Source organism: Trachurus trachurus (genome assembly GCF_905171665.1).
Source record: "Trachurus trachurus genome assembly, chromosome: 14".
NCBI lineage: Eukaryota > Metazoa > Chordata > Actinopteri > Carangiformes > Carangidae > Trachurus > Trachurus trachurus.
The window spans coordinates 30,692,648-30,836,158 of NC_139903.1; the positions used below are offsets into that span (position 1 = coordinate 30,692,648).

The following is a 143,511-nucleotide window of genomic DNA, read 5'->3' on the forward strand; positions in this document are numbered from 1 at the left end:
GACAGGTCGTATCCTCTCTCGCCTCTGTCTGGCGATTTCTGCCTTCTTCTCGTCCCCCATCTCTGCAGGCTTCTCCCGTGCACATGCATCCCATCATCCCATCATCCTTTCCCCTACCCTTCCTTCAGCCGCCTCCAGCGCCGCGGCCTCTGCTCCTCCCTCCTTTCTGTTTACCTGCTCGGCGGCTCACAAGCCAGTTCAGCTACTCAGTGGTCCAACCACGGGATCACTCTCTTCACTCGCAGCCTCTTTCATTTCCACCTGGTCTGTCCTTCCCCCCCCCCCCATCCCTCATCCCTCGTCCCTCCACCCCCATCCCTTCCCCAGCACCCAAATGTTGTTTTCTGTTAAAGTGTTGCTCTCTAGCCTCCGTCCGACTTCGTTTGAACGTAACTTTACCGTAGGTCCGTCCGACTCCGTGCCATAGCTCATGGAGTTACGAACGCGCTTCTTGTTCTACTTCCGTATCACGTGGCTCGTACCCGCGGCGGGTACCTCTGGGGCTCACAGGTCTTTACATCACAGCCTCGATGGCTCCTGTGTTTAACCTTTCCTGCTGCGTCACCAAGCTGCATGTCAAACCGTGGCTCGGCAGCTAGGGACGGTCATCGGCAATTTCTAGTGAGTATTGACTCAAATGTTTTCGTTAAAACCGCGACATGCTTTCTGCCGTTCGTCTACTTATTGCTCCACTTCTGTCTCTGTCTTGAATCTTGAAACTGCGAAAGCACGAACGGACCCCGCATTCGGTCACCTGGGGTATACGTTTCAAATTCATCGATTATTCAAATTAAAAGGTAAACATTTCCATCACTTCTCGTCCCATGTGGCGCAACGGTAAGGTGGAGGTCTGTAGCATCGGTGCGCGCATTGTACAAGCTTGCGCGTGCTCCGCAGTCGATCCACCATATGTTCTCAGCCCAGGCAACGTCTGCCTTCCTCTCATCCCCGCGTCCGCAGACTTCACAGACCTCCCGTACACATCCCTGCGTCCGTACACTTCACTGACCTCCCGTACGCATCCCTGCGTCCGTAGACTTCACAGACCTCCCGTACACATCCCTTTGTCCCTTTCTCCACGTAGCCTTCAGCCATTCTCGGCGGTACAGCTTCTGCACCTCCCTCTTTTCCAACCGGCTCAGCAGCCCCATCACGGGCTCCTCCCATCACCCAAATGTTTGTTTTCTCTCCATGCATCACTAACTATTATTCTTTTCAGTCTCGGCGGCATTGCTCACCCAGCCATCCCATCGCCCCTCCCCTGTAACTCCGGCATTACGCTGGCGGCTATTTGTTCTTTCCGCAGGTGTTCCCGTGGTGCGTATGCATATTGGTGTGTATGTAACTAATCTCTCTTTCAGCAGCACTGTTTTCCCGGCCTGCTTTGTCGGACCGTCGCTCTTCTCTTGTCGCTCGCCAGATTAGTTCTGTTTTCCACTTTCTGATGTGCCGACGCCTTTACCAGGACTCGGTTCTGTCCAAGGGCTTCGATGGCTATCGTAGGCAAATGTTCGTTTTCCGCACGGCTCGTTGACTTTGTCTCGCTAGACTCGGGCTCCCGCTCTCCTTCGTTCGTCGCGTACGGGGCAGTCCATTCCTCATTGCTGCCTCTCTTTTGGGGGTTCGAAGCGTCCCAGATGTCTTTAATACTACTCCGATAACACCACAGCCATAAATCTAAAGAGGAACTTAGCAGGATTTCTCCGGTGGCTACGCTACACTTTACCTTAATAAAAGCTCCAGAGTAAGTATGTTAAATACATGACTTGCGACCGTTACAAGCGAGAACAGAGGCTCTCTGCCTTCACCTGGCGTCTCACTGCTGAAAACCAACCTTGCAACATCAGCGTAGTTACACGGTCGCCGCCTCGGTGTCCCAGCTCTCGTCTCCGCGCTCCGCGACACAAACGCGCTCCGTAACCTGTAATCTTTGTTTATGATTAAGTCTACAAAACACACAGCCGTAACATCGTATATGTTATGTACCATCTTCCACCGCGGACTCATCGTCCTTCCATTACTCATTCTCACATTACCGCATTAATCAAGGCTCGTGAAAATGGGAGCCTCCTCACACAGCAAGACGCTTGCCACTCCATTCCGACCCTCTGCATTCGTACCCTGCGCCTACGCTATACACGTCTTAACTTCGAGGTGCTCCAAATTCATCCCAACCTCATCCTCCTACGATCCGTCGCATCATCCCTAAATGCACCAGTTCTAGGCACGTAGCTAACGCACCTCCGCAACGCCGTCAGCTCAGAAATAATTCCCACATACTTCTCTCGCCCTTCCTAGAATAAGCACTGCGTCCTCAGCAGCCAGACAAGACATGTTCGGACCAACCGCCAAGGTCCGGGCCGTCGGTCGTCAATAGCATTTCGCGCACACATCCTCCACTACGACCTCAACGACCTGTTCAGCCTGCTCGCGATGCGATTTTATTTAATTAAACTTTTGGGGGCACGAATCCAGCTCGGGCGGAACAACGCCGAGACGGAACCCCCACTCTGAGTCTCCCTCCGCCGGTCTCCGGTTTATCTTCCCAGACGAGACGCGACATCAACCTCCCCGCACCTTTACCACTCTCGTACAATATCATTCATTCATGTTCATCATTTCATCCCATTAAATCGTCTAATGGCACATTGTTGTGGCGTGGTCCTTGTTAGTGAACTGCTCTCTCTCTGTCACACACACATTGACAGCGGACCTGTCTGTGAACTCTCCCTCCTCTCCTACTCACTGAAGCCCGCTTAAAACAGAGATCCCGTTATATTTCCTACCCCTCATTACTGGCGTTGCTTGTTTACATGGGGCTCTCCCTCACAGAGACGTCCAGTCGGCGCCGTGGCGACCTCCTCCGCTGCCGGTTTAACGGCGGAACAACGATGCTCCGCATTCCGTGTTCTGTTCGTATGTGTTATACAGAACGGCTGGGGGAATCATTTTGCACCAGAATAAAAGGAGCACGTGTCAAAACATGAGCATCCGCGAGAGAAAGGATTGTTGTTGGTGCAGAGAAGAGGCTGGCTGAAGTGATCCACAGTTGGGGAAAAAAAAAACAAAAAAAAAAAATGAAAAAGTTGGCTGAAAGTGAAACACTTAAAGCAGAAGTGAGTGATATATTTGTGTTAATATAAGTCTTAAATAGTTGTATCTTCCGACAGTCCCTCTGCTCTGCTCTGAGCCGAGGAGAAAACATTTATCGTATCCTACAGTTTTTATCCAATGAGGAGAGAGAACGTCATGCAGGGCTGTGTGTGCAGCCAAGGGACGCCGTGAATGCGGTGACGTAGGGACGAGGACTGTTATGGTGCGTTCAAGGAAACTTGTAGACTCGTGTTTTTCCGTCCTGTGAAGTTGTATCAGTTTGATCTGGTAGGAGTTCACGGGTCGGAAGTTACGAGTGGCCGTTATAGTGACTTTCACCGGTAAAACAGGTCGGAAAAACACGAGTGGGTTGCCTGGAACGCTACAAAGTCGTAAGTTGTGACTTGAAGCTGTAATTTACGATTTCAAAAGCCTGCCTGGAACGCAGCATTAGCGAAAACGACCGGATCACTCACTTCTGCTTTAAGGGGTAAAGTCACTTTGTGACTTGTTATTTGACACAAACTGTAGCCTAGAAATATTAAATATTTACCAAATATTTAGTTATTGTGAAGTCATTTAAATGAATGTAATATTCATTTGATATAATGTAGGCTACCTTCATACAATCGAGAATCGAAAGGAATCGGAATCGAAACGTGGAATCGGAATAGGAATCGGAATCGTTCAATTTCAAACGATACCCAACCCTAGTCACCGCGGTAACGCAGTGAGGAGGAATGGAGCGTTACACTGATGCTGCATTCACGTGCAGTTGGGCAGACGGCCATTGCTAACAAACCAGATGTAATTTTAGTCACAGAAGTCCAGAGAAAGCCGGTAAAACGTGGGTCAGGTAAACAATACCACATCACCATGACAACATATTGTCACGTGTATTGTTTTGCCTGGTGCTGACGGACCACTTGTTTACATAGAGGCTTGTTTATGCCGTTACGTGCAGCGGCTGTCGTCCGTCTGCTGTCTGCCCAATTTCACGTGAATGCAGCATGAAAAATACAATTGAGTTGGTTGCGATATACGACCACAACGCTAGATGGGGGGAATTACTACACAATGTACCTTTAAACCAACAAAGAGCTGTTATTTTAATATATTGTATACATGGCACAACTGACACATTTTGTATAATAGATATTTTTTTCTGCTCTGTGGAAATGATTTCACGTTCTGGTCTTTTTCTGTCTTGTTTTGAATGAGTAAAAATACTAAAGCCTGTATCCTGAATGACTTGAAGCTTGATGTTCTCTGAGTGTGAGCATTCTGTTCAAATGCTAAATAGTGGTGAAGCTTGTTGCCCATTGTTTTTTACAGTTAAAGTAAAACACTACTGTGTGATGTTTACTGCATTTATCATGTGTTTACTGTATGGACTGATGATGGGAGTAGGATTCGGCATTCGGTTCGGATTTGCCAAAACTTTAAACAGTGGATACGGTATTCGGCAGAACCCCCAAAAAAGTGACTGATGATAGTAAAGTAGAACTTCAATGAGAAAATCCCTGAGAGTAGAGTTGGAAGATGCTAAGCTACACGTGTCCTGGGTGTGTGTCTGCAGGGGAGGTCCTCCACAGCCACTCTTACAGGTCCGCTGAGCGCTTCTCAGGTCAGACTGTGGTGGTTCTGGGGGCCAAAGCTTCAGGGCTGGACATTTCCATCGAACTGGCCAAAGTCGGTGCCCAGGTAATGAACAGTGATGCAGCACTGCCAGGACGTTCCTAGGATAAAAGCCACAACCAGTTTGTGTGTTTCTCTCCCCAGGTGACTCTGAGTCACAGACGTCCTTCTCTCACCTTCCCTCTCCCCTCTGGGATCAGACAGTCCAGTCCGGTGGAGGCGGTCCAGGATGACGGCAGCATTCGCTTCCAGGTGACTCAGCTCTGCCACTGCTGATCCGTCCATGTTGATGTTAAAGGAGAATTCCGGTCATTTTTGACCCCTAAATCGTTGTCCTGATGCTGGTCACCCAGTGTTGGGGGGAGCAAAAAATGCGACTAAAATTGATGCAGGCAAACCAGAGTTACACCATGTAGTCCAGTCATTTTATGAAAAAAGGTTGAACAAATTGCAACAGAAGCAAACTCAACTGATTTTGTATCCTCAACATGTCCTGAGTGAGGGAAAAAAAGCCCCGAAAAATCCCATCAGGGGAAAGTTTCGAAAAAGACCCAAATATAGCCCATTTATACGCCTATTAATTATTTTTCTCATGTGAATAGGGTAAAATTTTTAACCTTTAGATATCTCCATGAAAATTACTGAGTTGATTACTTAGATTAAGACAAACAAAAAATGTATTACAAGTTTTTTGAAATTCTTTGTTAACATGAGCAAATTTGCATAAATATGCATAAATTCCACCGTTTTGACAGCACATGTAGGCCTACTATATATAAAGGTGCTGTGGTGGTACCAGCTTGAAAATTGGAATGAGTTGACTCCATCGATCAACCGACAAGAAATCACTTTAAATTTCAAGATGACTGCAATTTTTCAAGATAGCCACATCCTTAGTAGAGCAGTTTGCAATTTGTTCAACGTTGACCCCTTTTTTTGGCCTAAAATTGCTGGACTAATGGCTACCCAGCGCTAGGGATAGCGACAACGCTAACCTAACAAAAATAAACGGTGGAGCAGTGCAGTGGTAATGTCCAAAATATCTCCGACCGTTTATTTTAATAAAGAAATCATGACAACAAGGAAAAAGTGTTTGTTTCTGTGGCGGGGAGAGCAGGCGCTCTGCGATCGGATAGTAATGTCTTTCCAGGATGTTTCAGAGTTCGGCTATCTGAGGTGAGCGACTACATGCAAAAACACAAAGTTTATACTGTTTATACTGTAACTATATGAGTTCAGTGGTGTCTCTAAGGATTCCAGTCATGTACCATAGATATTTTATTGTTTTTTTGAGTGTTTGTTGTGGTTGAAAGAATTGCCCCCATGGGTTAGCGTTGTCGCTAGCGCTAGCGCTAGCGCCGTCTAGCCATGGTGTAACTCCGGTTTGCCTGCATCAATTTTAGTCGCGTTTTTTGCTCCAACCAACACTGGGTGACCATCAGGACAACGATTTAGGGGTCAAAAAATGACCGGAATTCTCCTTTAAAACTGTCACACCCAGATCGTCCCTCATTTAGTGACACATGTTCTGTCCTGTGGCAGGACGGCTCCGTGACCCGGGCCGACGTCCTCATCTTCTGCACCGGGTACAACTTCAGGTACCCGTTCCTGGACGCGGAGCAGCTGGGTCTGGAGGTCGAGGACCACATGGTGTCACCGCTCTACCGCTTCCTCATGCCCCCCGCCTTCCCCTCGCTCTTCCTCATCGGCATCTGCAAGATCATCTGCCCCTTCCCCCACTTCAACTGCCAGGTGAGGAACTCCTCAAGGAAACGCTCCGTGATACACGGTCCAGATCCACTCAGAAAAAAATTTACTTGGAAATGTTCAAAACAAGACACAAGGAAACAAGGTGATTTTGGAGAGAGAGAGAGAGAAAGAAAGAGAATGAAACAAAGGGAAAGTTGAAGTTAAAGAGTTTTTGGCTATTTGCCACAATCGAACGTCAGCGACTTCCGACAGGTTTTCCCAGGCCGCCACACATTTGTGGTTAAAAAAAGATGTCACTGCAGCTGTGGAGTCCTCGAGTAGGCTACTACAACACTACCTCCTGGAGTTCAGTACGGTTAAACCATGTGATGGTTCATCTTGAGCATCAGGGTCCAGTTGCACAAAGTTCAGATTTTCCTCAAACTCCAATAGAAACTGTTGGCACACCTAGAGTTTCTCTTTAAGATTCTTTCAATTGTTCCTTTCAGAAGTTAGGGTTTCCCCTGGTCTCAGGCAGAGATGTTGTGTTGGAAGTAGATGAGAAGGTTTTTCTCAAGTTTTTACAATAAGGGTCCCTTAATTAACGTTAGTTAGTACATTATTAAGCATTAATATATAAACTAATGTGTTAATTAAAGCAGAAGTAAGCGATCCGGTGGTTTTGGCTAACTTCCTGTCAGCAGATGGAGTTAGCAGTCCCCGCCCTCGTCCCTACGTCACCACATTCACGCCCATCCCTTGGCTGCACACACAGAGAGGACCGCCCCTTTATGCCGTTCTCTCTCCTCATTGGATAAAGGTTGTAGGATACAAGGAAAGTTTTCTCCTCGGCTTACAGCAGAGCAGAGTGACTGACAGACCCGTGTTTCAGACCAAACACTCTATAGAAGTGATTGCTGTCGGAAGATAGAACTATTTAAGACTTATATTAACACAAACATTCAGCTTACTTCTGCTTTAATTCTGAGTAATGCATACATAATGATAACTAATTACATTATTCAACTTTTATTATTACTTAATATTAACTATTGCCTACCACACACATAAAGATAATCTGGCTGATTTTGCCCCGATTTCCCCCCTTCCAACCAATGACAAAAATCACCCGATTATCTTAGGCTCTTAAAGGGATAGTTCAACATTTTGGCAAATTGGCCCATCGCCATACTCCCTATAGTCATAGCAGTAAGTTCGTTACCTTTATTTGTCAGTGCAAGCTATTTTTAGAACGGCGGAGCAGAGCCGTGAGCTGCTGAGAGCTACGCTACGGAGGCTCATGGGATTTCTTGGTTTCCCTTATCAAACTCATCAAATACACAATCCAACATTGTTTTACCTCTGCTCCGATTCTCACATCATTTTGTCTCTGAAGGTTCAGTTCGCTCTCTCCGTGCTGGACGGCTCTGTTTCTTTACCATCTGGAGCTGAGATGGAGGAAGAGGTCAACCAGCAGCTGCGGGAGAAGCTGCAGCGTGGGGTCCAGTGGCACCACCTGCTGGTCCTGGATAAGGATCAGTGGGAGTACTGCCAGAAGCTGGCCAACGCCGCCGGCTTCCCGCCGCTGCCCCCGGTGGTACGGAGCCTGTACGAGGAGGTGTGGCGGCAGAGACAGATCCACCCCCAGAGCTACCGCAGTCTCAACTACAAGCTCCTCAGTGACACCGAGTGGGAACTGATCAGTGGAGAAATATGAGTGATCTTTACTTTAAAACTGAATGAACAACAGTTTTACACAGATTAAAATGTAAAAAGACTTGAAACCGGACAGGGATATTTCTGAAGGTCTGTCCGCCACCACTCAAAATCACTCCACCACTGAATCATCTCACCATCTACAGGATGAACTGTCATGACATTTTCTGCAAACGATTCTGCTTCCCAGAGAACAAATCATTGAGTTTGTTGATCCTGATGATCATAAGGAACTTTGATTCAGACGTTTATGTTCCTCTGAACTTCTCTCCTCTAGCGCCACCATCAGGTTTTGTGAACTCTTAATGAACTAATTGAAATGATCAACAGTGTAAATATCTACACCTGCTAATCAGCAGCATGGTTGTAGTTAGCTCAAAGCGCCACTTTGCTTCCTTTTTTTTACCACCTCTGATCTCAGCAATCTATTCAACAGACTGTAACTCCTGGCTACAGAGGTCAAATGTCAAATAAAAACATTTAAATTACTGATAAACAATCATGATTGGCTGACTGTCTTCTGATCCAGTAAAAATAGGTTAGCTCTCAGGTAAAACACTCAGAAAAACCAAACCCTGCAAGTGTTGGATGATGGGTTTAGTGTGACATCACAACCCACATCACACTACACATGGACATCTACCTTTATACTGTATAGAGCTTTAATAAAAACATCTACCTTTATACTGTATGGAGCTTTAATAAAAACATCTACCTTTATACTGTATGGAGCTTTAAAGGATAATTACCATTTTTTACAATCTGGACCTTATTTCTAGCATATAATGCAATTTTTATTTACTCACCCAGATAACTTTGGTGTCATTACAAGTCGTTCCGACGAAATGAGCTCCAGCCGAGAGCCGCGTATATCCATATAACGTGAGTCTACAGGGCAGCAGAATGCAGCCTCTAAATAACACATTATCTGCTGCGAAACTCGTTCATTTCACCAATATTTAGTTATGATAGGCTAGTGCTATTCCCCTCTGAGTCCGGAGTTAGCTGTTATCAACATCCGGGGTCTGTAGGTTGACCTACTGACCTCTGACCTGGATGATGTCATCTCTAAGCGCCACGCGGCTCATTCTGATAATAATCATTCTGCTTCGGCTTTTGGGTCCATTTTTATCTCAACTAGCCGGAGCTTTCGTGAGTCCAGGTTGTGCATTAGCATTAAGGGTAGCAACAAGCCGCGCAGCACAGCGGTCAGAGATGACATAATCCAGGTCAGAGGTGAGTAGGTCAACCTACAGACCCCGGATGTTGATAACAGCTAACCCAGGACTCAGAGGGGAATAGCACTAGCCTATCAGAACTAAATATTGGTGAAATGAAGGAGTTTCTCTGCAGATAATGTGTTATTTAGAGGCTGCATTCTGCTGCCCTGTAGACTCGCATTATACGGATATACGCGGCTCTCGGCTGGAGCTCATTTCGTCGGAACGACTTGTAATGACACCAAAGTTATCTGGGTGAGTAAATGATTGTATTTTATGCTAGAAATAAGGTCCAGATTGTAAAAAAAAAAACGGTAATTATCCTTTAATACAAACATCTACCTTTATACTGTATGGAGCTTTAATACAAACATCTACCTTTGTACTATGTGTGGCAATGTGAAGAGGGCCCGGGCGGGGATTGAACCCACACCTCCCGGGTAAGAGTCATGCGCACTTGCCAGTCACCCAAAGGGACATCCCCTTGGCCAAGTAGCCAGGGCGCATGATCAATTGGAGGCATAGTGACAGGACCACCACTGTCACATATGGAGTTTTAAGTTGCCTTGTGTTGGGCTCTCAGGGCCACTGTGTAGTATTAACAGGATTTATAAACATAGATACTTCAGATTTTGTGCATAACTGAAGTTTGGAAACATCCGTTGAGTATGTCATTTCTGATTATTCAGTAGTTCTATATCCAGTAGTTTCTCTGTGTGTGAGCACTTTGACCTGCAGTCAGACAGCGGATGTGTCTGGTCCAGACAAACGGACGTGGTCGTTGGGCTTATTAATGATTTCTGACCCCCATGTTAACCATGAACTAGGCCGAGGACACAGACAGCTGATGTCAACATCACACTTTAATCCAGATTACTGTAACAACAAGAAAAAAACATCAAAATACACGAGTGAAAAATGAGGTTTGATATCAGGGACTGACCTGAGCCTGAAATCTACAACAACAACAACAACAACAACAACAACAACAAGGTCACATGAAGCAGCAGTATCCATCACACTCAGTGTTGCTCCTTATGAAATGCATTCAGACTCCAGGTCAGTGTCACGGTCACGCAGTGACACATTCCATAAAAATGACGAGCTCAGCAGCCTGTGGGCCCTTAACACAGTCACAGGGTCAAAGGTCACCTCTAGTTCCTGGCTAACATGAGTACTGGCTGAATGGATTGGTTACCATGTTAATTATATCAATCATTTACATGCTTTTCTGTTTCATGTTGGTGTAAACTCTCTGGACAAATCAAGACGTTTGAAGACATCGGTCTAGACCGGTTATCATCAGTTATTCGCATTCATTTCTCATTTAAAACTGAAAATTCTGTAAATCTGTTTTTATTCCAAAACCCAATTTTTTTTATCTCTTAAAGGCACAACGAGGAGTTTTGGAAAAGCGAAGCGTTTTCACACTACATTTATGAGCCTCCGCGCACCGTGAAATTCTTTGACCGGCGCAAGACTGACTCATGTTTTCATTCATCAAGAATTAAAGTCAGAGGTTCAAAGACGATCACATACCGTCGTAGTTACGACCATAGACGGCGATTCGGTGGCGTTATTCTCATGACTCGCCACGAAACCGAAAGTAAAGAAACTTTGGTCGGCTCGACCAGCATTTCCACCACCACTAATAATAACAAAATAACGATAGAGACAAAACCATATATTTATCGAAAATGGGCCCATTAACAAGTGTGGGTAACGTAGATTCATCCACATTAACGTGAGACTTTTTTATAACCAAATAGAAACTCCTCGTTGTCCCTTTAATCCTCACAGTCGATATGTTGTTTGCTTTCAGACAAAAAGAGAGAAAACCAAATTCAAAAGACAAAACTGTTCAATTTTGTTTTTCTTTTTGCAGATACATTTTTTTTGGTCCTTCTCTTTTCAGACCATAAACAAAAACTAATCAGCAGAGTTACTGGTAATAAAAATAATCAATATGTTTCACTTCACTGTGTCGCAAATCTTCACTACATGCTGAGTAGTAGAGATGTTTTATTCATGAAGGTGAATGTGTGGAGTTGTTTCATACAGGAGCAGCTTGTTTCCACTGTGTTTTGTATTTCTGTTTCTGAATCTTCTGGACCACTGTGGACCTACAGGATAAAACTGTGCAGAGCTACATGAACTTGAAAAGTTACTAATGATGACAACATAGTAAAAAAGATTATGCAATGTTTACTTCAGGTTTGTATTTTATTTTAGACATAAAAAATGATCATGATTCTTGGTTGCAGTAACGATCTGTTCCTCCTCAACTAGCTGCTCTTCCATTGTTTGTGTTTAGTGTGAACACTCCAAATTAAAGGTCTTTGGGACATTTTTTTCCTTTAGTCTAAAATCAAACCGTCTCCTGTCTGAGGCTTCACATTGAGTTATTTTCTTAGTTTTATAGTATTTATAGTTATTTTTAGTACTGACTGAAAAACAGAAAAATTTAAATATATTTTTTTTCTATTTATTCCTTGATCGAACTTTCAGATGTTAACATAAATTTAGCTAATTTCAGAATTTGAGCTAATTTTACTTTACGGGAAGTTGAGTTCTTACCATGGTTCTTACGTTGAAATATATTTTTAATGTTAGATGTCGGAAACATCATTTAAAAATAAAAAAAAACTCCAGGCGGAGCGGAGGTGGAAAAGTTTGTGTTTCAGCAATAATGTGACAGTCCAGTGGAAACAGAGAACTGACCATAAAATCCATTATATTTCCTGAAGATCATCAGATCTGTAGAGCAATGACAAGAATGGAGCCACAAACAACACTCACACATCTCTCTCATTTGACAGCCTTATCCTGTTGGATCAGCTCTTGATAACAGCGGTGGGTGCTAATTAATCTGGATTTGTTTGCTAATTATCTAGAGGTAAGTTTGAGATATGCCCTAAATTTAGATGGAAACTCAGTTTAACTGCTTGATTTTCAACCTGAATACGACTGAGTATTAGGGCCACATTGAGAGAGAAAAAAAACACAGACTTCGAGAATAAAGTCATCAATTTACGAGAATATTAAGGGAATAAAGTCGTACATTTCCTACGAGAAAAAAGTTATAACATTACGAGAATAAAGTCGTAAATTTACGAGAATAAAGTCGTACATTTAAGAGAATAAAGTTGTACATTTCCTACGAGAAAAAAGTTATAACATTACGAGAATAAAGTCGTACATTTACGAGAATAAAGTCGTACATTTCCTACGAGAAAAAAGTTATAACATTACGAGAATAAAGTCGTAAATTTCATACAAGAAAAAAGTCATAACATTACGAGAATAAAGTCGTACATTTACGAGAATAAAGTCGTACATTTCATATGAGAAAAAAGTCATAACATTACGAGAATAAAATCGTACATTTCATACGAGAAAAAAGTCATAACATTACGCGAAGTTTGTGATTTTTTCATTTGTGGCCCTAATACTCCATTGTAGTTTCATATATTTCATTAAAAATAAAAAAAAATACTATAATGTCCTAAAAGATGACCCTTGAAGACTTGGACTCATTCTCCATGTGCACCTCCCTCTCAACCCTCTCTGCCACCTCCTGGTCGTCCTCTCCTACCCCATCCTTTTTGAGAAGTTTCAGCGGCCACCAGAGGGAGCCGTTGCGGCGCTCTCGGCGGACGGTGTGTTCTGCCGGCCAGCAGCAGGGGGCGCCCTTATCTCCCGTCAGGAAGTAGAGGAGGGCGTTGAGCCAGGCGTTGCAGGAGGCCAGCGGCCGGGTGACCTTGTAGCAGATAGATACGGCCTTCATGGCGTTGCACCCGCCCAGCTGCCCCCGCCCCCGCCGCAGGAGCAGGAAGAGCGTCCGAGTCACGTGGAAGGGCAGGAAACAGAGCGCAAACAGGAGCGTGATGGTGACGATGGTTTTGATAGATTTCCGCCGCCGCCGGATGTAGTGGGAGTACTGTGAGCCAGAGATGGACACTGAGGTTCTTTCCCGTTCTCTACTTTCCGTTGACGTCCCCTCCCCACCCTGACCGTCCTCACCGCCCCCTACTGAGCTCGGAGGGGAGCGCAAGGTCTGAAATATCGTCCTGACCACCTGAGAGTAGCACCAGGCAATGATGACAAAGGGCACAAAGAAACCCAGCAGGTGGAGGACGATGCCATACGGGACGTAGTCAGCAAACTCCTTATCGATGGCGTCGTCCCAGCAGTTCATGTACTCCTCCCCGTCCTCTTCTCCAGTCCTGTTCCCATTGTCCTTTGGCCCCTCAGGCCCAGCAACACCACTGCCTCCTCGCCTGACGTATCCGGTCTGGGCAAACCTGAAGATGGGGCATGTGAGAATGAAGACCACTACCCACACCAAGGCACAGGTCCCCTTCACCACCCGCTTGCTCTCCAGGGTGATGGTCCTCATCGGATGGCAGATCCCCAAGTACCTGTAGAGGACAACCAGGGTGAGTTCAAATCCATCATTTAAATCTCATTCATCTTTGAGCTTTAAAAAGTCATCAACAGACGCTCTGGATAAATGTTTGTTCAGGTTGCTCATAAAATATCTCTTGAGTAGGAGACTTGAGCGAAATCCACAGTCACTTAGTAAACTGACAGTCTGTTTATTTCTACCTCTGTCTGAGGTGAAGAAACATAATGACTAATGGAAATCAATCTTGGTACAACTGTGTTCAACCTGTTCTGTACATTTTGAACCAGTGTGGAGATTCAAAGAGTTGAACCTAATCTGAAAATGAGAAAGGTGACTGAGGTGGAGATGATGAATATTCACCTCCAGTGTGAAATCATCAATCACATGTTGATAACTGAAACGTTCTGTGTTCCCCTTTTGAAAATGGGTCCTATGTTCCCCGTTTTTACCAAAAAGGGTCCTATGTTCCCCGGTCGCTATACATACATGGGGAACATAAGACCCTTTTTCTGAAAAAGGGCCCTATGTTCCCAAAAAGGGACTACAGCAGCAGGAACATAGGACCTTTTTTCAAAAAAGGGACTCCAGCAGCAGGTGAAGGTTTCAGGGGAACATAGGGATGATCCCCTGAAACCTTCACCTGCTGCTGTAGTCCCTGTCTCCCTGTAAACCAGCCTCTCGCGGAAGGCTGGTTTACAAGGCTATGTTTCAATGGCATCCTACCTGTGCACGGAGATGCAGGTGAGGAAGAAGATGGAGCAGTAGAGGTTGAAATAGAAGAGGAAGCGTACGAGGCGGCACATGAAGTCCCCGAACACCCAGCTGTCCTTCAGCACATAGCTGGCCACCAGGAAGGGCAGCGACAGTCCGTACATCAGGTCGGTGGTGGCCAGGTTCACCATGTAGATCAGCGAGGTGTTCCAGCGCCGCCCAGCGCCTCCGCTGCCCCCTCCTCCGCCGCCGCAGCAGGACCGCAGCAGCACCACGGAGTTGAGGGTCAGGCTGAAGAGGAAGGTCAGCGAGTAGCAGACCGGCAGGAAGACGTACTTGTAGGACTCGTCGATGCTGCAGGACGACGGTGGGAGGGACGAGGTGTTGGGGTGGCTGCTCACCGCCACCGGTGCTGCCATCAAACCCATGTCTGGAGCGACGCTGCTGGAGCCTCGGCTCAGTCTCATGATCAACCTCTGAAGTTTATTTGTGGCAGAGCTTGATGGGTTCAGGTTCCTCTGGCAACATATCAACTCCTTAACCCAACTCAAGTCTTCTCATTCACTGAAGCTTCCTTCATTTGTCCTTCCTCTATCTATCTATCTATCTATCTATCTATCTATCTATCTATCTATCTATCTATCTATCTATCTATCTATCTATCTATCTATCTATCTATCTATCTATTTTCTTGTTTTTCTCTTTCTTTCTTTCTTTCTTTCTTTCTTTCTTTCTTTCTTTCTTTCTTTCTTTCTTTTTCTACCCCTCTCTCTATCTCTGTCTCTTTCTATCGATCCATCCCCCTCTGGCTTTCTTTCTTTCTACCCCTGTCTTTTTCTTTCTTTCTTTCTTTCTTTCTTTCTTTCTTTCTTTCTTTCTATCTATCTACCCCTCTCTCTCTGTCTTTTTGTCTTTCTTTCTTTATACCCCCTTTCTCTGTCTTTTTACTTCTTTCTTTCTCTGTAGCTATTTTCTTTCTATCTATCTATCTATCAATCTATCTGATTTGATGTGCTCTCGACGCCATTGGAAATGAGGGTTTTACCCTCAATGGCTTTCGAGATCTAAATAAAGGTTAAACAAACAAACAAACAAACAATCTATATAGATCTGTCTGTCAGTCTGTCTGTCTGTCTGTCTGTCTGTCTGTCTGTCTGTCTATCTATCTATCTATCTATCTATCTATCTATCTATCTATCTGTTGTCCTGTGGTGGTCCATATCTCTGGTGAGGAGACTTCCTTTGGGGAAAGAAAACACAGTCATTAGTTTGGAAAAGCTCATTCACGTTGTACCTCTGCAGTTTTGCTGATGAAGACTATGTCTCGCTCAATTAGCCCCTCAATCATTAACAACGCTTTCCGGAAACCTCTCGCCCCATTCATGTTCAGCTGTGTGTGGGGGTGGGGGTGGGGGCACCAGCCGTGTTCCAGCTGTTGAAGCGTTCAGGTCAGGGTTTAAATTCAAACCTGTGTTTTTTAAACAACAATGAGTCAACTAATGTCACAACACCTGTGTCAGGTGCGTCGACGACATACATTGGTACATGATGTTCCACACGTTAAAGAGCATGAGTCAGGAGAAAGAGCTTCTCTATGGACAGAGTTTGGTTGTTGGTCTGAAGTGCAGTTTACATTTTTAGAATCTAACTCTGTCGCCCAGTGAAGAGTTTTGTTTATTCAACCACAACAAACCAGAATCTGGACATGAACTGCCATGAATGTCCAGATGAATTGTCATAACTTTGACGATTCTCTGACTTTTGTTTTGACACAGTTTATCTGTCCAGTGCTTTGAATAATGAGCAAATCCAGCGTATTGTTGCTAATGAATGAATGAATGGTCAAATAACATGAAATCAGATGCAGCATGCATAGAGTTCAACTCACATCAGTTTTACTGCTACAGATCATCTTATATGTGATTCAGTTGAATCATATTTCCTATCGATATTTCCTTCAGTTTACTTAGTAACTGAAAACATCTGGAAAGGTTCAAAACAGTAACACTGATATAATTTCAACAAATATTCAATAGTAATTATGAATATTATAATTACTTATTGCAATTATTGCTTTACAATCAGCTTTGTATTCAGTTCCACCTTAACCATAAATACACATTTTTAACAATATCTGTATCTTTACCATTAATGGTAAAAATGGAACAAATAGTCATGCCATTATTGTTTATTTAGTGGTTTCAGCTGACAGACAGACAGACAGACTGCGTCACACCTCGTCTGTTTCAGCTTCACTTGTACGAAACATGGATCCGTCCCCAGTCAGACCAGACAAAAACTTGTGTCTGGTCAGGAGGAACTGTCCTGGTTCAGGTTCAGAACGTCACTGTGATCTGGATCAGTTCCACCGACATCCTACCTTCAACTCGTCCTCCTCGTCCACCGCCGTCCTCTGTGAGTCTTGTCTCTGTCTTGTCCAGCCTCCTCTGCAGAGAGAAGTGCCTTGTTTCGGAGGCCGAAGGGTCTCTCGGGGCTTCTCCCCTGACCTTCAGCTTCTCTGTAAATAATTAATAAGCGTTCATTCAGTCAGAACTGCAGGAATGAAACTCAATCCAGGGACTGCAGAGCAGGAGGAGGCGGCGGCTCGCGGCTGCAGCTCCCAGCCCAGACTTTACACCGGCTCTGAGGTTTTAAATGAAGAAAAATAATCATTTTCCCGGCTCTGTCCTAAAATCACAAAATTCTGGGAAGATGTTCATTTGGTTATAGGCAGAATTTGGGGTTATGATGTATCCAAGTCTTGTACATTATTATATCTTGGTGTCATTACGGAAAATGTTGTGTTGAAAGATGATAGATACATATTGAAAATTATGTTAGTAGCCTGTAAAAAGGCAATTACAAGAAAATGGTACAAGACAGACCCACCGTCACAGGAAGATTGGATGAAAGTTATGGACGAAATACACATTATGGAACAACTGACTTATAAAATAAGGACCCAAGAGGATCAATACTGCCGGAAGTGGGAGAAATGGACTGAATACTTAAAAACGACAGGACAAGGACCATCACGTTGACATTGAAAAAGGATCAAAATGTAGAAGCATGGTGATCCAACATGTTTTTTTTCACTTTTTTTTTATTTTTAATTTTTATTTGTTTCCCCCCACCCCCTTCCCCCTTGTATAATGTTTATGCACTGCTAAAGAAAAACAATAAAAAGAAAGTATCAAAAAAAAAGAAAAATAATCATTTTCAGGATTAAATTCTTTTCTCAGATGCTCATCTATTAAGGCTCAAAACCACACAGTTGTCTCAAATGTTCACTTCTTCTTTACATTTACTTTATTACTATTATGTTGTGATTTTACACTATTTGGAGCTTGATGCAAACTATTATAACTGTGTCGCATTTGATTCCTACCACAAAGACAGTAAACTAAACCACTTGCCTCTGTCCTAAAGTCACCATGCATGCAAAATATGTTAATATGCAACTAAAATCCAGGTTCTCCCAAGAAAATGTTTCATCTAACTGAACTCATGCTGATATAAAGAGCAAGAAGCTGGTTGAGTCACAGCTCATGAAAGAGGAGAACTGGAATTATTACATTTTTAATAAGCAAGTCGACTGATACGCACAAACCCTCAATCAATAGCTGATCAATAGGCTGATAGAGAGCACTCACCTTTCCTTCCAGAGAAACTCCTGAAGCTCTCCGTGTCTGGCTCTCTCCTCCTCCTCCTCGTCCTGCCTCTCGTTATCTGTGGCTTTAATTAGCAGGCAAAGTGAATACAGTAAACACAGCGGCCCCTCCCCCTCTGCCCCCCCCCCCCCTCCCCTCCGGCCCTGCTGCTCTGTTCAACCATCATCATCATCATCAGCCCTCGATTCATACAGTAAACACTGATTTGATCCTCTGACAGGAAACACACACACACACACGTCACAGACACACATGACACAACAGTGTGTGTGTTTGAACACGCAGCGGTGTTGAGTGTGGTCAAACACGGCAACACATTGGTGTTCAAACAGCACAGGTAGCAGAGGTATTAATCAACATGGAGATGGTTAGGAGGACATATATTCAAAATAACTTCTGGGAATAGCCTTTTGTTCCTCTTTAAATTGTGAAAAATGTCCAGAATTAATTTGCTGTGCGTTCAGCTGTCACAAGTATATGGAGACTGGGGACAGTTGCAACAAGGGACAGTTGCAACAAGCCTTATTTATGACACTCACACTGCACATTCACAGTCAGACCCTCTACCCACCAAGAATAGAAAAGATATATTCAGCATCTGCTCCTGCTTGTACTAAGACAAAGTTGTTTTAAGGATATGAAAGTAGCGGTTGCAACTGCCATTTGAATGTGGAAGCACATATGCAAATGCAAATGTATAAAATGAAACATTTTTAGCTTAAAATAGGCACAATATCTATTTTATTCCTCATGATGAACAGAACAGCCAATTATAATTAACCATGAGAGACTAAGATTTAAAAAATAATTCCCCAGATAACTTCCTATAATGAAATATGCAATTTGTATCTATAGCCTAGTTGTATCTTATTCTATGGGACAGAAGTAGCCACATATTTTCCTATGAAAATTGGAGAAAAGTAAATTTATTTGATGCCATACAGTGAATAAATCATCCCAAAGTAGAGTACATGTTTAAAAAGTTTGTTGTATTGCAAATAGTTCCATTCTTGTCTCACACTGAGCTATTGACTTTTATTACCACTGTTAACCTCTGCACATTGACTCAAGAAAAATGTAAAAAGTGTTGCAACTGTCCCAGTCTCCCCTACAAAGATACTGTGGAAATTAGCAAGTAGCCTATTCATGTTTTAAAATCTGGTAACCGTGAATATATATAATTTTGATTTCCCTAAAATGACTTGTTTCAGGTGAAATTTCTGTCAAGAAAACATCTGTCCTGCTAACAGGTTAGCTTAGTTAGCCTGCTAGCTTTCAATGATTTGCTTTCAGCTCGCTTGTCATCCTCATGTTCACAGATGCTTTGTTTTTAAGCCATTTCCTCTTCATTTGTATGTCATGTATTTGTGTATTGCACTTATTTACTTTACAGTTTTTCCCCATTGGTTTGGCTCATTTCTTGAAACAGAAATTACATTCTCAAAACAACATGAACAAACAAACCTCCAAAACCACTTGGCAATTTTTCACAATAGAATTGAATTTCTCATTAATTAAATTAAATTACAAATGTCTTCGTACATCTTTGCAAATGATTAAGTAGCTACAGTTAGCACAATGTCCAAGTGAATACATATTGTTGATCTAAACTGATTGTTGATTCTCAGTCTAATGGTTTTTCTCTCTAAAACATGTCAGTATCATTTCATTCTCGAAGTCATCACATGCACAGTAGCTAGTCTGTTCAATTGTCAAAATTAGTCAAGAACATAAAATCATCAATAGGCCTACCATGAATCTCTTAGAAGATTTGATTTAATTTGGCCACATAATTTTCTTTGTTTTTGTTGATATGGTTACAGTACATTATATTGTGCTGTATACATTTTCTTTTTACTCTGATATATGCTCTATGTATACTTTATGTGTGTGAATAAAAGTTGTTACAATTTCCTTGGCCTTACGAGTGCAATGTGTCATGTCAAACCTTGGAGGCTACTCTGACCTTAAAATCATTTTTTTCCCAGTATATTATATACAATTGTATTCTGTTATCTAGACAAAAAAAACTTGTACAGTAACTATTGTGAGTGAAGGACTGGGCTCAGACTGAGAGGAGGACATGAGGGACATCTCCTCTGCCATAGTGACAAACGAAACATTTTGACTTGCAGTGCTCACAGGGACGATGCATTTTGGGGGCTTTGACTATTTATATGAGAAAGGAATTTAGTTTTGACGTATGAGTGAACTGTTTTGGGAGAGATATGAGCTTTTGCAAGTGATCTATGGTGTTGTGTTGTGCTGAACTGTAACATTGTTTTGCCAAATGCCAAGTTTTGAGAATGTAATTTCTGTTGATGGAGAAAAACTGTAAAATTGCAAGGATTTTTTAAAAGTGAAGCTATGTGAGCTAAGTTATTGACCTATCTTATCCTTATGATTGCAAGCACAATGAAATTGGTTGTTATAGACAATAAAGTCTATATCTAGTCTATCTATCCGTGTAAAACTATCTTAAACCCTTTTTTCTTTTTGAGGTTAGTCACAATAGCTACAGTAATATTAGCCAATATATCTGCTTAAAGGGATAGTTCACCCAAAATTCAAATGTCAGGTATCTACTCACCCTCATGTCAACTAAGAGCTGTGAGAATTTTCAGAGTCCTCCGTGCCTTCTCTGAGTTACGGGGGGGTCAGCGCAGCAGTATTTGTCAATATAATGGTTGTGAATGGATACCACTTTTCTTTGTCCAAAAAGACACACCAAAAAACATCCAAATACCTCCGCACATTTTAAGCTTGTTTGTAGCGGAAGCTCCCAGTGTCTCAGTTTACTGCTCTGCCTGTGTCAGTGCAAATCTTGCGTGATTTGCACTGACCGGCGGAACAATTTCTCATGTCGGGGCTTCAATACAAGAGGGACATTACAGACGATGGTGTGTCTTTTAGGACGAAGAAAAGTGGTATCCATTCACAACCATTATGGACAAATACTGCTGCACGGACCCCCCCGTAACTCAGAGAAGGAACGGAGGACTCTGAAAATTCTCCCAGCTCTTAGTCGACATGAGGGTGAGTAGATAATGAGTGAAATTTTAATTTTGGGTGAACTATCCCTTTAAGTGAAGTTTCTACATTAGCTAGATAGCTGGCACAACTGCTAGAAGCTCCCTGACCTCAGACTGTAACTGACATGTTTCTCTACTACCAGCAGCAGGACTGTAAATAGTTTAAATGAAACAAATAATTTAAAAAGGCTTAATAAAAACACAGATAATAAGAAATAGAAATAATAACCAGGCTTCATTTTTACTTAGAACACATACATAGGCGACACAAAAACATAAAAGTGCTGCAGACATTTTGCCTCAAAATATATTTAATAATTAATGTTTACATTCACGTAATTAATTTTTATTTACATTTTCAAAATACATCTCTAAATACTCTTAAAGTCACAGTGAAACGAAAAACAATCTGTTCTGTTAACCATCGTTTTCGGGTCAAAAATATTTCTCTTATTATTCAGCACTTCTGAACTGCCCTTCAATGCCACATACATCCCACACCACCAAGAGGAAACATCACATTAAGCTTCATTACTCCGACACTCTCATGATATACCCAGGGGGCAAAATCCCAGTTTTTTGGAAAACCTTTTACAACGGAGCGTTGTAAAAGGTTTGACAGCAGAAATGATCTCTAGGAACTTCAAAGATTAAAACCTGGGTGGACAACCCGGTCAACTAGCTGCTGGAAAGCTACAGGGGCCAAAACCCCTTTCTTGGTAGTTTTGCTGGCGAAGTTATGTAAATGCAAATATTTAGGTACAATAATGGCATACATAGTCATACAACTATAAAATTTGGCAGAGAGTATCTTGACACATAGGGGGAGGCATGAAAAAAAGATTCTGGGGTTTGTTGCAACTCGATTTTAAGATATCAAAAAGACAGCCTTTCTACTAGCTACTGGAAAGCTACAGGCTGTCTCCAAACAATGCAACACCTATTGTGAAAAACTCCATGTTAACTGGCATGATCAGAAAACATTCTATTTCTGGTCTCCCCAAAGTGAACAGATAGATAGAGAAGACCGTTGGCCACAGCAAGTGGGGCTTTTGAGATAGAAAGGCTATCTTGGACTCAAATGGAAGCTTATGAATTAAGGACGTTTTCTATATACATGTTAGGCATAGATATTCTCCATAAAGTGCTGAAAAATAATAATTTTCATGAGAATTTGTCAGGCGAACAGTAATTTTTTTTTTGTCTTTTTTGGGATGTTGAGGGTGATATCTTAAAATCGAGTTGCAACAAACCCCAGAATCTTTTTTTCATGCCTTCCCCTATGTGTCAAGATACTCTCTGCCAAATTTTATAGTTGTATGACTATTTATGCCATTGTAGTACCTAAATATTTGCATTTACATAACTTCGCCAGCAAAACTACCCAAGAAAGGGGTTTTGGCCCCTGTAGCTTTCCAGCAGCTAGTTGACCGGGTTGTCCACCCAGGTTTTAATCCTTGAAGTTCCTAGATATCATTTCTGGTGTCAAACCTTTTACAACGCTCCGTGTCTGTTTTTTTGCTTTGCCCCCTGGGTAATAACATTTCAGTATGACTTTAAATATATGTATGTAAAAAAAAAAAAAAAAGTTAACAAAGACATTGTCCCTTTACAGTACGTTGCCTTCTATTAATATGACATTCAGCTTCTTATCACAGATCAATGTGAGAAAATGTAGAAATAATCAGTATGAAAATATAATTTCTCTGTAAGGCACCAGAGGACACAGATAGAGGTGGTCTATAGCCACAGTTTAAATAAACCACAGGTTAAACGCTGCAGATGGGGAGTTGACAGAAGCAGCGTGGTCTTTAGTTGGATATGTGGTGACATCAACATCATGGTTGGAGAGAAAACCTCTAACCACTGCAGCAACGTCTGATGAACATCATCACATACACTATGAAGTGGATTAATCCCTTGCATTCCTTACAAGTAAACAAAAGCATCGTTCCTACCTGTACCTTAAGTGTTTAGCTTCAGTTGAAGAGGAATGGCACCAACATTTCTAAACTCTTTAAATATTAAACATATTGGTGTAATATCAGTTTCACCAATTGTAAATTAACTTCAAAAGGCCTAAAATCAAATATTGTTAGATTTCTTCCTTTCTTTTTGAATCTGAGGTACTATAACTGTCTGAGAGGGAGACATCTTGTTCAATAAGGACCTTAAAGGGACAACGAGTAAATTTCTATTTGGTTATAAAAAAGTCTCATATTAATGTGGATGAATCTACGTTACCCACTCTTGTTAATGGGCCTATTTTCGATAAATATATGGTTTTGTCTCTATGGTTATTTTGTTATTATTAGTGGTGGTGGAAATGCTGGGCGAGCCGACCAGCGTTTCTTTACTTCCGGTTTCGTGGCGAGTCATGAGAATAACGCCGCCGAATCGCCGTTTATGGTCGGAACTACGACGGTATCTGATCGTCTTCCGACCTCTGACTTTAATTCTTGATGAATGAAAACATGAGTCTGTCTTGCGCCGGTCAAAGAATTTCACGGTGCACGGAGGCTCATAAATGTAGTGTGAAAACACTTTGCTTTTCCAAAACTCCTCGTTGTCCCTTTAACATTTGGTGAAATTCCTCTTTATGTTTTTTTGTTTTTAGGACAAATAAAAAAAAAATCTATGAACACAAAACAAAAAGGTTTCAGTTGTCTTGCTACAAATGCTGTATGAGTGTGCCGTTCCCTTTTTGTAACATCAGGCAAAAGTAAGAAAGTAAAAAAATGCAATAAAATTTAAATAACATAAGTTAGAAAGAAAAAAACAAACCCTCCCCAATCCCCACCGGTAGAGCCTTGAACTTCTTTTCTCCAAAAATACACTGACTTTCAGAAAACTTGCTAAGAAGGTACGAGAATATGGATGCTCCTATTTTGTGATCAGGCTTACATTAAAAAAAAAAAAAAAAAAAAAAGTAGCAAATAATTTCTGAATATTAGCTCGATATATAATTTGATCCTGAAAACGTTTCATTCAGTCCTGGTTCCCTCAAACGTTCTCTGAACGTCAAAGTGCTGCTGATGGAAACAAATGATGAAACTTGTTCATGGACTTATTTCCTGAGAAAAATCACACATTTCAAATACACTGATGCCATCGACGTGATAAATTCCACATTTCTCCTGCTACCACAAAGAGTTGTCCATTTACTTTTTGAGTGCATCTTAAAGGCCTTGAAAACCACTTTTTTCTTCTTATACATTAAATATTTATGACTGAAGAAACCGCGTTTAAGTTTAAATTTGGAAAAACATAAATATTTTCTCTTCTATTTCAACCTCTACTTCAACACAAAAACACCTGAGCTAATCCGCTTCATCAGGACTGTGGGAGTCCAGTTGATCAAATTTGATTGACAAGAGCCATCAATGATCCTGTTGTTCGTATAGAAAACTGATCGAGGTTTTTCGAAACCTTTAAGATTCACCCGTTGACCACATCCCTCATCTTTTCAGACTGGATTGTTGTTTGATGATTGTTACTTCATTGTCCGAGCAGCTTCTCCTTTAATGATGTGAATGCTTCTGTTCGGGTCCCTAACACGTGATCTATCTCCACAGGAAAACTTGGGAAAGCTGATCGAGAACCACTTCACATGAGAGGCTGAAATCCAAACCACTTTATGTAAACGCCTCGGCCTCTCTGAGAGGTGTGTACACTGTGGATGTCTCCATTTCCATGTTTACACCAAACCAGACCAAGTGGAAACACACTCCCTGTCAAATCTGTTCCCTGCAAATCATCTTTATCTGGCTCTGGATACCGACCGCGAGGAAGGCAAAGCTCTTGATTTGTCAGTCGGTCTTCATTCCAAACTTCACCTGTGGTGTTGAGCTTTGGTTCATGACCAAAGAATCCAATTGACCTATGGCTAAGCCACGCCCACAAACGCTATGAGCCAATCACAGTGCGCATAGCTAGCCCATACGCTCGGACATGCTCTGCTTCCACGTCCATTGAAATGCATTGCAGTTGGTCAGTTTTCATTAGTTTTTATATGTTTTTTCTTGACATTTTAAGTTTAAAATGGTCAAACAGTGTGCATGGGGTACATGCAACTCCCACACTAGGTATCCCGAGAGGCTGGGCCATGGGGTGGATTTTTTTTTACCTTTTCCCAAGCCACATGTCAACCAAGAGAAGTGTCGGCTATGGATAAAGTTATGCAGTAGACCACAACACCAACTAAACGTGGATAAAATGAACAAGGATGTCTACATCTGTTCTAAGTTAAGTCAACAACGTATTTGAGGCAACGTATTGTCAGAGATGTTTAGATGTTAGCCAGTATCACAACTAAGCATAAAGTCCGCTAGCTTAATGCTAACGTATAATGTAAAACTCCATAGACAGGCTAACAGAAATTAGCCCATCGCTATATCGGCGTTTCGCGGCAACCGACAGCCATAGCAGTAAAGCTAAGTGAAGTTTTGGTGACTTCCAGATGATATTTAATCTGTCACCGAATGTTGACTGTTTGTCCGAGTGAGTGGAGGGGGCGGGGCTTAGCCAGAGGTCAATTGTAGATGTAAGTGGTTGGAATGTCTTTACTCCACAAGCTCCAAAAGGAGCCAGTTGAAGTGGTTTTGTCATCTGATGAGGACGCCTTCTGGAGGCGGTCCTCAGGGCACGTACAACCGGTAGAAGATCCTGGGACTGACTCCAAACTCCCTGGGGGGACAGGGGACAGTCCTGGGATGCCACAGGAGAGGCCTGAGGGATTTGCTGGAGAGATGGAGGTCTAGAACCTCCTGCTTAGCATGCTGCCACTTGACCCGGATAAGAGGAAGAGGACGGATGGATGGATGGATGGAAGGATGGATGGATGGATGGAAGGATGGGTGGATGAATAGATGGATGGATGGATGGATGGATGGACTTGGGTGGTAACTAGGGCTGACCCAAAAAAATCGAAGCTTTGAAGCTTCGTTCGTTGCCATGGTAATTGATCATGAAGTCCGTGATCGATTGTTTTTTTTTCTTCCTCTTTTCCTTTTGACACCAGTTCTCATCAGCAATTGTTACATTAAAACGAGTAGGCTACTTGGCATCCTGGAAACCTGCCTGATTTTGGAGATATGCAGTGTTTGTTTGCCATTACTTTCATTATTTCCGCTACGATCGCACACCCCGTCAGACGTTACGATCGCGCACACCCCCGGCTGTCGAAGCTTCGATTAAAATCGATTTTATGGCGCGAAGCTTCGACTATCAAAATATGATAATCGGGTCAGCCCTAGTGGAAACACCATTGGTACCATGAAATCATAATAAAATCCTAACTAAGTCTGTCTGAAATCCATCCTGGTGGACCAACACTGTCACTCTTCTGTCTTGTGATCTACACCAGTGTCATGGTTGAAACAGGTGGATATTTTAGGAAAACTAACATAATTTCATAGAAACATCCTGTGACTCTGCTGGCCGGCTAATGAAACAGGTTTTAACCCTTGTTGTTATCATGATCATATCATCCGGACAGTGTTTCACTTCCTGCTGTTAGAAGGATTTGAAGTTCCTCGTACAGTTTTCAACAAATCTGAACAAACAACTATGAGTGTTTCCTCCGTAAAGTAAACTCATGGCAATAAAAACCCACCCTCCTCTGATGTCATTAGCAATCATAGCGTTGCCTGATGATGAAAAATACATCTGGTTTTCTTCACTCTAACCCAGAAAGACTCGTGCGTATATTTTAGAAGCTTCTGGAGACAACTACAAAACACCTGAAAACACAGATCCTGAGTAGTTTTAATAGTCCAAAGCAATGATACTGCAACACTGAATTAAATGGCTGAGTGCAGTTAAGAAGATATTATGACAAACTCCCGGTAGGTCCCATGGCTAGAAGCTGAATGCTGATGATGGATTTAGCTTCCTGTCGAACTGTATTGGTTCTGGTTTGTGGTTGGTTCTTCTTGTCACCTTCATGTCCGCCTGCTGTAACGTATGCACTCTCTGCTCCAACTCTTGTGAACTTCCCTTTAGATGTGTGTTGAAAACTCCCATCAATCGCTTTATCCTGTTCCTCTTCACACCAGTGATTCGTCATATTCCATGTTATTCCTTGTTAAAGCCAAAGACTCCCTGGCTGACGTCCAACCTGGTCCCACTGTGGCTCCTTGTTGATACAAAGTCTTGGTTGAGATGGCGTGGACGGTCCGGGTTAGGTCAGGTCCTGGACGTCCAGCAGCATGGCGTCCTGCTTCGTTCTCAGCTGATCTCGTACCAACAGGTGGGCGACCAGCTCGGAGCTCAGAGCTGGAAGAAAACCAATCGGAAAAAAAGAAAAATGAGCGTCATCACGGTGGCATCAGAGTCTAAACCCTTCATCAACCTTCTCCAGCCAAAGATCCCTGAGCTCTGCCAGAATATAAGATAATATAAGATTCACCTAATGTCAAGTGAAAAAGAGGCTGACCGTGTTATAATAATTATCTGCGCTTGATTACGGTGATGTCATTTACATGCATGCTGCTCTCTCTACATTGAAACCCCTGGATGCACTTTATCACTCCTCTCTTCGCTTTATTACTGGAGATGTGTTCCCAACCCATCACTGTGTTCTTTATAATAAGGTTGGATGGCTGTCCTTAAGTGTAAGGAGGGAACAACATTGCATGGTTTATATTTACAAAGCTTTACTTGATTTCCTGTTTATCTTACCAGCTTAATCTCACTTAGAATTTGTAACTTACACACTCGTTCACAGGACACCTTGGTTTTACAAATTCCCAGTATCAGGACAGAATTGGGGAAGACTGCCTTTCAGTTTTATGCCCCCCAAAAGTGGAATAACCTACAAAACTGTCTGAAACTGGATCATCTTATTTCCTTAAATAGTTTTAAAAACGTATTATCGAATGTTTTACAACCTGTATGTAATTGTGGATCATGACCTTGTATATTTGTATAATTGTGTTTTTGTAATCAGGGCGTCATTGAAAAAGAGAGCTCGCTCTCAATTGACCTTCCCTGAATAAATAAAGGAGAAATGAAAATAATTCAAATACATTAAAGAGGAACTAAGCAAGATTTTTACCTTGACTCTGCTACATTTTTAATTAAACAGCTTCAGAGTAATTGTGCTGGTTAAATCAATTACTTGTAACTAGTTCCAGGGAGAAGGGAGGCTCTCTGTCTTCCACCTAGCGTCTCTTGGCTGAAAACCAACCTTGTAAGATCAGAGCCTCCGACCCGATGTCCCAGCTCTCGTCTCTGTGGCACTACGACACAAACGCGCCCCATAACCCGTAATCTCTTGTTTATGACAGATAAGACTACACAAATGGTACACACTAAAAAATGCTGGGTTGTTTCTGTAAACACATTGCTGGGTTATTCATGCTGGGTCAAAATTCTGGGTTGTTTTGGGTACTGTAAACACACAGTTGGGTTGTTTTATGCTGGGTAAATGGGTTGTGAGGGTTAATTTCTATCTGAACACCCGGTTGGGTTACTTTGACCCAACTGCTGGGTCATTCTTCATTTTCCCGCTCATCCTTTGTCGAACTTTCTGGATCTTTCTGTGAGCAGTTGGACCAGACACATCAGGATTTTCTGGTAGGTTAATATAAATAATAATTTTCCTATAGTCTTGATCGGTTGTGGTAATAGCATGATGATCTCAATATCATTTCACACTCTTGGATCAAAAGGGGGGTTAATGTTGTTGTTGTTTTCTGGGAAGTTAGGCTAGATTTTCCCAGATGCTAGCCAACGTTAGCCAACTTACAATTCTATAACATTAGCCTTTTTGAATTTTGCAATTTAATATGCAGTAGTCTCCGGGTTTATTGTTCATCTGGCTGTAATGTGCCATTGGACATTTTATATCTTCATATTTGTGTAACAGTAGCTGGCAGCTAGCTATCGTTAGCAGTAGCTAAGGCTAGCCACAGTTAACGAGCTGACGAGCTCCAGCAGAGCCGTTAAACCCAGGAGTAACGGTTAACTGAGGGTGATCAATCAAGGTAACGTTAACATTACTTTAAGAGGGAGGACACAACGTTTTAAACCGACTGTACTTTATCAACATTACTGTATTGTTATCATTATTATTTATGTTTTAACAGAGACGTTATAATATGCCTAGAAGGACTTTGGTTTTAATCAGTGTTTTTTCTTCTTCTTTTTTTTTTTTTTTTTTTTTACCACCAGAGAGACAAACAGGAGACTCGCAGCCCCTCCGTGAAGCCCAGCTGTCTGCCGAACGGCGTTGGAGAAACGGTGAGTTTTCACTTCAAACTGCGTTATTTCCCGTTTTATCGGGTGTTAATCACCGGGTCTGTGTGTTGTGGAGAAGAGGAGACCTCTGCGGATAATTCGGCTCACGTTAAAAACCCCTCGAGCGTGTGGCTCTGAGGCTATCAGAGAAACAAGCTGAGCAGTGGTTAGCAGCAGCTCGGCTCCAGCCCTGCAGACGGCCTGTCTGTGTCCGCCAAACAGCGTCAAGTAAACACTGGTTTTTAACACGAAACTGCTTTAGTCGTGCTTTTACTGCTTTTAAGCATCGGGTGTGGGAGAGGGGGATACGGCTACAGATAATTCGGCTCACGGAGTAAAACATCCTGAACGCCCTGATATCAAATTACGTTAGAGAAACAATCACTGAACTTTTTAGTCTTAACAATTTGACTCGGGAGCGACAATGCGTGCAGCGTAGCTGTGTTGCTGCACAAGCTGTGTAAAAAGCGAGTGGAGTGTGTATTTTCCTTTTACCAGGTATTCCAGTCAAACAACTACTGTTTGAGAAATATCAATTGTTATAGAAACTATTTCATGTTAATTGAACTTGTGCATTTTCTTTTGTCTTTTGTTTAGTTGTTAAAGGTGAGAGGGTGCTGAAGGTCCTGCCAGCTCTGCTTCCTCCATCCATCTACAGGAGAGGAGGACAAGTCTTCAGACCCACTACTGCAAGATCTGTGTGTGTGAGAGAGAACCTGCAAACTGAGCATTGTTACCTATTTGTGTTCATTCAGCCTGTGCACCTGTGCTGGTGTAAAATTTGTTAAACTGCCAATAAATTTAAGTTAACAGTGGCCTATGTGTGTATGGTGTGTGTTTGTATGATTATGGGAAATTACAACAGCAACAATAATGATTATAATATATTTTGTATTAATATTAGATAGTCATATAATAGAATCTGATTATCAATTATTTATAATATTTATTATTAATATTATCAATTAAAAAAGTAAAAGTAGCAGGGCAATGGGGCAGGATATTACCCAGCACATGGGTCATTTTAACCCAGCAATAGAGTTAATTTAACTCACTAGTTGGGTCAAATGAACAACCCAACTTTCTGGGTTAAACAGGGGAACCCCGCACTTGGGTCGAAACAACCCAGCGCGTGTTCTGTCCCTATGTTGATCAGCAGTTGGGTTAAGGTTGGGTTATTTTTCAACCCAACAGTTTTTAGTGTGTAACATCGTATATGATTATATATCGTTATCCACCGTTCGACGGATTGCTTTCACGCTGGCTTCGTAAAAAACAAATGCACATGGCCGAGACGAGGGTTAGCAAAACAGAGGAAAAGTGACCGGACTTACATAGTTATCCTTTAAGAGTTATTTGGACAAACTGTGCCTCAGTCCAGTTCTCAATTGAAAGACACCAAGAATGAACTGGACCTAGAATATGAAAGCCAGAGCCTCTTGTTTTAAGAGTTTCACAATACATAATTTCAAATCTTACTAAATACTACATTTAAAGGTACGATATGTAAGAATGTGGCCAAAATTGTTGCTGCAGTCAAATTCAAAACACAGCAGCGCGTTGTCCCCCCTCCCCTACCCACCAGACTCCAGGTTGCCAGACAGCGACGCGCTAACCTTCGCTCTGCTCACTCAGTCAGTCTCAAAGCAGAGTAAAAAGCTACATATTCATCAACAACCTCACTGTTTTATTGCTCTGACTCACAGTAACTACGAGCGGAGTTCACGTCACTCAGGTGATCTGCAAGTTATTGTTACATTCACCGCTCCGACGCTGTGTCTGCAGCGCTGACACACAGACACGCACACACAGACACACACACGCTGTAACCCCGCATCTACCGGAGCCGTAGTGCGTGTTAATCACGCCGTAGATGAGCCAACATATGAGACGTCTTACCGCAGAATAAACGACGCGAGCCGCTCTGTTTCTCCTCCACTTTCTGACGTCGGATCATAAAACATGAGGACCGGAGACAGGCGACCTGACCGGGACAGACTCCTCTCACGAACCGCTCCACACGTTCACAATCACTTCATTTACCATCGGCTCCATTTCTCCACATTTCCTCCCTCTTTTCTAACTTTCACTTTGTAATTCTTCCCTTTAGCTTTAGTGTTAGCAGCAGCTCAAACTAACTAGGCTACATGCTCACAACAGCAAGCTGTGTAGCCTATTAAACGACAGAGCGACAAGCCGCTTCTACCGTGTGATATCAAGCAAATATGACCAATAACCGATAATAGAACACAATCTTTTTTTTCACGATCTCGTTTTATCTCCCAGCCGTATTTGCAGCTCAGTGGAAGCTAACTGGCAACCCAGAGGCTGAAATGCCACAGACGCTGTGACAGGGAGAGAGCGCTGGGTGGCGACACAAGCCAACCATAGAAATTCAAAACATAAACATGATTTGCGGTCCGCAAAAAAATGTTTTTAATGCGAATATCTTGGCTGTAGGATTGTTGTTGGTGAGTTCAGTATGTTATATGAACATTATTCCTGAGTCTCTGTTACATATTAGGACGAGTTTACAGCCAGTTGCTTTAGATTTCTTACATATCGTACATTTAACTAGCAGAAAATAGAGGCTTATAAACAAATTATATTAAGTACCATCTCACTCTAACTGTTGTGTTTGTTCACTGAAGAAACTCGTGATCACATTTACCGTTTTTCAGCATTTTTAGAAAGTACACCTGTAACACTGCAAACAACAACAAAACTCTTAGAGAAGTTCAAGAAGTGTGTTTTCTCCTCCTTTGTGGTTGGCTAAAATCAACCAGGACATGGTTGGCTATTAATTTGGAAGAGTACTGATTTTTGTTTTTTTCTGCTGTTGCTTCTTTATCTGGCCTTGGAGTTGACCAGTAAACAGACAGCACCACTCTGCCACTGAAACACACTCTGTGGTGGAAGGTGGAACTGCAGCTTGAATGACAGAAACGAAGCCCCGCCCCTTTTACATTCTTTCACACCAGCTACAAACAGATTTAGTTTTCACGTGGCAAAAGCGTGCGTGTGTGTGTGTGTACGTGTGTGTGTGCACCGTGGACATCCTGCTGAAGTGATGCTCTCAAGCTGCTGAGCTGTTGCTCTGAACGTTCCTGCAGCTCCCAACGCTCCAGATGTTTCCGCTTGGCAACACAGCTGCTGCCGGACAGACACTGAAACACACACACACACACACACACACACACACACACACACACACACACACACACACACACACACACACACACACACACACACACACACAGTCATCGTGTTGAAGATTTTCAGAAAAGTGAACTAATTCTTTAAATCCACCCTGTGTCTCTTCACCTCCTTCTCCTTCTGCTCAGCCAGCAGTTTGTCCCTCAGCGTCCTCAGAGCCGTGGCCACTTCCTGTTTCAACCCAGAGGCATGGCAACCGTTGCGCTCTGTTCCCATGGATACCTGACGGAGATGTAAGGTCAGAGGTCAGGCGGAGGCGGATTTCTAAAGATCGACATAGTTGTATCATTGAGGCCCCAAGACGGAGACCTTTGTGTTGGCTCCTCCCTCCTCTTCGTCCTCGCTGTCGCTGTTGTTGATGAAACACAGCTGCAGGTTTCTGTGGTTCTGAAATCTGTTAACAGATAATAAACATCCTGAAGCCTCAGGGACGCTGAACATCATCACAGTCTTCAAACAACACCCGGCTCTCTCTGGTCTATTCACATTCACATTATTTCTTCTTCAGAAACCACTTTCATTATCAGTTCTAACTGTTATTTAAGCGATATATCACGACAGGCTAAGGGGCCTATTTGTTAAAGGGATAGTTCAACATTTTGGCAAATTGGCCCATTGCCATAATCCCTATAGTCATAGCAGTAGGTTCGTTACCTTTAATTGTCGGTGTAAGCTATTTTTAGAACGGCGGAGTGGCATACTTGCCAACCTTGAGACCTCAGAATTAGGGAGATATTCAAAAGGGGCGCAGGGGGTGGGGGGGTGCGCTCACCAATAACAAATAATTACATTATAATATATATAAAAAAATCCTTTTATTTGTGGGGATACTGAATTTTAGGTCTTCATTGAATGTTTGCCATAATTATTACTATTAAAATAAACTGAATAAATAAAGGGATGTTGAATTGAATTAGTGACATAGGCCTTGATAAACTCTCCCATGATATTCTAATGCACCTGTACATCAGAAACAATAGGTACAGTAGGATATGCAATAATTAACTACAGCATATATCTTGACAGCTCTACTTTACACTGTTGATTTGTATAATCCCAACAGACATGTCCAGTGACTTTCAGCCTTCTGTGTTTACATTTGTCTGTTGTGATGATACAAGTCAGCAGTCCTAAATGTGTGTTTCTCTTCTACATCGCGGAGGTGAAGTCTTTCCACTCAGGGCTTCCTTCACCTCTGAAACGGGGCAGAGCTCCGTGGGAAACACCTGCCTGACACAGCAACGTAGGGAACCGTGCATGTCCGCGGCGCACAGCTCCACGGACATGCACAGGGAAAAAAACGGCGGCGTCGTCGCACCGAATGCCGCGCGTCTACATTGGAAGCTATTATCAGTATAATCAGAGGCAAGCATACTTCCTCGCACCCGGTGTGAACGCACTGTGCTTGTTCTTCCGTTCTGATTGCCGAGCTTGACTTCGAGCCGGTGTAACCGTTATTATTGTCCGGCCGGAAACGGTGCCCAGTGAAGATGATGTAGCAATATTGTTGTCCGGTGGAAATCGGGAGAAATTCAGGAGAATTGTGGCCCCGGGAGATTTTCGGGAGGGGCATTGAAATTCGGGACTCTCCCGGGAAAATCGGGAGGGTTGGCAAGTGTGCGGAGTGGAGCAGCAGGCTGCTCAGGGCTAAGCTATGGAGGCTAAAGGAATTTCTTGGTTTCCCTCATCAAACTCATCAAATACAATATCCCAAAACTCCAAAGCGCTTTCGTGGACAAGTTGTGACCTGCACAATCACCATGCTATGAGATAGGGAATGATGATGAGGGAAACCAAGAAATTCCCTTAGCCTCCATAGCATAACCCTGAGCAGCCTGCTGCTCCACTCCGCCGTTCTAAAAATAGCTTACACCGACAACTAAAGGTAACGAACCTACTGCTATGACTATAGCAATTATGGCAATGGGCCAATTTGCCAAAATGTTGAACTGTCCCTTTAACGCCATAAAAACACCGACTTTCTTTTGCTACCGACTGCAACAGTATGTTGCCATAGATACATGACAACAACTTCCATTCATACCATTCATACTGACTCGGAGTGATAGCCTATGCTGTGATAAGACTTTAGAATAGTAGCCGTGGTATAGCCTACCCTTAGCAAAAAGTCGTTTATTAAAGTGTACTACAAGTATTTTCATTTTATACTAAAACTGAGGCAGTATACTTGAAAGTGTACTTTTGTAAACTTAAAGTTTACAAAGCTTAAGTTTATGAAAGTAGCCTATAGTTTATAGGTAATTTTAAAGGGATAGTAGCATTTTTTTTTTTTTTTTTTTTTTAAAGTGGGGTTGTATAAACCTGAGATATCCAACCTGTGCTTTAGATGTAGTATAGAAGAGGGTTCATTCCTACACTGCACTTGGTTATGCACAAAACTTAACACATTCTGGCATGATTTCATCATGACAAAACTCCTAGGACTACATCTCTCATTAGATCCTCAAACCTGCTTATTAGGAGATACTACAAATATTAATGCACGATTAAGAAAAGCTCAAAAGAGGTTCCTCTCACTGGCCTTGTGTGTTGCCAGGAAGTGCATCGCTATCACGTGGAAGTCTGACTCCCAACTTTCTATAGGAAGATGGGTTTCAGAAATGAATAGCTGTGTTCCACTTGAAAAAATTACATATACACTCAGGAATGACTATAATACTTTTACAGAGATGTGGCAGCCCTATTTAGCATATATGGACACATTGCCAGCTTCTATGGTGGACGGGTTGTAGTTTTTTGCAAGCTCTTTGTTGTCAGTGCATACTGTTGTCTTCCTTGCCTCTCGACCGTGTTTTTTTATTTTTATTTTTTTTTATTAATTAATTAATTTTATATCATTATTACTAATATTATTTTCATTATTTATTAATTTTATTTGTCTATTTATTTTTTCCTCCTTCTCTCTCTTTCCAGTTTGTGGGTGGGTTGGGGAAGGGGTTTCGTGTTGTGTGTTTGTGTTTTCATGTACGGTATATCTTGAAATTGAAAACTGAAAAATAAAATATTCTAAAACACTACAACAACTACAAATAGCCCCTAAGTACTTTAATTGCAGTAGAGTAGAAGACTCTCTGCACTCCTCCCGTTAGCAACGCCAGCCCATAGCCCTGCCCAGAGATTTACAACATACAGTGTTGTGAACAGACCCAAAGAAACAGCCTATTTTCACGGCCTAAAATAGGTTTTACCTGAAAAAAAAATACACAGTTCCATTGTTCACTATAATATAATTTTTTCCAGCCCCTCAAAGTGCAGGAAAAACACAGTTTTTATTTGGACCTAACCAACTCACGTATCCCTCCGCCCAGGGTTAGCGCCCGCCGATCAGCAGTTGGTTAGGTCCATCCACAAATTATATTACAGTGAACAATGGAACTGTGTATTTTCTTTCAGGTAAAACCTCTTTTAGGCCGTGAAGATAGGCCGTTTCTTTGGGTCTGTTCACAACACTGTATGTTGTAAATCTCTGGGCAGGGCTATGGGCTGGCGTTGCTAACGGGAGGAGTGCAGAGAGTCTTCTACTGCAATTAAAGTACTTAGGGGCTATTTGTAGATCATACAACCCCACTTTAAAAAAATGCTACTATCCCTTTAAAATGACCTATAAAGTATACTTTTAAAAACTTAAAATGTTCCAATTTAGTCCGAAGGAGTATTAACAGATCGTCGGGTTTCACCTTTCCATTTTATAATTTCTAATGAATCATTGAGTCAACGAGACATCAGAATGTGCTGAATCTTGATACCATCTTACTTGATTTAACCAAATGTCTCTAAATTCCCTAAATATTTAGTATTTTTTAACATAAAAAAAAGAGGCAAAAGTTTATCAGATTTCTTAAACAGCAGCATTATTTTGTGAAGAGCAACTAATCAAGAACTGGATCCTGATGGTGATGATTTCAATAATAATAGAAGCATTATGTCTCAGCAGCCTGACCTGCACTCACCCTGACTCATTACACACACTGTAATAAACATTATAGAAACTCTGTGTTACCGTGACGTGATAGCAGCTGCTCGACACCTCCTGAAGTCCACCGCCCCCTCCTCCTCCTCCTCCTCCTCCTCCCAGATGTCCCCCCATGCTTCCCCCCGACTCTCCTTGATCCTCCCCCCCGCCCCCCTCTGCAGGGAGACAAGATAGCACAGTTATGACAACACATTACTCCAGACACATCATCTGACTGAGACGTATCATTATGTGGCTGGAGGATATGGCAAGCGGATTTAACATTTAAAAGCTAAGTTTGACTATCCGGAATTAACATTGTAGATATCAACAACGTCTTTCTGACTAGTCATTTACATTTTGAATAGTTGGATTTTTTATTCAAGATATCTGTAATTCAGTTTTGCCTGGTCAAAAAGAACATTTCAGATATCAGCAACTACATTCTTCCTATCCACAATTTTTTTTTTTTTTTTTTTTTTTTTTATTGAAGTAACTTCAAAATACAAACATTTAAGGCACATTGGTAGTGTATACATTCACAGTGCTGAATCAGCTATCTTGATCAATCAAGAACAGCCTATCCACAATTGTCATTTCAGATATCCACAACTACGTTCTTCCTAGGACAAATGACGTCACTTTTGCCATTCATGTGTATGGGGTTTGTCATTACAGATATCTACAATTCAGTTGCGGATATCCACTATGTGAATTACAGATATCTGTAACTGAATTACGACTAGTCATAATTCCAGTTTGAGATATCTACAACGTCATTTTGACTAGTCATAATTCCAGTTACAGATATCTACAACTTCATTTTGCCTAGTCAAAACTTAATTTAAGATATCCGAAAAGGGACATGTAGATATCTTTAATTGAGGTGAATTACAGATATCTTGAACTGGAATTATGACTAGTCAGAATCAAATTGTAGATATCTCAAACTGGAATTAGTACTAGTCGTAATTCAGTTACAGATATCTGAATTGTAGATATCTGTAATGACCAACCCCATACACATGAATGGTTAAAGAGACGTCATTTGTCCTAGGAAGAATGTAGTTCCAGATATCTGAAATGTTCTTTTTGACAAGGCAAAACTGAATTACAGATATCTACAACACATATCCAGTCTGGCTTTTAAATGTTAAAATGGCTTGCCATAGTCATGTAGAAATACACAGTGTGTCTCCAAATCATCAAGGAGGCTGAACTTTGACGGTCGTCTTTCTTTAGCTCCGCCCAACAGACCACAAACACAAACCCTCGTCCTCCTGCGGAAGATCTGGACGAGATAAAGACCAGGACTAGTCTGACTCCCACAGATATAAGGGAAGAGACATAATATAAATGCTGAGATGTGTGCTGTGTTCATTGCACAATGAGATTAAAGGGATAGTAGCATTTTTTTTAAAGTGGGGTTGTATGATCTACAAATAGCCCCTAAGTAGGCTACTTTAATTGCAGTAGAAGACTCTCTGCACTCCTCCCGTTAGCAACGCCAGCCCATAGCCCTGCCCAGAGATTTACAACATACAGTGTTGTGAACAGACCCAAAGAAACGGCCTATTTTCACGGCCTAAAAGAGGTTTTACGTGAAAAAAAAAAATACACAGTTCCATTGTTCGCTATAATATAATTTTATATTAGCGGGCGCTAACCTTGGGTGGAGGGATACGTGAGTTGGTTAGGTCCAAATAAAAACTGTGTTTTTCCTGCACTTTGAGGGGCTGGAAAAAATTATATTATAGTGAACAATGGAACTGTGTATTTTTTTTTCAGGTAAAACCTATTTTAGGCCGTGAAAATAGGCTGTTTCTTTGGGTCTGTTCACAACAATGTATGTTGTAAATCTCTGGGCAGGGCTATGGGCTGGCGTTGCTAACGGGAGGAGTGCAGAGAGTCTTCTACTGCAATTAAAGTACTTAGGGGCTATTTGTAGATCATACAACCCCACTTTTAAAAAAATGATACTATCCTTTTAATCTCATTGTCATCAGACTACGACCTCCTAACATGAACGTGACCTTGAGGCTCCTGCTCGTGAAAACCAGGGAGCAGAAAAAACTCAAGAGAGACGAAAACAAAACACTGTCAACAGACTGCAGGGGAGAAAGACACAGAGACTTATGGGAAATGTAGTCCAACTTTTACAACAATAACCACTATACCTGAAGTTCACATTCTCAAGTAAAAGAGCACTGACCTTTGACCTTTCCCTCCTCTCCTGCTCCTGTTTCTCCAGCTCGGCTATCCGCTGGCTCAGGTCCTCCCAGTGCATGATGGGAAGTTCCTGGTAGTCCGCAGAGGACGCTGCTACATTATGACCATTAAGTTTTTTCTCTTTCTCTTCCTCTTCCTCCTCCTCCTCCTTCTCCTCCGCCGTCTCTTTCTCTCTTTCCATCCTCCTCTCTGCACATCAACACAACGACAACAATGAGCAAACAAACAAAAACCTGTCAACCAACTCCTCATGACATAAATAACTGCTGTTGTAAAGCTGTGCTGATGTATTAAACACAATTGTTGTATCTTGATTGTACGTGTAAGTACAAGCAGTGTTGGGTAGTAACGCGTTATTAGTAACGCCGTTACGTAACGCCGTTACTTTTTTCAGTAACTAATAACGTAACGCGTTGTTTTTTTAAAATCAGTAACTCCGTTTCCGTTACCAAACGCTGCGTTACTCCGTTCCTTTCCGTTCTTTTTGGTGAGGATTTTACAGCGGCACACACTTCCTATAACATTTCAGCGATCAATAAAGTTTCATTGAATTGAAAGAAAGACAGAGCACAGACAGCACTTGGCGGCCGCCCTCTAGCGTCCCACACGTAATCAAACCTTTTACAGTCTATGAATCAAACACGCTCCATGACGAGGTTTGGACCGGTCAGGGCAGGGCCAGAGCGATTCTCTGGGCAGGGCATGACGGCGAGCTAAGGTAACTTTGCTAACGCAGCATCCGAGACCGAAGCTGTGTGTCAGTTCCATAGACTGTAAAAAGAAGGTCAGTTCAGGCTGCAGCCCCTCAACTGGGACACAGCTGGACAGTCACAGCGAGACAACAAGCAGCCACTCCACCGAGCAGCAGCGGTTGGAGTCCGACAGACGGACTCGAATTATGACGCCTGAAACGGTAAACACAGAGCAATCGCTCTGGGTAAACACAGCTGATCGATCGATAAAAAATACTGCTGGAGTGAATTTACTTCCGTCACTGAAAACAGGTTCTTGAACGTAACTCGAGATTTTTTTTGCAGTTCTAGCTGCTGCTGACATCATGCAGCATGATGATGATGGTAAAATAGATTTAAAAAAACACGTGCTTTTCCCATCAGCATCAGTACAGAACTGAAATGAGGGTTAGAGGGGAATTCAATCAACCTTTATTTAATGGGAGCATTGGGGAAAAATTTTAAAGTAACGAAAAAGTTACTTTCTCAGTAACGCATTACTTTTTGGTTTAAGTAACTGAGTTACTAACTGAGTTACTTTTTAGTGAAGTAACTAGTAACTGTAACTAGTTACTATTTTTCAGTAACTAGCACAACACTGAGTACAAGTATTCACTAATAATACTACTATATTTCAGTACATATATGGCTTAAGTTATGTAAGTATATTTATGTATAACTTGACATTGTAACAGTTGTATTTGTTTGTATGGTTTGCATACAAAACAAACAGCATATATGGTTTATTAAACATTTAAAATCTTTTTCTTGTTTTCTTCCTCATGTATGTTAGTATCTACTGCTTTTGCTTTGATAATAATTTTCTTATTGATTAATAGGTTACATGTAAGAATGTTAATACAAGTAATGAGGTATGGAATATGGAATGTTCATTATCTATCTATCTATCTATCTATCTATCTATCTATCTATCTATCTATCTATCTATCTATCTATCTATCTCCAGTTAAAATCCCTTTGGTCTAAAACTAGTTTAAATTTAATAAAACATCCTAATCCGGATCTAAATGGACTTTGAACGGTGTCTCCGGTCTGCAGAGCCGCGTAGTCCTCCTGGCCGCGGGCAGCCCTCCTCCCTCCCTGCCCACGGTTGTTTACTAGCAGCGGGGAAATCTCGGAGGGTTTTACCCACCTAGCAGTCACATCCAGGCGGCTCGCGGCTCGTCGACATGCCGCCCTAGCTCCGCTCCGCTCCGCCGCGGCTCCCCCTCGGCTCCGCTGACCGGCCTGAGTCGGAGAGCTGCGGACGTTTTCACCGCGACATTAACGGGAAAGTTGGTGGGAAAAACAAAAGTGGCCTAAAAACTAGTTTGACTGCGCCTGAAGGAAGGCAGGACCTTCCTCTTCCTCCTCAGCCCTTCTTCTCCTCCGCTCCCACTTTAACCTCTTGGCTGCGGCGGAGCGACGGAGGGTCGTCGTCCGCTGGAACGGCGGCGACGCTGGGCCGGAGCTCCCAGTACGGAACGTAAACTAAGATAGCCTATTAGTTAACACACTTTTTTTTTTTTTTTAGTCATACTATATTTAAAGACCAACAATAAAGCTGCTTCACTTCCTGTGGCTTTTATAAAGTTCAAGTTGTGCGTTCAAACGAGGTCGTTCCCCCTAAGCGTAACTGTCCAATTTTTAACATAATATGAAGAGTTCATAAGCAGATAATGAGCTGATCGGCTTTGTAATTATTCTTTGTATTGTGTTGTTTTCAATAAAACTTTTATTTTTTTGAGATATGTCTGTTTTGTTACATCTCAAAGTCACTCAACTTTGGTTTGACTGATATCACCTTATAATAAAAAATAAAAAATGAAGATTCTAGAATTTTTTTTCAAATATTTATAAATAAGTAAATGACACAAACACTACCAACAAGCATAATACCCCCCCAAAAAAGAAATAAAAAAAACAAAACAAAAACACACACACTGTCACAGCTACTTTTGTGTGCATTATTGCATATGGATACCATCAGCAAACACAGAGATATGCGTCCCTACAGACACAACATGACAACAAAAAGATACCAAACCACAGTGCCTCAGTCTTGACTTGGAGGGGCAGGGGGGTGGGGGTCCTCCTCAGGAGGGTGGGGGCCTTTTATAGGTATGTCTGTCCAGGGGGTCTGTACGTGTCTGTCCTTGGCTGTTGTGTTTACTTTTCACTAAGATTTTTTTCATATTAGAATAGGTAATGTTGCTTATCAGTGTTTTTATTTATTTATTTTATTTCAGTGAATACGCTCTTATTGTTTGTTTTCTACAGGTAGGCTACAGTTGATTATAGTTTAGAATGGGGATCTAAAGTCTGAAGTCAGTGACTGTGACAGAAAACATAAACAAACGTCTTTCAGAAACAGAGCGTGTTCAAATCTGTGTGGAGGTAGTGAAGGGGTTAAAGGCCGAGCCTTCTGGTGTCCTGTTTCACCACTTTTTTGGAGACTACTAAAAGCAGATGGAGGATTTGGGGGGATTCACAACAACAAAGGAAGCACCACAGCATTCCGACATCATTCCAACATTGTTCCCATAATGTAGCGTTGGCTGATCACTGTCAGTTCTGTCTTCCATGATGTTCTCATTGTGGTGTGGTTCATATTTTTATTTTTAGGCTACTTGTAATTTCTCAGCTGCAGAACATGACAGTCATCTTGGTGTTGTAACTTTATTATTACAGTGGGGAAAGGGGGAGTGGCATCAATTGATAGAACATTAATCTACAATTATTATTTTAACTTTTCCATCGTATTTTTAATCTTTTGTTTTGATTAAATTTAATTTATGGAAAATGTAACTGAATGAAAAATATGTTTGAACTGCCCTCTCTATGTCTATTGTTGCAGTTGTTGTGCAGACCTTTGATGTTGTGTTTTTTGTGTGGTTGTTTTGTGTCATTTTCTGTTGTATCTTTGTGTCTCTTCCAGGTTGGTTCACTGTAGCTTGTCAACTGACTTTCTGCCTGACAGACTCATTCAGTAGGTGTTCTGAGAGGCTTTATGCATTTTTGCAAAAAAAAAAAAAAAAAATACAACTTAGAAATAGGATTCAATAAGAAAAGAATTACATGATATAAACATGAATGATAAAAAATCTAATCCCCGTTATGGACACTGTGAGAACCACAATTTAAACTGTATAAAAGTTGACTTGACTGTCTCTACCCAGTCTGTGGGCTGCAGTTGTCTCTCTGGCCAGACGGTGGCGCTGTTTTCACAGTTGGTGAACTACCTCTATTTGGTGAAGGACTATGTTGTAAAAAAATCTTTCAAACTGTTAAGTTTCGGGGAGTCCGAGCCTCCCACTGAGCCCGCTCGGATAGTTTCGGGACCTTGTGACGAACCGAGTCTCCTTGCGGACGGGGGCCGGTCCGGCTTGGACCGAGCCAGAGCCAGAGCAGCTGCTCAGCGGTTTTCTGATCTCTTGACTGGAGCTTTTTTACTGCAAACCAAGTTAGCTCAACAGCTAATCCCAAAAGTCACGTCACCTGTGCGGACTTCAATTAAAAGTTTCTTCGCTGAGCGGGAACCGCCGAGTGAGTTTTAATAGTTTGTAGTTTACCAAACTTTGTGTCGAGTGTTTTTGCGCGGGGGTCGTGTTTTAAGTCGCTTTCACGGAGCCGTTAAATTCGGGTTCGAGACTGTGACGAGTGGAGCCCAGCTGCGGCCCTTAAATGTCGCTCAGATCCGCGGTCAAACTCGGATAAGGTCTTTTATCGGGGGGAGATGCGGTAGAGGGTGGGCAGCCTCGGTGTTCAGCCCGCTGACTAGGCGACTCTGGGTTCGCTGGTTGTGAGGCCTGCGGGTCGGGCTTCCACCGGGCTCGAGTAGAACCGGACGCCGCCGTCAGACGGTCGGAGGCCGGCTACCTACGCCGCCGCTGCCGGGGCTGTGAACCAAGGTATGGAACGGATGGAGGTGGACCAGTGCGCAGGCGCAGCTGGCGGGACAGGAGGCGGGGCTCTCCGCAGGTCGAACAGCGCCCCCATGATCACTGGTGTCAGGTCAGTGGTACTACACCTAAATGTGCACCACCGAATTCCAGTATAACATTCATAACATACTTTCCTCGTCTACAGGAAACTCAACACATCTCATTACAGGCATTTTATTAATACACAAGGGCCTCTCTGTAATTCGGCACCGTTTGAATACACCAAGCAGTGATCAATGAAATAAACCAAAACTTCTGAGTAAAGAGTAACATTTGAAGAAAGGCTTGTTTTTATTAGGCCTAATGCTTTTCTAAAATTTAGATTTCTAAAATGTTTGCTGTTTAATTCTTTTGTTTCTCACATTTAATTGTGTAGTGCATGTATTTGAGATTTGGAACATAATGAGTTGTGATCACAATGGATTATGTTGTTGTTGTGCTTTTGAACTCAGATGTTTGTCCACAAACCAGTCTGTGTCCGACTGATTAAGAGCTGCAACAATCAGATGATTGATCATGCGTTCATTAGAAGAATTATCTGCTAATATTTTATAATGAGTTAATAGTTTGAGTAATTTTGAGATTACATGGATCATGAAAACATTGCTGATGGGAGAAAATACTCGGGGTAATGAATGAATGAGCTGAGTCCAGCAGCACAACTCAGGTCTGTGTTGTCTCTGCTCTCTTTCTCCGTCTGTCTGTGAACGCGTCCATGTCCCTCTCTCTCTCTCAGTGACGGGATGACGGTCTTCAGTCCCGTGTCCTCGGCTCGATACAGACGCAGCAGTGTGTCCATCAACCCCAGCTGTCCATCACAGGTCAGTGTGTGTGTAGCTCCTAGTCCAACGTCCATCAGGTTAAAGGGATAGTTCACCCAAAATTCAAATTTCACTCATCATCTACTCACCCTCATGTCGACTAGGAGCTGCTCCGTTCTCTGAGTTACGGGGGGGCGGGGGGGGGGGGGGGTCCGCGCAGCAGTATTTGTCCATATAATGGTTGTGAATGGTGCTCACTTTTCTTCACCCAAAAAGACACACCAAAAAACATCCAAATACCTCCATGCTGCTCGTCTGTAATGTCCCTCTTGTATTGAAGCCCCGACATGAGAACTTGTTCCGAAAAAAAATTAAATAAGTCTATATTTTAAGCTTGTTTGTAGCGGAAGCTCCCAGTGTGATTTGCACTGACCGGCAGAACAATTTCTCATGTCGGGGCTTCAATACCAGAGGGACATTACAGACGAGCAGTATGGAGGTATTTGGATGTTTTTTGGTGTGTCTTTTTGGGTGAAGAAAAGTGAGCACCATTCACAACCATTATATGGACAAATATTGCTACGTGGACCCCCCCGTAACTCAGAGAAGGCACGGAGGACTCCGAAAATTCGAGTTTGAATTTTGGGTGAACTATCCCTTTAATGAGGATCAACTCAACACAGCAACCATGGCATCGTTTTCTATGAAGTAACTGGAATTGATCTGAGCGGCAGAGAGACAGGACCGCCTCCTGGTCCCCACATCAGTTATCATCATCATATCTGCTTTAGCTCCTCCCCCTGGTTACCGTCGCCGTGCTGACCGTCACTTGTCTCTCTTCCCGTCTCCCAGCTCGTCCCTCTCTCTCCCTTCTCTCTGACCGGAGACCGACTGGACCAGAAGAGGCAGGTGAGGACAGACAAGAGGACGGGGGATAGACGGACAGGCGTCCTCCTATTCCTCCCCCTCCAAACATTTCTCTCCTCTGTTCATTCACACCATCACAGGAACGACTTCATCCCAACAGTGCATGACTCACAGTCTCACTCAGCTACACTGTCTCATGTTCACTCATTCATTTAATCTCATTTTGTTGTTGTTGTCCGTTGTGCACACAGTTTTTCTTCCACACACACACACCAGTTGATTTTGATTTTAAAATGTTGTGTCAGAGTGATGCTTAAATTTCAATATGACATTAAAGCCAGTGCTACAACTAAACCTACACCCAGCAATACACTGAGAACAAAGCAGAAAATAAAGTAAATAGATATTAAATCTATTTAAATAATAATAATAAAAAAAAACGAATTAATAAAAGAAGCATAATGAAATATTAAAGGGATACGCCAACATTTCTCTTCATGGCTTGCCTCACCCCCGAGTCCATGACAAGCAGATAGACACCATCCTTTCGACTGTGCGTGCAGTAACAAGGGAGATAGAGCCGTATCGCCCGTAATTAGCTTAGCTCAAACACTGGAAGTGCATAGGTAGTGTTAGCCTGCCTCCTACCCGATTTCATTTTAGCTCTAAACTCTGTAAATAGATCACTTTATCCACATTTTAAACATGTTTAGGATAGAAAGTAGTCGTTTAGATCAGCAGTGTCGTTAATTTGTCTAAATACCAGCTGTTTACAATTGTGTTCGGACGAATTTGGCGCTACTCAAGCTAGCCGTTGTGACCAACGCACTTCCGGTTACTTTCACAAAATAAAACACCCGTTTCCCTTACATACAGAAAACCATGACGATAGAATCTGTGCTTTTACTTTGAAACAGGAAGCTAACCTACCCTTGATGTAGCTAGCTTGAACCAAAATTAACCATCTTTGCTTGATCCCTCCGTTTTGACCGATTGTCCCGTTAGCGACATTTGACCGCTCAAGATGCCTTACCGGAGAGTTTTGTCAGCTCTGAGACGAAGATCGGCCGGTCGGTTTCCGTTAAGAGTTGCTGAAGAGTTTCTCTGATGACTTTAGGTGGAGGCAGGCTAACACTACCTATACACTTCCAGCGTTTGAGCTAAGCTAATAGAGCCTGTATCGCCCTTGTTATTACTGCACGCACAGACGAAAGGATGGTGTCCCTCTGCTTGTCATGGACTCGGGAGTGAGGCAAGACACGAAAAAAAAAAAGTTGGCGTATCCCTTTAAGGAGGGTGTCCTCCAACATACTGAAGTTAATTAATCTGATTTTTTTTAATTTTATGTAAAATGATGTGCATTGAATTTGAGCTTTAACATTTATCCAAGTCACAGTCAGACACAAACATGAAGTTCACACTTTGTCGTCTAGATTCATCTAAAAACATCTCAAGTTTCTAATTTCTCTGGTGATAAATTAGAGTAACTAACTTATTTTTTATTGTATGTCGTCATGGCAACTGATAACAGCGGTTTATGTCTTTGTGTTGGGAACAGGAGGAGAACATGGAGATGACCCTCAGAGGGAGTCTGCAGAGGCTCAGGTACCCCCACCCCCACTGTTACCCCCACCCCCCCCCCAACTTCACCACCAGTCTCACTAACTCTCTCTCCCCCTCCCCTCCCCCAGTGCTTCCAGTCTGATCCCAGTTCCTCCAGTCAGCCATTGGCACGACCACACATCAGTGGTAAGCGTCTACTGCTGCGCTCTTATTGTGAAGGTTTGCTCTTGTTGCTTCCTGTGGAGTCTTCGGTTCAGACTGATGGACTCTGTCCCCCCTCCTCTCCCTCCTCCTCTTCTTCCTCAGTGGTTCCAGTCGCAGGACAGCGGCGTCACACCCAACTCCTCCCCCAGCCCCACACGGAGGTTCAGGTACTGGTACAGAGACAGAGACAACCTGGTTCTGATCTGGGTTCAGCCGCTTGTTTTCTCACACCTGTTCTCTGACCCACAGACCAGCGGTCAGCGGCACGGTGCGGTGGCCGGCGCTCACACCGCTCAAGAGGAAAGGTAGGAACGCTGCTCCAACACTCACTCAGCATGGAGGCGGGGCCAGTGGCTGACGCCTCCTTTCATTGGTCACTTACCAGTGTCCCCCTCATCTTCTGTTCTTCTTCCTTTCCTCTGTATTCTTTTTCTCCTCCTCTTCTGTCTTCTTTTTTCCTCTGTATTCTTTTTCTTTTCCTTATGTCTTCTTCTCCTCTCTTCTCTTCTTCTTTTCCTCTGTATTCTTTTTCTTATCTTCCTCCTCCTCTGTCTTCTTCTCCTCTATTCTCTTCTTTTCCTCTGTTCTTTTCTTCTATATTATTTTTATTCTCCTCCTTATCCTACACTGTCTTCTTCTCTCTTCTCTTCTTCTTTTCCTCTGTATTCTTTTTCTTCCCCTCCTCCTCTGTCTTCTTCTCCTCTGTTCTTTTCTTCTTTTCATCTGTATTATTTTTCTTCTCCTCCTTATCCTACACTGTCTTCTTCTCCTCTCTTCTCTTCTTTTCATCTGTATTATTTTTCTTCTCCTGTCTTTTTCTCCTCTGTATTCTTTTTCTTTTCTTCCTCCTCCTCTGTCTTCTTATTTTTCCTCTATTGTCTTCTCCTCTGTCTTCCTCTTCTTTTCCTCTGTATCCCTCTTCTTCTCTGTCCTCTTCTTTGTTGGATGTTATGTCTGGATGTTGACCAATCACAGCATCAGCTGCTGGCTCCGCCTCCAAAGTCTCAACAGTCGTCACGTCTTCATGTTGCAACCATTTGTTAAAACTGAAGTTTGACCTGATTTCTGTCTGAATCTGTGTACCTTGGTCTCAGGGGGAGTGGAGTCTGATGGACCCCCGAAGAAGCTTTTTGTTGCCGGGGTAACAGACCCCGCCCACCGCAGCAGCTACACAGTCAGGTGAGGATCAGCTCAGATGCACACACTCAGTCGTGTCAAAGAATATATGTGTGGCGGCCTGGGAAAACCCGTCAGAAGTCGCTGATGTTCTATTGTGGCAAATAGCCAAAATAGGTGGAAAAGTACTATTGCCACGATTTTGATATTTTGTGTGATTCTGGTACTTTGAACTCCCTACTACATCGTGGTGAATAAATATTTTAAGAAAACAAAACGGAAAGTAGTTACTTTTATGTTTTTGTGGCGAGTAAAGCGTTTCATTTTCTGCAGCAGCAGCGCTAGAGACTGGTCCGTTGTTATTGTAGAGGTAACATTCAAGGACCCTTGGAAAGCAGAAAACCACACGATTGAGATACAGTTTACAGCTCATCTCTATCATAAACGGTTCAGAAGTTGTTTAATGTTTTGTAAAACATTCGTCTTTAGAGGGTTAAAACAGCAACGTTCTATTTAAAGCCATTTTTCTCACTTTTCAGTTTTTTGGTCATAATAGATTAAAATGCCCATCACTTTTGGTCTGAAAGGGCTATCTCAGTTATTCAAACAGTTTTGAATGGCTGAAAACTTCTAGTTTATGGAAATATAAAAAAATGAAAATGTCAAAATCCCACCATGTGAACGGTTTTCCCAGGCCACCACACAAATCAAAAATCAATGAATCAATGATTGACGTTCACCCCCCTCTTCTCCCATCCCTCCCCAGTGTCTCCCAGTCTACAGCCGACTCTCCACCAGCTGGAGGTGTCAGTCCTCAGTCCAGCCCCCTCTCCCTCTCCCCTCCCCCCTCCTTCACCCCCTTCAGCTCCCATCAGCACCCTGGACACTAACCCCCCCCCAACCTCAGACTCCGGACCCTGTCACTGTGTGAGCAGGCCAGCGTCTCCAGAGGCCCAGCGGAACCTGGACGACCCTCGACCCCCCTCCCCCTCCCCCCACATTGCACCTTATTTCTGTTTGACCCGCCTTCACTTCCTGTGGCCGTGTGATGGACGGGTGATTGACAGGTTTTTGGACACTTGGACAGTTTGTTTGCGGCCCTAATGGACTCTTCCACACCAGTCGCTCCTCAGTTAATCCCAGCTCAGCCGTCGGAGGCTTCAGGAGGTTCAGGAGACCCCCCCCCACCCCTCACCCCTCACCCCCCCCTCACCCCAATCGCACTTAAAGCAGTGACATTGCGAGTTTTGGAGGAACCTTTAGAGAAGCTGAAGACACGCTGGTTGTGTCATCTAGCTTCCGCACGGAGGGAAAACCCGAATCAGACTCGAGAGTAAAACTTGTTTCCATGGTGACTGTCACAGCGAATGAGGACAAACGAACAAAGAGTGACCTCTTAACGTTCATACGTCTGATTCCTCTGCTGCGTCAGGACGGGACGACCAGCCTGGGACCAGGTGGAGTCAGCTCCAGCTCTTTGGATGTTCCGTGTTAAGTCTTGTGTTGTAATCAAGACAATGAATCTGAACTGTCTCCAATGAGTCAAAGCACTTGGAGGAATGGAGGCTCCGCCCACATGACTACTTCCTGTGTTTTAAAGGGATACGCCAACAATTGTTTCCCCCGTGTCTTGCCTCACTCCCGAGTCCATGACCAGCAGATAGACACCATCCTTTCGACTGTGCGTGCAGTAACAAGGGAGATACGGGCAGAGCTGGCGCACCGCTAATTAGCTTAGCTCAAACGCTGGAAGTGCATAGGTAGTGTTAGCCTGCCTACTACCCGAGCCGAAATCAGCAGTCCGAAGCTGATTTCATTTTAGTTCTAAACTCACTAACATTTCAAACATTTTTAGGTGAGAAAGTAGCCGTTTAGATCAGCAGTGTGTCGTTAATTTGTCTAAATACCAGCTGTTTACAATTTTGTTCGGACGAATTTGGCGCTATACTCAAGCTAGCCGTTGTGACCAACGCACTTCCGGTTACTTTCACAAAATAAAACACCTGTTTCCCTTTACATACAGAAAACCATGACGATAGAATTTGTGCTTTTACTTTGAAATAGGAAGCTAGCGTTCCAGCATTTGAGCTAAGCTAATTAGCGGTGCGCCAGCTCTGCCTGTATTTCCCTCGTTACTGCACGCACAGTCGAAAGGATGGTGTCTATCTGCTTGTCATGGACTCGGGAGTGAGGCAAGAGACGAAAAAAAAAAATGTTGACGTATCCCTTTAAACTTGCTACCTGCTGTGTTTTTCTCTGTCCACCCCCAAGGTTCGAAAACACTTCATTTCGACCTTGTTTTTAAAAACACTGGGGGTGTGTTGTCGAAAAACCAACTCCTTTTTTGTAAAGGAAGACGTAGACATCCAAGATGGCTCCTAAACTTCTTCCTGTTTACGCACACTTTGTGGTTGTCCAGGTGTGTGTGTGTTCATGTGGATCCAGATCACTTTTGTTTTAAAAATGAAGACGTAGTGCTGTGGGCGGAGCCTGGACTCTGCTCCTTCTCCAGGACCATCAGTCGAGGTCCTCCTTCCTCCTGAGTCAGGAGGAACATCTGGACTTCTCCGCATCATATCACTTCCACCTTCAGACGCCATCTTGGACTCTCAGTGTAAAAAAATGAAAACAAAACAAAGAAACGTGAGAATCCAGTGAAACTGTAAAAAAAAGTCTTTGTCCGAACCCAAAGTCACCGATCGTTTGAGTCCAAACCAGATGTTCACACGTGGACGTCGGCTTCAGACACCGAGGCTGGAGTTTTTTTTTTTTGTATTTTAAGGAATCGTCGTCGTTGGATTCTCTCGAGGAAACCTGACAGACTCAGGTTGTCGGCTTGTTCCGGTTCCGACGAGACCGTGACGTCCCGACTCCTGGTCGGCAGCGGAACGAAGAATGTGAATAATGACGGTGGGAGCGGCTGGTTGGCGCTCGCTCCTCCACGGCCTGCAGCATTTTGATTGTACAGATTGAACCTGAAGCAGCCACGCTCTCTCCGCTCTATCGCTCTCCTGCTTCCTTCCTTCTTTCCTTCTTTCCTTCCTACTCTTCTTGAATGTCTTCTGATTGGTTAAAAACAGCTCCCACCTGCTCTCAAAACGGATGTTAGCAGCTCCACTTCCCTTTTTATATGTAAGAATTTGCCCGTTACAGTCAGTGGTAATCTGAGGCTCCGCCCCCATGACGTTTGCTTTTGCTTTGAAACCAATTTACTTTTTGCGTTTTTTGCGCCACAGAAACGGAGACTCTCAGAAATGCAGCTGGGGAAGTTTAAAAAAAAAACAACAACCTGAAACTAGGGTTGTGTAGCAGTGTGGACGGACACACACTTTGGAGACCTTTGGAAACAATGATGTCACAGCTTACAAGGTGGCTCCTGATTGGCTCTTCCTCAGCTGTGACTGACTTGATCTCAAGTGTTTCCTGACCTTGTTGTCACGGTCTACTTCCTGTTTTACTGCACACGCTCGGTGTCGGCGGTCACTTGAAGGGGGCGTGGCCTCGACACCTTTGATTAACTTCTGCTTTCATCACAACGGGACTCTCTCTGGACAGTCGTGAAGTGTCGAGTTCAAGTTAAAATTGCACAACGGTGACGAACACGCTTCGGGAATCAGTTCCTTTTGCACGTATCTCCCGGATGTCGTCACGGTAGGTCCACGTTTTGATGGTTTCATTCCAAACTGAGGCGGTGGTGACCCCGGGGCAGATGGGATCAGCTCCGTCGAGTCCAGCCGCTCCTCAGCTCTCAGTGTTTGTACGCGATATTTTTTTCCCCAGGATGGTAGGGGAAGGTCCCGCCTTTTTCGCCTCTGATTGGCTAGAAGGGCTCTCTCATGCAGGCAGGCAGGCTGTCAGCAATCTACCAGTGTGATAAGGGCCATAATGCAGATCCAGGCCTATCTATCTGGACTCTCTCTACTTATCTGGCCTGTCTAGCCTCTACCTGGTCTTTTTACTAAACTTAACCAACTCCTTTCGTCATTGCCTAAACCCAACCAATGGCACAATTGCACTTCTCACTCAAACTCAAAGTGTAAACCTGGAATATAAATTTAAAAAAATAACTGTATCGGAACGTGAAACCAACTGGGATTGAACTCGAGTCTGCCGCACCGCAGGCGAAAATGCAAACCGCTACGCCAAGGCATCACTGACAGTGTCATTCTAGGTTTATACCTATTTCAGTTTACTCGCAGTACTGTTGTGAGATGACGCGGCCAAATCAAACAACCAATCAGAGGAGAGCTCATCTAGCCAATCAGGGGCGAAAAAGGCGGGACCTTCCCCTACCATCCTGGGGAAAAAAAATATTGCGTGTTTGTACAGTCGCGTCCTATCGATCTTTGTCGCCGTGCCTACAGATGTTTGTCACGCGGGGGGGCGGAGCCACAGGAGACTAGATTAAACGACTTCAATCACCTGACCCGTCACCTGTGACATGTTTGTACATAGAATCTGTACTAAGCTGTTTTTATGATGGTGACCCCTCCTACCCAATGACGAGGCCGGGGGGGGGGCGGCAATGTCGCTCCCAGTGACGTGACGTCATGTTTTTATGGTATGGACTCGTCACTCCGTCACGTTCTGCTGCTTCACTTCTGACTTGTTACGTCTCAGTGTCGGTCACTGTCCTCTTCACCAGACCAGGAACAGCTCCAACATCCTTTTTGATTTCTTTTCCTTTTGTTTTTCGTGTCTGAGCAGAAGACCGCTAGCATCACACAGCGCTACAGTCAGTAGCCGTGATGGACACTTTGTTGTGACGCCTCCCTGATGACAGTCTCCCGACCAAGACACAGCAAGAATTATACCACTGGGATCATTTAAAGGGATAGTCAACATTTTGGCAAATTAGCCTATTGCCATAACCCCTATAGGTTTAGCAGTAGGTTCATTACCTTTAATTGTCAGTGCAAGCTGTTTTTAGAACGGCGGAGCAGAAACTTGAGTTGCGCAGCTAATGTGCAATGGAGGCACACGGTATTTCCATGTTTCCCTCATCAATCGAAACACAATCCAACAAGTTGTGACCTGCACATTCACCACGCTATGAGATAATGACGGATAATTATGACATTATGACACATGAAGCAAATACTCATAAGTACTTGCGCTTGCGCTTTGAAGTCACTGTGCGTTCACACCGAAAGTGCCAGGAGCGTTGCGCGGCCGGAAGTCATTCATTTTCAATGGAAGCTGGCGTTGACGGGCGTCCGTCGCATCGAGAGCGTCAAATAGAAGTTGAGAGAAGTTCAACTTTATATAAATGAGGAGCGTCGCCGTGGTGGCAACCAGTTAAAGACCGTCTCACAGCGGGAGAAATTGAGAGCGCCTGAGTGGACACATCTTCCGCGCTGCTTGAAAGTCCCGCCCCTTTGGCCGCCGGCCGCTAGAGCTTCTGCTGAAGCTACTGACACGTGTGAATGGATTGTAGTTCCAGCTACGCATCTGCCTCGAAAACAACTCAGTCTGGTAACGTTGTGTTATTATCTCATAGCGTGGTGAATGTGCAGGTCACAACTTGTCCACCAGAGCGTTTTGGAGTTGTTGGATTGTGTATTTGATGAGTTTGATGAGGGAAAGACGAAAATACAGCGCGCCGGTGCAGAGCTCACGTCTCTGCCCCACCGATCTAAAAACAGCTTGCACCAACAATTAAAGGTAATGAATCTACTCCTATGACTATATAATAGGGATTATGGCAAAATATCCCTTTATTCTGACATGGTGACCGTTGTGAAAGATTAAAAAAAATTGTGTAGTCCGAAACCGGCCTTAGCAAAACAGCAGAAAAGCAACTGGACTTGCATAGTTCCCCTTAAAGGCAGCAGAGACAGACTGATGTGTCAGTGAGCTGAGGGTCAGTGAGTCAGTGAGACGTAACAAGGAGCCACCCAATCACAGACTGCAGCTGTCAGTCGGTCTGTGTTCATGTTGAGTTTGCACAGAAGCTGAGACAGAAGCTGCTCCAGGTGGATGGACCACTTTTCACTCTCGTGCTCAAAAGAATGTTTCAAAGCCAAAAATCAGCACAACGCAAAGATTCTCTAAGTGTGATGATGAAGACCAGTGTGTGTGTGTGTGTTGTCCTGACCTGCCAAACCCCACACATCTCCCATCTTCTTCCTGTTTGCTATTAAACACCAGGGCCGTTGTATAGGGGAGAAAGGTGATGATAATTCTAGGGGCCCAGCGCCCAGTGGGGCCCATAAAAAACCCCAGTAGTCTAATCTTTGTATGACTGATTTATTCTGCGTAAAACCCTGACTAATACTCATAGTACACTGTAAAAACTCAACATCTTTCCAAGAATAGTTGTCTTATTTCTTGTCCAAATGTCTAATTTCTAGTCAAAACTAATCTCTTTCCACTTAAAATAAGACTCATTACCTAAAAATTAACTTGTTTTTAGATAATTTTCATTTGTTTCAAACAAATTTTCACTTGAAATAAGTAGAAAAATCTGCCAGTGAAAGCAGGTTTTTTGTGCTTGTAATAAGGAAGAAAAACTTGTTGCACTATCAGATTTTTTCTACTTATTCCAAGTGAAAATCAGCTTGAAAGGAGTAAAAAAAAAAACTGTCTAAAAACAAGCTACTTTTAATATGATGTGTATTACTTTAAGTATAATGAGATTTGTTTTGACTAGAAATGACATTTTGACTAGAAATAAGACAAATATTCTTGCTAAGATACTTGAGTTTTTGCAGTGTAATGCTGCATTAGCATCAAAACAAAGAAGGCTAAATAAAAAATGATAATACATACGTAGTCTAAGAAAAAAAACTGGAAAAGTTAGGGGGAGGGGCCCACTTTAGTATTCTTTAAGGGGGCCCAGAATTCCTAGCAACGGCCCTGTTAAACACCAGTTTGTTTTATTGAAGCTGCTGATCTAAATGAGATCCAATCAGATGATGACATCTTCATGGTGTTGCCATGCCAACATCAGTGCCCCCCCCCCCCACACACACACACACCTGAAGACTGGTTTTCAACATCACGTTAAACAAACCTTAAGTTTAGACGAGCGAAACATCTGAACGAACTTGAGCTTTACCAGCAGCGATCAGACAAAGTTTAATTTATGAGCAGAGATGAAATAAGAAATAAAGAATTTCCTAACAAGAAAATAACATGAGACTTTCATGTGTCAGAAAAAAACGAGCTTATCATCATATCGCTGAATTCATTCAGACAAACAGCAGGAATTTTAATTTTTATTTAAAAATATATATTTTCTCAAAAAAAAAAAAAGTCCTGTTTTTTCTGAATCAAGAAGGTTGTTGCGTTTCCATAGTGATGTCATGTGTCAGTTGATGTGAGTCGGTGAAGGTGGAAGCTTGTGCGTGGTCGTCCTTCCTGTTCGTGTTCCTGTCGTCCACGTTGGTTCAGTATTAAAGCAACATGTCGCTCCGGCAGAGCAGTCGCTCCTCAGCACCCATAATCACTGATCAATAATCACTGATCAATAATCACTGATCACTGATCAATAACCTCAACGGTGACAACATGGAGTCAAATCAGAGGTTTCTGGCTGATTGAGTCTCCTGCCTCTCTGTAAACATCTTTGGTTTTGGACGCTGGTCGGAGAAAATGAGACGTTCGATGACGTCACGTTAACTCGGCTTCTTTCGCTTTTAAAGGGATACTTCACCCAAAATTGAAATTTTGAAAATCATTATCTCCTCCCCCTCATGTGGACTAAGGGCTGGGAGAAGTTTCAGAGTCCTCCGTGGCTTCTCTGAGTTACAGGGGGTCTCGGCGTAGCAGTGCATGTCCATATAACGGTTGCAAATGGATACCAACTGTCTTCGTAACAAAAAGACACACCAAAAAACATCCAAATACCTCCATGCTGCTCGTATGTAATGTCCGTCTTGTATTGAAGCCCCGAAATGCGAAATTTTCCCGAAAAAAAATTAAATAAGTCAATTTTTCAAGCTTGTTTGTAGCAGAAACTCTTCCTGGTCCGTCCACTTTGGACGAACCAGGGTCTGTCCTCTTCCCAGTTCGTCCAAATTTGACGAACCGGGAAGAGGAGCTTTGAGAAGCTTCCGCTACAAAACAAGCTTGAAATATAGACTTATTTAATTTTTCCGGGACAATTTCGCATTTTGGGGCTTCAATACAAGACGGACATTACATACGAGCAGCATGGAGCTTTTTGGATGTTTTTTGGTGTGTCTTTTTGTTACGAAGACAGTTGGTATCCACTTGCAACCGTTATATGGACATGCACTGCTACGCCGAGACCCCCTGTAACTCAGAGAAGCCACGGAGGACTCTGAAACTTCTCCCAGCCCTTAGTCCACATGAGGGGGAGTAGATAATGAGTGCAATTTCAATTTTGGGTGAACTATCCCTTTATGACATTTCATCCAAAACAGAGGTCAAGATTGATCAATAATGAAAACAGTCGTCAGCAGCACTTCTAAGTTTCCCAAATTGTGAAAACCAAAGTCAACCAATAGGATGTGTTCCAGATGTTTCTTCCTGCTTCCGTCTCTTCCGGTGTTAAGCCAAATGACAAGTGCTGAGCAGTGACGGCGTAGTGCCGCAGCGAGACGGGACTTGACTAAGGGCTGCTAGATGTTTATTCACACGGTGACAAAAGGGAAATTAAAGCACATTCATTTGAGTGTTTTCAAAGTGTAAATAGTTTTTTTTTTTTTTTCTTTTTCTTTTGGACAAATTCTCTTCATGAGACAAATGAGACAATGTATTTTTATGAACTGAAAAAATAAGTCTATATTCAGTGTTCATTCCGTCCTGACGAGCTTATGGCTGTAAAAACCACGCAGAAAAGACTCTTTAGTTTTTAGTGGAAGCAATTCATGTACACACTATAAATATATATAAATATATATTATATTGTATATGAAAACCATCAATAAAAGAAAATCTGTACCAAACCAGAAGATGTGTCGTTGTCAGAGTTGAATAAGGTTGTCCGATGTGTTTTGTTGGAAACTAACTACATTTATTGTTTCCTGCTGAATGTTGATGAATTCATTTGCAAAAACCAACATTGAATGAATTTAGTACGACTATTTAAAACCCCACTGTTCAGTTAATCCACACACATGTTAATGTGAGAAGTAATGATGAAAACTGGGTAACACTTTACAGTAAAGGTCCCTTAATTAACGTTAGTTAGTACATTATTAAGCATTAATTAACTGTTAACAGATATATTAACAATCATTATTATGTATTACTTAGGATTAGGAAACACATTAACGGTAATTAATGTAGCCTATTAGTAAGCAGCAAGGCCGTAACCATGGAGTCAACATTGGGAGGGACCAAATCTCTCTCTTTCTATATTTAGCTATATTATACTTTATATATACCGTACTGCACACCGCAACACAAACGCACTCCATAACCGTAATCTTTTGTTTATGACAGTTAAGACTACACAAACACACACGCCATAACATCGTATATGTTACGTAAAGTTATCCACAGCTCCATTTTTTGATTTTTTGCCGGCTTCGTTGTAAACAAATAGCCTACTGTCTTTCTGTCCCTACTGTCTTTGTGTAAATATCTCATGTTACAACATGACCTGCGGCTTATATTCAAGTGCGGCCTGTATATGTATTTTCTTTTAAAATGTAGCTGGTGCGGCTTATACTCAGGTGCGCTCTAGAGTCCGGAAAGTACGGTAAATTTGCTAACACATGGGATACTTTTTTCTTTTTTAATCAGCTAGCTATATATTGGGGGGGGGGGGGGGCATTTTGAGCATATTTGAAATTTGGGGGGGATGTGTCCCCCCCAAATGTATATGGTAATTACGGCCTTGGTAAGCAGTTAATTAATGTTTACTACTCAAATTTAAAAGTTGAATAATGTAATTAGTTATCATTATGTATGCATTACTCAGCATTAATTAACACATTAGTTTATATATTAATGCTTAATAATGTATTTACTAACGTTAATTAAGGGACCCTTATTGTAAAGTGTTACCGAAAACTGTTTTTGTTTTCAGGGCCTGATGTGAGAAATGACTGTTCATGAACAATGAACCAAATATCAGTATAAATCTTTATGTATGTTAGATAAAAATAACAGCAGATGAATGTGTGAATGAACTAAAACATGTCAAAGACCAGGATCAGAAAAAGAGGAGACGATAGCACATTCTAGACATTTTTTAATCTCCATTAATAAAACATTTTTAAATCACTGATTGATAAAAGGTCAAACAGCTGTTTTTTTCTAACTCACATCATGATCAACAACAGTTAACACATCCTGTAACAAACCTGCACAGAAACAACTGTGAGTGAATCCAGAGCCTGAGTTTTAGTTTTAGTAACACTTTTAGTTTCCAGATGAATCAACCCAGAGGTTCAAGTCAGGTTGTTGTTGTTTGTTTGTTTGGCTTTTTTTGTTTTTCTTAAAAAACATGCGACTGCAGACGACGGGTTGGATCGACACAGATTGACTTCAGGCTGTGGAAACGAGCAGAGTGGTTTCAGAGGCAGGTTTGATGTCGTCGCCCCGGTAACGGTGTTTTCATGAACCTCAAAGACTTTTCTCATCAGAAAAACAAAACAAAACAAAACAGATCTTTCAACAGTTTTCTTTACAGTTTAAGAAAACTTCACAGTCGATGTCTCATGATTTAGCTTCATTGTTAGCTTAGCATCAGCCTTTAGCCGCGCTGTCACTTGTTTGTGCCCCGAAAACACTTCATTGTGGGTTTTTGCAAGTAGTTTTCTAAACGTGTGGCATGTTTATGTCTGTGTGTGTTTTTAAACTGACCCTCAGGCCCCACCGTAGTTTCAGAATAAAACCAGGGCCAGTGATGTGACAGCTTTATTATAGAGTTCCAAACAAGAAACATGTTTCACCTTTGATCCTGATGCTTTGTAGAATCTTTGAGGTTCTGGGAAAAACCTTCAGAAGTTTGTTTTTGTTTTGAAGACTCAACTTTAACGACACAACAAACTGAGGCGGAGTCATTTTGAGGGAATGAAACAATTCATCACCCTCCTTTGTCACTGATCCATCTGTCGCTTCACTTCATTCTTCATGATGTAAAAACCCTTTCTTCTCTTTTGATTTAAAAAAAAAAGATCTGAACAGAAACTAAAACTTAAAACTGATGGAAACCAAAACACCTGGAGCTTGTGGTTGATAAAAAAAAAAAACCTAAAATAAAATAAATTAACTTCTCTGGATCCAGACTCAACATGTTTTTCAACCTGGGGCTCTAAAAGGAAAACGCTGCAGCGGTGAATGTAGAAAAGGATAAAAGATGCGGTCGTCGTGGCGTCCCTCTCTCTTTTCTCCGGGGGAGGTCAAAGGTCAGCGGGAGAGGAGCGGGAGGTCGCTGGAGTTCATGATGAGGCTGGAGTCCAGGTTGAGGCTCTCTGAGGGAAACACAGGTCACAGTGAGCAGGGGAACGCTGATAACATGGAAAACCAAGAAAAAATCCACAAGTTTTTTTTAGCACATTTCCAAGAAACAACATTCAAAAACAATCTCCCAAAGTTTCAGAGTCCAGATCGTTGAGAAATTCAGATTAAAGTTGACTTGCAACTTTTAACCCTCTAAAGACGAGCGCAACATGAAACAACTTCTGAGCCGTTTATCATAGAGACGAGCTGTAAACTGCATCTGAATCGTGAGATTCTCTGCTTTCCGAGGGTCATTGAACGGTGACCGTATAGGGTGTGTGTAATCACAGATGCCAGAGTCCACTGGCCTTTAAACCAGAGACGTAGAAAAAGAGAAAAAGAGAGTGGAAGACCAGAATTCAAATGGCCATATCTCATGTATGACTTTGACCAGGGTATCGTTTTTTTTTTTTTTTTTTTTTTTTTTTTAACTTTATTTTTATTAAAGAGAAACACAAACATTCCTTGACAACATCACAAATTATGTATGACAGTGCTAAAGACAAGAAAAAAAAAAAAAAAAAAAAAAAAACCTTTTGGGCCCAGAAAGCTTAATTATACACATGAATGAAAAATAATAAATACATAAATAAATAAATAAGTGGACAGTTAAGACATTCCAGCATACTGTGGGGTTCCCCTCAATTAGAGAGGTATCTTGCTATAGGTAGCCACCTCCTCACAAAAACATCAGACCTTAATTGTAATTTAGCAGTTAAAGCTTCCATTCCATACACCTCCCTCAGCTTCTGTTTCCACTGTGCCACTGTAGGTGGCTGTGGATTCATCCATTTTATTGTCACCATTTTCCTAGCAGTCATCAAGAGTATATGTAACAAGTGCTTTTGGTCTCTAGTGTACATGCCTTCAGGAGTTAGGTCGAAAAGAAACTGACTTGGGATAAATGGTATATTAATTCCCAGAACTTTATCTATCTCGTTCTTTACCCCCTTCCAAAAAGGAAGCATCACTGGGCAATCCCAAAATATGTGTGAGTGGTCGCCAACCACTCCACACCCTCTCCAACAGTATATTGCAGCTGGGTTATCTACAAATTTAGAAACCACGGAAGGCACCTTAAAGAACCTTGTCTTCGTCTTCCAATCAAACTCCTTCCACATGTTACTATTGATACCTTTATGACATCCAATGCACATTGTTTCCCACTCCCCATCCTCAATTATAATATTTAACTCCAGCTCCCATTTGTTTTTAATATAAAAAGTATTGTCTGGTATATCTAGTAACAAATTTCTGTATATATGGGAAACATGTTTTTTATTTGGTAGTTGATGTTTAATTATATTAATAAAGTAAGTTTCTATATTCGTTGGAGCATTTTTAATTATATTCCAGTCTGTATGGTTTGTGATGTAATTCCTTATCTGAAAATACCGGAACATATCACTTTGGGGTAGAAGGAATTTGTCTTGGAGATATGAGAATGGCTGTACACCAGTGTCACATAACAACTGGTCAATAACCCTCAGATTTCTACCTGCCCACCTCTTAAAAGTGATATCTGTTGTTGAGGGGGGGAAATCCGGATTTCCAGTAATCTGCATAGCCCTTGAGAGGGCAACTGTTCCTCTAATTCTCTTTTGGACTGTCGACCATACTTTTAAGGTGTGTTTCACCCATACATTTTTAATTTTTAATTTATTCTGGGACTGCTTGTTTAGAAATACTAAAGTAGATAAAGGTATTGCTGGTAACGAATTCTGCTCTATGTTCACCCATCCCGATTCTATGTCATTGTTAATCCAAGCTACCACTGCTGTCAGTTGTGCTGCCCAAAAATAATATTTTAAATTGGGGAGGCTGAGTCCACCCTTATCCTTCCCAAGAGTGAGCGTTTTAAGTCTCACTCTTGGCCTCTTATTCTGCCATATAAATTTACTTATAAACCAGCATATTAAAGGCTGATGTTGGGATCCCGACTGGGAGAGACTGAAACAAAAACAAAATTCTAGGAAGTAGATTCATCTTAACAGCCTCTACTCTACCCAAAAGGGATAATGGTAGCACATCCCATCTTGCCAATTCATTTTTAAATATCCCAAATATTTTTTTATAGTTCGCCTGGTATAGTTGTGTTACCTGGGGAGTGAGTGTGATCCCTAAATATCTGAAACCCTGTTTAGATCTGCGAAAGGACACTATATCATCAAGTTGGCTAGGCCATGTCCCAGACACCATCATCGCTTCTGATTTACTAGGATTAACTTTATAACCGGATACTAGACCATATTCATTAAGACTTTGTAGAAGAACAGGAACTGAGTGGACAGGATTTTCAATAAATAATAATATGTCGTCCGCGTATAGGGATATTTTATGTTGGTTTCCACTCTCATCCCTTATTCCTTGTATAAGCGGGTTACTTCTAATCAATTCTGCGAGCGGCTCAATGCTAAGAGCGAACAGGGCTGGCGAGAGCGCGTCCCCCTGCCTTGTCCCCCGTCCCAGATCAAAGAAATCGGAACATTGGCCATTAACTCTGACTCTTGACTGCGGATTCATATAAAACACTCTAATCCAACTCAAAAAGGTTTCGTTAAAGCCCATATGAGCCATTGTTTGCTCCAAAAATGTCCAGTCTATCAAATGCTTTCTCAGCATCTAAGCTGAGAAGCATTGATGGAGTCTTTCTACCAGAAGCAATAGATTGTAGATTTAAAGCTCGTCTGACATTATTAGTGCCCTGCCGTCCGGTTATGAACCCTGTTTGATCAGAGTTTACTAATTTACGGATGTGTTTTTGTATTCTATTTGCCAAGATAGAAGTCAGGATTTTTAAATCCTTGCAAAGCAGACTTATCGGCCGATAGCCCGTACATTGAGTGGGGTCCTTTCCATCTTTGTGTATAACTGTGATAATTGCCTCTGACCAGGTTTTTGGGGGGTCCCTTTCATTCAGTGCATAATTATATACTCGACATAAAATTGGGGCTAGTTCGTTAACAAAAACTTTATAATATTCCCCAGAGTATCCATCGACACCCGGGGATTTACTGTTCTTTAATTTAGTAATACTATCTATTATTTCCTGTACTGTTATGGGAGAAGATAGCGTCTCAGCTTCATCCTGTGACAATCTATTCAACTGGATCGAGTCCAGGAGTTTTGTTATTTTCTCTTCCTTCCCATTTAATTCTTGACCTTCATATAATTTTTTATAGTATGCAGCAAACGCCTCTGCTACTTCTTTCGGTTGGGAGGTAATTCTGTTTGTGTCGGGGTGTTTAATTTTAGGTACCACACGGTTCGATTGAGCTTTCCGTAACTGAAAAGCCAATAATCTACTTGCTTTATTCCCCATTTCATAATATTTTCTTTTCACAAATCTGAGCATTCCCTCTGCTTTGTATGTGAGTAAATCATCTAATTTTTGTCTCTCTTGTTTTAGTGATTCTAATGTATTCCTTTTTCTCGATATTTTGTGTTCTTTTTCTAACCTAATAATTTCAGTCTCCAGTTCAAGTCTCCTGGCTTCTCTTTGTTTTTTTATTCTTGATGTAATTTGAATGATATGTCCCCTCACAACAGCTTTGGCACCATCCCATAAAATAGATGGAGTAACATCTCCGCTATCATTTATATCAATATATTCTTTTATCTTGTCACGTAATTCCTGTTGGATTAGGGGGTCATTTAATATTGAGACATTAAGTCTCCAGTATCTGAATTGTTTTTCTTGACCTAAATTTATTTTCATCTTAATGGGACCATGATCTGACAAAGTTATGGGTTCTATCTTGCACTCTGTCACTCTATGCACATCAGCCTTTGAAACAAGAAACATGTCTAATCTGGAGTAACTTCCATGTACTTGGGACCTATATGTATAGTCTCTGTCTCTGGGATGATGATATCGCCAAACATCAATCAGGCCCAATCCCGCCATCATTCCCAGAACAGTAGCTGCTTTTCTAGTTCGAGGTCCCTTCACAGCAGGTAGTCGGTCCATACTTAAATTTAGTACACAATTATAATCCCCCCCAACCACTATGATTCCCTTCCCTTCATCTGCCAGTTTGGAGGCTATTTTCTTAAAAAAAAAGGACAATCCTCATTTGGTGCATACAGATTCAAAAATGTAAATCTATTTTCCCCAATCGTACCTTTCACCATAATATATCTGCCTTCCTTGTCTTTCAATACTTTTTCGCAGTTAAAAAAAACATTCCTTCTAAATAGGATAGCAACCCCCCTTTTCCTCCCTCCTCCGTAAGATGCACTGTAAATTTGTTCCACCCAGTCCCTCTTTAATTTCAGGTGTTCTGCCTCAGAGAGATGTGTCTCTTGTAACATTGCGGCTGAACATTGTAAAGCTTTGAGTTGGTTAAGTATTTTCTTTCTTTTAATTGGATTTCCCAGACCCTTTATGTTGTAGCTAACTACAGTCAAACCATCCATATTACACTTATTTTAATCATTACTGTCATGATGCTTTGTAGTCAACTTATAAATGTCAAGTGCACCATCACCTGTTATAAAAGTCCTATCAGTTGTCAAGGAAGAAACACAAAAAAGAACAGAAACTATGTACAATTTCCAATAAGGAACATCAGAAATCGAACACAACAACCTGGCTTCCAAGTCCTCAACTGGCCTGTCTCCAGTAGTGACCAGTCCCCGTGTAGAACTGGGCAGAGGGTGGCGGGAACCCTCCGGGATAATGTCACAATGTGCGGCAGTCCCACTCCGTTGGGTTAGCTGCTGCGGCCCTACAGTGGCTGAGTGTAAATCACTCATGAGTCAATTGCAGCTGATGCCACAAACCAAAACGACCAGATAATATACTGTTGTTACATTCTGGACTCAGCAAAGTGTAAATAAATATTAATAAGAGAAATATAAACTTGAAACAAGGTTTCAAGAAAAAAAAAAAAAAAAAAAGATGTATATAAAATATATAGCCCAACAACACCACTGTAATTGGAGGGTAATAAGACCATTTAACTTTAGCCCATCTAAAAGTGAATTATTCACAGCTGCTCATAGCTGTCTAAATAAAATGGAAAAACCTTACTTTTTGCACAATATTCCCAGTCACTTCAAGGGAAGAAAAACCTGCATTCTTCTTCTGTAAGCATGTTGACATTCCGCCCTCCTCGGTTGGCGGCCCGTGTCTCCCACCTGTGTCTGGCCAGCTCTCGCTCTACTTTATCCCGCTCGTCAACTCGGACCTGGATGTTGAAATCCTTAAGCACCGGCGCTGCGTCCATCACCGTCTGGAAGGTTTTCTCCTCCGATCCCACCATCATCCTCAGTCGGGCTGGGTACATGCACTTCGCTTTAACGTTTTTCTCCTTCAGCTGTTTCACAACGTATCTGACCTGAGCGCGTTTCCTCTGCAGCTCCGGCGAGTAGTCATTATCAAAGTAGATCTGCTTCTCACCCATCTTCACTGTGCGCTGTCTCCAGGCTTGCTGCAGGATCTGTTCCTTCACTGTGTAGTCCGCGAATTTAATCACGATGGAGCGAGGCGGGTCATTTTCTTTTGGTTTTGGCATAAGTGCTCTATGCGCCCGGTCAATCCTGATGTCGGCTTCGGTTAGTGGCAGATTAGTCAGCACCGTCGGCAGTAGTTTTTTAATGAAGGCGACCATGTCTCTCCCCTCGCTTCCTTCAGGAACCTGATACAGCCTTAGGTTTTGCCGTCTGTGTCTGTTCTGAAGATCCTCACACCGTTCAAATAATTCCGCCTCACGCTGCAGTAGGAAGGCGATGGCTTTTCCGTGGGTTGCGTTGGTCTCCTCCGTCGTTAATATACGCTCCTCTGCGTCAACGACCCTCTTCTCCAAGTTTGTTAGTTGTGCACTCAAACCTCCAACTGACGTTTCAAGCCTTGTGAATGATTCCTTGGCTTGGCCTTTAAATTCCTTTACGTCCATACTCATCTGCATAATGTCCCCTCGTATTTCTCGGTTTGACTGGGCGATAGCTTGAAGCATCTCCTCCAAGCTATTCACGGCAGTATCATTGCTAGCGCTAGCTTCGTCGGGATTAGCAGGCTTGTTAGCATCAGTCGGTTCCGACGATTTTTCATCTCCTTCTTTGTTTCTAAAGTGATATCTGGCGAGTCTGTCACTAGCGCTCGTCTTTGTGGTGTCGTTAGGCATGTTTTTGCTGAGTTTTGTTCATATATCGATTTGGTAAGTTGGTTAATCAGCAGAGCTCAAACTTTTGCGTCCTACATGAACATGGCGCCGCCGGAAGTCCTCCAGGGTATCGTTTTAAAGCTTATTTTCTTCTCTTTACATTGATACCAAAATCTCAATTTTCAAATTTGGGTCACTGTGACTCATTTTGCTGGATCAGATCACAAATTCTTTTTAGGAGATAAATGTTGGTCTCATTGATGAAATCTAACAATTGTGGCTGTCACATTAGTTAGTTTGAATGTAAAGTGAAGCTTCCTGTGTGTATTGGACAGAGCAGCGCTGCCTCGGGGCTCTGTACGTACACAAATCACCACATTTACATCAATAAATAAATGTTTTACAACAAACCGATCAGTCTACATGAAATTTTATTTTATTTAGTTAAAGGTTGAATATGTAGAATATTTATTAAAAGCTATATTTTTTCAAAAATAATACATCCATGGGGCCTTTAGAGGGGTACAGAATGAAAGCATTGCTTTTCCACAAAACATTTTTTTTTAGTCTGAATTATTATTTTTAATTTTTTTGACGGGCTCGACAACTGACAATCTGTCAACGTTCTGTTTACATTCGTACCTGCCTGTAGCCGACATGTGGCTCAACTCTCTCTGTTTTCCTGCCTCCTCCCGGTCGGATGCGTTTGTTTCCAACCAAGCCTTTTTAATAATCAATCGGTGGATCATCAATGGATTATCATATACTTGTTAGGATGGGTGTATTTGTGTAGTCTTATCTGTCATAAACACGTTTATCGTCGCGGACTTTCGGTGCCACGGAGCTCCTTTTTTTTTTTTTTTTTTCCAACTTGACGAGAGCAGTGACAGCGGAGGCTCTGAGCAGCAGCGGTGTGGAAGGCAGAGAGCCTCCACTCTCCCTGTAACAAGCTACAAGTCATTTATTATGCTGTTAATGACGGTAAAAATGAAACATAAGGTAAATATCCTGCTTAGTTCTCCTCATCTGCTGTCCTCTGATCAGAGCGGAGTCCCTAGCAACGGCCCGTTTTACCTAGCAACGGTCTGGCAATCGACTGCTGGAATTCTTTTTCTGTTGTTGTTCTTGTATTTCTACATAGTCAACCTTTAAAGGTGATAGCTACAAGTTTAATTCCTCCTGGCCAGTAGGTGTAGAACTCAATCTGCCTGCTCTCGCTCCAACCTTCCGTTGTACTGGTTGCCTTACAGCCATAGATATAGAAACGTTGTTTCTATATCTATGGTTACAGCAGTAGACACATGACATCAACGTTCTAATGCTGTTGCCACAGAGATCATTCCATGCCGACGTTGCCAACGTGACCAGATGTAAATATTTATATATTTCGGACCCGCCAAAATGTATTAAACAATTATTTATATACTATTTTTTTTAAATTCAGTAAAATTAATACTTTTATTCTGCACCCCTCTAGACATTCTGTGGATGCATTGTTTTTGAAAAATGTATCCTTTTGATGAAAAAGTTGTAGCTATGACCTTTAAGTTATATAACATGGTTACGGTACACCACAAAGATATTTCACTACTCTAAACCGTCTTTGGTTAGGGTTAGAGGTCAGGGGCGCATTGCATTGTGGGATACAGTACTATTGTAGACTGGTCAGATGCATACTGGAGATATTTTCTGATTCAGTACGACATCCGGGAATTTGTTTTCTCATACTGCAGATTTTGCTTTTGTTTGCATACTAGACTACATAGTGTATTTTGGCCAAATCAATACGTACTAGCAGTGTATGTGGTTTCTGAAACAGCCAGAGATGAAATCTGATTGGACAGAAAGGTGAAGGTCCTCTTTTACCCGCACACGTCTTTTACGTCCTGTCAAGGGCGTCCGGGTTTGTTTGTTTTTTTAAATATGAATTAATTAAAACGTCCGGTTTTCATTGTTTTTCATGTGCTTAAATTGACTGGCGCTTTGCACAGAATGCTCCGGTATTTCGTTGCGATTGACGTAATTCCCGAGAGGCAGCTGCCTGCCTCTCTGTGCGGCTCCGCGACGCACACATACAGATTATGATCTCGGCTATTTCATGTTATCAGCCCCTCCTGCCTCTTTCTGTCGCCTCTGTATGTGCGGCTCCGCGACGCGCACATACAGAGAGAGCAGACGTCGGAGCAGCGTTGCCTCTGCTCACAAAATGCTGGGGCTCAAGTGTAGCTGCACACAGGGGCGGACTGGACATCTCTGTGTTCTGGAGGATCACAACACGGCCGGCGGCCACCACGTCACAGTTTTTTTTTTTTTTTTTTTTTAAATAGGCCTACCTGACAGCAATGTTTAGGGGAGACCAGGGACAGTTGTAACACTTTTTGCATTTTACCTCAACAAACCAGAAGCCTATTTAAAAACCTTAATATGTCAACTACAAAAAATATGTATGAAAGTGGGTTTAAGTAATATTTTCAGGTTGCAGTCACTATATTTAGATGAATTTTGCAATGTAGTTCTACCTGTTGACCCTTAGAAAAGCTGCTGGTTGAAATAGAAAAATACAACTCAAGATTTGTACCGTAATGTGAAATGTAATTTTAATTTTTTTAGAACTGATATTATAAAATTGGTATCGAAAAAAGTATCGTTCAGGAACCGGTATCGAAGTGAAGGTATCGGTATCGGTACCGGTATCGAAATATTTTCATTGATACCCAGCCCTACTGTTACCTAGCGACAACCCTGTAAGCAAGTAAGGAGCCGGTGCCCGGTAACGAGCTGCGAGACACCGACCTTGGTCAAAGTTGAGCTTCTTGTTGGACGAGCCGTCGCCGAGTCCCTCGATGTCCACCAGGTCACTGTTGACGTCCGAGTCGTTGAGAGCGCTGAGGGTCACGTCTGTAGGGGGAGGGAGGGGGGAGGAGGGTGAGGAGGAGGGAGGGTGTGTGTGTGTGTGTGTGTGTGTGTGTGTGTGTGTGTGTGTGTGTGTCACTTCCAGTCATTTCTCACCTGCCGTCTTCTGCTTCTTGATGGGCGGGGCCAGGGAGGGGCTGTTCTGCATGCCGGTCGCCACGACGACCTGCGAGGTCGACACGGCGATCATGGCGGGCGCGGGGGGAGCCGGAGCGGGCGCCATGGCGACGGCGGACTTCTTGACGGTCTTCTTCGGGGACTCGGAGGAAATGGGGACTCTGCTGTCCTCGTACAGCTTCCTCTTCACCGTGCTCTTGATCTGAGCCCTGCAGGGAGGAAACACCTGTTCACCACACACACCCGCACCACCCGAATCACATCATCTACTGATCTACCGATCAGCTGATCTCACACTCACACTGTCCGCTCTTTGATCACTGTGCTGATGTTGTTGAGGTCGTCTCCGAAGCGACGGACGGCCAATCGAAGCATCTCGATCTCCGTCTCCGTCCATTTGGCTCTGAGGACGGAAACACAGTCAGCTGATACCGAGCACACACACACACACGGCTGGCTCTGTAGGTGTGTGTGTGTGTGAGTGTGTGTGTGTGTGTGTGTGTGTGTCTCACCCTGCAGGGCTGGAGTCAGACACCGGGTGCAGCTGCATGGTCAACTCTCCCAGCTTGGTGAAGGCAGCTCCAGCTGCTGAGAAGATCTCCCCAACCTGCAGGGAGGAGGAGGAGGAAAAGAGAGGAAGAGGAAGAGGAAAAGAAAGGATGATGGAGAGGAGGAGGAGGAGGGGGAGGAGGAAGAGGAAAAGAAAGGATGATGGAGAGGAGGAGGAGGAGGAGGGGGAGGAGGAAGAGGAAAAGAAAGGATGATGGAGAGGAGGAGGAGGAGGAGGAGGAAGGGGAGTAGGAGAAGGAGGAAAAGAGAGGAGGAAGAGGAAGGGGAGTAGGAGAAGGAGGAAAAGAGAGGAAGAGGATGAAGAGGAGGAGGAAAAGAGAGAAGGAAGGGGAGTAGGAGAAGGAGGAAAAGAGAGGAAGAGGATGAAGAGGAGGAGGAAAAGAGAGGAGGAAGGGGAGTAGGAGAAGGAGGAAAAGAGAGGAAGAGGAGGAGGAAAAGAGAGGAAGAGGAGGAAGGGGAGTAGGAGGAAGAGGAGGAGGAAAAGAGAGGAGGAAGGGGAGTAGGAGAAGGAGGAAAAGAGAGGAAGAGGATGAAGAGGAGGAGGAAAAGAGAGTTAGAGGAGGAAGGGGAGTAGGAGGAAGAGGAGGAAGAGGAGGAGGAAAAGAGAGGGGGAGGAGGAGGATGAAGAGGAGGAGGAGGATGATGAAGAGGACATTAGTGACATCATAGTCCTGAGGCTGAAGACTTGTTTGCAGAACTGATTCGTTAATAGATGTTTTATGTTAATGAGCTCAACTTCTCTGTCATTGATCAGAGTAATGAATGTCTGCTGCTGATTGGACAGGAGGAGGATGATGTCATCCTGAGTGGTGTGATGGGGGTTTGGTCTGGTCTGTGTACTGGTCTACAGCCCAGCAGTCAGCAGCTTCTCCACACTCACAGTTTGCACTCTGATGTGCAGAGAAGATCTTTTAGAATTCTTTATAAACTAAAGATAAACTAGTTGAAGTTTTGCCGGGGACGGTTCCTTTTCAGTTTGGAAATGTATTATTCCAGTATGATACTGCATTAGGAATACACATGTTTTCATTTTGAAATACTGCGCGTGCAATAGGCCTACAGTAGATTGTACCAATCTCTGTCTGTACAGGCTCAGACTCAGGCAATGGAACATTCCAACAGCATAATCACACCTGAAGGAATTCCACCTGCATATTCTTTCAGTGGAAGTGGAAGTCTTTACTAATTGGAAAATTCTGAATGAGACAATAACATGCCATTGGATTTGGAAAACTGACTGACTAGAAGGATTCCATGGTGTTATGTGCTTATATAGTCCCTGTTGTTCCAGGTGAACCAAAGACTAGGACATTTGCTAATTCCATAGGAAGTTTTTCAATGTTACAAGTTCAGAGTAACAGAAAGTTCAGGCCAGCGGGTTCAGAGGCTCCGGCCTCATAGGACACTCACCTTAGCAGACGCTGACGTCATGTCGGCGGAGGAACTCAGACCTTTTTTTTCCCTGTGAACTGGTTCTTGGGTCAAAACAATAACAACGGACGTCCACGGCTAGCTGCTAGCTACAGTTAGCTCCTGTAACGTTAGCTTAGCTAGCGTGCTATGCTCAGCGGGCTTCCATTAGAGCTCCGAGAAAACCTATTCAAACACCACGAGCTGTTCGGTGCACGTGCGGTTCTGTCCCTTGTTGTATTTTAAATGTTTAATAAACCACATGCACAGTGAAACATGATTAATATAGAAGTTATTATCCAACAACAAAGGAAGCCGCCGGAGTGAAGAGAATGTTGCGCGAGTTTGAAAGTCGAACACGATTGGTCGGCGTCGGCGGAAAAGGCGTGACGTGTACGTCGTTTTCATTGGTCCGCTTCGCTGCGGGCGTCACGCGTCACGGTCACGACGGGGATCGACGAAGTCTCCCGAGTAGACCCGAGTGATGCGGATCAGCTGACCGGGAGGATCTGTCGGGCTGTCGTCCTTCGGTTGGAATAAAAACAACGTTTCTGTGTTAAAGGATCACAAGTCAGAGCCGCGGACACCGACATGCCGTCACTACTGTTCTGCGGGCCGAAGATGGCCGCCTGCGGGATAGTCATCAGCATCTGGGGGGTCATCATGCTGGTAAGACCAAGACATATGGATCTCTGGGGCCGACTATTTCCTGGAGGGGCACTGTTTAGCGAGCATAATATTCTAGAGGACGTTGCCATCTTTAAGCTTTTATACCGGGGGGTTTAAAGCTCGTGAGATTCAGAATATAAAGAAACACAAACCAGCTGTCACACGACTGCACGTAGATTTTGAAGCAGGCTCCAGATAATAGACGGGGCCCAAGTAGGCCAAACAGGGTATAGGCTGCCTACGGCTCAGCAATGCACTAGTGAAGAGCCGAAGCCATCAGTCGAATAATCGATTATTGGTCATTTAAGAAGAAAAGTGAATGTGTTTGGTTTCAGACTGTTAGAACACTATGTAATCTACTATATATTAAATTACTGATAAACTAACGATCGAACCTCAGATGAATGGATGATGTGCTGGTAGTTAACATCTGTGTCTGTGTAATTAACACCATGGACCCAGCTAATGCCTGGTGCAAAGGAATGGTGTTGTCTCTGTCCGGGTGTCACAGCTCTGTGACATGATGGACAGTTAGTGATGGACTCTGAGACCCTTCAGCCTCTGACAGATGAGAAGATAAAACATAAAAAAAAATGATGAGTTTTTAAAACAGGAACTAAGCCCCGCCCCTCAGTCATGTGACTCTTCTCTTCACCCTCATGTGATGTTTCAGAGCAGGAAGTCAGTTTTTCCACTTCCACAATAAAACATCAGAAAAACCCCAGTGAGCAGCTCATGACCAACTTACACATGGAGAAATGTAACTTTAACTGAGGATGATCATGGTTTCATTTCTAGATTCTTTTTTTTATTATTATTAATCATCACTTTAATGTCCAACTCAAATACATTAAAACCACTGAGGTGAGAAATAGTTTAACTTTATTTCAAAAACAGAATAATAAAATGCGGAATTACATGCATTGAGGTGAAATGAGGAAAAAAAAAAACTGAAATAAATGGTTGGAAATAAAAAATCAAGCGAAACTGAGACAAAACAGAAAATATGAAATAATGTTCAAAAAATGCTAAAGGAGAGGGAAGTGAGTGAAACAAAAAAGGAGGAAAATGAACCAAACAGCTTCAATATATAAACACATAGCAAGAACTAAATAGGAGCCATTATATCAGTGATCAATCAATAATCAGCTTAATCACAGACACTTTGATTTTTTATTGGGAATCTCCAGAGTTGTGACGGTGACGTTGTGGCTCTTGACCTCACAGTGACCCCTCTGTGTTGTGTGTGTTTCAGGCGATGCTCGGGATTTTCTTCAGCGCCAAGTCTGCCGTGCTGATCGAGGACGTCCCGTTCACCGAGGAGGACATCCGCAACGAGTGAGTCCCCAACAGATAACATGCTAACATCTCTGCTATCCTGAACGTCACCTCTTCTCTCCTGAGCGTCCCCTGACTGTCTCCAGGGGCGGGTCCAGAGTATTCTCTGGAGGGGGGCACAGGGGGTAGCAACAGTGAATCTGGGGGGGGGGGGGGGCCCAAAAGTAACAAAAATGAAGGCTGCCACTGATAATAAGTCTTAGAATAAGCAACACAATAAATTCTAACAGTGAACATCAATATCTTATCCACCTTTTTCCGAACGTCAAAAACTAGGGATGCACATTTTGAATTTTTTTTCTGACTGATAACCGACGCTCGTTAACCGATTATTAACCGTTAACCGATAAGATTAAAAATCTTGCGGCGCACGGCCAAAAAAAAAAATTTTTTTGGTATCAAATTTTTTTTTTTTGCCGTTAAATACACACGTGCGCCGCGACAGCTGATCAGTGTGCTCTGTCTCAGCTGATCGCGCTCATATGGAGGTTAGATCGTCCAATGTAGAACTGTTTTTATACAAAGTGCAGCCAAACACCAGGCTGAAGGAGCAGCAGAGCTCCTCTGACAGCTTCTCTGTGGAGCTGCAGGAGAGCTGCAGGTGAACAGGCTGGAGAGCAGCGACGTCCTCTTTTTTTTTTTTTTTCTTTCCAGCGCCGTTGTTACAGGTGATGCACATCTATGTCCGTGTAGGTTACATTTATTGTCTGACCTTCCTTCATGGGGGCTGCTGCACATACTGTCAGTCCTCCTGTGTAACTTTTTGCTGCGAAATATGACTGTAGGCACGTGAACTCTGCACGTGTCGACACGCCCCCATGAGTTGACGACATAAGGAGCTAATAAAATAAATAAATAACCGATAGTATTAATCGGTCAAAGTTCTTGTTATCGGTTAACGGTTAAACGGTTAATCATGTGCATCCCTATCAAAAACGTAAGCCTGTTTTGCCGGTTTTGCTCTTCCGGTGGAATTTTATGTTTACGTTTCCATGGTTTCGGTAGTCGCGGTAAATGCATGGATTTATTTTTATTTTTTTTCAATGAAAATCTGTAAAGCGCATGGATCATCACACCAGCTTTGAACAATGGATATCACACAAATTGACATCCGTGTTAAAAGCCAGCGTTAATAGATCCATGAGTTTACCGCAACTATGACAACGACTGAAAACCATGGAAACGTAAACGTACAATTCCACCAAACCGGCAAAACCGGCTTCCGGGTTTGACCATAGATGACGTTCGGAAACTTGTGGACACTCTTACCCAGTAGTTAGAGCTCAGCTCAAGGGGGGAGTTGTGGGTTCTACAAGTGAAGACCACTTCCACGTTCAAAAAGCTGCAGTACCCCGGCGGCCTCTGGGGGCTGGCTCCAGAAGGGAGCAACTCTCCATTGACCCCCATGTTAAAATAGCCGACTTTACAGCTTAGAAAAACATATTTACAGCTGGGTAAATTTTTTGTTTTTGGTCTCTACCGATAGTTTCCACCTCCGTGAACACTGTGTGTGTGGGGGGTGGGGGGGGGGGGGGGGGGGGGGGGGGGGGGGGGTTGTACCACAACCGTTTCAGTATTGTTTAGGCTTCAAATCCGTACATAAATTGAGGCGTGGTTACGTTGAGTGACAGGTTCACAGAGAGTTTACCGGCTGTTAATTGGTTGCTCCGAGTTCAGTGGGCAGGTTCTCAGCCGGCTAACCGCCGCACCTCTCCAAATATGGCAAGTAGACTCCACCTAAAATCCAAGATGGCGCAGTTCAAATGCCCGTAGTAGCGGCACAAAACAGACTCCCCCGAACCAATAGGTGACGAGACGGGTGCTACGGTGGCCAATCAGATTGCAGGGGGTGTCTCTCCTCTCCTGAGTGTCTCTGGTCTTGTCTCCACAGTAAAAACCCTCCTCAGAACATCTACAGTCTCTACAACCAGGTGGGCATCAACTGTTTCATCGCGGCGGCCATCTACGTGGCGGTGGGCGCCGTCTCTCTCTGTCAGGTCCGACTCAACAAGCGGCAGGAGTACATGGTCACATAGAGCGTTGCCATGACGACCGGGGCCCGACCTCTGACCTTTGACCTCTGACCTGAGCAGGTCACCTTCCACACAGTCGAGGTCACAGGAGCTGATTGGCCGGTTCTCCTGACTTATTTATTTTCTAACCTCGATGTGTTTGTTGTTGTTGTTTGTTATTGTTGTGTGATGTTTATTGTTGATGAAATGTTGCATCATTCCTTTGATCTGGTTTACTGAGTAATTGAAACGTGAGATGAAACAGAGTGTCGTTTTGTTGATTCAGAGGAAACCGCTGTTTACTGGAAACACAGTGTTACCATGGGAACACGTATCGTTGTTTGTATTGGTGGAGTTTTTCCTTTGCAATAAAGTGCGAGTGTGAAAACTGAACTTGAACGCGTCTGTGTTTGGTCTCAAGTGAATCATTCAGAGTGTTTAAGGGATAGTTCACCCAAAATTCAAATTTAACTCATTATCTACTCACCCTCATGTCGACTAAGAGCTGTGAGAATTTTCAGAGTCCTCCGTGCCTTCTCTGAGTTACCGGGGGGTCCGCGCAGCAGTATTTGTCCATATAATGGTTGTCAATGGATACCAACTTTCTTCGTCCAAAAAGACACACCAAAAAACATCCAAATACCTCCATACTGCTCGTGTGTAATGTCCCTCTTGTATTGAAGCCCCGACATGAGAAATTGTTCCGAAAAAAATTAAATAAGTCTATATTTTAAACTTGTTTGTAGCGGAAGCTCCCAGTGTTCCTGTGTCAGTGCAAATCTCGCGTGATTTGCACTGACCGGCGGAACAATTTCTCATGTCGGGGCTTCAATACAAGAGGGACATTACAGACGAGCAGTATGGAGGTATTTGGATGTTTTTTGGTGTGTCTTTTTGGACGAAGAAAGTTGGTATCCATTGACAACCATTATATGGACAAATACTGCTGCACGGACCCCCGCGTAACTCAGAGAAGGGACGGAGGACTCACAGCTCTTAGTCGACATGAGGGTGAGTAGATAATGAGTGAAATTTGAATTTTGGGTGAACTATCCCTTTAATTGATCCTGATGAGATAACTCATTACATTATTATCAATCTGGTCTCACTGACCTCCATCCTGGAGGAGCACAACCCTCCACAGCTCAGGAAGCTGCCCTAAAGTCTGAAGGCCGAAAATAATAATTGAGTACAAAGATACAGTACGTACACTTTATTGTCCTGATGGGGAAATCTGTAAAGATCTAAATTCCTGCTCCCATAGCAACACAGATACAAACATAAGATAAAACATTCATTCACCCATAAAAAAACTAAAAAAAATAAAAACATTATGCAACTCCTGAATGAAAGGGGGCAGAAAGAAGTGAACTTATGTTGTCTAGCACTTTTTTAAGAAATCCTTCCACAAATTAGAGAATAGAAAATGTATCCAAGCAAAGAAGAAAGGGAAGAAGGAGAAGAAGAACAACAAACATAAAAAAAGAAGCGCCAACAACTGTGGGTCAGACGGTTCTGAAGTAGCTGATGTCCTAAAGTCCCTGAGGAGCTCCGCCCCTTTTTGTTTTAGGCACGTCAGGTGTTTACATTCTTCTCCAATTTGCAGCACCATCCAAGACGCCTCTGATCCATCCCACTTTTTTTAAATTCATTTTTATTAACATTTTCTCATTATAACAAATATGTGGTGCTGGATAGCCATTACAGAGACATGAGATGGGTGTGGGTACATATCAATCACACGACATGACATTAATCCATAAGTAAATAAAAAGACTATTATATTTCTGGAAACATCTTCTCTTACAGCGCCTAAAACCTTTGCACAGTCCTGAATGTTGTTGAATAAACAGCTACAGATCAACAGGTTCAGTTCAACCCGTGACCAAGTCGACAGTTTAATGTCTCAGTTCAGAGAAGGAATCATGAAAAATACAAATACTAGTGATCTCAGTTGTATCATGATGCCTCCTCCAACACTGTGTAGAGACGTCTTTTAGTCTTTTTGTAGAGACATCATCACCAGGTGCTTCATCCCCGACAAAAACTCATTTTCTAAATGTCTCTAACAGTCGACACATGATGTGCTCCAGATTCTCTGAAACTGTGAACTCACATTTTAATTCAAACTATATCAAGGTATGTTATAGCTGTTGTAAATGTCATATTTTATTCCACATAAAGAAAAGATTCATTGCTCGTGTTAATTTCACCTTAGTACACAGTCACACGTGGAAAACACACCGATGTATTTAACTGAATGTGCTACACTAACACTCAGCAATCGAGAAAAACTGTAACAGTCACTGCAGCCTCCATGTGCTAAGACACATTTCTCGAAAGCTGCTCTCCTTTCCTCTAATCTGTGAACACAAACCCCAGTTTCCAAGCTACATTCACAAAACCTCAGACTCTTCTTGCAAAACCAAACTTTCACCTCAAAACAGTTCAATCTGTGCCCAGAATTGAACTATGTTGTCAAATCGTGCCCCGAGTCAATCAAAATTAAAAACACTACTGAGCAGTCACTAAACACTACATAGACAAATAGAAAACACAATGCAACACAAGGTTTTGGCAGCAAACCTGTTGGTTTAGCAGCTGCCTCTTTGACCTAGATTGACACAAGCAATGGAGGAACATAACCCCTTTTTGTTTTTGTTTTTCAAAACAAAAAACCTGTGCATTTACACTGTAGCACTTCTCTCCTTCCCTTTCTTTCACCCTCCTCCCTCCCTCCCCACATCCATTTCATCCCCTTTTCCTTCTTTCTTCTTCCCATAAATGCATGTTGCAAAACAAAAAACCTGTGCATTTAGCACTTGTACATAGTACTCTAGTACAAAAACCAGAAATCTTGTGCATTTTACACGTAGCACTTGTACAGTACAATAACAAACAGAAATCTTGTGCATTTAGCACTTGATGTTATTAAAAATATAGAAATGAGAAGTGCATAACTCAGCCACAGCATCATTTCTCTGTACTGGATCAGGCCACAGGACTTCATCCTGAACTAGCTACAGTATATGTTCCCTCACATCATTGGACACAAGTGTTATCAATTTTGAGTTGTGTTCCACCGGTGAAACTTGTGCTTTACTTGTGTTTGACTTTTGCCCCCTGTGCTCAGCATTATGCAACACACGTGCATCACAATGAAAATGTGTTGGTAAGTTGTGTCTAAACAGGTGAAAAGTGCTGATGGTTTTGCCAAAAGAGAGAGACTGATTCAATCAGTGGGTTCAGGCAACTGAGCATTTGGTTCAGACAACAGGGTTTATAGTCCAGGCAAAATAGCGTTTTACGACAGACTAATTGTCACAGAAGGTTTTTCACCATACATAATTTCTATGAGGTGTCTAGAACAACATACTAAAAGTCCTAAGAAATCCTAGTTGGGGAAATATGTTTAATTCGCATCATTATTTACTGTATAAGTCTATGGTGCTGACAACAATACACCCCAATGGGGCTACTTTTTTCCTTTACTCCTATCACAATGAAACTTTACATGATGAAAGTATCCATGAAATGTAACATTTTTTGTATTACAAGTTTCTTTGAAAATTAATTTGAATATGCAAATGAGACTTACACTAATCAAATATGCCCAAAATACACCCGAATAGGCTTCTTTTTTTCCTTTACTCCTACCACAATGAAACTTTACACAATGAAAATAGACATTAAAAGTAACATTTTTTGTAAGTTTCTTGGAAAATGAATTTGAATATGCAAATGAGCAATACACTAATGGAATATGCCCAAAATACACCCGAGTAGGCTTATTTTCTTCCTTTACTCCTACCACAGTCACACTTCACACAATAAAAGTATACATGAAAAGTAACATTTCTGTATTTCAAGTTTCTTGGAAAATCTATTTTAAATATGTAAATGAGCTCAAAACTAATTGACTTATGGCCAAGAAGCCATAAAGCCACAAGCAGCAACAGGGGCCAAATAACTAACACATTCCATTCAATAAGTTAAAGTAACATTGCCGTTTTTTCGGCCTTAAAATAATGTTTCCAGACTCATTGCAATGGTTCCAACTTGAAACTTGAAATACAGAAATGCTACTTTTCATGTATAGGCCTACTTTCATTTTGTGACGTGTGATTGTGGTAGGAGTAAAGGAAGAAAATAAGCCTATTCGGGTGTATTTTGGGCATATTCCATTAGTGTATTGCTCATTTGCATATTCAAATTCATTTTCCAAGAAACTTGTAATACAAAAAATGTTACTTTTAATGTCTACTTTCATTGTGCAATGTTTCATTGTGGTAGGAGTAAAGGAAAAAAAGAAGCCTATTCGGGTGTATTTTGGGCATATTTGATTAGTGTAAGGCTCATTTGCATATTCAAATTAATTTCCAAAGAAACTTGTAATATAAAAAATGTTACATTTCATGGATACTTTCATCATGTAAAGTTTCATTGTGATAGGAGTAAAGGAAAAAAATAGCTCCATTGGGGTGTATTGTTGTCGGCACCATAGACTTATACAGTAAATAATGATGCGAATTAAACATATTTCCCCAACTAGGATTTCTTAGGACTTTTAGTATGTTGTTCTAGACACCTCATAGAAATGATGTATGGTGAAAAACCTTCTGTGACAATTAGTTCTATATTTGGGTCCAAAATGAGCTAAATTGCCTGGACTATTAGTGTTTTAGCAATCGAGAAAAACTGTAATAAAGATGATACAGGATGTAGACCAGTGTGAGCTGTCGCCCCCTGGTGGGATAAGAAGGTGCTGCACAAAGTCTTAGACTAAGTACATGAAGTCACACATTTAGAAGAAACTGTGGTCAGAAGTGAGAGCGTGTAAAGTTCAATCAGAGTGAGGTCAAACTAAGTTGAAGAAACATTTTATTTCCTCTATTAAAGACCAGAGTGAGTGAGTGAATGAGCTCAGTTTTAAAGATCAGAATGGGAACAAAGAGCAAAAACAAGATTGTATTTTTATTTCTACTAGATTTTATTAAAAAATATTATCAACAAAATCATCAGTAAACACGCGCACGCACACACACACAGAGTTTGTGTTTAACAGACGTCATGTGGAGCGAGGAACAGTGAAACTGAATTTACTTTGGAAAAAAACAAACCAAAAAAAAAGAAAAAAGAAAAAAAAAAGTGGCAGCTGATGACAAAGAGCAGAAGTAACTAATCAAAATCAATCACTGATCAATAAGTGAAGCGTTTCATTTCAAGGACGTTGCATCCAATTTAAGAATTAAAGGTGGAGGATAAAAGTGACCCCATGTCCAACTTTCAAAAATAGATTTCTGTAACCACGTGTTCATGTGGAAGGAAACGCTTTGCTTTAGAAAACCTGACACACTGATGAAGTGCAACAAAAAAGTAAACAAAAACAAAAAAACACTTGTTTGTCGTTGTTGATCTCGGTTTAGACACACGTTCGATTTTACATTCAAACCAAACAGAAAAACAACAAATCTACAAAAATAGACCATTCGGCATTTTACACTTTGCATGTTGAGTTTTCCTCTGAGTCGTCGTTGTGCGCGTCCAAACCCCCTCGTTTCGTATTCACATAGATCGTCTTTATACACATATTGACAGATGCTAAGCTAACGGCTAACTGACTGACTTGATGTGTGGGCGTTGGAGTGTGAGTCTGACGGGACGTCGACGATCAGCGCATCATTTAAAAAGGAGTCGGTCGAGTGTTTTTCTGCGTCGAGATGACCTCAGCCTCGTCCTGCCATCAGCTGATCGGGGAGGATTCATCTATCCACATATTCATCATTGGTTGGAGCTCCACTGATGGTTGTACGTTTTATCAGTGGATTCAAAATGAATCAAACACTGACCGACTCTTCTCGGCCGGTGAAGCCTTCAAACCCAGTCAAACCGGTTTGAACCAGTTCTACACAGTGAGCTCCTCCTCCTCTCATTTAAATATACATACATATATATATTTTAGGTAAAATAAACCAGGGTTTCAAACAGAAAAAACTAAGATGTAACTAAACTTTCCTGTTTTCCTGTCCATCATTTTGAGACCCCCCACACACACACACATACACATACATACACACTTGGACCCCTGGGGGCCTCAGTCTGACAATCGCTGCTCTAAAATAACAGATGAAGTGAAGCAGCTGACCGCTCTGAGTAACTGTGACTGACACACACACACACACACACACACACACACACACACACACACACACACACACACGAGGAATGAGCGAGCGCAGACTCAAGCGGGCGACGTGCAGGACGTGAAGCAGCTGCAGGTTCTGACCGGTCTGAGACTCCCAGACTTTTCTGATCCTTTCTTCAATCACGGCGTCATGATGTCACGACGTCACCCCACACACACACACACTCATTGGCTGACGGAAACGGCAGGCGAGGCGTCTCATTGGCTGACGATGAGCTGGCGCAGGTAGGACTGCGTGAGGCCCCTCAGCTCCTCCAGGGTGTAGTCCTCGGGCATGGGCAGGCGGGTGATGTGGGGGGCCAGCTGGGCCAGAGGGATGCTGAGGGAGTCGCCCTGCTGCAGGCTCAGCACCGCACGCAGGATGTTGGCCACGCGCTTCGCCATCTCTGCAGAGAGGGGGGGGAGGAGGAGGGGGAGGAGGGGGTTAAAGGGATAGTAGCATTTTTTTTAAAGTGGGGCCCTGCCCAGAGATTTACAACATACAGTGTTGTGAACAGACCCAAAGAAACGGCCTATTTTCACGACCTAAAAGAGGTTTTACCTGAAAAAAATACACAGTTCCATTGTTCACTATGATATAATTTTTTCCTGCCCCTCAAAGTGCAGGAAAAACGCAGCCTAACCTAACCAACTCACGTGTCCTTCCACCCAGGGTTAGCGCCCTCTGATCAGCAGTTGGCAGCAGGGCTATGGGCTGGCGTTGCTAACGGGAGGAGTGCAGAGAGTCTTCTACTGCAATTAAAGTACTTAGGGGCTATTTGTAGATCATACAACCCAACAACCCCCAACCCCACTTTAAAAAAAATGCTACTATCCCTTTAAAGCTTCACTCAACACACTGTGGTGGTCAGATGACTGTCGGTTACACTCCACACCTTCAGTCTCATGCAAGTGTCCTGACAATATTCAGTGAAGTTTCCTGTTTGCAGCTGCAACTGAAGAAGGGAGCTGATCTCAGGTCAGTTCAACCTGATCAGATCAGTGTAGAGCTGCAACTATTTATTTTACTAGTATATTTTTGGGGGCTTTTTTGCCTTGGACAGGAGAGTTGAGAAAGAGACAGGAAATGGGAGGTAGAGAGGGGGAATGACACGCAGGACAGGGCTCGACGCGGGATTCGAACCGGGGCCTGCAGTGAGGACTATAGCCTCAATACATGGGGCGGGTGCTCTAAACACCGCCCCAAGCTGCAACAATTAATCAATTAATTAAACAATAATCAATTATTATATCAATCATCAACTATTCTGATAATCAAATAATTGGTTTGAGTAGTTTTAACAAAAAAACTCAAAATTCTCTGATTTCAGCTTCTTCAATGTGAATATTTCTGGTTTCTTTGTTCCTTTATGACAATAAACTCAGTCTCTCTTTGGTTTGTGGACAAAACAAGACATTTGAGGACGTCATCTGGTGGTTTGGGAAACAATGATTGACATTTTTCAACATTTTACTGACCAAACTACTAGAGCTGCAACTTAAAATAATGTTAAAAAATAGGGATGCACCGATACCGATACTGGTATCAAGTATCAGTTCGATACCGGGCATAAGTACTCGTAAAATCCTCTCACCTGATTGGGCGAGCCGGTCTCTGGCCGTGCTGCAGGGCAGCAGCTCGATCCTGCTGCAGAGAGACGTGACGTCGGTATAGAGACACTCCAGCTCGTAGCCGGCGTTCTCCATCTGAGGACGAGGAGGAGACGCGTCACACACTACACACCCACTACTACACACACACACCCCGCTGCTGCGTTTAAGGGCCGTGGGAGAGACGGTACCTGCTGGATGTCCTGCAGGGTCTTGATGACTCTGATGTAGTCCAGGTAGACCCTCCCCGCCGTGTCCCAGTCCTGGATGGTGGTGCTGCGCTCGGGGACGGCCAGGCCCTCCAGGAACTCCAGCAGGTAGTCGTGGTTGTCGTTGATGATGCAGTCTGAGGGAGGAGCAGAGGACACAACGCCGTTAGAACCTCGGAGCCGACTCGGACCGTCGCAGACCGAACCGGCGAGGGGGACTGACCCGAGGCCAGGTGCTGGATCAGCAGCCGGTGGCACTGGCTCCAGTAGCCGGCCCGGTACAGGTGCAGAGCCTCCTGGTGTCTGTCGGCGTCCCGACGGGCCCGCGTGGCCTTGGCCTCGTGGAGCCAGCGCTCCGGGATCTGAAGCCTCTGGGTCAGGAAGCGCTCCCTCTGGACAGACTCGTCCGTCTCCTGCAGGGGACAGTGGAGGGTCAACATGTCCCGCACGGCGCGCTCCCGCTGACTGAGGACAGAGAGGGACAGAGAGGGACAGAGAGGGACAGAGAGGGACAAGGGTTAACCATGGGTCGGAGACTGGGCGGGGCACACAGCAAACACTCAAATATCTCACCAAGAATATTTGTCTCATTTCTAGTCAAAACTAATCTCTTTCAACTTAGAATAAGACTCATCACCTAAAAATGAACTTGTTTTTAGATAATTTTCACTTGTTTCAAAGTGGAAAGAGATTAGTTTTGACTAGAAACGAGACATTTTGACAAGAAAAAGGACAAATATTCTTGGAAAGATGTTTTTTGCACGTTTGCACGTGTTACGTGTCTTATTCTAACAAATTTTCACTTGAAATAAGTAGAAAAATCTGATAGTGGAGCAAGTTTTTCTTCCTTATTACAAGCACAAAAAACTTGCTTTCACTGGCAGATTTTTCTACTTATTTCAAGTGAAAATTTGTTTGAAACAAGTGAAAATGATCTAAAAACAAGTTCATTTTTTAGGTGATGAGTCTTATTTTAAGTGGAAAGAGATTAGTTTTGACTAGAAATGAGACATTTTGACAAGAAAAAGGACAAATATTCTTGGAAAGATTTTTGTTGCAGTGCAGAGGAAGCGGGCCGTGAGGAGACGTACGTGTGGTCTGGGATGTGCAGCAGGATGAAGATGGCCATGTGCCACAGGCCGGCGCTCTCCAGCTGAGCGGCGTAGCTGCTGTGCAGCAGGCCCTGGCGGGAGCTGCTCAGGTGGCTGTAGTGCAGCGCCTGCAGGACGCCCCACAGGTGCCAGCTCAGACGGTAGTCCAGACGCTGCCAGGTGACCGTCAGAGGGTCCAGCAGCTGCTGCAGGCTGTAGTGTCTGCAGGACGGGGACGGAGGGACAGGTCAGTGTGAACTAGGGCTTTGACATTTGCCCCAAATAAATCATATTCGAACTTCGTTTGCTTATTAATATTCAAATATTTATTGATAATATTTGTAACACTTGATCACAACTGCTGGGATGTCCAGTTTTAAAATGAAACCTAAGGAGTGAAATTGCATTGAACTCTCTATAATCATGTTAATACATTTATGTTGAATAACTTCATTTAATGCATCATGTTACTCTTTTATAATCATGTTAAAAAGGGACAACGAGGAGTTTCTCCATCGGCAGAACGAAAAATTCTGCGACAATAAAAAAGTCTCATATTAATGTGGATGAATCTACGTTGACCACACTTGTTAATGGGCCCATTTTCGATAAATATATGGTTTTGTCTCTATGGTTATTTTGTTATTATTAGTGGTGGTGGAAATGCTGGGCGAGCCGACCAGCGTTTCTTTACTTTCGGTTTCGTGGCGAGTCATGAGAATAACGCAGCTGAATCGCCGTTTATGGTCAGAACTACGACGGTATGTGATCATCTTTGAACCTCTGACTTTAATTCTTGATGAATGAAAACATGAGTCTGTCTTGCGCCGGTCAAAGAATTTCACGGTGCGCGGAGGCTCATAAATGTAGTGTGAAAACGCTTCGCTTTTCCAAAACTCCTCGTTGTCCCTTTAAAGACGTAATGTGAACAGCCTAACAAAAAATCGGATTTGGGGAATTTGTGCGTGGAGACTGCCTCACCTGTCACTGTAGAGTTTGAGCAGGTGGAAGCACAGGTCGTACAGCGGCCGTTTAGACTCCTCCCCCTCCTCCTCCTCCTCCTCCAGGTCCGGCTGCTCCATCTCCAGGTACGGAGGCGTGGGGGCACAGGCGTACTTCCCCCCCTCACACGAGCCCTGCAGGACGGACAGGACCGGTCACTGAGTCAACTTAGAACAACACTGAGCAGGTGTTAGACGTATAGACGTGTATCTCCGGCGCTGACCTGGAAGGCAGCCTGGTACTTGTGCAGGGCGTCGGCCACCGAGGCGGTGGGCGGCAGCATGAACCACAGGTGCACCGCCACGCAGCGTTTCCAGTCCAGCTGAGAGCACACGTTCACCACCGAGTCCGACGACTGCCACACCTGTAGAGACAGGACACGCCTGAGCAACCTGTGACCCACACACACACACTCCCCAATGGTCGACTGAGTTTAAAGGGATAGTTCAACATTTTGGCAAATAGGCCCATTGTCAAAATCCTTATATTTTTAGGAGTAGGTTCATTAACTTTAATTGTCGGTGCAAGCTGTTTTTAGATCGGTGGGGCAGAGACGTGAGCTGCTCAGCTAACGCAATGGAGGTGAATGGTACTTTTGCTTTTCCCTCATCAAACTCATCAAATACACAATCCAACAACTCAAAAACGCTCTCATGGACAAGTTGTGACCTGCACATTCACCACGCTATGAAATAATGTAGAATTATGTAATATTACGACACATGAAGCAAATACTCGGAACTACTCTACCCAGCAGCCGTGTCTGGGATGTAGTTCCAGCTACGCATTTGCCTCGAAAACAACTCCCTCTTGTAATGTTCCATTATTATTACGAATGTGCAGGTCACAACTGGTCCACTTGAATGTTCTGGAGTTGTTGGATTGTGTATTTAGTTTGATGAGGGAAAAGCGAAAGTACCATTAGCCTCCGTTGCGTTAGCTGAGCAGCTCACGTCTCTGCTCCAGTGATCTAAAAACAGCTTGCACTGACGATTAAAGGTAATGAGACTACTCCTAAAAATATAGGGATTATGTGCCAAAATGTTGAACTATCCCTTTAAAGAGTTGTTGAAGGCCTCTGAGTTCTTCAGACGGGGTCGTACCGGTTTCCCTGCCAGCAGTGTGAAGATGCGCAGCCTCTCCTCAGGCAGGTAGCAGTCGGTCTGCAGCCGGTTCCAGTCGGCCAGCTGCAGACTCAGCAGGTCCCGGCTGTACTGGGAGCCCATGGCCTGGGACAGCAGCAGGGACAGACGGTGGTCTCCTGGGGGACAGACGGCTGGATGTCAGCGCTGCTGCATTGGTTACCACGGACACACGGAACACTTCAGCCTCATGTCAATTAAGGCACTGAGGGGAGGGGTGGAGTTTCAGCTATATCGGTGACAGCTCCTCTCCTACGTCTCTACTGTTTACTGCACCCTTTCAAAATAAAACTCACTTTTTCAGAGTAAGAGGAGGAGGTTTCAGAGACTTTGACAGTCAGTCTCAGATTTAACAACCTCATCTGCTGCACAAACTTGGACTCGTCCTCCTAACCTCCTGTTTATCTGCAACTAACCAACTCACTCAGTATCCTTCCACACAGGCAGGGGCTCCACATCCTAACGGCGTCATAACTTATTTTTATTTATTTATTTGAAAGGGACAATACACATTAATAACGGGGGAAACTAAGTAACTTTTTTGTTTACTCGTTACTAAAAGTAGTGCCGTTATTTCATAACATCATTCCTCCCATTACTGGTTCCAGTGAACAGGGGCATCTCTAGGATTTTGACACATCTGGGGCTTAGCCCAGAAGAGTTAAGCAGATGCGCCGAAATTTTTAGACAGAGACATTCGATCAATTCTCACACACTACAATTGCATTTACAGACAGATGTTAAAGCAGATATCAGTGGAATGTTTTTGTTAATATAAGTCCTAAATAGTCCTATTTTCCGTCAGCAATCACTTACATGAAGTATTTCAGCCTAAACACGAGTCTCTCCGTCACTCTGCTCTGCTGTAACCCGAGGAGAAAATTTTCCTTGTGGGATACAAGTGTTATCCAATGAGGAGAGAGAACGGCATGAAGGGCTGTGTGTGCAGCCAAGGGATGCGCGTGAATGTGGTGACGTAGCACGAGGACCAATTGATGCCTGACAAGGGCGGGGGCTGCTAACTCATGGTGCGTTCAAAGAAACTCGTACTTTGTGTTTTTCCTTCCTGTGAAGTCATACCAGTTCGATCTGGTACGAGTTCACGGGTCGGAAGTTACGAGTGGCCGTTATAGGGAACTTTCACAGACAACAGGATGGTAAAAACACGAGCTACGGGTTACCTGGAACGCTACCAAGTCGTAGTTGTGACTTGAAGCTGTAACTTACGGTTTCAAAAGCCTGCCTTGAACGCAGCATTAGCCGAAACGGCCGTGAAGCTGATATCTGCTTTAATAATAACAGATCGTTTTTTTCCCATGTAATATCAACTAGCTGCCAGCTAGCTAACGTTAGCTACTTCCCTCTAGTAGTTCCAGCTGCAACACTCTTTTCGAAATTATACATTTTTTACATAATTTCTATTCCCATTACCTCTTTGATTGCTGACCACCTTTGGGGGTAAAAACATGGAAATCTTTTTTTGTGACATCTTGTTACACTTCAGCTGCTAAAGACAGCTGAACAGCTTGCTGTTGTCAAGCCTGCCTGTTGTCAAGTGCGCCTGCTGCCTGACGCTGCTGTTTTGGGTGAATGACGTCACGTGCGACCTGGAGGTGTTAACCACTTGTGTGCCAAAGCCAAATTGAAAATTAATATTCGGGGCTAATTAAAAAACATCCGGGGCTTTAGCCCCAAATGTTTTAGCCTAGGGACGCCACTGCCAGTGAACACTCCTCTGCTCCAATCAGCTGCTCCTGCTCTCTCTCCTCCTCACCTTCCTTCTGTGCGAGCCGACACGCCTCGCTGATGCGGTTTCCTGTCAGGTAGCTGAAGATGGCGTCCGTGTGGCGGCCCTTCCCCGCCAGCGCCACCTCCTCCTCCACCCTGGAGGTGGCGCCGCTGGACAGCCAGGCCGAGAAGGTGCGGCGGCGCTCCAGCTGCTGCTCGTAGTCGCTGGGGGCCTCGGCGTCGGGCTCCTGGTCCACGGGGCCCAGACGGCCCCACAGGGCCTCACACAGGGTCCAGACCTCGGCCCAGTGGCCCAGGAGGGCTGGGGGGGGAGAGAGGGAGGGGGAGGAAGACTGTGAGACACATTCATCATCCTCCGTTTCCATAGCAACAGGTTCCGTATTTATTAGGGATGTCCTGATCCGATATAAACGCTCCGATAAAAGCAGAGAAAGAAGAAGAGCTATGGCTGCGATGCTAATTTCTGTTAGCCAGTCTATGAGATTTTACATTATACGTTAGCATTAAGCTAGCGGACTTTATGTTTAGTTTTGATACTGGCTGTGTGTGTTTTGAACGTTGTTTCAAACTATGTGGGTTTGATTAAACATCTTTGATGCTTAAATATTGCTGCTTAATATATTGCTTTACTCCACTTTTTATTTTATTTAGGCCATTTTTACTGTAGGGCAGGCTAATCTTCAATTTGGAGTGACAAATAAAACTTGAAGCAAGAAGATTTTGCCTTGAAACATGAAAAAAAAAAAAAATACACACAACTACAGAGCTACAGCAGCGACGGGAGGAGGAGGCTCTTCACAGCCTCAGCTGTAGAGGAGCATGGTTGTATGAACACATGAAGTTATATAGGCAGGTTATATTGTTACAGAAGCACCAGCCGTCTGTCACAGCTCCATCCAAACCGGTGCCGACTGCGCTGCTGCGCAGGGTGAAGTGTGCGTCCACCAAGCGCGTATGCAACACAAAAAAAGTTATTTCCGGTTTTATATCAGATTATTATCATCATTAGATGGAGCCTTGACGTGTTTGTGCGTGTCCGATCCCTACAACGTCTCTCTCTCCAAATATTTCTAATTGTTTGTCATGTTTAAATGACGTGTTTCAAAGGCGTCTGCATATTTTGAACATGAGAGAGAGTAATACGGATTAAAATTGTAATTTTCAACAGTGACAAGCAGTATTTATTTGCATTCCTACATTTACACAAGCGCTACACACAGTCCGGAGCAGGTGTAGATTTTGTGAGTAGCTACGAAAAAATCAGCACTACTAAAAGATTGATGAATGCGGAAATCCACGTAAATTTGCGCTGCACAGGGTTTACACACAAATCCGTGCTGCTCACGTTTCATGAATGAGATCCATTGTGTCTTGAGCTGTTAGAACCATCAGATAACAAACAGGACTCTGCTTTAAACTGCTGGTTCTGACGGGGCAGGTGCTGTTAGCGCCGTGTTACTCACAGTCCGTGTCTCCGCGCCTGTTGTTCAGCTCGGTGATCCACTTGGCGTACTCGTGCAGCGCCTCCACGCCGAGCTGCGGCTGCACCAGGGGGCAGGACGAGGCCTCGGTGCTGACCGTGCTGTGCTCCAGACAGATCTCCAGGGGGCGCTGCAGCGCCGCCTGACTCTCTTCATCCTCCTCCTCCTCCTCCCTCCACTTCACCTCTGGAGCTTCCAGACCCACCAGCTGCTCCAGCACCACCTTGTAGGGGGACTCAGCAAGTCTGTAGGAACACAGCTCCGTTACACACCACTGCTGTCTGGGACTATCAATCTTCTCCCCAAATCAGATTCCAGTTTCTAACACTTATGATGTTAAATATTCAAATTTTTAATGTTTTTTTTTAGCTCATAAACCAGCTTATTATTACTACATCGCACGTCCACTAAAGGGCATTCCAACCAAATCTGTTATGTAACATTTTCACACTTAAGTTTTACCAACTCAATATAAAACTTCAAGAAGGGAAATCTAAATATTACAAGTAGTGGTGCAACGGATCACAGTTGATCCAAGTGGATCCAGGTGCGATCAAAAAAACTCTGTTCGTAAATTTGAAGCTGCAGCTCTACGACGCACACAACAACAACTCAATTGTTTTGTTTTATCAACTTGTTTACTACCTCGAACGTCGCTATGCACGACGCTAATTTGTGTCGTTGTGGAAGGCACACATTGGAACGTCAGTTTACACCTTTGAATATTTTAATTTTTAAAATAATTTGAATTCTGTTAATAGTGAAGTTTGTTCTGACAGCCCTAGCGGTGTGTGTGTGTGTGTGTCTTACGGCTTGTTCCTGGCGGGTTTGGGCAGGAAGCTGAAGTCGGTCTTGCTCAGTTCTTGGTGGTCGAGCTGTTTGGACGGTGAGCTCAGCTGGTGGCCGCAGTGCGCCAGCGTCCAGCGGGGACCCCAGCCCACCCGGAAGGACCGGCCCACAAACAGCCCGGCATCCATCAGCAAACCCCCCTGTGGAACCACACACAGACACACACAGGTTTTATATGCATTTGATGGGTTCACCTGAGCTGACTGTTGGTTTGTGTTTGTTGCCTCTCTGGACTGACCTTCCCCTGAGTGACCGACTCTTTGAGGGGGACGGGGCTGCCCAGCCGCCGGACGCCCACCGTCCTGATGGCGGGCTCCTGGGTGCGGGGGGGCAGCAGGAAGGAGGAGGGGCCTGGGACCGGAGCGGCCCAGTGCAGAGAGCGGGGGGAGTCGGCCAACGATGGTGAAGCTCGAGACAGAGGGGGAGGGAAGGACGGGCGGGGGGAGTCTGACAGCTGAGAGAGCAGGCCAGAGCTGAAACGAGCCTGAAGGAGACCACCTAGAGGGAGAGAGAGATGGAGAGATAGAGATATAGAGATGAAGATAGAGATATAGGGATAGATATAGAGAAATATAGAGATACGGGTGTAGAGATAGAGATATATAGAGATGGAGATAAAAAATCAATACTGATTTTTAATAACTGGATGATTTATTTATTTTTTCTTCTTGTGTGAGTATGCATGCGTGTCATTGAGATTGTCCTTTTTAGCTTGTTTTAGTCTGTTTTAGCCCTGGAATGGATGTGGCAAATTCCGTTGCACTTATCTGTTGCAATGACAATAAAGGCTATTTGATTTGAACTAGAGATAAAGAGAGATACAAATTGACCAATTAGGTTTGCAGCTGATATATAGAGTGTTGACATATATATAGGCAATGTTACTTTTAAAAAGTGATTAGTTATAGTTACCAGTTACTTTCCCCAAAAAGTAACTGGTTTAGTAACTGAATTACATTATAAAATTAACTAATTACCAAGAAAAGTAACTATCTTATTTTTATAAAATACTCCAATATGTCTAATTACTGTGACTCCCCCCTCTAACCTCCTGTTTATCTGGAACTAACCAACTCACTCGGTATCATTATCATCAGCGTATCATTATTTTCTAACAGCGTTACTCCCATCACTGTATATAGATCTATTATTTACTCATCAACAATCAGCTAATGACCTATCTCAGCCTGGGTTTCTCCTTCCTGTCAGAGCTTCATTCTTAGTGGAACATGGAGCAGGTCACGTGACCAGAACCTGAGGTCACTATGTGACAGCAGCAGCAGCAGCAGAGTGTTGGTACCTGATGTCTTCTGAGCTCCAGGCAGGACGAGGCGAGGAGACGAGACGTCGGCTGAGACCTTCATCAGCGCCTGATCCTGAAACATGTCGCCATCCTCTTCATCCTCAGCAAACAGAGACGCCTTCATTATCTGTCACAGCCAGAGAAGACTTGGTTATTATTCTGGCGGCGGTCTGATGAGGTCACTTCCTGTCTGTGTGGCTCGGTGGGGGGGGTGTTAAGCCTCTTACCTGCAGGGTGTGCGGGTTGAGCCCAAACGTGGAGGCCATGTGGTTGGACGCCAAGACGCCGTCGTATTCCGCCGAGATCAAACCTCCGAGCTTCCCGCCCGTGGTGTCCATGTCCATCCCCAGCTGGTCCCCGTCCTCCTCTCCTCCCAGCATGCTCTCTGTCAGGACGCTCTGGGTGATGTCGGCCATGTCGCTGTCCAGCTCGGCCACGCCGCTGGGAGGATCCACCACCACCGTGGACTGAAAACACACAGAGGGAAAAAACTGCTCAACTATGGAACCAACTGTCACCTGCCAAAATAAAAGTCTGTTTGCCAAGATGAAGCACTGATCTGTGGTCAGCCGTTCCTTTAGAAATCGTGGTTCTTCCAAAATGACAGTAAAACTTTTTATTGATTTTTTTTTTTTTACTGGAACAGAAAACATTGAAACACTAGAACAGTGTCAGTGACATCACTCAGCTGGTCATAATTGTCATGACAACAAACAAACTGTTTCATCTTCATTAAGTTTATTTCTTTCATTTAAGAAAAATAAATCCATACAATTCAGGCCACATGAGTTAGAGGCTAAAATCCCACTTCAGCAGCTGTTGATCCTTCTGATAAACAGCAAAGCTTCAAACCCACACAAACAACACTGGAATATAATTATCCTCTACACATTAAAACAACTTGTATCTGTTATTTGAGACAGAGAGATAGAGATAGACCTAAGCTTTGACCTTTGACTTTGATCTGCTACTCCACTACGACCGTGGACTAGAAATATAATATACTCTACAAATAAAACAACTTGTATTGTTAAATATTTCAGATCTTTCCCCAAAACACTAACAAAATCACTACAAAAGGGAAACAAACCAGACTGATCAAAGTGAAGACTAACTAAAAGTCTTTTAGAGAGGGTTAATAAAACTTCACCCTCGATCTAAAAAAAAAAAAAGACAAATAAAACAACAAAACACCTCAGGTTTAAGTTTCTCTTGAAGTTGTTTCAGGTGTGGAAATCAAAACACACACTGTGACTGAATCCCTCACATTCACACAGAGCAGCTCGACCTGCTCGTCGTCGCTCCGGCTGCTGTTGTGATTGGGTGGTTTGACATGTTGAGGCCCTTTGTGGGCGGTGAGCACGGGGCTCCCGTTACTACGGAGACACTGTGTGACCGAGTGTGAGTGCATCTGCTGCACAGAGCAGCTCGGCTCTCCTCTGTGGTCAGTGAAGCCTCACAACCAGCAGAAGAACATCAGGTTTGTTTACTGGACGTTTTAACTCAAAGAGTGAAACAACAACAACAACAACCGTCTCCACAACGTCAGCTATGTTTTTATTGGTGGTGCTACTGGTCAGCTGTGACTGGCCGTTACCATGGTAACAGTGGTCTGAGTTAAGTCTGGTCTTGTGTCTGAAGTCGCGTGTGACTCTGGTTCTGGTTCTAACTCAGAATAACCGGCCCGCTGCGTCCACATGTATCAATGTGTGGTGATGATGATGATGATGATGATGATGGGGGGTGTGGGTGGGCGCAGGCTGCTCTACCTGAGCCTGTGGCGCCACCTGCTGCTGGGAGGGAGGAAGCTGCTGCTGCCTCAGCGCCGGCAGCGCCGCCGTCTTCAGCTTCTTGGCGTCGGCTTTGGGCGGGAGCTCGTCTTCCTCGTCAGAGTCCTGGAGGCCGTACTTGGAGAAATGGGCCACCTGAGAGACAGAGAGGGGGACAGCATGAGGGAGGGAGGGGGACACATCTGAGAACCACTGATTCTGACGCAGCGTCACCAGTGATGGCAGTAACAGCATTACTAGAGATGCTAGTAATCCAAAAATTTCCCCCGTTTGGGTGGGTGTTACCTAGACCAAGGTAGCCTACCCTGTTTCCACCTGGCATTAACATGCGTTTCGTTTTCAGTGATCAGACTGCAGTCAGATAGAGCTTGACCACATGAAAGTACAGATGTAAACACACCCAAGACACACTGACGACAGATTGTGATCCGATTGGCCAAACCACATCCAGAGGTGGTCAGGGATGTATTTTAACACATTGAGTGTCCTGTATCCGCATACGACTATGCAGGCAGTGGTGTTGCTCATTCATTAACGAGACTTGTTTGGCTCCGCCATAGCCTCTCTGAGAAACGCCGTTAAAAAAACATGATATTATTTTCTGAGACTCCGTCTCTCTCTCACACGTGGACAGGTCGCACTGGAACACTAGTAAATAGTGTTCAAATGATCCTGTGATCTCTTTTTTTCTTTTTTCATTTAAAATAACAAGAAAGAGCTACCCTGCAGCACAGAGACTTCACATTATGGAATAACTAACGTTTTTATGAACAAATAGCAATAGAAAACCTTGTTTCCCCAGTTTGAGACCCTCAAAAATAGACTTAACCACTTATATTCTGAATCTTATGGTACTTGAGCATATTAAAAAACAGAAACCCAATAGCTACTTTTCCTGTTAATTAGTTACTTTTATAATGTAGTAATTCAGTTACTTGTGAGGGAAAGTAACTAGTAACTATAACTAATTGTAGTGTATTTTTTGGCTTTTTACGCCTTTATTAGATAGAAGAGTTTAGAGAGACAGGAAATGGGGAGACGGAGAGCAGGGGAATGACATGCAGGAAAGGGACGCCCGATGCAGGACTCGAACCGGGGCTGCCTGCAGCGAGGACCGTAGCCTCTATACACTTGACGCTGCAACTAATTACTTTATAAAAGTAACATGCTCAACACGTGTCTCTCATGGTTAATAACAGGTCCAGCGGACCCTGAGGACCAGGTCCAGACTGAGCTGTGTGTGAGGGACTGACCTCGAACACCCAGGACCCGGTCTCAGGTCTGTACTCCAGGAAACGCGCTCCTTGTTTCCGCGAGGCCTTCTCTAGGCGACCCTCGTAGTTCATGTCCGTCAGGCGCTCGGGGCTCCTGATCTGAGTGCACGCCGTTTTGTCGTTGGGCCAAACTCCGTCCAAGGTCACCTCGGCCCGTCTACACACACACACACACAAACACACACACACAGTCAGCATCAGACCAACAACACTGGAGACTTCTCTGCCCCCGCCTCCACCTGCCTGTTAAGCCCCTCCCCCTCCGGAGGCTTGTTCTTGTCGTCCGGGTACACGATGACCTCCTTGCGTCTGAAGTGGACCGTGTCGTCCAGGTTCAGCCCCGCCACGTTCACCTCGCCGGGGAAGAAGATGGAGCCGTAGCCTGCGAGGACCAATCACAGCAGAGCACCGACACTTAGTCCAATCAGAACATTTTCATTCGTTTTTATTTTTATTTAGTTTTTCTATTTCAGTTTAGTTTTAGTCAGTTCAACAAGTGATGAAGCAGTTTGAGTTTAATTTTGATTTAGAGGAATTAACTACCGGTAGAGGCTTTCTCCTAAAACCTGAACAGCTAAAAAAAACTGTCAGACCCCTGAAGTGAACTTTTCCCCTTTTAGTTGCATCCCATAATGTTCCCATTGGTCCTCATCAGGTTCCATTCACTCTTATCTACCTGTGGGTCGTACTCCAAGTCGTCCCATATTGAGCTGTGGCCTTTTCTTCCTGCAGCCTTAGACAAACTACAGCGAGGCTGATGTTATCTGACATTATCTAGTTTCATTTAGTTTTACATTGTTCACAGGAGATTTAGTTTTCCTTTTTGGAAAAATAGTCATTTTTACTTTTATTTCAGTTTACCAAGTTGTTTTTACACTGCTAGTTTTAGTTCTAGTTCTCTATAATAACCCTGGCTGTTGGTTGTTAACATGGATGTGTAGTAAGGAGGCAGCAACTGATGGAAGAGGTGGCTGCTGGGAGTCCAGTGTCTGACGTCACCTTTCCTGCCGACGGTGAAGTTCTCCACCACACAGTCTCCGTTCTCGTCCACCATCTCTGCCAGATCGTCCATGGAGGGGATGGTGTAGTACCCCACCCGGTTCAGGACGATGCCTGGAGGACACACACACACACACACACAGCACAATCTGAGTGATCGGTTCACCTCAACAACAAAAGTCCAGACGTTAATCACAGCTGGACTTCAGTCCCGTGGACGGAGGGCTGCGTCACCTGCTGGGTGAGGAGACTGTTGGATCTCCTGCGGCTCGTCCTCTCTCTCCTCCTGCAGAGACTCCTCCCCCAGGGAGGTGGACACGTCGTCGCTGCTCAGCTGAGGACAGAGAGACAAAACTTAAGATGGAAGACAAGCAGTGAAGGGACAGTGAAGGTGTGTGTGTGTGTGGGGGGGGCTGACCTCCAGGCCGTTCCTGGACGGTTTGTGCATGTTGAGGTCGCTGATGGTGTCCTGCAGGCTGCTGTGGTTGCGTCCCTGTGGGATGGGCTTGGCGATGGGGTTGACGTAGAACTGGGTGACCTCGGGGTCGTCGTCCGTCCGGCCGCTGGGACCGGCCAGATCCCTCAGCTCCTCCTCCTCCCCCCCCAGGCTGCACACAGCACACAGTCACACATCATCCAACAGCTGCACCGGCTTCTGAATACTAGAATATTTACTACTGAGTACACCGTCATGTAGTGTGCTATTTACTTCTGTAAAGCGTGAATTTCAACAGTAGGTGTTGTCGTCTCAAACCGAATTCTGTCGCTTACTGGAACTAGCGATTGCAACGGTTGCCAATGTTTTCTTTTTTTTTCAACCGCTATTGTCGCCCATCAACACATCTACTGGCTTGCTTTGTTTGTAATTCCAATTAGCGATAATGAACACCTTTCTGTTGCGTAACGGCTGCGCTGCTGGTCACAGCAAATCACAGGGACCCACGGAATCTCATGAATTCACACATAATCACGCAATATAGAGGGATGTAGAACCACAAAACCAACAACAGTTCATTTAATCCAGAAGAGTCGTAGGAAAACAACTCGGTGCTGATCTGTCTGTTTCAGTGTGAAGGCGCCTAGACACTCAAGAATTGAGACGCAGCCCTGTAGTTTCATTGTAGTGTTGATATAAACACAAGCTGCAGCCTAAAGGTGAGTGGGTGAATAAATCCATCTGATCTCAACCTCTGGGACGATTCAGGAAAATGTGTCCAGGACAGTGACAGAAGACCAGAGGCTGTGTCTGTTGCCATACCGACTACTTCTGTGTAACTCAACTGGAAGCAAACCCACCTGTGTCCGTTCTGTGGGTACTCTGAGGGGGAGGCCAGGTCGTCTGGCTCCGTCTGGCTGCTGTACTGACTGTTGTTCAGGTTCTTCAGCACCAGTTTCTTTATGCTCTTCCTGTGGATGCAACACACACACACACAAACATCAGAACACCACAGCTGATACCTGAGCCTGTACATCCTGGACCTATGATTCTTCCCTGTCACCACGGCAACAGTAGAGGCCGAGGGTCACCTGGGTATGAATGCTCCGCTGGTCAGCGAGGGCTCGTCGTCGTCCAGGCCGTCGAACAGCTGCGACTTGGAGGAGCCGGATGACGTCAGCGCTTTGGGGCGGACCCTGGTGGCGGGGCGCGGGGTCAGCTTGTAGTGGGTGGGCGTGGTCAGAGCCTTCTGGGCCGTCGGATTGGTCGGTTTCAGGCGCTGTCGGAATAAGAGAAGTTGTCAATGTCTGACTGCTGACATATGCCTCTTTTATTTATTTATTTATTTATTTTTAATATGGTTTTTAATCTTATTTTATCTAGTTATTGATTATTGACATATTGCTGGTATGAATTCTTTAAAATTTTCCAACATTGTGTGTAATTTATTGTTGGCATTGTTCTGCATCGAAGGGGGACTGTGGTCCAATTTCGTTGAATTGTTATACTTGGATAGATAGAATAAGTATTGTCTTTGCCTAATCATACCATCTATCCATCTAGTTTAAGAAAAAATTAAGAGACCACTCCCAAAATCATCAGTTTCTCTGGTTTTACTATTTATATGTATGTGATTGAGTACAATTAAATTTAAAAAAATTTAGTTTAATTCTATCAACTACTGACAACATTTCTCCCAAAATTGAAATAAAAATATTGTCATATTGTCAAGTCGTTTCAGGCCTTGAAGAATAATAATGCAAAGAAAACATGTTGATATTTATTCCTAAACAACACAGCTAGAATATTTTAACTCAGGAAGAGTTTATAAAGCAGTTTTTGTGGGATAATGTCGATGTTTAATCCCAGCAGTGGTTTTTATAATCTTCCTATAAAACCAGATGTGGTTCAGGTGATGACCTCATCAGCGTCTCATTAAGTAGAATGAGTTGTGTTTGTGTTTAAAAAAAGAAAAGAATGAGTGTCATACATGTAGAGATGCTTTGAAGAAACATTTATGAAAGTGGTCTCTTATTTTTTTCCAGATCTGTATGTAAATAAAGAGTGGAGTGGTGAGTTTTGGCGACGTGGCTTCACCTCCTCCTTCTTCTTGGGGTCGGACAGCGGGTTCCTGAACAGCGGCGAGTCTCCGTACGGCGAGTACGCCAGCACGCTGAGCTGCTGCTGGAGCATGGCCTGCTGGGCGGCTGCTGCACTGGGATCAGCCAGGGCTGTGGGGGAACAGGGAAACCACAACATGTTAAACATCCCATAGATGCTACGGCGGCGACAGATCGGCAGTGACCCTCCCTCCTCTAGGTGGCGGCCAGTCTCACCGACAGGCTGCTGCGGCGCTCCGAAGCCCAGGGTGCTGGCTCCGCTGCTGAAGCCGGTGGCTCCAAACGTTCCCATGGTTCCCAGCGTGGTGCCCAGTTTGTTCTGGTTGTTGCCAAACAGAGACGGTTGTCCTGCGCCCACTGCTGGACACACACAGCTCAAGAGTTCATACATTCTGACCACACAGGAAGTCAGGGAGAAACCACTTCTCCTGTTCATTTACTGTCACAACATTTCAACTCAAAACCTATCCATCAATATTTTACAGACGTTTGCTTGTTGATCCCGTTTTTTTCCTCCTAAATAACTGAGGCTTTATTCAGCTTCTTTTCTGATGCTAAACAATCAACAGCTCATCTTTAATGTCCCTGGGTACAACAGAACACCAGATGCTAGTGCTGCTTTCATCAATAAGAATTATGACTAAATATCATCAACGAACTTATATCACGAAAGACGAAAACGAGACGAGACGTGAATAGTTGTCATGTGACGATAACTATAATAAAATATATGCGTTATAACATGTTTGGCTGGTAAAATAAATATATTGAGCAGCATCTTCCATGTCTGGAATGGAAGTTTTCTTGAGTCTATAAGGTAACAATAATATAATAATAAGATAACCAAGTTTGAACTGTGAAATGGGTTTGACTAAATGAAAAATGTGGTTTCGTCTATACTGTACTAGGTAATTATACCATATTGACTGGGTTTAATAGAATTACAGTACTAAAAAGAGATTCAAACACAATTTTCATTGACTAAAACTAGACTAAAATGTCATCAGTTTTCGTCGACTAAAACTAGAAATATTCTGACTAAAATGCTCAGACTTTTAGTCGACTGAAACTTGACAGTTTGACACACAGACTAGACTAAAACTAAAATTAAAACAGGCCGCCAACACAAGACTAGTCCTGTCCCACCAGCAGTCATTAATTACTAACTGAATTTTTCCACGGTTAATGTTAATGTAATCCACGGTGTGTGCTCCACTCAGGAGAGATGACATGTTACTGTTCCAGTGTTACCTGCTCCAAAGCTGGTTCCCAGTCCTGTTCCCAGTCCGCCGGTGGCCGGCTTGTTCCCAAACAGGCTCCCTGCCGCCGGATTGGCTCCGAAACCTTTCCACCCAGACCACAACACAGATTAGTGATGAACTAAAACCGCACCAACACTTGGAAGCGTCTTGAGAGTTCCTTTAAAAACCGTTGACTTACCGAAGGTGGAGGTGTTGGTTCCGGTTCCCAGCGTGAGGGCGGGCTTGTTGCCGAAGAGGCCGGTGCCGGTGCCGAAGGAGGGGGCGCTGGTGGTGGTGGTGCCGAACCCGGCCGTCTTGTTGCCAAACAAACTCTGCTGTTAGACACAACACCAACGCTCACTACGGCTTCGTCCAGCCCTCACACCTCCACTCACATCTGACTTGCTTTATTTACACCACTTTCATTTTTCTGTGTCTATGTTACTCCTTTTACTTCTGGTTTAACTCCCCATCAAACATTCTTCTTTAGTATTTTAAATTTAATTTATTATTTTGACTCCATTCTTAACATGACAACTTTGACGTCTGCTTTTACTCTTCAGTATTACTACACCTCCCGCTCCTAATTTCACTTTTTATCAGCGTCTGACAGACTCACTTCCTCTTATTTCTATGTCTGTCTTGATTTGATTGGACAGTATATTCAACCTGGATGAGCCAGCAGTGGCGTTATTGTGGTGTAACTGTGACTGTTTGTATTGACTGAGACTAATAAACTTGCTACCTGTGTTCCAACGTTTCCAAATCCGGTGTTAGTTTGGCCGAACAGTCCCGTGGTCGTCCCGAAGCCGGTGGCCGCGCTGGTCTGAGCGGCACCGAACAACCCGCCCGTCTGGGGCGCCGCCGTGTTCCCAAACAAACCCTGAAAGACGGAGGAACCCAGTCAATCATCATAAAAAAAAAAAGGTCAGAGTTAAAGCCATGGAGGAAACATTTCATCTCTCCACTTCCAGACACTGAAGCTGAACAATGAGACCAGGGGTCTATACTACGAAGCAGGTTCAACATACTCAGAGTAGCTTTCAGTTATCCGGCTTCACTTAACTGGATCACGCTAAGCGGTCACACAACGGTGGTTATCAACACGGTAAGTCAACCCAGGGAGTTAGCGTCATCTGACCAATCACAGACATGGACAGGTCTGACAGCAGCTGCAGCAGCAGAGCGGAGAGTTTCACTAACGAGGAGCAGACCATAATTCTGCAGCAACATGAAGAGATGAAAGAAACACAGTCGCTACAGCAAAGAGCAGAAAGTGCTACAGAGAATCACTGACTGTGACAATGCTTATAGTTCATGGGATTAAAATTAAATAAAATCACTGCTCAATCACTATGGGATGGCTGATGGCTGTAGGAATCACATTATATTCCTCTAAACTGGCCTGTTGCTCACATTTAATTTTGTGGTGTGTATTTGATGCAGAGAGTTAGGTGTGTGAATATTGCACATACACTAATGTAAAAAAAACCAAAAAAAAACCTTGGAGCACTGTGAGAGGATCAGACCCCCGTATTTTTAGTTTTTAGATGAACATCTCTAAGAGAGATGCGTTTTATGCCTATCTATCTATATCGATCCCTCTGTGTGTGTGTGTGTCTGTGTGTGTGGGGGGGGTCATTTAGTTTTATTGTAAGTTTTCATCGGAGGGACTGACAAACCTCTGTCAGCTGAGCCAAGAAAATGATTGGTCAGGAGGCGAAACATTTCTACCTGGTAATCTCAATCTGGAACATAACCTGCTCCGAACCAGGTTAGCCGTTCAGCATAAGTTGCCGCGGAGATGTATCCCGGTAAGAAGTGAACCACCGTCGTAGTACGGAAAACCCAGGGTTAACCCTGAAGTTACCTCGCTAAGCTCAAATCCTGTTTCGTAGTACAGGCCCCTGAACGCTCCAGTTAGCCACACACTCACCATGCTGCTGGTGTTGGCCTGGCCCATGGTGTTGGTGTTGCCGAAGGAGAAGCCCGTGTTCTGTGTGGTGGTGGGCTGGCCGAACGGCTTGAAGAGGCTGGCGGCCTGCGGCTGGGCCTGCGCGCCGAACAGCCCGCCGGTGGCCGCGCCGAAACCAGTGGTCGGCGCTGCTGAGAAAAGACCGACACACGGCTTCAGAAATCATTTCTTCCACATCTGGGGGAAGTTCGGTCTCAAACATTTAAAGGGATAGTTCACCCTAGAATGATATTTCGCTCATTATCTACTCACCCTCATGTTGACTAAGGGCTGGAAGAATTATCAGAGTCCACCGTCCCTTCTCTGAGTTACAGGGGGTCTCGGCGTAGCAGTGAATTTCAATGCAACGGTTGCAAAGGGACACCGGAGCTCTTCGTAAAAAAACACACACAAAAAAACATCCAAATACCTCCATGATGCTCGTATGTAATGTCCGTCTTGTGCTGAAGCCCCAAATTGCGTAATTGTCCCGAAAAAAATTAAATAAGTCTATATTTTAAGCTTGTTTGTAGCGGAAGCTTCTCGTCTTCTTCTTCTCCTCTTCCTGGTCCGTCCAAATATCGCGTGATTCGCAGTAACCGCACTGACGCCGGCGCAAATCACGCGATATTTGGACGGACCAGGAAGAGGAGAAGAAGAAGACGAGAAGCTTCCGCTACAAACAAGCTTAAAATATAGACTTATTTAATTTTTTTCGGGACAATTACGCAATTTGGGGCTTCAGCACAAGACGGACATTACATACGAGCATCATGGAGGTATTTGGATGTTTTTTTGTGTGTGTTTTTTTACGAAGAGCTCCGGTGTCCCTTTGCAACCGTTGCATTGAAATTCACTGCTACGCCGAGACCCCCTGTAACTCAGAGAAGGGACGGTGGACTCTGATAATTCTTCCAGCCCTTAGTCAACATGAGGGTGAGTAGATAATGAGCGAAATATCATTCTAGGGTGAACTATCCCTTTAAACTGACTCAGGGTCTGCGCTAAGACGGCAAGCTCAGCTTCCGTTACCTGCTCCGAACGTGCTCTTGTTCTGTCCGAAGGAGAAGCTGGTGTTGGGGGCCGCCGTGGAGCCAAACAGACCCGTGGCGGCGCTGGATGTGGCCGTGGCCGGACCAAACAGGCCGCCGGTCGCTGCAGCCATCTGATTGGTCGGGCCCTTCCTGCCCGCCTGGTAGTCCTCCAGTCTCAGCTCCTGCACAGAGGAGGAAGGAAAACACAAAACACAATCTTGAGAAGATGATGTGATTGAATATCTACTTCAGTCCTGGTAACCAGACATGACTGACACTGTGACATCATCATTTCTAGCAATATTTGATCCAGACCAGACACTACAGGTCAATAGTGTAAACTTTTAAACTAACACATATCACCATGAAACTTCCCAAGTTTATCACTTACATTCAGACACATGTTTTTTTGTATTACAAGTTTTGTCATATTTTATGTTTAAATATGTAAATGAGGCAATATCTAATGAAATATGCGCTAATTTGCATATTTTTCCAGAACAGAAATCTGAACAATGAATAAAGCTGCTTTGAAAATTCTTGTTTTATTTTGTTGACATACTAAAGACTGAAGTTTTTACAGAGGGAAATTTGCATCTCTTTTTATCACTCTGAATTCAAGAAAAATCTACAGACGAAAAGACAAAATCAGGTGGATTTTCTACCATTTGTCTCCACTATTCTGACAGAGACATGTTAAGGAAGCAAAATGGATCGGTGCATGAAAAAACAACATTTTTGCCTGCAGTGTCTGGCCTTAATGATAGAGTTATGGTGATTAATGGAGGTGAGCGGCGGGTTCTGTGCTGCTGGTTCTGCCTGGAACCCTGACAACAGAACACGTGGCCTGTGTGTGAAGCTACAAACTCACCTCCAGAGACTTGTTCTCGTACTCCTTCATGGCTGTGATGCACTGGTGCTTGGTGTTGATGCTCGTGGTCACGCCGGCTTTCACCATCGTGTCACTTCCTGTTGGCGGCTGCAGGGGGGAAGGAGGAGAATATAAATGTAAAACATGCAGTGTTGAGGTTTTGACAATAACGCTGCTGTAGTTTTGTTTATAAAATGTCAGGAAATGTTCCCACAGTCCAACATGACGGAGCGGTTTTGATTCACTTAGTCTATATTTTCAGAGTGAACAGTGTGTAAAGCGTCGGGGTGAAGTCGGCTGCTGTACGCACGTTGAATTTGACGGTTGTTCCTGGCTGCTGTGTGGCCGAGAACCCCGCGCCTCCGAACAGGGAGTTTGCTCCGCCGAACGGGTTGGCGGCGGTGTTGGCGGTCGCCCCGAACAACCCGCCGCTGCTGGTGCTCGTCCCGAAGCCTGGAAGGGACAAAAAATCAACAACACCTGAATCAGAATCACTTTTTCAGAGACTTCTCCTCTCGGACGCATCCAGGATCAGATGGAATAAACACTTTGTCTCCCCTTTTATAACCCTGTAGAGTGTGGAGGGAATGTCTGTCATTGTTTGTTAATTGGAAAATTAAAAAAGAAAAAAGACGAAACAAATGTTAGCATGATGACACTAGTTGAGATTTTACAGCTGTAATAATGACCCTGGCACTACTTGCTGTTAAAACTTCACTCCATGTGGTTTGTTGCAGTACTGTTTTATCTCCTGTTAGTTCAAACATAAAAGCTGCATATCTATACACAGTTGTCCTTGTCCAGCTCAGCAGCAAAACTTTGCCAATGAGAAATAAAACATTTTATTTGTCAAAAAAAAAAAAAAAGATGGAATAGTCTAGGGCTGGGACTCGATTAAAAAAATGTATCGAATTAATTAGAGGCTTTGTAATTAATTAATCGCAATTAATCGCATTTTAATCGCATATAAATATTTGACCTGAGAACAGTGAGAAGCATTTTTTTTTCACATGGATTTTAGTATACCATTGAATGACTGAATACATAAGCTTAAGCATTCAAGGTGGTACTTAACCAAGACCAACAGGGATGCAAATTATCAATTAATTCATTAATCGATATTTGATACAGATTAAATGGTCTTTCCTGCCAATACACTATGATGATTACTGTAGTATTTAACTAGGCTACTTAAATCACAGTAGCATAAACTGATTTGTTGAACTCAGCCTGATGTAAACATTAATAAAACTCAGTAACCAATCACACAGGCAGCTCCATGTTGTCCCTGTGTGATGTTCAGGGACAGGTCAGGACAGTCTGAAGACAGACAGCTCTGAGGGTGAAGTCCTATCATAATGAGATGAGATGCACCTGTGACAGTGACAGGTCATAGATATAGCGCTGCAGCTGAGCAATTAGCGCTATATAGCGCATTTAGCGTGCGCCCGTGTCTGTGTATCTATGTGCAGGCAGAGATCAGAGATGGTGTTTTAAATAACCATGCTAGCGTTTCACCAGCTCTCATCTCTGCCAGTCAGCCTCTCAAACTGCCGCCTCTCTCGCGTGCGGGCGCACCGCACGTAGACACACGTGAGAAAAAAAAAAAAAAAAAATTAATAAGTGCGATTAAAATGCGTTAATTTTTTTAACGCGTTAATTTTTGTGTAATTAATTAATCGTAATTAATGCGTTAAAGTCCCGGCCCTAGAATAAACACAACCCATAAAGGAGGAAAAACAGTCAAGTAGGAAAAGGTTCTCACTCCCAAAGGACGTGGGTTTGTTGGCGCCGAAGGCATTGTTCTGCTGGGAGAAGAGTCCGCCGGTGGTGCCCGTCCCTGTGTTTCCAAACAGGCTGGTGGACGTGCCGGTCGCCGCGCCGAAGCCGAAGCCGGTGCTGGTGGAGGAGGTGGCCGGCTGGCTGAACGTACTGGACCCAAACAGACCGCCTGGTGGGGGGGGGGGCACAGGAGCAGATTCATTTTAATTCATGTATCTCATGGTCGGCTGGTGTCCAGTTAAAGACTAAACCTACTTTCTGTAATTCATGGATTTCTATAGCACATTTCCAAAACAAGGAAACTTTACATTTAGACAGAAAATGAATTAAAAGAATAGTTCACCCAAAATTCTAATTAATTAAGTCTATATCAAGATTTGGACGGACCAGGAAGAGGAGCTTCCGCTACAAACAAGCTTGAAATATAGACTTATTTAATTTTTTTCGGAACAATTTCGCATTTCGGGGCTTCAATACAAGACGGACATTACATACGAGCAGCATGGAGGTATTTGGATGTTTTTTGGTGTGTCTTTTTGTTACGAAGACAGTTGGTATCCATTTGCAACCGTTACATGGACATGCACTGCTACGCCGAGACCCCCTGTAACTCAGAGAAGCCACGGAGGACTCTGAAACTTCTCCCAGCCCTTAGTCCACATGAGGGGGAGTAGATAATGAGGGCAATTTCGAGTGAACTATTCCTTTAAGAAAATTCATAATGTACACACAATGGATTCAAACTAGGAAAAATAGAGGATTAAAATAAAATATACTAAAAACTATATTAAAAATGAGAATAAAATTGACAGTGCAAAGCAAGTATGAACACAGCCTGATTTAACCAATAAAAATACATAGGAAAAAAAAATCCTCATCCACGGAGCTGGACTCATATTCTGTATTCATTTGACTCTTTTTTTAATGCAATTGCCTTGTCTGTTACTGTTTTCTAGTAATGTCCTCCTCTGTTCAGCTGTAATTTTTTTTCTTATGTTAAAAAAAACAATTACAAAAAAAAAAAGAGAGCCTGGTTTAAAGTGGCCAGAGTGGTGTGAGATGTTTGTATGGGTAAGTGAAGCGTTCAGAGTGAATGTAGCATCTTCAGGTTTAGTTGGAGCTCAGTTAGCAGACTGCAGGCCGGCAGAGACGTCTCTACAATGTGTTCTGGCCCTAAAACATGCAGTGCTTGGGTTGAGACACCGACTCAGCAGATGAAGTTTCCCCCCCCAAACAGGAGGAGTTCACATGTGGATATCTGTCTGTTTCAAACAAGAGCAAAAGGAGATGAGCTGACGAACCAGGTTTATTCTGCGTGGAGCCAAACAGTCCTCCAGTGTTGGTGGTCGCCCCAAAAGCAGATGTCCCAAAGCCTCCCGTCGTCCCGAAGCCCGTGTCTGCACACACACAGTTCATGGGAGAAAACTGAGATTTCCTTTCTCATTTCCTACATGTTTGTTCTTAGTGATAATATTAGTCCAGGTCTCTCAGTTTTTGGTTGTCTAAAACATAATTGTTTTTGTTTTATAATTAAAAAGAAACCTTTAGTGACTGTGGTCACAGGTCAGACATTTATTTACTATTTCAGTATGGCTATAAATGTCACTTGTAGAAACCTGGTGACAGTTTTATGGTTGACACGCAGACCTTAATGGGAAAATTAAGGACTTTTCTTCAGTGATCTCCAATTCAGTCAGTAAGAGACCCAGAACTATCAATAATTGGATTATTGGGAGACTCTAATCAACCTTATAGTGAATATTATTGCTATTACAGCTCACTCAGAGATCATCTCATCATCATTATTGTGTGAGAATGTCATTCTAACTGACACCGTCCAGGCGTCCTGGTGAATTCAAATCAAATTTTTCAGTCAACAAACTTACTTTGCTGTCCAAAGGTGGATGAGTTGCCAAATCCCCCCGTCCCACCACCAAAGGGAGTCCCAAATGACTTGTTGAACATCTTGCCCTGCTAGCAGGACTGCATAAGTCTCCTGCCTGAAAACACAAACACAACAGGATCCAGTATGAACCACATCAACATCTCTGTTCATGATCTGCCACAAGTGTCCAGTATAAAGAGAAGACATCAGGATTAAAACACAACACGGTAACAGTTATCAGCCAATAACTAGTATCATAACAGGAAGGGGATGGCTGCTGTTGTTGGTTTTTGGCTGTTTGTCTTCAATTTTTCCTATCCTCTATTTTTTTCTCTCCTTTTTCCTCTCTCATTTTGCATATTTCCTTGTACTCTTTTCCGTTCCAGTTCATCCTCATTACTTCCAACACATACAGACCAACACATACCAGCTTCCACCACAACGTCAATTCTTAACTATGTTTGCACCTGTACATCATTTGTCTTTATTTATTTGTTTATTTGCCCTTTAAAATAATAAAAACAATTAATAAGTTGTTTTTTCTATCTTCGTGTGTTTCTGTTGTTTTCCACTTGCAGAGTTTATGCTTTAACTTCCAGTCAAATACTCTTCTCTCTTAATCTAAAGCTGTAGCTAAAGTAAAGTTTTAAAATAGCGTGCTGGAGTTACGTACAAGTTACTTGGTTACATTTCCCCAGTGCGGTCGGTGGCCGGGTGCAGATGAGATTTAAACACGACACAGTTTGCAGGTGAAGCTCGGAGCCTCGGATCAGAAGTGTAACGTTAACGTACAGCTGTAACCATATGAAGACGAGGCTAACCGACCCTCCTCACTCCACGTGCAGCTAACAGGGCTGTGTCGTCAGCTCGATCCGTTGACCCAAAACACAACCGAACCATCACACCCCTACGGTAGTTTGGTTTTCAGCTGGCAGAAGCTCGGTCCGTCCGAGCCGGAGCCAGATGAGACCAGTTAGGAACCGACAACCAAAAGCCGAGATAGCCGTAGCACGATTTCCGCTTTAGCTAGCTAGACGCTAGCTCAGAGAGTCCAAACACATTAACGTAACCGCATAACACACAGCTCCAGTTTATTACTAACCGATAGTCGGCGGCTATAAACACACACTACACAGCCGTATCTCCAACGTTTGTCCCGTTGCTGACAGTTATTATTTACAAACTACGTGTGTAAAGCTAACGTTAGCCACCTAGCTCTCCCGCTTACTGGTTAGCATTGCTACGTAAACGTTAGCAAAACAACAGCGAGGTGGAATACCTGTACTTTGACACGCGCTTACCTTTATCAACGTCGTTATGTGAGACCGAGTTGTTTATCTGATTCCCTCCAACGCTGTGAAAGCTCCGCAGTCCAGAATATTCAGCGACGAAACCGTCTTTGGTGAAACATCGACGCCACCAGTTAGCTTCTTGTCAGCGAGGAGGGAAAACTGTCCACCGTCAACACGCACTTACATACGTCAAACGTCACGACGGCGACGCTTTTTTAACGTCTGTTTTTCAAAATAATATCATATCATAATAATTGATTACCACATTGTTTCCATGTTTTGTTTTTTAAAATATGTTATTATATACATATATATATATATATTTTTTAAAGTTAATCACGAATGAAAAAGGAAACATTTGGCAATTTTATTTTAGTAAGTGTTGTCTGAGGTCAGGCTCCACCACACTGAACAAATAGGCCTACTTCATCACAAACAGATTAAAACGATGATGAGTTCAAAAAAATGGTAACCAAAAATAAACAGCCATAGGCCTACACATGTAGGCTATTTACTGGCATAAGTAAATATCAAATGTTATAAAAGTTAAACTACATATCAGGTTCTGGTTAATGCAGATGTGAATTAAATCAAATTTTATAGTGACTGACCACTTCAGCCTCTATTGTTACCAAAGAAAATATAGTAGGCCTACAATACAATAATCCAAAATCATTATATGAGGTAAACAAACAAGATGAAAAGCACGGTAATGTATAGGGCCATGGTGATATGGAATGCTCTACCACGACATATCATCCAAGAACATAACAAATACAGATTTATGATTTTAAAGAGCTACTGAAAGAACACTTATTAGTCAAACAACTGTCTATCTAGCTGAAGCTATTTGGCACAATTAATTAGTATTTGTCTGATTTACTTGAAATATCTTCAATCTGCTTGTGTATTGGGTACTGTCTGTAAGTTAATGTAATTATGAGGAACGAATGTCTTTAAACATCTGATTATTTCACAACTATGGTTAATAGCTACACTGTGGAAATGAATAAGGTCCAGTAATATGTATATGTTGTTTGTATTGTTTATGTTTTGTTGTTTTGTCTTGTTTTGTCTTGTTTTGTCTTGTAGATCGTTGTGAGTTGTAGTGGTTATGGATGTTGTTATTGTGTTTATGGTGTGATGTGTTTTTGTATTTATCGACTGCAATGGACAGTTCATCTGTGAAAGTAGACTCCAGGAAGAATAGCGATGGCCTTTGCCAAAGCTAATGGAGATCTAAATAAATGAAATGAAATGAAACTGAGGTGATAGCTTGAATGTCTTTACTCTTGAAATACTGTGTTTGAAATAACTAAATAAATAGACTTAGGCTACCTTGAAGTTGTTGGGGTTTTTTTGTTTTTGAATACAACTGAAGCGTAGTTGACCTCCTCCTCCGCCATCACCACAGTTGTTCTCTTTAGTCAGATCTGAACAGTAGAGTGAGAAGTGCTGCTGTAATAGAACCAACTATATACCAGAAATGATGGTTTCCTCTGCTCAGCTGAATCTATTACCTGAAATGAGAAACTTCTGCTTTTTGGTTGAGAAAGTCATTTGCATTCAGGGCTGACTGAGGGTGCACCATGTCACACCGTGTACACTGCAGTGCTGTATCATGTTAAGATATTTTTCTAATAAAAGACATTACAAACAGTGTAGGCTACTGCCACTAAGAGGACTGTTACCATGGAGTTTGGTCTCCATCCAACAAGAAACTAAATCTGTGACAGTTTTATTATTCTCACATCTATCAGACTGTCATGCATGTGCAACATTTGTGGTTTGCCATGTTTGTGAGTGTTTTCTCAGCCAGGCTTCCTCTCAGAGAGTATATACTTGGTGACGCAGGAAAGGGACATAGCTTTCAGAGCAGCGTGGGACACTCAAGAATCATTTAACAAAAACGAAAAATCCAGACGTCACCCGACCCCTGTCTTCTGGTGGCCTCTTGGTCATTTTGATAGCAGGCATTAGTCTGCACAGCTGGTCTGCAAAGTCAACTTCCTCACATTCCTCCTCAAACACTGTGTTTAAACATCTGCAGTAAATGAGCTCTTATTGTCAGTGTTATGCATTTGGACTCAATTAACTTTGAGATATTTATGGATATATGTGTATATATATATATATATATATATATATATATATATATATATATATATATATATATATATATATATATATATATATATGTATATGTATATTATTATTATTATTTATTTATTTTTATCCAGGAAGGATCCATTGAGATTTGACAATCTCTTTTCCAAGGATGTGGTCAGGAAGCATTACAAAACAATCAATCAAAACAAGTTAGAACATACATAGCAAGAGCAATGTAGCAAAGAGACAATGATAATCAATAGCTATAAGAGAGACCCTAAAAGTGCAATACAATTTGAAAGCTAAGAGTCACAGGTGCAACTGATGACTAATAGTTCAGAGAGAGATTGTTTAAAGCCAGAAAGAAGGATGAGAGATCCCATCCTCATCCTGACTTGCAGGTCATTCCAAGACCAAGGTCCAAAGTAGGAGAGGCTCCTCGTCCCTAACTCTGTCCTCATTATGTAAGGGAACCTTAAATCACAACCAGCTATTAGCTCTAAGATCATGTGTAATTTGAAAAGCAGTAAACTTTGAGCAGAGGTATGGAGGCAGTTTGCCTAAAATAGCCTTATATATTAGAATATGCCTGAAAGCAGCATAAATGGGATCCAGTTTGGCTAGGGTGGACGGACGGGCAAATCTATAGATAGTGTCACCAAAGTCAATAAACTGGTGACTAGACGCTTACGGGCAACAATAGAAAAGCATGATTTGGATCTGTATAAGAAGCTCACTATGAATTTGAGCTTTTTTTGTTAAGTCGGAGATGTGATGTTTGAAATTTAGATCCTTGTCTAGCCAGATGCCCAGATTTTTGTATCTACAGCCACGACAGTGCTGTCCAATGCCTTAAATGGAGGTAGGGTGGTTGTGAAGTTATGGTTAAAGAACATGATATTTTTTAATTAATTTCCCCTGGACTCAATTAACTTTTAGATATTTATGGATATGAATAAATAAAAAAATACTAGAGGGGGATGGCTGCAGGTGTGGGTTCTGAGTGGCCGGGCTCCACTGTCACCTTTGGCTGACCTTTGGCCAATCAGCTTTTTCTGTTAAAGCAGAAGTAAGCGATCCGGTCGTTTGGGCTAATGCTGCGTTCCAGGCAGGCTTTTGAAACCGTAAATTACAGCTTCAAGTCACAACTTACGACTTTGTAGCGTTCCAGGCAACCCGCAACTCGTGTTTCTCCGACCTGTTTTACCTGTGAAAGTCACTATAACGGCCACTCGTAACTTCCGCCCCGTGAACTCGCACCAGATCGACCTGGTACGACTTCACAGGTCGGAAAAAGACGAGTTACGGGTTGCCTTGAACGCACCATAACTTCTTGTCAGCCGATGGAGTTAGCAGCCCCCGCCCTCGTCATGGATCTATTGGTCCTCGTCCCTACGTCACCACATTCACGCGCATCCATTGGCTGCACACACAGCCCTTTATGCCGTTCTCTCTCCTCATTGGATAAAAATTTTAGGATACAAGAAAAGTCCTCGGCTCAGAGCAGAGCAGAGTGACTGACAGACCCGTGTTTCGGTCCAAACACTAAGTGATTGCTGTCGGAAGATAGAACTATTTAAGACTTATATTAACACAAAAATATCACTTACTTCTGCTTTAAGGCCATTGGTGAAAGGAACAGTCTCACTAATGACCTGAAGACCAACAAAAACTCGCAGTTTCTATCTTGCCACAAAGAAATGGCTCCTTAGCCTTCAAAGTTGCCAACACTAGATGGTGCTGTCAGGCTCTCTGTCCGACTCATTAGGCTGTTTCTCTTTGTCGTTAGCACTTCTTGTCTCTGTTACCATCTGATGTCCATAGATATATCTGTGACATTACCATAGCTGGTCATTTTTTATTTTTGTAACTGAGAATTACCATCGTTGGTATTACATCTGCCACTGTTGCCACTTTCATGTTTTATCTTTATTATTACTTTATTTATTACTATCGATACTATGAATAATCATGCTGCTATGAGCACTTTGCACTTTGTCCACTACACATAGTTACTGTACTGATACTGTATGTGTCCACCACACATACAGTATATGACAATCAACATCTTGTTGCTATAAGCACTTTGCCTACCTCATACATGTTGTTGTCTAAGTGTTGTCCATTGTCTAACTGTGTCTGTTTATGCCTCATCTTTGTATTATAGCTTGTATGTGTATTTTATTACTTTTATGTTATGTGTAGGGACTACAGATGGAAATTAGCTGGGAGCTAAATCTGGTGCAATCATCTTTTCATTTTTTCCTTTAAATGATTAATGTAATTGCACATTGTCCCTTATTAAACTAATAAACTAAACTAAACTAAGCCCACGTCACACCCCACACGCTGTCACAGAGAAGAGCAGAGAGAGACTGATCACAAGATAACAAGACATTCAACTTACAGTTTCCTATAGAGAGAGGCCTCAGTCAGAACGCATGCACACAGGCACCTGCCACAGAGAAGAGCAGAGGGAGACTGAAGGAGTGGAGGAACCTGTTTCAGGTCAGCCCAACACCAAATGCACAAAATCTATTACTGACAGATCTACCCTGTTACAATAGTTAAGATTCCTTTATTTGTCCCACAGTGGGGACATTTACATTTGTGCAGCAGCAGCAGCAACAAGTAGCAACAGGATAAAAGAGAAAAAAAACAGAATAAAACAAGAGGAATATAAACATCACACAACAATAATTACAGTAAAGTGCAGTAGCTTACGTGTCTAATAGTCCAAGCCCCAAAAACCCCAATGAAGAGGTGTTCACAGGTTAGCTGCATGATAGTGGGGCAGTTGTAAATACCTGGGGCTGAGGAGCACAGTGATACTCCTTCATCACATCCAGAGAGTAGAGGTCTGGGATTGGCTGAAAGGGGTTGAGAGCCACCAAGGTGCAGCCAGCATGGGTGTAAAACACCTTCACACTGTACCTGCCATGGCCTGCAGGCATTTCAGCACTGCCAGGAGAAAACATTAATATCATTAGATACTATATAAAAACAGGCCAGCTGCCAGAGGCAGGAACAGAAAAACTCCAGAGAAGGCATCAGCATTAAAATTGAAAAAAAAGAAGAAAAAAGTTTAAATATAATAAAATGATTTGACATAGCTACATACATAAAATAATATAATTAGGTGAAGCATAATCAGCACAATAGACTTTTACATAAAACACACCATAGTCATCCCATGCTGTTATTCTGACCTCTGCTGTCAATAAGCTGCACAGTTGTGTTTTTTTTCCCATGAGCTGAATTGAGAAGCAGCGTATTGAAATTTGAAGTACATTTTTTGTATTTAGGTTGCGAATCACACGCTAATAGTCACCCTGCATTCATAATTTTCTTGAAATTGATATAAAACTTAATCTCTTAATGATGGAAGATTGAAAATGTTATTTTTCTAACATTAACAGACAGGACGCTGGAAACCCATAGACAGTAAACACATGTCATGGGTCGGTCAGAAGTTGTCAGAAATCGGAGCTGCCTTGAACGCTTCATGAAACACGGAAGCGAGCAACTGCTTCAACTCATAACTAAATGCTGTAGAACAGGTATTTCTTGGTCACACACCTAAACGACAAACCCGTGGTAAGTTCCTTGAAACTACACAACTGTTTTTTTTATATAAAAGATCGTAGGTAGGACTGCAGATTGAACGTAATCCACTTCTAATCAGGTAATAGTACTGTTTTATCGCTCATTTATATCTTTTGAAAAGGAAACTGGACAGTAACCAAAGTATACCTGACACTAAGAACAAGAAAGCTGCTAAAACTTTTAATTTGTGCTCATGCTCATGCTCGATGTCTTTATTTGAAAACTTCCCTAGCTCCTGTTTTTGTTTCTGTTGAGTGTATTTACAACTCCACTTGTAGCTACTTTGCTGCTGTTGTTAATAAAGGCTGGATAGACACAAAAAAAAAACACAACTGTATAAAATCAAATGGTTTAGCATTGTCCTTATTTATTTAACATGGATGCTGTCATTATGTGGGTCATTCCGCCAAAAGAGTGCCATTTGCTCATTGTAACTCTTAAAAATTAAACTTCATTTTTCATTCCATTTCAGTATAGAATTTTTTAATATCATTTACTCATTCAAAATGAGTACTGGTCAATCTCAGGCTACTTTATTTAATTTATTGCTGCTTTTATCATTGCATTTTTGAAGAATGAGTAACAGCAATGAGGGTAACAGCAATGAGTTTTTAGCATAAAATCAGCAATTGTGTGAAATCTAGCCAAATAGCATCTATACTAATAGCTTGAGCACACAGAGCACATTAGGATTTAACTGAATATTTTACTTTTGATATCAACAAACACTGTCTAGAGATAATTTAGGTAACAGGAATGAGTTTTGAGAGTGACCGACCCTGACATAGCTACAATATCATTCAATTTCAGGAAAAATAAATTAGAGTTTAATTTTGGTCTTCCCATGACTTTCAGAAGACCCAAATGATGTCACTCCCAGCAGAACATGTCACTGGTGGAATGTTCCAAAACTTTTAGAGTGTAGAATGTGTTTGGGTAAAACAGCACTGAGTGAAAACCTGGGGACGGGACTAAAATGTGAATTTTAACCAAAATATAATTAGGTTTTAATTAAAAAAAATGTTATATAAGTGTAGATATAATATAAAGTCACACTAATATGCAAAAAAAAAATGAGATTTTAGAAGGATTTTATTCATAATGCATTGTGGTAAACTATAGCGTTTGGCCCTGGGGACATGCAACAAAGGCTGTTTCAGTGTTTTGAAAGCCTTTTTATAGTAATTCAAAATTATATATCTTTAATTTCTACAGTGATTCATGTGTATGGTGCTTTGTTTATTAATTAAATGCAATTTATATTATATTATTACATGTTTTTATACATTTAATATGCTGGGGACAGAAATGGCACTCTTTTGGTGGAATCGCCCATGTGCTAACCAGAGTATCCAGTTTGTCTGTTAATTTAGTGTCTCATTCAGTTAAATAATGAATTACTGTATGTTGTTTGCAGGCCATGTCTCAAAAGGAGCTGAAGGAAGCGTTTGTCAGGGATCTCAATGGGACCAGTCCTGAGGAGGTCGGACTGGTCACATTTATCCTGCCAGAGTTCTTCATGATCAGAGGACTGATTTTCATCCTCTACTTTCAGACCAAGAGATCTCTTCCTCTGCCACTGCCTCTGATTTCTCACCTGCTCCTGGACTTCTCTGTGCTTATCATCCCCTTTGTGGTCTCGTGCACCGTCCTGAGCAGTGTTGTTCCCCAGGTGATCATCACCTTTGCCTTTGTTTCAGCTTGTGCGTGTTTTTACATCTACCATACCGGCACCCTGTCTTCGACTCATCACCTAAAGGACACCGTCAACGCTTTCCTTCAGAGTCACGTTTGGTTCGGCAAGGTCCCCTTTGTGAGTGTTTTTAGAGCATTTGTAAATGTGGAAACAGCTGTTTGCATTCTTGCTGTAGACTTTAGTATCTTTCCAAGGCGATATGGCAAGACAGAAACCTATGGAACCGGGACTATGGACATTGGTGTCGGAATATACGTCTTTGCAAATGCTCTTGTCTGTCCAGAGGTACGGAGAAGGAACATCTCAGGATTTAAGATAAGTCACATCACAAAGCAGTTCGTATCCGTCTGGCCGCTGGTCGTTCTCGGTATGGGAAGACTACTGACTGTCAAAACGATCGATTACCAGGAGCACGTGACAGAATATGGCGCCCACTGGAATTTCTTCTTCACGCTTGCCGTCGTTCGAGTCCTGGCTTCTTCGCTGCTGGCTGTTTTACCGATAAAAAATTGGTCGTGGCTGTTTTCTCTTCTGATCAGTGGATTTTACCAGTTCACTCTGGAGAAATCTGGGCTGAAGGAGTTCATCATCCACAACAATGAAAGAGAAAAGGGCTTTCTGTATGCAAACAAAGAGGGTATATTCTCTGTAGCCGGTTATGTAGCCATCTACCTGGCTGGGGTTCAAGTTGGACTTTATGTGATGAAGCCGAGGTCTCTTGTGAAGGAGTGGGTGATAGTCGTTTTGAACCTTTTCTTTGTTAGTTTTGCGCTGTATGCTGCTCTGTATGTATGTCAGACACTAGTGGAGCCTGTGTCTCGCCGCTTATCTAACCTACCTTACTGCATCTGGACTGTTGCTCAGTCTTTGCTTTTTGCTTCCAGTATTGGTATCGTTGATATAATTGTACTGTTTTCCAAAAGAACGTCAGGCTGTGGCTATGTGCCCTCAACGTGGCGTTTGCATAAAAAACAATCGGACTCGGCTTCTGACGGAGAGACTGATGAAACTGAAAGATTCTGCCTGGTTGAAGCTATCAGCAGGAATCAGTTGTTGTTTTTCTTACTTGCCAATGTCATGACAGGACTGACCAACTCACTCGTGGACACAATTAGCTGTGGCTCTTCATCATCAGTGTGTATTTTGCTGTTGTACATGTTCACGAATTGCTGTGCAGTATATGTTTTACATGTCTGTGGAATTACAGTGAAATTCTGGTGAAATGACATCTCTGAAAGTGTATACTGTAGATTTGTTCTTTTGTTTTTGTAAATTCAGATGTTTTGAGAAAATGTGACCTGAAATGCTGAAAAAATGAATTTCATGTTATGATTAATCTGAATAACCCTCTATTGCATAGTGTTGCCATATGGCAACAATTACTTTATCTTCATTTTTCTAAAAAGCTATGATATTTCTTTTTGTTTTTACAGTTAGATGTGAAAATGGGGCTTTTACTTTGAAGGACATACAATTTATGAGGTCAAATGACCAAGATATCCTGTTTGCCAGTCCCTTTTACTCGTGGACATTTGCCATGTAAACATCATTGTGTGGGGCTCCCGAAGACTGTCTTTTATTCAGAATTTTGGAAAATGTTCATCAAACAAAAAATTGAAATCACTATCTGGGGAAAGTAAACTTTATTTTTTTTTAAATTTAATTCAGTTTTGATGTAATAGTATTTTTGTAATATACTAAAATACATTTGTTGCCATATGGCAACAGTATGCAAATATGGAAAATTCCTGGTGCATTCAACGCAATGGAGTCCCATTGACTTACATAGCATGAACCTACCCTGAGACTATGTTTACAACCTTTTCTTATATTTTAAAGGTAAAAACATTAGATTTTTTCATATTTTGTGATTACAGGTATTTTGTAACATATTATCTAAATGGACTTGCACTTATATCTTCTAGATAACTGAATGAAATGACATAAAATGAGTGATTCAATGTACTTCATTGAGACGGGTTCCAGGTTCTCAGACATTTTAGATAAATGTTGAAATTATACAATGTTTTTAAAGTATAAATGTTTGTTTGTTAGTTTTGGTTGAGTATGAGATGGATTTGTTGAGTTTTGCTTTAAATAAAATTAGTTTTTGGTCAAAAATGTTGATTTTATGGGACTTTCCACGATTGCATATTGTTGCCATATGGCAACAATTTACCAACGACCCCCCCTTTACAAAAAATTTAAGATTTTTTTTTATACTTCAGTTATTTAGACAATTTTAAGTAATAAAAACATGCAAAACATTTTTTTACCATGCCATAGTAATATTTCATGCAATAGAGGGATAAATATGGATTTTAAATAATACCTTGTCAAGTGTTGCATTTGTGTTTTTCTATATAAATCTACCATACTAACAGAACAGGCACCTTTCTACTCATCACCCAAAGACCATCATCAGCACTTTGCTTCAGAGCCATGTTCAGTTCAACATGAACATCATAGATGTGCACACGTGCTGTCTGTTTTTAGGAGTTTATAATTCTCAAACGCTATGGAGAGAATGTCAGAATGGCTCCACCTGACACGCCTCACATTGAACACAGATAACACAGTGGCCATGTACTTCCACAAACAGAACAAGAAATATGTATATCCTAAAATAATTGTAAACAATCAAACGATAAAAACTGTGGAGGTATTTAAATACCTGGGGGGTTACCCTTGACTCTAATCTGAACTTTAAAAAACACATCAAAAAAACTACTTGAGATGCTGTATGCCACGCTGGTCTCAGGCCAACCACACTACGCTACATCCCATCAGGTCTCTTTATGGGCAAGCATTGACCAAGACAGCACCATCACTGTAACATTCTTGCCAAACATAACCTACTAAGTTTTGATAATGTCTGTACACACTATCTAACATCTGCCTAGTTCATAAAATAATTAATAATACAGCTCCTCCTCCACTGAAAAAATGTGTCCTTCCTTGCTCAGAACAAAAAACAAGAGCTTTAAGACAGGGTATCCGCGGGGTCTTGAAAAGTATTAAAAGGTGATAAATCAATTTGGGGAAAATTAAGACCCTTAAAAAGTATTAAAAAGTCTTTTCATGACTTTATAAAGTCTTAAATATTGAAGGTATTTTTTCTGAATTAGCGGTCCAAGAGTTTGAGTTGTAAAAAACATTGCAGAAGTGTGTGAATTTATTTGTTTTATTAAAAAACAAAGGTGAACCGGTTCATGAAAAAGAAAAGACGATTGTTGTTTTTGTTTTTTTGAGAGTTGAGCATGTTTTTTTTAATAAACTTTGCCTTTGATTTATTATCCCAGCCTTTTTTGAATTCTGTTGTATCATAGTGGTCTATAGTCTTTATCACAAAAACTAAAACTGTTCAGTTAAAAGTGTCACTGATGTAAATGGTTACAGCTTGAAGTGGCCGTGAGGTATTAAAAAATGTTGAGAAGGTCTTGAAAAAGTCTTTAAAAGGTATCAAAATTAACTTCAAGATTCCTGTAAGATCTGCGACGAGTGGAGACTGTAAAATTCCATTTCAAAAATCAACCTTTGGCAAATCAGCTTTCTCTGTTAAGGCCATTGGTGAAAGGAACAGTCTCCTTAATGACCTGAAGATCAACAAAAACTATCGCAGTTTCTATCTTGCCACAAAGAAAAGTCTCCTTAGTCATCAAAGTTGCCAACACTAGATGGTGCTGTCAGGCTGTCTGTCCCACAGATACATCTGTCACATTACCATAGCTGGTCATTTTTTTTATTTTTTGTAACTGAGAATTACCATCGTTGGTATGTCTGCCACTGTTGCAACTCTTATGTTTTTTTTCACTATTACCATATTTATTTATTATTATCATTACTATGAATAATCATGCTGCTATGAGCACTTTGCACTTTGCCCACCACACATAATATAACAAACAACATTTTGCTGCTATGAGCACTTTGCACCTTGCCTACCTCATACATGTTTCGGTATTGTCTAAGTGTTGTCTATTGTCTAATTGTGCCTCACCTTCCTATAGTAGCTTGTGGTCTGTGTATTCTGTGTATTTTATCATTTTTATGTTATGTGTAGGGACTACAGATGGAAATTAGCTGTGAGCTAAATCTGGTGCAACCATCTTTTCATTTTTTTCCTGCAAATGATTAATGTAATTGCACACTGTCCCTTATTAAACTAATAAACTAAACTAAACCAAACAGTATTTCTACTCAAATCTCGATAGAAACAGTCTACTCATTACATTATTTGTACCAAGAACTCAGCTAAACATAAAAGCTGAAATCAAAAACGCCAAGTACATGGCGTTCTTTAGCTCAGTTGGTAGAGCACCCGCCCCATGTGTTGAGGCTATAGTCCTCACTGCAGGCGACCCCGGTTCGAATCCCGCAGCGAGTGGCCCCTATCCTGCGTGTCGTTCCCCCCCTCTCAGCCCCCCCTTTCCTGTCTCTCTCAACTGTCCTATCAAATAAAGGCATGAAAAGCCCCAAAAATAATATGTAGGCTATATATATACTAAAATAATAAATAAATAAAAACGCCAAGTACATGTAGGCCATGTGAATTATAGTATTATATTCTTTATTTATTCTTATTATTATCTTATTTTATTCTGATCATATTCTGATCATATTCTGATTTATTTTAGTAGCCTAATAACATTTTATTTATCTCACTAAGAAAAATTTCCCTCCGGGGATCAATGAAGTAATTCCAAAGATACTCTATTTACCAAGATACCCCATGAGAGGCTTTTCCCATGATAGAAATGGACACTTCCTGTCTCCTAAATGGGCGTGGCCAACCGTCGCCGCCGGCTGCGGAACCACAGAGGTGGAGCTGCACCAGAGTCAGCGCCGCCCCTACTCGGTGCAGGCCGGCCCATTGATAGAAAGATCCAAGATCATAACCTGCTAGGACATTGTAGATATCCATCGGGGAGAGGACAGGGGCTTTTTTTTTTTTTTTTTGGCTGTTGATGATGATACGAATATTAAGTTATTCTTTTTGGATAAATATTCTAAGGCTTATTTGTGTGCGAGATCTCTTCGTCCATCTGTCCTAGTGTGTTTGCACCGTCTTCTTCGTCCTCTTCTTTTGTTTAACATAAATGGCAACTGGTAAATGGCTTTTAGATGCATTCCCGCCTAATCCAAACTACAGTAACTTACTAGAAAATACAAAAGTGTAGTTTACTGTAAGTAATCTAGTAAATAACTGTTTTTGTTTTGTGGACCCATGCTACAACAGTATACTACTGCATTTTTGAAATTATACAGTAATACTCTAGTTTATAATAAAACTCCCATGATGCAATGCATGTTACAGTTTTATACTGTTCAATGTTATTTTACTGGACATTTTAAAGTAATTAAAGCAGAAGTAAGCGATCCGGTCGTTTTCGCTAATGCTGCATTCCAGGCAGGCTTTTGAAACCGTAAATTACAGCTTCAAGTCACAACTTACGACTTTGTAGCATTCCAGGCAACCCACTCGTGTTTTTCCGACCTGTTTTACCTGTGAAAGTCACTATAACTGCCACTCGTAGGCTAACTTCCGACCTGTGAAGTCGTACCAGATCAAACTGGTACGACTTCACAGGTCGGAAAAACACGAGTTACGAGTTTCCTTGAACGCACCATAACAGTCCTCGTCCCTACGTCACCACATTCACGGCGTCCCTTGGCTGCACACACAGCCCTGCATGCCGTTCTCTCTCCTCATTGGATAAAAACTGTAGGATACGATAAATGTTTTGTCCTCGGCTCAGAGCAGAGCAGAGTGACTGACAGACCCGTGTTTCGGTCCAAACACTCTATGTAAGTGATTGCTGTCGGAAGATATAACTATTTAAGACTTATATTAACACAAATATATCGCTTACTTCTGCTTTAAGGAGCGAGGCTTCTCATCTGACACAACAAGAAGAATTCAGCTTCAAAACAGTCAAAGGTTCAGTTAGAGGATTTTAACACTGAGAAAAGAAACATCCTTCTTTTAAAATACTGAATATACAGGGGCTGTAACCTTCACATTTTCAAATTGAAGCATCATCATGTTTATTAATCATTTTAATCACTGTTAAAAACACAAGTGTGTAGATTATGTTAATTATTATGAAGTAAACTACGTCAGTAACAAACCTAAGATGGCGGGCAGGTTGTTGTCAGTGATCACTGCTGCATAGTCGACTTCCTCACATTCCTCTGAAACAGTTCAGATCAAACACCAGTGTTTAAACATCTGCAGTAAATGAGCTCTTATTGTCAGTGTTACTCCAACAGAGTGGTCAAAGTCTGATGAGCTGAAAATCAATCTAAAACTGTTCAGATGCTTTTGCAGCCAGTGTGTTGTCATGTATCAGAAGAATCACATGATAATAGAAAGATGGAGCGCTCTCAGAACAAACACACATTTACATACATCAATATACAACATGAAAACAGTCAAAGTCAGTAGCTACGTACTGTAGTGTGGTGTTGAAATTAGCGAGCTACAGAGTTTAGAGGACGACACTTGTGAAAATAGTGAAAACAATCAAACAAGATGCTGCAGCAGAAAAGATGAGAAGCTGGTAAAGTTGGATTCTGTTAGAAAGCATCTTACCTGCAGATGAAGAAACATTTGGCTTTTGGGAAGTGACAGTTGCTGAGTGTTTCTCTTCATCCTGAACACAGCATCAAGTTCACCAGTGACTTTCTATGAAGACTGAAAGACCAGTATAAAAGTCTACAGATTATAACCCTCCCAGAGAAATCAGTGGCTTTGAGGTCAGGTTAGGTGTGACTGTCTTTGATTAGCAGATTGTGTAAAGTTGTGAAGTTCAGTAGACGTTCTCACGCTGCTGCAGTTCCTCTTTTACCTACCTGGTATTTTATAAAGTCAAAACTTGATCAGTAAATTTAACGGGGAAAAAATAAATATGTGCACTCAGTCAGACTGAGCAGCTGCTGATGAGCTCTTTTATGACTAGGTGTCGACATTAAACATTAGGTTAATGTTGTAGACATGATTAAAGTTTCCAAAGAGAAATTTGCAAGAACAAGCCAGAAATTATAGCTGCTGCGCAGCGATGGGTCGGGTCCAGGCTATTTTTTGGCAAATTTAGGCAAATTCAGAGTAACAAATACGAGAATAGGAAGACAAGACAGTTGGCCTTATAATGTTCAACTTGCACCTGTTGAGGCTTGAAACTGCAACTTCTGGAACCAAAGACCATCATCTATCACTCTGAGCTAATTGGCAAGTGGCAGTGTAACACTGGCTTCACAAATAGAGTAAGCCATTCACTGTCGAGCAGGCTGATTTGAAAGCACCGTAAAAAGAAAAATCAGTTTTTGAGGTAAAATTCTGATATGTATTTGTCAAACATCTTGCACATTTGTTTCACAAAAAGCATGTGGTATTCTTATGTGTTATCATCACCCTTGTTTGGGCTTGAACCCACATCCTCTGACACCAAGACCCAACTCCCAACTCACTGAGCTAATTGAGTGGATGTGAGCTCTGTTGTGTGGTTTATCAATAGACTCAGGGAGTCATCAGACAGGCAGCAGCTGTCAAGCTACATTTCAAAAATGGTCAAAATGTCAGAAATTCTGTTATCTAAACAAAAATCTGATAATACATAAATTGCATCTAGACAGCATGGGAATGTTGGTGATTTGTTTTTAATGATAAGTGTTTTGCATCATATGAGAAAATCTGTTGTTTAAAAATGCCACTCTTACATTGATTGCAGTTGTTCCCATGAGAGCAGAATTCAAAATGTTCTAAAAAATTCAGTTTTTGAGATATAATTCTGATATTTGCCAAACTTCATCAATCAATCATCGTTGTCTATCGCACTGAGCTAATTGACAAGTGGCAGTACTACGGTGCAGTACTCACTGCACTCACTGTACTCACTGCACATATATCATCTAATATCTCATATTTTATTGTCTTTTATAAAACGGAAAGGTGAAATCTGGCAATCTGATTGGTTGTTAACCGTGCAATGAGCATATCACGGCTACTATTCTAGCACTCACACTCACTGCACATATATCATCTAATATCTCATATTTTATTATCTTTTATAAAACGGAAAGGTGAAATCCGGCAATCTGATTGGTTGTTAACCGTGCAATGAGCATATCATTACTATTCTTAAGCCTTATCACAGCATAGGCTATCACTCCGCGTCAGGCCGAACAACGCCCCTTAGCCGTGGTGTAATGAGCATATAGGCCTACCACGGCCTGTTGTGATATATTTCTTATCTTTATCACCATGGTTGCACTTTTTTGTTGTTTGATGGACCATTAAATCTTTGTGGCATCCGTCAGTCTCTGGTGGACATTGCCATTTTTGATCAGTGTGCAAGTGTTACACACTCTGTATTTATTATGTACAGCAGTCTGAAAATACAAACAGATAAACACATTCACTCAGTTGCAGCTCAATCGGAAACTACTAGGCTACAACTGTTGCGGCTGGACTTCCTCTCAGCTGACACTTGTTGCCACGACAACAGGGGCCCGCAGCAACCACCCGTTGCTACCTTGCGCCATCTACTGGCGTAAGGTGATTATTTTAGTCCAGCCTGAATCAGGTGTGTCTGTCTACACAAATAAATAAACTGATTAAAATGATCAGCGTGCCACACCCTCCCCTACTTAGATAAATAATTTTTTTCTCTTAAACTCACAATATTATACAAGTGTCTTTTCTTGAATGGTAATTATGGTACTACTGTTGGCATTTAGCTGTCAAATATAAGTACTTTGAGATTAAACACATGTAAATCTATAGAGATAAGCACCACTCGATTGACACATTGTAGGCTACCAAATTATGTAGAGTAACCATTACTTGCCCCTTTCAAGGTTAATAAACAGGTTCACCTAACTGTGATGAACTACTGTAACCAGACTCACTATTCGGCCAACACTTCACTTTAGTCTGTTACCACTCTTCTACTGTTTACATATCAAGACACCAAAACATGTATTTATCATATAGCAATTTGTGACACTATACTGCACTGTTAAGACCTTTATAAAATGAATTTAATTCAGTCCATTGTTCTGTCAATGTTTTGCTTTAAGTGTTCTTTTTTCCAGTGTCAGTCTCTTTAAACTGTATCAGTTTATCACAGTCCCAAACACATTGTTTGTGTCCATAAGCGCCCAGGGACGCCACAGTCTCTGAAAGCAAGGTGCTGGTTGGTCCACCTCTAAACAGTCCATTAAACAGTCCATACCAGCTTCTCTGACGGTCGGTTGTTCCAGTGCATCATACATCAGCATCCTAGGCCGCCGCCGCTCTCTCTGAGGGTAAGTGTGGAATGCCAGAGGTGATGGCTCTTGTTCTTGATCAGTGTCTGTGTTCCCTTGATGTTGTGGCTCTTCTTCATCAGATGTGTGCTCACTTTGTTGTTGCTGGTGGTGATGATCCTGTGTGATCTGCAGCTCAGGTTCGTCCTCTTCCACATCCTGTAGATCTGGTTCACTCTCTCTGTCCTGAAGTGCTCCCATCTGTTGTTCACAGGCCTCGGCGTCAGGGATCGGGACATTAACTCTGCCAGCATGGTCGTGTTGCCGTGACAACCTCCACACAAGTTCACCTTCATCCTCACTTTCCATGTCTGTGTCATGTTGTTGCAGCTCTCTCATATTTTGTCTGAGACTTTTCTTTCTTTTGTCTTGTCCCTTTCTCTCTGGCTTGTCTACAGGTAAGCTGTCACATGGGAGCAACAGATTTCTGTGAACTGTGCGGCTTTGGCCCCCTCTCGCTGGTCTGATCTCATACACAGGCATGTCAGGGCTCTTTTGACTCACCACCACATACACGACCTTCTCCCAGTGTGAACGGAGCTTGCCGGGCCCACCTCTTTCTCTGAGATTGCGGAGCAGGACTCTGTTGCCAGGCTGCAGTTGAGCTCCGTAGATCTTTTGGTCGTAGTATTCTTTTCCTCTTGAAGCTTCTTTCTTAGCTGCTGTTGATGCAATTTCATAGGCTTCTTTCATTTGTGACTGCCATTTTTCCACATACTCTGTGTAGCTTAGTTGTTGTTCTTGTGATGGTAGGTTGAACAAGATGTCTACAGGAAGTCGGGGAGAACGGCCAAACAGCAGATAATAAGGAGAGAACCCAGTGGCCTCACTCCGAGTGCAATTGTAGGCGTGCACTACCTTTGACAGAGAGTTTTTCCAGTCTGCTTTTTCATCATCTGTCAGTGTCCTCAACATGGAAAGGAGGGTCCTGTTAAAACGCTCCACCTGACCATTTCCCTGTGGGTGATATGGGGTAGTATGGGAGCCACGCATGCCACAGATCTTTTGCAGCTGGGAAAACAGTTGATTTTCGAATTCTCTGCCCATGTCGTGATGAATCCTTGCAGGAAAGCCGAAGTCCAGGGCAAAGTGATTGAAGACTTTATCCACCACTGTTTTTGCTGACTTGTTCTTAGTTGCATAAGCTTGTGCGAAGCGTGTGAAGTGGTCCATCACCACTAGAATGTATTCATAACCATGCTTGCAGGTCTCGAGATGTAAAAAGTCTATGGAGACGAGCTCGAAGGGATAAGTGGTGGTGATGGAGGTCAGTGGGGCTCTGGTTGTCTTACTTGGCCGTTTCCTCTTCAAACATTCAAAAGCATGCATCACAAAATGCTCCACATCACTTTGCATTCGCGGCCAGTAGAATCTGTCTCTTATTAGTCCCAGAGTTCTTTCTGCTCCCAAATGTCCCATCTCTTTATGGTTCTCTAAATACAGTGTCTCTGTGCTCTTTTGGAAGGAGGAGCTGATCTCTGCCATTCACTCTCCTATAGAGGACTCCATCCTCGTTTAAATACAGTCTGCTCCACTGTCTTAGTAGGATTCTGACCTCAGATGGTTCTGTTTTCAGGGCACGACCTTTTGGCAGATAGTTGTTGGCTTTGTGTTGGAGGAATGGGCCAATCACAGGATCTTGCTCCTGACTCACTCTGATGTCATCTGGTGAAAGACCCTTCCCCGTAGACAGGTATGTAGTGTCTTGCACTAAACTGATAACACTCTGGCTTACTACAGTTGTCTCAGGAAAAATGTCATTTCTCCGTTGCACTATACTTTCCACAGCAGCTCCAATAACATCCTGCTTTACTTCTGCTGTGCACTGGGCCATGTACTGGTTGATGTCAAGGGGAAGCCGGGACAGTCCATCAGCATCAGCATTTCCTTTGCCTGGTCGGTATCTAATTGTGAAGTTGAAGTCGGCCAGTTCACCCACCCAGCGGTAGCCTGTTGCATTAAGTTTAGCTGTTGTCAGAACATATGTTAGGGGGTTGTTGTCTGTATAGACAACAAAATGTGGGGCATAATAAAGATAGTCTCTGAAGCGTTCACAAATTGACCATTTAAGGGCGAGGAACTCTAGCTTCCCAGAATGCATATGATAATTTTTCTCAGGGGGTGTTAATGTCCGTGAGCCATATGCTATTACCTTCATCCTGCCTGCTTGTCTCTGATATAACACTGCCCCCAAACCCTCTTGTGATGCATCACAGTGGAGAATGAATGACTCTGCAAAGTCAGGATAACCTAAAATAGGTGGCTCTGTTAGACAGTCAGCTAACTTATTTAAAGTATCCTGGTGGCTCTGAGTCCAACTGATGGGTGTGCTGGGTGGTGGGCGGCCCTTGTGTCTTGTACTACTCACTTTTCCTTTTCTTTTGGACCCAGGTGTCAGGACTTTGTCTGGAGGCAGGGTCAGCAGCTGGTAGAGTGGTTTTGCAACCTTGGAGAAGTCTGGGATATAGGCCCTGTAGTAGGAGAGGAAACCAAGGACTCAGCTCAACTCCCCCACTGTTGACGGTGGCTGGTCTTTGAGTGCCTGAACAGGGGCTATTTCAGCTGGGTCCATGGTGTATCCCTCCGCTGATATCATCTGTCCGAGGAAGCGAACTCTTCTCTTGAAGACATCACATTTCTGTGGGCTGAGTTTGACACCGTGTTTTTGGTATCTCTGCAGGACAGCTTGGATGTGATCTACATGATTGTCAAAGGAGGGTGAGTGGACTAGATTGTCGTCTAAATAAGGCTGGCAGGTGACATCACGAACAGAGGCGCAGTTTGTGAACAGGCAAGGCAGGCAACTGCTTGGGGCCCCGAGCCATTAGGGGGCCCCCGAGGGTCGGGGCCAGAGGGCTGTTTTATCGACAGAAATCTCTCAAAATGCGCTACCCGCAGTGACCGCACCCCCCTCCCCGTATCGTCGTATACTAGACTGTAAAGCGTCGATTTGCAATGACATGTCATTGGGAAACCCCCCTAACGGGGCCCCATGTCATTCTCCGGACCTGATCCCATCTAACGTCAACCTGTAAGATGCACCTTATCACCGGGAGTTTCTAATGAAGCCGAGGGAAAAAGAAGAGTCCACCTGGGAGCAAGACGAGAAGAAAAAAGAGGCTGAAGTAAAAAAGAATGCAAGACAGTGGTGGTAAGTGGAGCAGAGTGTAACGTGAACAGTAAATAACTGTTGAACTTATGCTAATAGTCTAACTGGGAGACACTTGAATAGCAGCTAATGTTAGCTTCAGACCAGTGGTGAAAAGTTAGTTAACGTTAGCGAGTGGGACTGCACTGGAGTCGGTCCGACCGACCACAGGAGGGACTCGGTGCGTGCGGTTCTGGTGCTCCACTCGGTTACGGTCGTTAAGTGACAAAAAAAAAAAGCAAGGTAACTTATCTGCTGGCCACCTTGGCAGCAAGTAACAACACTATTAACTTGCTAGCTAGCAGGGTGACATAGTAAAGTTATGTTACAGTATTGACGTGAGTAGCCTATTATTATTATTATAATAATAATAGCCTATGAAAGTGTAAAAGTTAACAAGCTATTGCTGCTATGAAAGCTATGCCCAAGGAAAACATTAAAAATCACTCTCTTATCTCTCCTCAGGATTATTATTTAGGTTTCTGACAACAGCAAAACAGATGGACAAAGTGCCTCCTCCCAGTGCTGTCAGTGAAAACTGTAAGTGTATTGTCATAAAGAATCTTTAGAGGGCATGGCATATTATCAATTAAAGTAAAACTGTATTTTGTTTTTTTGTCATATCAGTTGAACGTCCACCTCCAGTGAACAACAACTGCCCATCATGAAGACGACATGTCACCAGCACACCATAACTGGACATTTGTAATAAAAAAAGTTTAAATTTCATAAATTTTTTGTTGGTGTTCGATTATTTATAAAATGATGGTGATAAACACTGGTTGGAGGGCCCCCTGGGGATTTTTGCTTAGGGCCCCACCAGACTCTAAAATCGCCTCTGATCACGAAGCCCCTTCAGACAGTCCTCCATGCTCCGTTGAAACTCTGCTGGGGCTGAACTGAGGCCGAAGGGTATGCGATTCCACTGATACAAGCCCCAGGGTGTTATAAAAGCTGTGAGGGGGCGACTCTCTGGATCCAGGAACCCCTGGTGATATGCTTTGCCCTGATCAAGAACTGAAAACCAGGAGCTGCCATGTAGAGAGTCGAGCATATCTTGAATTCTGGGAATTGGGTGTCTGTCTGGCACTGACTTCCTGTTAAGTTCTCTATAATCACAGCACAGTTCACCTGACTTTTTGCGAACACAGGCGATGGGGGAGGAGTAGGGTGACCTTGACTCTGAAATCCACCCGCGGTTCAGAAGATCTTGGAGATAATCTTTCACCTCTTGATGCAGGGGTTTTGGCACTGATATGTAGGTCTTACGAACAGGCGTAGTGTCATGTAATGTGATGTGCATGTTCAAAGTGGGAATGCACCCAACGTCCTTGTCATCATAAGCAAAAGCATGACACTCCTCTCTTAATACCAGCTTCACCCTCTCCTGTTGTTCTTTGCTGAGGTGGTCCAGGTTAACAGGAGGATCCCACTGCGATGGTCTGTGTCTGTGTTGTGTGTTGCTGGTTATTTCATTTAGTTGGATGGAGGGCTGCAAGGTGTTTTGTGCTGTTGCCACTTGTGTCTCATCAGACGACTCCACTGCAATGGGGTACGCTGCTTTAATTTCTTCCAGGTGCCCCAGGATGGTGTGAGGATTTAAGGTGACGTCATGCTTGTTGGTGTTGGCTATTGAGACTGGAATATAGACTGACCTCCGCTCACTTACAGTGACCAGTCCCTCCTGGATGACCAGACCCTCAGGCAGCTGTGATGTCTCATGTGGAACAAACAACAGACTTTGTCCTTTGGCTCCCACATGTGCACGGATGGATAAGGTGGTTATCTGTTCAGCAGCCAGGTGTACTCCCCTTTTCCCTGTCAGCACTGTGCCCACACCGTGACCAGGATCTGGGGTCTGGAGTAACTTCAGCACTGATTTAGCAGTTCTTGCAGACACTGAGAACATTCTGCTGATCTTCTTGTAGCAGCATAGATGTTGCCATCCATGTTATTGCTTGTGTTTAGCCACTAGTGGCGGTAATGAGGTGGGCAGCATAAAAGTGGCCGTCCTCCGCCGCCTCCTCCTTTTGCACGCCTGTCACTGGTGCGTCACTTCCGGGCCAAAGGTCGTCTGGTCCGACAGGTATGGCCGCCCCGCTGCGTCACCACGCTGTCGCTCGTCTCTCTCTGTGTGCTCACGGCATTTGTGTTGTCTTGTAGGGCGACTGCTTGTGCGCCGCTCCGGGTTCCCCATATGTGCTGTGGCTTAGCTCTGGCTTGGTAAGTGTTCTCTCTTTCGGCAATGTAGTAGATGCTGTCTGACGGCTAACGCTAGTGTGGTCTCAGGTAAACGCCGACGGCGGCTGGAGTCCTCCCCCCCCCCCTCCTCCTGTGCGAGTGGGTGCGTGTGTGTGTCCAAGTTTGGTCATAAACAGGTATGTGTGTGTTAGCGTAGCAAGCAACCGCAGCAATTCTTAGTAATGTAGCAACACTAACAGTATTTTGTCATGATTAGGACTAACTGTAATCAGCTTATTGGGGTCGCTGCTGCTTTGTCTGCCGATGCTTTGTCTCCACGCTGCTTCGCCTCGCTGCTGCTCCGCGCCACTGCTGTTTGCTTCATCTGCTTGCTCTGGCTGACATATTGTGTCCACCGCCGCCTGTCTTTCGCGGCGTACACTGTGTCCAAGTAGCCCTATAACCAGGGGTGTGGTCAACACCCCCCCCCCCCCGATGAGTGAATGAATGTGAATGTGTTAAAGTGTGTTTGATCGTTTAAGTAATTTTGTAATTGTTTTGGTTTTGTTATTTGATTTGTTTATTTCTCTTTTTAGTTGCTGGAGACCGGTGGTGGCGTGCTGGTGTCCTGGTGGTGGTGTCCCCCCTTGTCTCGTCTGCTGTGTCCTGGGAGCGGGTTTACTTCATTGTGTGTGTGCCACGTGCTGGGTGATTTTGGGTTGATTTCTTTATTTTGGTGGAACCCCCCTTGCACTAGTACCGATCCCTCACTCGGCTCCAGCCCCCTTTTTGTTGATTTTCTTTTCTTGATTTTGTGTGAAAGATAAAAGAAAAACATATATTTTTAAAAATAACAGAAAGAATTATTTTTTTAAATAAAATTGTATTTTTATACCAGTAACCCACGTCTCATGCCTATTTGAGTGAGCTTACCTGTGTGCCTTGCACTTTAAGTTAATTCCCTGGGTGAAATTCCCAGGGTGGCGTTGTTGGTCCTTTTTCCTTTGTTATTTCTTTGGTCAGATGATTTAGTTTAATTTCCCTTTCATCCTCGTTGCCACATTCTGAATGTGATTTGACTGCTGTCTGCCCCATTTACCCACTACTTCTTCAATTACATTAAACCCAATGATTGGTTTCTCTGCAACATTGGGGTCACTGGACACTAACATGGGTACTAAGAGTCTCTTTCCTTTGTGTGTGTCACAGTCCAAGTAAAACTCTACTTCTACCCACCCGTCATATGGAATTTCACTCCCATTTGCAGCTACTGCTACCAGTGGTTCTGTACCCAAAAGTTCAGCAAGTGGCCTGACGGTACTGTGTGGGAGGTGTATGGAGCTAGAACAGTCTCATAATGAATAAATGCACACAGAAATTAATAAATGCACAAAAAAGATTTACAAATGTATTTGGGGATTTGTATATACATGTGACTCAAAACACAAATACATTTTCAATGCACACACAAATATGTTTCATTTCATGTAAGTAAAAAATATTCACATATAAAAAATAAGATTCATAAACATTTCCAATGCACACACAAATCTAAAAAAAAAATCACAAATACATGAATGTTAAAGTATTTGCAATCTTCATCAAATACGCATTTGGGGCTTGTTACATTCATATATGAACTGTTGGACCTGTATTTACAAAGTGCTTTTAAATTGTAAACCTCCCTGCATTTGTGTGTGAAACTTTTGAGACTCCCCTGATGTGACTCTGATCCACAAATGCGTTTTTTCGAAGAGGAGGTTGTCTGTAGCCAATCAGATGTCTCCCTCCTTTACAGCCAATCACGTGAGTGTCTCCCCCACGAGGGGTGATTATGACGTCATTAAAACGTGCACCGCAGGCAGGCAGGTAGCAGCCCCCCTGTAACGCTCTCAGCAGGCACGCCGATTTTTCCCAGTGGCCACCCGTGGTACTGCAACAAAAAATCCCATGCGGCCCAGAAAGGATTTTTCCCATAGACCGCAATAGTAAAAGAGAAGCCTGTAAAACAGTTCACAGGACACCTCCAGCTGTAACCTCCATTAATTACTAATCTTTGTATTCTATATTTTTAAGTCATGGACTTTTTATCCGTCAAAATGTTTTCTAACGGTCAGAAAAGCCACAGAAAAGTCTCATTTCTGGCCGTGACGTCACGGCTGAGTCGTGTGTGTCTCGGGACCGAGGATGCCTGAAACTAATGAGACGCTGTCCGGTGCTAAAATCACTCAGAAAAGTGGAAGACACGGCTCAAAGGTGAGTTTTCGTTTGGTCACATCGAGTTAATTTAACTTTATGATAGTTAAAGCAGAAGTGAGTGATCCGGTCGTTTTCGCTAATGCTGCGTTCCAGGCAGGCTTTTGAAATCATAAATTACAGCTTCAAGTCACAACTTACGACTTTGTAGCGTTCCAGGCAACCCACTCGTGTTTTTCCGACCTGTTTTACCGGTGAAAGTCACTATAACGGCCACTCGTAACTTCCGACCCGTGAAATCGTACCAGTACGTCTTTTTGTACAGTCTATGTACCAGATCGAACTGGTACGACTTCACAGGTCGGAAAAAAACGAGTTTCCCTGAACGCACCATAACAGTCCTCGTCCCTACGTCGCCACATTCACGGCGTCCCTTGGCTGCACACACAGCCCTGCATGCCGTTCTCTCTCCTCATTGGATAAAAACTGTAGGATACGATAAATGTTTTCTCCTCGACTCAGAGCAGAGCAGAGGGACTGACAGACCCGTGTTTCAGTCCAAACACTCTATGTAAGTGATTGCTGTCGGAAGATATAACTATTTAAGACTTATATTAACACAAATATATCACTTACTTCTGCTTTAATGTCTGTTATTAGTCTCTTGTCAACTCGTATACTTAAACGTAACGTTTTAATTGATGAGATCGCCTCGTAATGACTGCATTTACTGACGTGAAACCGGACTGTTTTACATTACTTTCCTGTAAAACCCATATTTTCCCAGTAATTTTAGCTTGATACATCATTTATGCTGTCTTGTGTGTGTGTGTGTGTGTGTGTGTGTGTGTGTGTGTGTGTGTGTGTGTGTGTGTGTGTGTGTGTGTGTGTGTGTGTGTGTGTGTGTGTGTGTGTGTCATCGCGGCTGATGTTCTACACCTGTTGCTCCGTTCACAACTTCAACGTTAATTTATTTTACGGCTTAATTAATGCCACGGTGGTAAAATGTAAACCGAGACTTCTCCTCCATGGTCGGTGTGTCGTGTGTGTGGCCTGACGGTGCAGCAGCTCCCCGTCTTCCACCGGGGCCGGAGGAAGAACCGTGGACGTCCTCCTCATCCTCCTCACCGTCGTCAGTGTGTTTGTTCAGTGTCAGTATGCTAAATGATCACTTAAACTCATAATCATATTATTAAATTGTTCGGACAAAAACAAACATGCTTGTGACTTTTTTCTTCTTCCACCAAATCCAACATCTGCAACTGTGTCTGGGGCATTCGTGTTTAATTAAAATGTCTGGTTCTGTAACAGCTGTATTTAGTGGACACTGATATTCTGCGTGTTGTGGAAATATTGTAAGGCTAAACTGTTGAATTACAAAGAGTCTCATCCACCTAAAGGCTTAATGATGATGATGAAACTATGAACACAACCAGTACTACAGACCATAGGCGGCGCTACGGCAGGAGGATTGGGGAAGCTACGGGACAAAAAGAGAGAAGAAAAAAAAAAAAAAAAAGTCTCAACCAATAGGCAGATAGCTACATATTGATTATGTTATGTTATGTTATTGTGGCAAGGTGAAGAGGGCCTGGGCGGGGATTGAACCCACACCTCCCGGGTAAGAGTCACGTGCGCTTGCCAGTCACCCAAAGGGACATCCCTTTGGCCAAGTAGCCAGGGCACATGATCAATTGGAGGCATAGTGACAGGAACCTCAACTGTCACATTATGTTATGTTATGTTATGTTATATTATTATGTTATGTCGTTCTCTACTCGTTTTTTTTTTTTGTTTTTTGCTGTTGTAGCCCATAATTAATTAATCAAATCAATCAATCAATCAATCAATCAATGTTCTTACCTTAATGAAGCAGCATCCGCCGCGGGGCCTTGGTGTCGTATTTTTCAACTATTTCCTCAGGATTAACCCTCTTGGTTATGTCACTTTCAATGTACAGAAGCGAGAGAGATGAAAGTCTTTGCTGTGCCATCGTTGTTCTCATCCAGTTGCGCACCCGACGCATGGCTGAGAATGTGCGCTCACAGGTTGCGGTCCCGACTGGAAGCGACAGTGCCAATTTAAGCACTTTGGTGAAGTTTGGGTAAAATCCAGTCAAGGCAGCGGCTTTTAGATTTTCCAGAGTTGCACCACCTGAACTCATTTTCACCATGACCATTTCGGCGTGGGCAAGATCAGTGTTGATGGAGAGAGTGGAAGCATATTGTTTCATCAGTCCTGAAGCACCATCAGCATCACAGTTTAATACAGCATCTACACATTTTGCAATTTGCATTGCTTCTTCTGAAAAGCATTTGTTACAGGCTCCAACAAGTGTGTCAATGACAGGATAGAACAGAAGTTTTGCCCAACTGTCCTTGGGGCTCTCTGAACTGGAGGTGCACAGCTCCCTTTGCCCCAGCGTGCTCTCCACAAGTGCAGAAGATAACGTGGCTGTCATGCGTGCAGGGCGCTTGTGCCGAGGCTCCTGTTCTGTGACAGAAATGTCACCCGACTCACAAAAAGTGAGGATCTCTCTCCACATGTCCTCCCAGTTGTTTCTCATTTCCCGAATCCCTTGGATGGTGGCGTGCAGAACACTGGAAGCTTGAGCAAGCGTAGTGTCTGTTTTCTGAAGGGCCTGAGATGCGACATGAATGATGCGCAGGACATGGGAGAACACCACCAAACACACACAGAATTCTAGTTTCCCCATGCTATGAAGCAGACCTGATGCTTCTGTGAATCTGCGGTACGGGGGCACAGAAAACTCACCGAGGGTGGTCATGATGGGTTCGAAAGAGTTTTTCACCGCTGACACGTTTTTCCATCTGCACGCCCATCGCGTGTCACTCAGGGCAGACAGGTCCGCTTTCACTCCCAGCTGTTTTTGCATCTGTAGAAAGGCATGGTGAGTTCCAGGTTGGCCGAAAAATGTGTACAGGCTTTCCATGACACAGAAAAAACCAGAGGCCGCTCGGTTGACTTTGCAAGCTTCGATTAACACCAGATCGGAGTAGCGGTGTTTCGAAGTGGGGGTATTTCGGAACAGCGGGGTGTCGAAGTGGAGGTGTGTCAGAATGGAGAGCTGTCCCCTGGATGTAAATAGCGCTGGGATGATCTTGGCGCATCCTCTGCTGCACCCCGTTAACTTTTCCAGCCATAACGGCAGCGCCATCATAGCATTGCGCAACCACGGGAAGTTTGAAAATTCCATGTTCATCCAGGAACTTTTTAATGTGACCATGAATTGCCTCCGCATCAGTCTTCTCAGAGCAGTCAACAAATCCAAGGAAACGCTCTTGTATTTCCATGTTGTGTGTGTAGCGAACGCAAACTGTCATTTGTTCAGATTTGAAGCTCCGCGCTTCATCAACCATGAGAGTGAAAAAACCATTTGCCTCGATTTCTTTTATTATTTCTTTCATCACCATTTCAGAAGCTATTTGTATGAACTCGTTTTGTGTGTCATGACTTGTGAGAGACGCTGATTTCTGCTGTATCATACAAAAGGACGCATCTCGCTTGGCAAGGAAGCTGCACATTTCCAAAAAATTGCCACGGTTGCTTGAGCCTTCAGTCTCATCGTGACCTCTAAAAGCAAGCCCTTGCTTTGCCAAAAATAAGACGATATCAGCGACGGAGGTGGCATATTCCCGGTTTTCTTTTATGGTTTTCTTGTGAGCTGTGCTCATTTGCGCAAAGACAGAGCCGCTTCGTCTGGACTGCTGATAACTCTGCCATTTTTCCACACTTTGCTCGTGTTGAGCAGATTCCGTGTGTTTAATAATTTTTTTCTTAATATTTCTCCAGTCCCTGACCCCAAGAGTAAAAGCCTTCTGGTCTCTAGCGCACAGAAACTGTCGGCATGGGAAGCAGAATATGCCATCTAGCTGCTTACTATATTCAAGCCATGAATAAGTCTTAAAATATTCAGAGCTAAAAGTTCTCGTCTGTTTACCAAACTCGGTTTTAGGATACTCTGGCAAAATCGGCTGCGCAGGACCGCTATCCTTTGTCCCCAAATCTGACGGGCAGCAGGTGTCCGGGGGGCCGCGGTTGCTGTCCGGACTGAGGCCGGTGCCTGGAGCTGGAGGAGGGAGGAGGCCGGTGTCCGGAGCTGGAGGAGGGAGGAGGCCGGTGTCCGGAGCTGGAGGAGGGAGGAGGCCGGTGCCTGGAGCTGGAGGAGGCCGGTGCCTGGAGCTGGAGGAGGGAGGAGGCCGGTGTCTGGAGCTGGAGGAGGGAGGCGGCCGGTGTCTGGAGCTGGAGGAGGGAGGAGGCCGGTGCCTGGAGCTGGAGGAGGGAGGAGGCCGGTGTCTGGAGCTGGAGGAGGGAGGCGGCTGGTGTCTGGAGCTGGAGGAGGGAGGCGGCCGGTGTCCGGAGCTGGAGGAGGGAGGCGGCCGGTGTCCGGAGCTGGAGGAGGGAGGAGGCCGGTGTCTGGAGCTGGAGGAGGGAGGCGGCAGGTGTCCGGAGCTGGAGGAGGGAGGCGGCCGGTGTCCGGGGGACCGCGGTTGCTGTCCGGACCGAGGCCGGTGACTGGGGAGCAGTGGCCGGTATCCGGGGGGAGGCAGCCGACGTCATGGACGCTAGTGGCTGGAGGGCCGGAGTCTGGAGGGCGGGAACCAAAGCCGGGAAGGCAGGCGGTCGTGCTGCTGCAGCTCACCAGGTCCTCCTGCCTGGGACTCTTGGACTCTTTTTTTGCATAGAAAAAATTTCTAATGTCCGTTTTTCTTTTCATTTTGCTCGCAGCTCGACTGTCGGTGAAAGCATAGAGCGAGGGAAAGGCTAGTGGTTAGCTACGCTGCGTTGTAGCCTAGCTACGCCTTGTGTACGTAATGACGCAAGTAACCAATAACAACAACAAAAAAACATCGACATAAATAATTCCTTTTAAAAAACGTGTTTTAATGTATTTCCCACCTCTTTCGAGAATAGTATTAAAAAAACATTATTTTATTTTTTGTGATGATTTTATTTTATTTTCTGTGACAATTTAGGGGAAGCTAAGCTTCCCCTAGCCTATTGATAGCGCCGCCTATGCTACAGACAATGATTAAAAGGAAGATGCATTTGCCAAAGAGCTCTAATTTTCTTACATCACAGTGTGGTTGATAAAAACAAAACACGTGCGACTAAGTTTATAATACCTCCACCAACATCCTGTAAATACAACTGGTGAACTGTGCAGCAAGTTAAATATACTCTTCAATATAAAAAAGGTAAGAGTAAAGGCCTCATTAATAAAATTATTACAGAATTTGTGCTGATGCCCTCAGGGCGCCGTCTTAAAGCTCCACTACGGAAAACCAACCGTTACTCCAGATCATTCATCCCGTCTGCTATCAGACTCTTAAATCTAGACCCAAGCTTGTGGAAACAATAATTTTTCATCTTTACTCTTGATTATTTATTTATTGATCTATTTATGATTCTTGATTCTTAATTTTTGATTTATTTATTTTATTTTTTTACACGCTGGAAGGCCAAACGGGAGACAAAGGTCATGTTTTGCTTCCACTGACATGTAAATACAAACTAGCACCTGTGCATATGTATGAATGTGGATGAGTCTGTATTGTCGAGTTTGTATTGATGTGCTGTTGTGGATGAGCTTGTATTATTATTATTATTGTTCTTGGTGGACTGCCGAACAGAATTGCCCTCTGGGATTAATAAAGTTGATCAAATCAAATCAAATCAAATCAAATTACATTATTTGAGGTGTTCTGGGGTCATCGCTGTCATGTTTAACAAAAATACAGTTAATTATGATTTATTTTCCATTGTGATTTAAGCTTACAGGTTCGGACTAACTCGTTTTCAGTGTAACATCGTATATTAATTAACTGTCAAAACGATTTAACGATCATATAAACGACCGTAGTAAACCTACGATCGGCCGTCTTACTTTTTAAATCATTATCTTTGTTTTAAAGTCCGTGTGAGTCCTGTACGAGTCTTAATACTCATTCCTTAAAGGAGTATTATCGCAAATCCAAATCCTTAATTCGGCCACTAGATGGAGCCAGGCGGAGCTTATCAGATATAAACAAGTGGGCAGCTGTCAGAGAGAGAGAGCAGCCTCGTTTAGTCCCCCCCCGCCCCCCCTCCCTCCTTACTGTTGCATATTTTTCCGGTTCGGAGGTCGGATTTGCGAGTTCCGAGTGCATTTTAACGCAGCAAGCGCCGGGCCGGCTTGGATCATAACAAAGACAAATGCTGCATTTGCCCCACGGACACTACACTGTTGGCGATTTTTTTTGTAAATTTAGTTATGGCTCCCCCCGACCCATCTTTTGCATATTTCATCTTATTTTATGCTATTACTGCTGTATTTGCGATAATGCTCCTTTAAATCCACAAGTAACACATACATGAACGCGCAGCACCAAAACTAGAACGGCGGTTGCTCGTTCTCATTGCCCCAGGGCATGATGGGAGGCCGCAGGGCATCATGGGGGTGACTCAACTGCGCATGCTCTATGGGCCGCATAACGCGGAAGTAAACCCGGAAGTCAGAAACTGAAAACCATGTGTGGCAAGGTGAAGAGGGCCCGGGCGGGGATTGAACCCACACCTCCCGGGTAAGAGTCATGTGCGCTTGCCAGTCACCCAAAGGGACATCCCCTTGGCCAAGTAGCCAGGGCACATGATCAATTGGAGGCATAGTGACAGGAACCTCAACTGTCACACATGCAGGCGAGCAGCTTCCATTGAAATGAACGGCGGTCCGGTATCCAGTTAATATAATACATCCATGGCAGGTAGGCAGGCAGGCAGCCCGTGCTGTAGAACATCTCTGCTGGAAGCTAGCCGGACGGCGGAGACGAAAGATGGCCTCTGGCAGTTCAAATGTAAGTAAAAAGTATTCATTTCTTGTGAATCTTTTACATAAGTCATATTCCAGAATTATGAATGACTGTTTAGCATGAATCGTGACGCTAAATCAGGTCTGAAACCTGTTTTCAGTGACAGAAAGTAAATGCATTCAGCTGTATTTTTTGTTTGGTTGTTTATCGGCTGTGTTTACCATTTCGGGTGCTACCGTATGCTGGTTAGTTAGATAAATTAGTCCTCAAACACATCATACAGTTTGACATGTTAGAGTTAGCATTACAGAAGCAAGTTAGGTTTAAGTGTCAGGAGTCATTCACGCAGCGGCGTCATCGGCCGTAGCCTACGGCTCCGCTAATGTTCATCTTTCCTCTGTCCTGTGTACTGCGAAGCCAGTTTAGTGGGTTAGCGAGGTATGTTGAGTCTAAAGCCTGGCTGTACTACAAAGGTGGCTCTCTTTTAGATCACCACGGTAACTTATGCTTAGCTCATAACCTGGTCCCGACCAGGTTATGTTCAGAGTTTAATCATAAAACCGGCTATAAAAGCACTGCTGTTTCACTATTTAACTAATTTACAGCTTGCGGCACCTTTACTTTGAAAGTCCAGTGGAGCTGGATCAGAACGGAGCGTTTGACCGGAGGGAGAGATCAGCTGATTCGCTGCTACTTTCTAAAGTACTAATTTCTTGTGAATCTTTTACATAAGTCCTATTCCAGAATTATGAATGACTGTTTAGCATGAATCGTGACGAGAAAATTATTAGAGACATGTGAGGCGTAACTAGCATTGCAAGCACGGTTTCTCGTTGGGCGGTCGAAGTGGTAAAGCGAATGTTTTCCGTTTGTCGTGACTAGCGATCAGGCAACATTCATAATGGAATGCGACAGCGAGGACGAGGCTCTGCCGTCCGGCTACCGTGATGAAGCCATGTGCTCACGTTTATCCAGCCACAGGATGAACGCACCGACCCACTGATCACGCACGCAAAATTTACACTTGAATGAAAGAGGCTTTTTATTTTTATTCAGTGTGTAAAATAAATCTGTTCCCAAAGTGGTGTTTCTGGTGCATATTCACATCTGCACTTGGATAAGACTGTAAAAAAGTAGCCTACAGTGGTGACCCACTATAGGGAAGATAGGAGAGACATTCTCCCAGGTACCAGAGGGCTTGTACCTTTTTAATGAGATGCTGTGTCCGGGTTCTGTAGCGTTTACATGGTTGCTTAGCAACCTCTGTGTTTTTAGTTGTGTGGAGACAGACTCACCTCCGTCTCCGGTCTGATCATTATTATTTACATCTCCACACTACTGTATTTATTTATTTTGTTTATTGAGCCTATTATTACTGCTTGAAAATGTCTCCATAACTTGCTGAATTTGGAGAAAACAGGCTGTATTGAAATGAGGATAATGAAAAGGTGGAACATGCTGCAAACTCAGTTTTTTCCTGGTGAAAGAGAGAGCCCCCCCTTTTGAATTGAGATATTCTGTGTCATTTTAGTCACAGCACAACATATTCTGTGGCTGTTTCAAAAAAAGTAGAAATTCTCAAAAGTGTTGGCACTGGGGTCACTGGGAGGGAAAGAGTTCTGGCATTGAATGAGTTAAGTTAACGTAAGTGGACATGAACAGGTTGATTGACAGGGATTATCTTCTCGAGTTGAGGAGGCTGCCCATGCCATTGCGCAGCTCTTGGCGAGGGAGCTGTCCTCGTCCCTCCACAACCTCAGGTCCACCTCAGAGCACGCCAGTCAGGGCAGCAGGCTCCCCTGTCCCTAGTCCAGCAACAAGCCACAATAGGGTGAAGCAGGCAATGAAAAGGTGATGCATGTATAGTTAAAGATTAATCACTGCAAGTCCAACAATGATCTTGGTATGTAGATGAAGCTTATGGTCATGTAGTGTTTATTAATTGACACAGGTTAACATGACAGTGGTTTTTATTTTCTAGAGTACTGAATATTGATGTCTGGCATGCTTTTAATTAGTTAATTGTAATCTTGATAATTGACAATGAAGTAAAAACCATCAACTAAAGCCATACATTTTTTATAATTGTCTCATTGTAATGTAGACTGCCTGGTTTACAGTACCTAACATAATCTTTTTCTCATTTCCACATCAGGCAATTCCCTGGCATGTTCAATAACAATCAGCCAAGAGGGAAAAGGAGATTTTACACACCCACCCCCCCGACTGCGAAGAAGACGGATTTCCATATTTATGTCCTCCCTGAACCTACACAGTTGACCCCAAAAGGTTCAGAGGAATTGGAACTTGCCCATGCAGGCCTTGGGAAAAGAATGATAAACATGGCAGACAACTTAAAACACGATGAGGTAATCATATTATGTTGTATACAGCATTGTAGAACGCTTGATGTAGGGCAATATGAAAGTTTTGACAAAATACTGTAATATTTATCTAACAACAATTTTGTGGGTATGACTGTTGGATGGACTACTGGATTTTTGATAACTTGTCATGGGCCCAGTTCTATTCTGCCCCTAAAAACTCGGGCCGTGAGCCTTCAGAGATTTAACTGACATCAGCTGTAAGGGAGTGTGAGAGTCTAAAAGGGTCCAGATGCTGTGATGGGAATGGGACAGCACTTAAATTTCACGTTACCTTGACTACACAATGTTGTTGACACTAGCTGATCCCTCTGTTTTTTTTTTTTTTTACAACACCCTTGTTCCCCTGTATTTTGCCTCACAACTGTATGTATGGTGGGTAATTTCTACAAACTAAAAACATTAAAAGGGGGGTGGATGTTCTACAAGAGCACAGGTAGAATTTTTCTCAATCTCCACTGATGTAAAATATGGCAGGTAATGTTATTCACATTCAAAGCCCTACTTGAATTATTATACACGCATACACAGACAGAGAGATACACAAACACACATGCACACAAAAAGCTTGCTTCTGTCTCCTTTCCACACACCGGTTTACAGCTCATTAATCAGCCTCTCCATGATTTCATATCTTTGAGGGGAATTTCTAGAGTTTAGAGTTTATTTATTTAGCACACAAATTTCAATGGTGCAAGGAGGGAACGAAGCCGGTTGGCTTGTACATAGGTTCCACCCCTATAACAAATTACAACAAGACAAATTTCAATGGCTAACAAATAAACATAAAAAAAAGAGATAAAGTGCATAGATAATCAATGTTATATGAGCAAAAATGAACAGAAATTAGAAAAGAGAGAGAAAGAGAGAGAGTAAAGAGCGGGAAATTCAAGAGAAGTTGAGATGTATTTTTAACTGCTTTTTAAAAAGTGAATAAGAAGAAATGGATCTTAATGAAGGAGGAAGTCCATTCCAAAACATAGGACCTCTGTAAGTCATATTAAACTGATGGTGTGATGTGCGGGTGAAGGGTAAATATAAAGTAAGATTATTACTGTGTCTAGTGCGGTGAGAATGTACATTATAAGTGAAGAAAAGTGACAGGGAGATCTTGGTTCCTGTAAATAAACTTGTGAATAAACAAACAAATCTGATAGTTATTCAATTTGTGAATTGGTAGAAGAGAATACTTAGTGAATAGTGGTGCTGACGGAGCATATCTATTTGAATGTGAGATGAATCTTATGAATCTCTTCTGAATAGTACATCATTTCTTGAGATGTGTAGGAGATGTAGCTGCCCAGACCATGTTACAGTAGTTCAAATAAGGAAATAAAAAACTATAATATAACATTAAATGAGCAGAAGGATGTATGAATGGGCACACTTTTCTTAAGATGCCCATCATCTTTGTTAATCTCTTGCAAACAAGGTCTATATGATTTGTCCAATCAAGTCTTTCATCAACTAATATTCAGAGGAATTTGGTAGTTTTGATTTGGGTCATTTCTATTCCATTAATGTATAATTTAGCTTGCTCTTTAGGGTAAGACTTGTTGATATTGCAAAAGATTACAAAGTTACATTTCTTCACATCGAGTGTTAATTTATTAAAGCAATACTTACCTTTCTGGAACTTTTGCACATTTCTTTGTCTAAGTTAAAATGCTATTAATAATCTGATGATACATTAAAATGTAAGAGAAACCCAACAGGGTTAAAAACTCATCATTTTTTCATTCTCATATAATTCTGAGAAAAGTCTGACCAATAATATTATTCGGTCCGATTACTAAGATTTGACGAGCGACCGAACCTACTTAATATGTAATCACTTTGTGCACCCCTCTCCTCCTCTCCCCCCTCCCGACCAGGAAGAACGCTTATTGACAGAGCAGTAGCAGGACATGAGCAGAGGAGACTAGAGTCACAACACACAAGAAAGAAGGTTTTTGGAAATAAATAGTTTTTTAAAAGACCAATAACTGCAGCCGCAGCTGGTCGGGGAGTTTCATGTCTGATATTGTAACGTTGATAGTGAGCAGCCCCGAGTGATACGTAAACACAGGAAGTCACATGTGTCTATAAAGCATCCAGTGCTAACGGCTAGTAGCTATATAGGCTACTGTTAGCTCTGTGCTAACGGCTAGGCTACTGTTAGCTCCTTAGCTCTGTGAGTTCTCAGCGGTCCGGA

General features: G+C 43.0%; 8 protein-coding genes across 15 annotated transcripts in view; 4 read left to right on the plus strand and 4 right to left on the minus strand.

Moving 5' to 3' along the window:
* Positions 1-8,396, plus strand: part of LOC310997458 (uncharacterized protein) — a 15,452-nt gene extending 7,056 nt beyond the window's left edge. Inside the window, exons 5-8 of the mRNA XM_083987162.1 lie at positions 4,673-4,797; positions 4,876-4,983; positions 6,274-6,483; positions 7,817-8,396. Coding sequence (XP_083843288.1) covers positions 4,673-4,797; positions 4,876-4,983; positions 6,274-6,483; positions 7,817-8,137 — 764 coding nt within the window. The 3' untranslated portion in view covers positions 8,138-8,396. The remainder of the gene's footprint in view (positions 1-4,672; positions 4,798-4,875; positions 4,984-6,273; positions 6,484-7,816) is intronic.
* A 4,465-nt stretch (positions 8,397-12,861) lies between these two features.
* LOC310996581 (P2Y purinoceptor 3) lies at positions 12,862-14,942 on the minus strand (the record flags this gene model as incomplete). Its single annotated transcript, XM_083986003.1, has 2 exons — positions 12,862-13,777; positions 14,488-14,942. 2 exons carry the CDS (start codon positions 14,940-14,942, stop codon positions 12,862-12,864), a joined length of 1,371 nt encoding a protein of 456 aa, XP_083842129.1.
* A 10,800-nt stretch (positions 14,943-25,742) lies between these two features.
* LOC310996582 (uncharacterized protein) lies at positions 25,743-37,784 on the minus strand (the record flags this gene model as incomplete). Its single annotated transcript, XM_083986004.1, has 6 exons — positions 25,743-27,454; positions 32,469-32,586; positions 32,744-32,857; positions 32,945-33,029; positions 36,657-36,784; positions 37,776-37,784. 6 exons carry the CDS (start codon positions 37,782-37,784, stop codon positions 27,360-27,362), a joined length of 549 nt encoding a protein of 182 aa, XP_083842130.1. The 3' UTR covers positions 25,743-27,359.
* Positions 37,785-42,793: 5,009 nt separating this feature from the next.
* On the plus strand, positions 42,794-52,971 carry LOC310997465 (P2R1A-PPP2R2A-interacting phosphatase regulator 1). Its single transcript, XM_083987173.1, has 9 exons — positions 42,794-43,582; positions 44,249-44,333; positions 45,126-45,182; positions 46,699-46,745; positions 46,832-46,889; positions 47,010-47,074; positions 47,157-47,212; positions 48,002-48,086; positions 48,790-52,971. Exons 1-9 carry the CDS (start codon positions 43,482-43,484, stop codon positions 48,911-48,913), a joined length of 678 nt encoding a protein of 225 aa, XP_083843299.1. The 5' UTR covers positions 42,794-43,481; the 3' UTR covers positions 48,914-52,971.
* A 5,239-nt stretch (positions 52,972-58,210) lies between these two features.
* Positions 58,211-70,907, minus strand: bacc1 (BPTF associated chromatin complex component 1). Its single transcript, XM_083987176.1, has 6 exons — positions 70,562-70,907; positions 69,094-69,188; positions 68,883-68,984; positions 68,561-68,790; positions 68,345-68,449; positions 58,211-59,416 (listed from the first exon to the last, which is right to left on the minus strand). Exons 1-6 carry the CDS (start codon positions 70,580-70,582, stop codon positions 59,352-59,354), a joined length of 618 nt encoding a protein of 205 aa, XP_083843302.1. The 5' UTR covers positions 70,583-70,907; the 3' UTR covers positions 58,211-59,351.
* Positions 70,908-71,031: 124 nt separating this feature from the next.
* On the plus strand, positions 71,032-74,973 carry rnasekb (ribonuclease, RNase K b). The gene is made up of 3 exons (XM_083986633.1): positions 71,032-71,230; positions 72,486-72,568; positions 74,460-74,973. The coding sequence occupies exons 1-3, from the start codon at positions 71,153-71,155 to the stop codon at positions 74,602-74,604; spliced, it is 306 nt and encodes a 101-aa protein (XP_083842759.1). The 5' UTR covers positions 71,032-71,152; the 3' UTR covers positions 74,605-74,973.
* A 4,640-nt stretch (positions 74,974-79,613) lies between these two features.
* Positions 79,614-108,051, minus strand: nup98 (nucleoporin 98 and 96 precursor). 8 transcript variants are annotated; one of them, XM_083987359.1, is made up of 35 exons: positions 107,889-108,051; positions 106,589-106,702; positions 106,004-106,099; positions 104,686-104,871; positions 103,231-103,373; positions 102,921-103,028; positions 102,048-102,231; positions 100,998-101,164; positions 99,807-99,944; positions 99,261-99,393; positions 99,072-99,164; positions 98,037-98,180; positions 97,798-97,931; positions 96,792-96,979; positions 96,561-96,671; positions 95,683-95,872; positions 95,499-95,598; positions 95,265-95,378; positions 94,509-94,647; positions 94,245-94,422; positions 92,971-93,126; positions 91,429-91,668; positions 91,199-91,328; positions 90,137-90,396; positions 89,860-90,038; positions 89,032-89,294; positions 87,594-87,869; positions 85,781-85,938; positions 84,901-85,041; positions 84,657-84,811; positions 83,676-83,897; positions 82,808-83,049; positions 82,567-82,721; positions 82,360-82,471; positions 79,614-81,171 (listed from the first exon to the last, which is right to left on the minus strand). In XM_083987359.1, the coding sequence occupies exons 2-35, from the start codon at positions 106,665-106,667 to the stop codon at positions 80,984-80,986; spliced, it is 5,502 nt and encodes a 1,833-aa protein (XP_083843485.1). In that variant the 5' UTR covers positions 106,668-106,702; positions 107,889-108,051; the 3' UTR covers positions 79,614-80,983. The 8 variants fall into 8 exon arrangements, with proteins under 8 accessions (XP_083843485.1, XP_083843484.1, XP_083843481.1 ...); XM_083987358.1 differs by having other exon boundaries at positions 98,037-98,177; positions 99,261-99,396; XM_083987355.1 differs by having other exon boundaries at positions 99,261-99,396.
* Positions 108,052-115,014: 6,963 nt separating this feature from the next.
* On the plus strand, positions 115,015-116,511 carry LOC310996853 (phosphatidylinositol-glycan biosynthesis class W protein-like; the record flags this gene model as incomplete). Its single annotated transcript, XM_083986355.1, has 1 exon — positions 115,015-116,511. One exon carries the CDS (start codon positions 115,015-115,017, stop codon positions 116,509-116,511), a length of 1,497 nt encoding a protein of 498 aa, XP_083842481.1.
* Between the last annotated feature and the right edge of the window lie 27,000 nt (positions 116,512-143,511).

Bases quoted from the DNA above. Each gene is read 5' to 3' on its own strand.
- rnasekb (XM_083986633.1), top strand. From the start codon at position 71,153: ATGCCGTCACTACTGTTCTGCGGGCCGAAGATGGCCGCCTGCGGGATA. The intron at 71,231-72,485 runs GTAAGACCAAGA...TGTGTGTTTCAG, and splicing joins TCTGGGGGGTCATCATGCTG to GCGATGCTCGGGATTTTCTT. The intron at 72,569-74,459 runs GTGAGTCCCCAA...TTGTCTCCACAG, and splicing joins GAGGAGGACATCCGCAACGA to TAAAAACCCTCCTCAGAACA.
- LOC310997465 (XM_083987173.1), top strand. From the start codon at position 43,482: ATGGAACGGATGGAGGTGGACCAGTGCGCAGGCGCAGCTGGCGGGACA. The intron at 46,746-46,831 runs GTACCCCCACCC...CCCCTCCCCCAG, and splicing joins GGGAGTCTGCAGAGGCTCAG to TGCTTCCAGTCTGATCCCAG. The intron at 47,075-47,156 runs GTACTGGTACAG...TCTGACCCACAG, and splicing joins AGCCCCACACGGAGGTTCAG to ACCAGCGGTCAGCGGCACGG.
- nup98 (XM_083987354.1), bottom strand. From the start codon at position 106,667: ATGTTCAACAAGTCATTTGGGACTCCCTTTGGTGGTGGGACGGGGGGA. The intron at 93,127-94,244 runs GTCAGTCCCTCA...TCTGTCTCTCAG, and splicing joins CCGGGTCCTGGGTGTTCGAG to GTGGCCCATTTCTCCAAGTA. The intron at 82,722-82,807 runs GTCAGTCCCCCT...CTCCTCCCTCAG, and splicing joins GATCCAGCACCTGGCCTCGG to ACTGCATCATCAACGACAAC.
- bacc1 (XM_083987176.1), bottom strand. From the start codon at position 70,582: ATGACGTCAGCGTCTGCTAAG. The intron at 68,985-69,093 runs GTGAGACACACA...TTCCGTCCTCAG, and splicing joins TCTGACTCCAGCCCTGCAGG to AGCCAAATGGACGGAGACGG. The intron at 68,791-68,882 runs GTGAGTGTGAGA...TCCTCCCTGCAG, and splicing joins GTGATCAAAGAGCGGACAGT to GGCTCAGATCAAGAGCACGG.